The sequence below is a fragment of the Phocoena phocoena genome, chromosome 1 (assembly GCF_963924675.1).
Source record: "Phocoena phocoena chromosome 1, mPhoPho1.1, whole genome shotgun sequence".
NCBI classification, from domain to species: Eukaryota; Metazoa; Chordata; class Mammalia; order Artiodactyla; family Phocoenidae; genus Phocoena; species Phocoena phocoena.
In genome coordinates, this window is record NC_089219.1 from 148,060,966 (window position 1) to 148,204,774 (window position 143,809).

The 143,809-nt window shown below is 46.7% G+C and overlaps 2 protein-coding genes and 1 pseudogene across 2 annotated transcripts; 2 read left to right on the top strand and 1 right to left on the bottom strand.

Moving 5' to 3' along the window:
• The first annotated feature begins 22,896 nt into the window (after positions 1–22,896).
• LAMB3 (laminin subunit beta 3) lies at positions 22,897–61,268 on the top strand. Its single transcript, XM_065883049.1, has 22 exons — positions 22,897–22,924; positions 23,730–23,884; positions 34,559–34,673; positions 35,196–35,269; positions 42,034–42,225; positions 43,240–43,303; positions 43,653–43,846; positions 45,734–45,854; positions 46,617–46,805; positions 47,842–47,997; positions 48,362–48,558; positions 48,866–48,977; positions 49,713–50,091; positions 51,281–51,441; positions 51,542–51,762; positions 52,044–52,241; positions 52,562–52,706; positions 56,374–56,581; positions 56,988–57,129; positions 57,506–57,682; positions 58,392–58,545; positions 61,132–61,268. The coding sequence occupies exons 1-22, from the start codon at positions 22,897–22,899 to the stop codon at positions 61,266–61,268; spliced, it is 3,519 nt and encodes a 1,172-aa protein (XP_065739121.1).
• A 2,388-nt stretch (positions 61,269–63,656) lies between these two features.
• On the bottom strand, positions 63,657–92,029 carry CAMK1G (calcium/calmodulin dependent protein kinase IG). Its single transcript, XM_065873977.1, has 12 exons — positions 91,978–92,029; positions 82,936–83,056; positions 76,973–77,101; positions 73,013–73,087; positions 70,780–70,918; positions 70,021–70,144; positions 68,579–68,654; positions 67,396–67,508; positions 66,560–66,638; positions 65,024–65,111; positions 64,363–64,787; positions 63,657–63,785 (listed from the first exon to the last, which is right to left on the bottom strand). Exons 2-12 carry the CDS (start codon positions 83,025–83,027, stop codon positions 63,695–63,697), a joined length of 1,431 nt encoding a protein of 476 aa, XP_065730049.1. The 5' UTR covers positions 83,028–83,056; positions 91,978–92,029; the 3' UTR covers positions 63,657–63,694.
• Positions 77,451–77,828, top strand: LOC136138675 (small ribosomal subunit protein eS25 pseudogene; annotated as a pseudogene).
• Positions 92,030–143,809: the final 51,780 nt, after the last annotated feature.

The following is a 143,809-nucleotide window of genomic DNA, read 5'->3' on the forward strand; positions in this document are numbered from 1 at the left end:
AGAATAAATTCCATTTTGAATGTATTAAGTTTGGGCTGTTTATGGGACATACAGGCAATGATGGTCAGCAGAGAGTTGTATGTAAACCATGAATCTGGAGCTCTGGAGAGAGGGTAGGTCTGGAGTTGAAGATTTGAGAGGTTTCAGTGAGTTGGGGATGGATGAGATCTTGGGAATGGGAGGGAGAGATCACCCCACGAAGGGACAGAGAGAAGAGGGAAAGGTTGGAAGTTTGGAGATTGAGGAAACTTTGATGCTTGCATAAGGCTGGTAGTGAAGCAGAGCAATAGGTCTTATTTCCTAAATCAGCTTCCAGAGTAGTTCAGTTCTAGGGGTATGTATCACAAAATCTGATTTTCTCCCTTCATATCCAGAATCTAGGTCAGAAGCCCTCTTGTGATAAAGTACTCTTTTCTTTCCTTTCCTTTCTTTCTTTCTTTCTTTCTTTCTTTCTTTCTTTCTTTCTTTCTTTCTTTCTTCCTTCCTTCCTTCCTTCCTTCCTTCCTTCTTCCTCCCTTCATTTTTTCTTTCTTTTTTCTTTTTTTTTTTTTTAGTAAAGCCAATACTTTATTCACATTTCCTTAGTTTTTGCCTAATTTCATTTTTCTGTTCCAGGGTCCCATGAGAATATCACAATACATTTAGTCATTATATGTCTTCAGGCTCCTCTAGACCGCGACAGTTCCTCAAACTTTCCTTGTTTCCACTGACCTTGACAGTGTTGAGAGTACTGGGCAGGTATTTTGTAGAATGTCCTTCAATTTGGGTTTGTCTGATGTTTTTCTCATGGCTAGACTGGGGTTATGGGTTTGGGGGAGGAAGATCACAAAGGTAAGATGACATTCCCGTCACAGCATATCAAGGGTACATGACATCAATGTGACTTATCACTGTTGACATTGACCTTCAGGCTCAGGTAGTGATTGTCAGGTTTCTCCAGTGTACTCGTTAAAAGGAAGTCGCTGTGCATGGCTCACATTTCGGGGGCAGAGAGTTATGTTCCACCTCCTGGAGGGGACAGTATCTACATTATTTGGAATTTTTCTGTCAGGTTTGTCTATTCTCCTCCATTTAAAAGGACACTTTTCTAGTGTGGTAGGCAGAATTCTAAGATGGCCCAAAGATTCCTGCCCCTGGTGAACAAGCCCTGTAAAATCCCCAGGACCTGTGAATATGATTGGATAGTCACTCCCATGATTAGGTTATGTTACATGGCACAGCTAATTTTAAGAAAGGGAGATTATCCAGATGGACCTGATCTATCATGTGAGCCCTTAAAAGGAATTGGGCTGTTCCTGAAGAAGAAATTCAAAGTGTGAGAGGGATTCAAAGTGAGGGAGAATCTCCCTTGTTAACTTTGAAGATGGAGGAGGCAATGTGGCAAGAAATGTGGGTGGCCTCCCAGAGTGGCTCCCAGCTAACAACCAGTGAGAAAATGGGATGTCTGTCCTACAACCATAAGGAACTGAATTATCCTGCAACTACATCAACTTGAAAGAAGACCCTGAACTCCAGATGAGAATGTAGCCCCCTGGATATTAGCCTTGGGAGACCGTGAGCTGCTGTGCCTAGACTTCTGACTTACAGAAGTGAAAGCCTACAATTGAATATTGTTTTAAGCTACTAAGTTTGTGGTAATTTGCTATGCAATAATAGACAACTAATACAAGCAGTATGCTAGGAGCTCCTGCTGGGATGCCAGGAGAAAACCCAATCAAAACTTGATGAGGATTGGGGAAGACTCTCCGGGATGAGGAGAATCTGGCTTTGATTCTATGGTCCATCCTCATAAGCACTTCTTTGAAGACACCTTGTCCTTCCTTGTCCTTCTCTGTTTCTTTCATGTTTACCCAGAAAGACTTAACTGTGGTAGAGTCAGCTGTCTGCTCTATATCAATCTACACCCAAGAAATTGGAGAAATTTGTCAAACTAGGCTGACTGCTTATTTTCTATAAATTTAAGATCACAAATCTCAAATGAACAGTTAGCTATAACTTATGTTTTCCCAGTCAGTTATTTTTATTATTCTCTAAAAAGACTTTTCCAAACTTTCTCCCCACCTCTTAAACAGGCTGTATCCTCTTCTTCCCTGATACCTCCTGCCCTGGTAAGATAGAAGGAATCAGCCGGGAGCTACTTCATTTTTCAACCACCAAATCTATCTGCATCAGTACCCACACTCTCTACCTTCTGTCACGTTACCAGGGAGGAAGCATCCTCTGTTCTTTCTATATAGAGGTGCCCCTAAATCTCATCTTGACTCAACTATTTAAGGTCTTGGGAATCTACACAAAACTTAGGTTGCTTTGGGTTGCAAGTAAGAATCTAATTCAAAATGATTTAACAATAAGACAAGTATATTATTTCACAAGACAGGGTTTCCAGGATTAATTCAGTAGTGTAACATTATTAAAAAAAACAAACAAACCTGGTTCTTTCCATCTTTCTAGTCTGATATCTTCAGCATCTTGTGGAGATTGCCACAGTCTGGCTCTCACATGATGTTTCTAAGATAGCTGCCACGGTTCTAGGTATTGCATTCAATATGATAACATCTGGTGAAAGGAGAGAGACTGTTTTTTTTTTTTTCTTTTATCAGCAAAGAAACCTTTCCTAGAATCTTCCTAGAGACTTCCTTTCATTGGCCAGAAGTGCATTAAATTCCCATCCCTAAGACTACTTATGAAGGAAAGGATAACCTTCATGAACTTGGACCGGTGGTTCTCAAAGATTCTTCCTGGGACCAGAGCAATAACATTACCTGAGAACTTGTGAGAAAAGCAAATTCTTGAGCCCTACTCCAAACCTACTGAATCAGAAATTCTGGATGCAGGACTAGCTGTGTTTTTAAAAGTCCTGTCAGTCATTCTGACACATGCTAAAGTTTGAGAACCACTGGCTAAGGCTAATCTTTGAACTGGGGAAAGGACAACAGCCCTGAAGACTTGAAAAACACTGGGGATCTTTAAGCAAGGAGGAAGGAGGGTAGGGATTTTGGATAGGAAGTCAACTTCCTGCCAGATCCTTCCTCTTTCCTGAATAATCATTTTCTCCTTTATTATAGTATCCCTCAGCATACAAACATACTCTAATATCTGTGTCTTAAAAAACCTAGTCCATGACCCCAAATCACTATCCCACTGCTGCCAGCATTCTTTGCTCCTCTTCATAACTGAAACTGTGTATTAACAGTTGTCTACAATCACTGTATTTATTTCTTCATCAACCATTCATTCTTTTACCCACTCCCATCTGGCTCCCATTAGCACCACCCCAACAAAATCCAATGGGATGCTTATTAAATGAACTGAATTTTAGTATTCAACAGATAGAACCATTTCTTCTTTCTAGAAACACTTTTTTTCTTTTTGCTTCAGGGACACTGCACTCTCTTGTTTTTCATTGTACTGCATTATTTTATTCTTCTAAGCTCTTCTTCATTACACCTTTCCCCTCTATCATTCAGTGGTTCTCAGCCTTGAATGTCCATTAGAATAACTGGGGAGCTTTTAAAAGTTCTGAAGACCAGGCTGCACTCTAGACCAATTAAATCAGAAATCTCTCCAAGCAGGACCCAGGCATCAGTAATATTTAAAGCTCTAAAGGTGATTCCAATGTTCAGCCAAGATTGAGAATCACTGCCCTTAATATTGGGGTACCCTAGGGCCCTACCAACATTATTTTCTTAGATCAGCTCTGGCTCCACTTTAGAATCATCCTGGGAACTTTTGAAAACTACCATTGCCTGGGAGTTCCCCAAGATGAATTGATTCTGAATTCCTGGGGTGATTCTAATGTGTAGCCAGAATTGTGAACCACTTCATAGATGATTTCCTATAGTTCCATGGATTGAGACTCAGTACTTTCCTCTAGAACTTTCTGCAATGATGGAAATGTTCTGTATCTGCGCTGTCCAAGATGGTAGCCACTAGCTTCTTGTGGCTGTTGAGCACTTGAAATGTGACTAGAGTGTCTAATAAACTGAATGTGTACTTTTATTTAATTAATCTAAATTTAAATTAAATAACCTTATAAGTGTGGCTAATGTCTAGCATATTGGACAGCACAGCATTATATGTTAATGACTCTGAAATTTATTCCTCTCTCCTGAGCTCCAGGATTACATATTAAGCTGTCTAATAGGTATCTCTTCTTGGATATCTAATAGAGTGTCTTTAACTTAATACATAAAAATGAAATTCCTGATTTTGTTCTTCAAAGTTTGTTCCTCTCCTAGTCTTCCCAATCTTGGTAAAATATTACCACTTCAATTGCTAAAGTCCCAAACATGGAAACCATCCTTCATTCCCTTCTTTTCCTCATTTTTGTCAGCCAATTTTCAGCAAGTCCCATTTGTTCTACTTCCAAATATACAATTTGACTCTGTCTTTTCACCTTCAGCGCCTCCAACCTGGGCCAAGCTGCCATTATCGCTCACATAGAGCAGCCAAAGCTAGAAGTCATTGCATCCTTAATACATGCTTTCTGAGACCGTTGTATGTATTAGCTCGTTAATCCTACAAATAACTCTACAGAGTAGGTAAACTACTATCCCCATTTTGCTTAAGTAATGTGCTTTGGATCACACAGCTAGTCAGTGGCAGAAATGGGATTCAAAACTAGATTGTCTAATTCTAGGGTCTATATTCTTCACCATTCACTTTTCTGTCTCTCTGACTGTCTGTAAGGCCCCATGTCAGTGGGTCTTCAACCTGGCTGCAAGTTGGAATCATCCAAGGAACTTTAAAAAATACCAATTTCACAACCCCACCTCAGACCAGTTAATTCTCTTGGGGTCAGGCCTGGGCATCAGAAATTTAAAAAAAAAAAAAAAATCAGTGAATCCTACATAACCAGTGTTTAAAACCACTCCCTGTCTGAGGCCAGGCCCCTGCCCACATGTCCCACCCATTTCAGCTCCCACCTCAATCATACTGTTCCTGTCACTTCTTCCTACCTGTAGAAGAAACTAAGCTCTTTCCTGCCACAGGACCTTTGAACTTGCTCATTCTTTGCCTGGAACACCCTTTTCAGGTATCTCCTAGGACTTGAGTAAAACTTCAGAGGTTCTAATCCCTGAAAAGATTGAATGCTCTAAATCATAAAGATCAGAGCAGAAATAAATAAAGTAGAAATGAAGAAAACAATAGCAAAGATCAATAAAACTAAAAGCTGATTCCTAGAGAAGATAAACAAAATTGATAAACCTTTAGCCAGGCTCATCAAGAAAAATAGGGAGAGGACTCAAATCAGTAAAATTAGAAATTAGAACAGAGAAGTTACAACTGACATCATAGAAATACAAAGGATCATAAGGGACTACTACAAGCAGCTATAAGCCAATAAAATGGACAACCTGGATGAAATGGACAAATTCTTAGAAAAGTACAGCCTTCCAAGACTGAACCAAGAAGAAATAGAAAATATGAACAGACCAATCACAAGTAATGAAATTGAAACTGTGATTAAAAATCTTCCAACAAACAAAAGTCCACGACCAGATGGTTTCATAGGTGAATTCTATCAAACATTTAGAGAAGAGCAAACACCTCCTCAAACTCTTCCAAAAAATTGCAGAGGGTGAAACACTCCCAGACTCATTCTATGAGGTTACCATTACCCTGATACCAAAACCAGACAAAGATATCACAAAAAAAGAAAATTACAGGCCAATATCACTGATGAACATAGATGCAAAAATCCTCAACAAAATACTAGCAAACAGAATCCAACGACACATTAAAAGGATCATACACCATGATCAAGTGGGATTTATTCCAGGGATGCAAGGATTCTTCAATATATGCAAACCAATCAATGTGATACACCATACTAATAAAGAATAAAAACCATCTGATCATCTCAGTAGATGCAGAAAAAGCTTTTGACAAAATTCAACACCCATTTATGATAAAAACTCTCCAGAAATTGGGCATAGAGGGAACTTACTTCAGCATAATAAGGGCCATATATGACAAACCCACAGCACACATTATTCTCAGTGGTGAAAAACTGAAAGCATTTCCTCTAAGATCAGGAACAAGACAAGGGTGTCCACTCTTGCACTCTTTTTTTTTTTTCACTCTTGCACTCTTATTCAACATAGTTTTGGAAGTCCTAGCCATGGCAATTAGAGAAGAAAAAGAAATAAAAGGAATCCAAATTGGAAAAGAAGAAGTAAAACTGTCACTGTTTGCAGATGACATGATACTATACATAGAGAATCCTAAAGATGCCACCAGAAAACTACTAGAGCTAATCAATGAATTTGGTAAAGTTACAGCATACAAAATTAATACACAGAAATCTCTTGCATTCCTATATATTAATAAAGAAAGGGCAGAAAGAGAAATTAAGGAAAAAAATCCCACTTACCATTGCAACAAAAAGAATAAAACACCTAGGAATAAACCTATCTAAGGAGGCAAAAGACCTGTACTCAGAAAACTATAAAACACTGATGAAAGAAATCAAAGATGACAAACAGATGGAGAGATATACCATGTTCTTGTATTGGAAGAATCAATATTGTGAAAATGACTGTACTACCCAAAGCAATCTACAGATTCAGTGCAATCCCTATCAAACTACCAATGGCATTTTGCACAGAATTAGAACAAAATTTTTACAATTTGTGTGGAGACACAAAAGACCCTGAATAGCCAAAGCAATCTTGAGAAAGAAAAAAGGAGCAGGAGGAATCAGGCTCCCTGACTTCAGACTATACTACAAAGTGACAGTAATCAAGACAGTACGGTACTGGCACAAAAAACAGAAATATAGATAAATGGAACAGGATAGAAAGCCCAGAGATAAACCCATGCACCTATGGTCACCTAATCTATGACAAAGGAGGCAAAAATATACAATGGAGAAAAGACAGCCTCTTCAATAAGTGATGCTGGGAAAACTGGACAGCTACATGTAAAGGAATGAAATTAGAACACTCCCTAATACCATACACAAAAATAAACTCAAAATGGATTAAAGACCTAAATGTAAGACCAGACACTGTAAATCTCTCAGAGGAAAACATAGGCAGAACACTCTTTGACATAAACCACAGCAACATCTTTTTTGACCCACCTCCTAGAGTAATGGAAACAAAAACAAAAATAAACAAATGGGACCTAATTAAACTTAAAAGCTCTTGCACAGCAAAGGAGACCATAAGACGAAAAGACAACCCTCCGAATGGGAGAAAATATTTGCAAATGAAGCAACTGACAAAGAATTAAACTCCAAAATATACAAGCAGCTCATACAGCTCAATATCAGAAAAAACAAACAACCCAATCCAAAAATGGGCAGAAAACCTAAATTTCTCCAAAGAAGACGTACAGATGGCCAACAAACACATAAAAAGATGCTCAGTATCACTAATTATTAGAGAAATGCAATTCAAAACTATAATGAGGTACTACCTCACACCGGTCAGAATGGCCATCATCAAAAAATCTACAAACAATAAATGCTGGAGAGGGTGTGGAGAAAAGGGAACCCTCTTGCATTCTAGGTAGGAATGTAAATTGAGCAGCCACTATGGAGAACAGTATGGAGGTTCCTTAAAAAACTAAAAATAGAACTACCATACGACCCAGCAATCCCATTACTGGGCATATGCCCAGGGAAACCATAATTCAAAAAAACACATACACCCCAATGTTCATAACAGCATTATTTACAATAGCCAGGACATGGAAGCAACCTAAATGTCCATCGACAGAGGAATGGATAAAGAAGATGTGGTATATATATATACAATGGAATATTACTCAGCCATAAAAAGGGATGAAATTGGATCATTTTTCGAGATGTGGATGGACCTAGAGAGTGTCATACAGAGTGAAGTAAGTCAGAAAGAAAAAAGCAAATATCATATAATAACGCGTATATGTGGAATCTAGAAAAATGGTATAGATGATCTTAGTTGCAAAGCAGAAATAGAGACACAGACGTAGAGAACAAATGTATGGATACCAAGGGGGAAAGGGGTGGGGTGGGAGAATTTGGGAGACTGGGCTTGACACATACATATTATTGATACTATGTATATAATGGACCACTGATGGGAACATGCTGTATAGCACAGGGAACTCACCTAGTGCCCTGTGGTAACCTAAATGGGAGGGAAGTCCAAAAGGGAGGGGATATCTGTATGTGTATGGCTGATTCATTTTGTTGTGCAATGGAGGCTAACACAACATTGTAAAGCAACCATACTCAATAAAAGTTAATTTAAAAAAAAGAATGAATGCTCTAATCTGCCCTAGTAAATCAAAATAAAAACGGTATTAAACTTTAAAATATGTGTAAGGGAGGGTTTCCCTGGTGGCGCAGTGGTTGAGAGTCCGCCTGCCAATGCAGGGGACACGGGTTCGTGCCCCGGTCCGGGAAGATCCCACATGCCGCGGAGCGGCTGGGCCCATGAGCCATGGCCGCTGAGCCTGCGTGTCCGGAGCCTGTGTTACGCAATGGGAGAGGCCACAACAGTGAGAGGCCCGAGTACCGCAAAAAAAAATAAATAAAAAAAATAATATAATATGTGTAAGGGAGACATACAGCATTCTAATTCTGCCCTAAGTGTCTATTGCCATGTCTTTAAAAATGTATTCGATATAAAATTTTTCAGAAGAAATTTTGTTGCCTCTCCTTTGCTGGTACCTTAAATACATGTTTAGGCTGCCTTGTAATGTTCAGCCCTAAATCTCTCAGGCTTATCCCAAGGGTCACCTCCTCAGAGAGAATTCTCTTACCCATCTTTTCTAAAGTGGTACTCCCAACATCCTGAGACCCCCATCTATCATGTCATCCTGGCTTTTAAAAATATTTCATAAAAATCATTGAAAGCTGTAATTGTCAGAGTTAGTTTCTAGTTTACTTCTTTATTCTTTGTCTCCTCCATAAGGGCAGGGTCTATCTAGTCTGTTTTGTTTGCTGCCGTATATTTTTGTCCTAACCTAGCACAATGCCTGGTATAAAATATATGTTCAGTAATTATTTCTGAAATGAAAGAGTGAATGAATGCAGGCTGATGTATGACAAGTGGCAGTGAGTAGATTAAGTGTAAGGTAGATGGGCCAGCTTGGGTTGTTACCCTGTATGTGGCTATCTTCATGGGGTGAGATGGGAGAAGTGAGTTCACAGAAAGGGAGTTCTCCTGACTGGTTGTTCCCCAGGAGGGAGGACCCTGGTTCCAGCAACCTGGGGAAGGCTTAGAGCTAAGGAGGGAGATGGCAGCAGGAGCAGGCTATGATGCTGGACGGATTCTGGAGACAGCGGAAGCTAGTATTTATTGTTAGGTTGTAATTTCCCTGTGTCACCTTCAAACTTTCAGTAAAATTTCTCAAGCTCAGCAGTTATGTCTTTTGTTCTTAGGAGAATGGAGAAAGGATCATACATTTGTGTTTGGGGCCAAAATAGGCTGGAGAGATCGGGGCAGCATGGAGAAATGGTAAAAAGGGAGCTAGGATTGTTTGAGGACAAGCAGCTACTGGAATGAATTTGCATTATCTGTTAGCATCTCCTTAGAATCCTCAGAATTAGGGTTATTCACATAATAGAGGAAAGAGTGACTTGGATGGCTAAAGAACTTGAGGTCCCTCTGGTTGCATAATTAATGAATTATTTGGCCATTATGTGTTTAATGTCTGTGTTCCATGAGACAGTAGTCTCCCTCTGGACAGGGATGTGTCTGACTTGTTTACTACTGGGTCAGGTGATGCCTGGCATTGGGTGGGTGCTCAGTAAATATTTATTTTGTGAATGAATGGTTCGGGATGTTTTTGAGTTTCTTGGTCAGAAGTCAGAAGGGTTTGCTGAGATGTGAGGAGAAACTGGAAGAAAAGCCCAGGCTCTGAGGATGATGACCGGGCAGAAGCTGTGGGTGGAGGGGTGTCAATGTGCAGGCTGATTTGCTGGGAGGATTCAGACCTAAGCTCGGGCCTCAAGGACAACTGGAGGGAGAACAGGTCCTGTCAGAGACCCAGGCAGAAAGGCCAGAAAAGCAGCAGACCACATACACAGAGGGGTGTAAATGAGAGAAGCCCCTCTCAGTGCTCGTGCCAGCTCCTGGGACACTGCTGATGCCCAATAAATGGACTTAGACAAGCAGATACACCTAGACCCATTTGGCTGTGGGACAGAGTTCTCAGTGTACCAGCCTTGGCCCTCATTGGCCAAGGGTTGGAATGGGCCTGAAACTCCTAGCAGGACACATTTTCATTGGCAGCACAGGACAGGCAAGGACCGACAGACCTTTTGCTACACACGTCTCCCGATTATCTGGGAGTGACCAAGAATCCTTGAGTCATGTTTAGGAATTCTTGCTTCCCAAGACTCTATCTCCATTTGTGCCCTCCTCTCCCCTGGACCCACATTTACACCTTTCCTCACCTCTCAGGCTTCTAAAAGCTGGGGCTTGAACATCTTGAGGACCTGGATCCGTGACTGATCCCAGAAGTATTTCAGTTCCAAACACCAGGAGTACAGCCAGTTTGATTCCTGGCCTTTCTGTCCCCAAGTACCAGCCATTGTGGATGCGACTGGGAGCACAGCCTTGGAAGTCTGCTCATCAGGGGATCAACTCATCATGAATTTTCTCAGGTTCTAATTCTTAAGGGAAAAAAAGGTATTTCTTTTTCTGGATGATGTTCTGTCTACGTTGTCTTGAGAGGGAGTTATAGGTATCAACTCATGGTTGTGCAGTATCAACTCATGGCATCATATACTTTGAACACTTTTTGGTAGATTTCTCCTTTCCCCAAGGATTCATACTAATAAATCAATATGTGTTCATTGAGCACTTAACTATGTGCAGACAGTGGGTGCTGCACTCATTAGCAGATAAAAAGAGTGGCCAAGGGTTGCCCCTGTCCTCAAGGAGTTTGCAATCCAGGTTTGGGAGCAAATCACAAAATAACTAAATGTTGAATAGCTGTAAGTCTGTAAATTTGAGGTAGAAGGGATCTACAAGACAGAACAGAACTGGTTGCTACTTGAATTGTATCGGTAAGGTCTGCTGATGGAGTTTGGGAAGAATTTACAGAAAATAACAGAGAAGCCATCACCTATCCAGTAATCTGATCTGAGTCTTGGATTTAGCATTTGGCCAAGTACACAAGGGTGGAAAGGGCGGTGTAGACAGTCAGAGCCAGATGAATGAAGCCTAAGTGTGGTCAAGGGAATGAAATGGCAGGATCAGAGCACTTGTGCGAAGCGGGGCTGTGTGAATTAGGGCCAAAAAGACAGCTTTTTTTTCAGCAGGACTCCAAGAGCCTGGCTGTGGACTCTGGACTTTAACCTGGAGATGATGGAGAGTGTATAGGTCAAAGTACTTGCCAAATCCAACTTTGTAAATGGAGTGCTAAGCCAAAATTTACAAGACGAAATGCAATAGGAAAAAGTGCAAAGGCACGTGTCCTTCTGTGTGTGTGCATTTGTGAGTACCTGCATGTCAAGAACAGTACAAATTCAGGATGCCACCAACCTATTTTAATGGCATTTGACTTGAAAAAGATAGAGGTATTAATGTATCTATAAACTCAATAAGAGTCCTTGATGTGATCCGGCTGGCAAAAGCCTCCCGCACATCAGGCTGCAGCAGTAGGAGCAGAGTCGTACTCTTTCCTCCCCCCAAGTCCTCGAAGAGGACCACTGTGCTGAGGTGAGCCAATATCCATACAGGAGCTTCCTGAGCTCTTTCCTGTGAGAGAGTTTTATTCTCATGTGCTATTTCCACCCAGGTTTTTCCTGGGCTCAGGGCCAACTTCACTTTCTCAGATCACTGTGCCTCTGCCCTCAAAGTTTACTGAGCCACTTGAGATGACACCTTCAAAAGTTGTCAGGGCGAAAAAGTATCGATGTACAACCAGGTGACCAAGTATTTGTCTGGGACTGAAGAGTGTCCTGGGAAGTGGAACTTTCAGGGCTAAAGCGAGAAGAGCCCCAGTGAACCAGGCTGGCTGGTCACCTTACAACATACCAGAATCTTCTCATTGAAGATTTACTCTCACCATCAGTGGTTTTTCTCTTAAAGACTGGAGTGGTGTATATGTCTCATAGATATTTACCGTCTGGGTACAACCTACAGAGATCTCACTGTGTTTAAGGTTTTCCATGAGGCAATCTTGTGATGCTTTAGGCTTTGCAAATCTAAAACATTCACTATGGGCATTTTTCCTACCAGTATCCCTGAGCAGTCATATTCTACACATTATCCTATCATGAAATTTTTTTAAAATGAAAAACAAATTCTCTCAATTTTGGGAGGCCAAATGTTGTAGTGGAAAGAGCATGGATTTTGGAAGCTTAAAGATCTGCTGTTGAATTCTGGTTTCACCATATACTAGTTGTGGTGGACAATGCTATGTGTTCACAAAGTCCTACTTCATTTTCCTCTTTTGGGCATGTAGGAAGGTCACTTAGGAGCCCTCTGAGTAGATCTGCCCAGTAGGTTGTAAGCAGCATGACTGTGAACCCTGGAGTAACTGGGGAGAGCTCCTCCGTGCCCCTATAACCTAGCTGCCGAGGCCACTAAGACCATGTGTCCTGGCTGGTGCAGAGGCAGGATGGCGGAAGTCCCTGAGTGACTGTGTGGAACAGAGGACCTCTTCCCTCACCACTGTTCTGCATCATACTCTGTGCAAGCAACAAATAATCATTTGTCAGTTGTGTTAAGCTGCTGAGATTTTGCAGTTAGTTTATTACTGCAACATAGCCTAGCCTAACTTGACTAAAACGCTAGTTCTGTGTCTTCATCACTTCAGGCTGCTCTAACAAAATACCATGGTTGTGTGGCTTAAGCAACAAGACATTCATTTTCACAGCTCTGAAGGCTAGAATTCCAAGATCAAGGTTCCAGTAGTTTGGGTTCCTGGTGAGAACTGGCTTCTTGACTTGCAGATCACTGCCTTCGGACTGCGTTCTCAACATGGTGGAGACAGAGTCCTGGTGTCTCTTCCTCTTCTTATAAGGGCACTAATTCCATTATGAGGGTTCTACCTACATGACCTCATCTAAACCTGATTATCTCCCAAGGCCCCCACCTCCTAAGACCATCACATTAGGTGTTAGAGCTTCAGCATATGAACTTCTGAGGGTCCATATTCAGTGAATAACACTCGGAAACCTTGAACAAGTTATCAAATAATGCTGAGGCTGCAAAAAAGTTATAATAATAAGTCCTTTCAAAGAGCCACCTTAAAGGGCTGCTGTGATGCTTAAATGAGATATTGTAGATGTGGTGTTTAGAGTGATGCCTTACTTTCTTACACATTTACTGAGGAACTGTGTTAAGTGCTTTCTTGACATAAACCTAACAGCCCCAATAAGCAATACATCTCAAGAAGGGGAAACCACACCTTACAAAATCTACAATGACGTAGAAAACTTGTAGAACTCTGGGGCAGTCTGTGGGTTTAGTGGACAGGTTCAGGACAAAGGAGGGAGCAAAGAGAAGAAAGATTAATCACTTGTAGGTGGACAAAAATCACTCTCCTCCTCCTGAAACTTCTTGCTTTATTTGTACCGATTATTCTAGCAAAATATCCTCATTGTGGAAGATGAGAGCACACAGAGGAATATAAAGAAATGGGAAATGTAGCATTTTGGATATCCTCTCCCTGTCCTCTCTCTATTATTTTTTCTTTTCCTTTAAATTGATGTATAATTGATTTACAATATTGTGTTAAGTTTCTGGCATACAGCAAAGTGTATATACATATATATACATACCTATATATATATACATATATATTTATATTCTTTTTTGACTCTTTTCCACTATAGTTTATTACAAGGTATTGAATATAGTTCCCTGTGCTATTAAGTAAATTCTTGTTGTTTTTCTATTTTATATATAGTAGTGTGTATCTGTTAATCCCGTACTCTCAAATTATCCCTCCCCCTTCCTTCCCCTTTGGTAACCATAAGTTTGTTTTCTATGTCTGTGAGTCTGTTTCTGTTTGGTAAATAAATTCACTTGTACTATTTTTTAGATTCCACATATGAGTGACATCATATAATATTTGTCTTTCTCTGTCTGACTTACTTCACTTAGTATGATAATCTCCGAGTCCATCCACGTTGCTGCAAATGGCAGTATTTCATTCTTTTTTATGGCTGAGTAATATTCCATTGTATATACATATGACATCTTCTTTATCCATTCATTCGTTGATGGACACGAGTATTATTTTGTCTTTAGAGTTAAGTAGATTTTATGCACGTTTGTTTTCTTATTTTTCCCCCCCCAGAAAACCATATCTCATAAACATTTGCCCAGGCTATTAAAACCTCGTTATCAGTATTTTAGATCAGAAGAGGGTCAATTTTGAATGACGTTTTAAAGGGAAGGAATTAGATTAGATAAGGTCTCATCACCCTTATCTGGTAGAATATAGACCAGAATTTAATCCGTGTAAGCAGAAGCCCCTGGGAAAGAAAGTGCCTTTTCTCTATAGCCCTCAGACTTGCTGCGCAATTGCCCCGAGGTAAGTAACAAACTGCTCTCCAGACCAGCTTTGACTCCTCTCTTTATCAGGGGTTGGACTCTTGGTTTTCTTAACTCTTGGAGGCCATAAAACAATACGTCTGTCATGCTTCAGCTTGCTCCTCTGCCCTCTGTCCTCTGTAAACACCCCACGCCCTGTCTTTCCCTGTCTAGGTAGGCTGGACGCACCCTGCTCTCAAGGAGCTTAGCTCGTCTGGCCCGCCGAGTGCCCCCTCTTCCCTTCTCGTCCAGATCACTGCACTTCAGGAATTTGCAGCCCTAAGGAACTGATTGGAATGTGGGACCTGGGGCCTCCCCGGGGGAGACGGAGGGGGGCAGCCCAGGTTGGCCCACTGCCCGGTAAGTGAGTTGTGAGACATCTGGATGGAATGGTATTTGCTTTCTGTTAAGCACAGCTGCAAAGACTGCTGCTCACGCCCCAACACCTGTGTGTGTGACGCACACGTGGTGACAGACATTTTATAGAGCACGTTTCTATCCAGGTACTTGGCTGAGAGTTATCTATGCATTGTCCCCTTTGATCTTTACACGGATCCATGAGGTAGACTGTTATTACTCCCATTGGAGTAGTAGCAATGCAAGTAGCTTTGGCTGTGCTGAGTCATGTGGCTGGTGAGTACAGAACCAAGACTTGCACCTTCATCTCCCTCACTCTAAAGTCTAGGCTTTTAACTGCTGTCCTAAACTACCACCCCCGAGAGCAGAGCATCTTAAAGCTGGAGGGGGCTTCAGGGGAGGTTTAAAAGCATTTTCAATGTCCCTGTCCCTCTGCCATCCAGTTAAATCTCTGGCTGGGGCCTGGCCTAAGATACTGTAAGTTCTGCAAGTAATTCTGAGGGCAGCTTGGGTTGAGAACCAGTAAAATCCAGCACCTTTATTTACAAATGATGTAACTGAGGCTCCGTGGGGGGTTCTCCCAAGTTTATGCTTCTATCGAGAAACAGAGCTGGAGCTAGGTCTTGGATTTCAGAGCTGTTCAAGTCCATAGAGACCCGATGTGGCCACACACATTGCAGGGAGGTGCTGCTTCAAAGCTGTTAGGTGGGGTTAATTCCAGACAAGAAGCCAGACTCACCCATGCTTCTTCTCCCTCAAACCACAGGAGGCTCATTTCTCCATACTCAGCCCTCAAATGCCAATTTGAACATTAGGAAATTGAGTTTGCCTCTCGAGTGACCCTTTTAGGGATGACATTTGGAAGTTTAAAGTCCCGTGAGGCAGCCGTCCGCTAGCATGGGGAGCAGACCACCCACCCCCTGACCTCCGCTGCCAGGTCCCTCTCAGGCATTCCCAGATGCTCCTGATCTCACCTGTGGCCACAAGTTGCCCCCTTCAGGTGTGTGTCTCTCTCCTCTCAGGCCACATGGCCAGCTCCACATGGCAAATCTGTGGCCAAAGGTTACAGAGGTTGGACTTGGGTCCCAAGAAGCTAGTTCCCAGAGGCAATGGTAGAGAGGGGGTGTGGTCTGAGCCAGCCTGTCCCCCCAGGGAGGTCGGGGATTTGGGAGGGCAGTGAAAGTGGCAGAATGGTCAAGATATTCCTCCCTCTTTTCTGGGGAGCCATGAGCCAGCGTTAGTTCCTCTCAGGAGGGAGGTGACATTTGGAGGTGCACCCTAGGACCTAAGAGGTAGAAGAAACTGGGGCCCCTGACCCAGAAGCCTGACCTCTGGGGAGGGGATCCCCTTCCTTCGGTGAAGGGGAAGTTGTGTCATCCTGTCATCGTGTTCAATCTTTTCTGTTTAATCCTGTCAGCTCTCCGTGATGTTTTTCTGGTCACCTGCCCTGTCTTCCCACCCCTTGTAGGTTGCTCACATCCTCGCTCAGAGCAGCTTCCTGTTGGTATGAGGGGGAAACCCTGCTGGTATGCATGTGCTGGAGTCTCTGAGAAGGGGCATCTGGAGGCCAGCACCGTCTCCATCCATCTCCATCTCCGACACAAAAGAGGTTGTCTACATGGAAAACAAACGGGAAGGCACCGAATGGTGTCTGTTCTGGATGTTTCTATAGCATCAGTGTCTCCCCAGGAGTCTCCAGTCGACATTCGTGCTCCAAAAACACCCTTTTTTCAGTTACTGGGTCTTGATTAGGTTTGGGAAACATAAAATTCAGAGTCTGGTGGACTCTGGTCAAGGATTACCAAGGGTGGAGGCAGGGAGTTTAGGCCATCTTAGGCCCAAAGTAATGGTTAAGAACATAAGTGCCAAGCAAACTGGTCTGGGTTCAAATGACCACGTATTAGCTGGGACCAAGTCCTTGAAAGTGTGCCTCATTTTCCTAATCTGCAAAGGAAGGATAATTAAGTGTCTACTGCACAGAGATGCAGTGAGTATTAAATGAGGTAATATGTGTAAAGATCTTAGAACAGTGCCTGGCACACTGCGAGCTCTCCGGAGAATGTTAGCTGTGCTTAGTTTAGGCTGACTGCCTGATTTCTCCCAGACCTCAGACCCAGGCTGATGTGCACCGCTGTCAGTTGGATGGACATTCAGGATGGGAAGGGGAAGGTCGGGGGAGACAGACTCTATGGAATAGAGTCATCCCATGATGGCAGCCCAGGCTCCCGTTAGCTTTCTCCTGGCCCCCACCCGAGGCTGGGCTCCTGCCTGAGCTCATAAAACCCCACCTTCTCTCTCTGGTTCTCGGAGAGGTGCACAAAGAGTGACCGCTTGTCTGGGCAGCCGAGCGGTTGCGCAGAAGGGGAGACACGCCAGCTTTAGTCATGTGACAAATCCCCAGAACCCTTCCTGGAGCCCACCCAGTCCCACAGACAAGGACTCAGCCATGACTCACTGGATCCGGGTGATGCCCAAGCCTTAGTCACCTGGCGCCCCTTCCTCCAACACCTGGGATTTGGCATCCACAGCCTGGACTAGGTTCTCTTATCATAACTTCTCAACCTCTTTCCTCCTTTCCACCCTCCTTCCCTCCTTTCTTTTCTCCCTATCTCTTGATCTCTCGTTGATCAGATCTTGGCTGATTTCCCTGGCAACATGGATGGTTTGAGCCTGAGAGGTGGGTAATGGAGATGGTAGCTTCTCAGGCCACCCCCTCTCCCCCTGTCAGAGATATTGTGAGGGACAACGGACAAGCAGGCAGAGAGGGAGACTGCCTGCACTGACATGGTGCCATTTCTGTAATCTGGGGGTAGGTGTCTCCAAAGAGACCTTCCCCACCCCGCCCTCTGCAGCTGACTGATGCAGGAATTTCCAATATTAGTCATCCATTCTGGTGAGTAAAAGCCCAGACTGTCCCCTTTGAGAATGCAACTATACCTACAGGGCATGAGGAACTCTTTAAATTACATCAATGATTTCCACAGTGTGTGAATCCATTCATTCCACAAGTATTGTGCACCTCCTATGAGCCGGACACTATTTCTAGGTACTCGGAAAATAGTAGTGAACAAAATGGACAAAAATCTCTGCCTTCTTGGACATTACATTCCAGTGGGGGGAGAGAAAATAAACATGATAAATAGATAGATTGTATCGTTGGTTAGAAATTGGTAAGTATTGCAAAACAAAACAATTCATCCATAATGTAGGGTAGGTGGGGTTGGGAATGCTAGGGGTGGGAGACAGGGATGGGGCAGGGAAGTTTGTTGTCATTTTAAATAGGGTGGTCAGAGTGGGCCTCCTTGAGAGGGTAGCATTTGAAAAAAGAGTTCAAAGAGTTAAGAGAAGTAGCCTTGCCAATGTGGGGGAAGAGCGTTCCAGGCAGAGAGAGCAGCTGGGGCAAAAGCCCTAACTCAGAAGCAACCTGGTAATTTGGAGGCAGAACAAGGAGGCCGTGTGGCTGGAGGGAGAGGATTTGGGGGGGAGAGTAGTGGTAGAGGTAGAGAAGAAACGGGCAGTGTCAGATCACATGGGGCCTCGTGACTCTGACTGAAATGGGAGCTGGTGCAGGGTTCTGAGCAGGGGAGTGACAAGACCTGGTTGTGTGACTAGACAGTTAGGAGTTAGGGGGCTGTTGCAGAAGCCTGGGGTAGACAGGCTCAGGCCAGGAGGATGGAAGTGGATTCAGGTTGCCTTTGGAAAGGGGAGCTAACAGAATTGCCAGATGGATTGATGTAGGTACGAGAGGAGCGAGGGTCAAGGATGACCACTTTCCTGAGCACCACTTTCCTTGTTCTAACAAGCCAAGGCTCAGAGAGAAATGAGAGTGGAGAGCTCTGGAGCAGCATGGTGGGCAGTGGGGGAGGAAGGGGACGTGGAGGGGATGGTGTTGGAGCAATGCTCCCACCTTGCCTTTAGCCCTGGCCAGGTCCTACTCTAGCTTCTGTCTCTAGATTAGGCTTCTTGTCTCTGAAAAAACTGGGTTCTGAAGTTCAAACCCTGTGCCTGGGGCCCTGCAGTCCTGTGGGGACTAGATTCCCACTGGGGAGTGCTTAGTGTCCTGAGGAGTGGGCTGGCTGGGCCCTCCTTGAGGTCTGCAGAAACAAAGTCCTGGACTTGGCCGGGAACATAGGGGTGGGGTAGGGAGCCCACACAGAGCAATTGCCTTTCCCTCTGCGAAGCCAAACTGCTCTGGGACCTGCCCCAACCTGTGAAGTCTGAGATAGCTATTTACCTGGGCTCCTGGCCTCATAATGGGAGAGGAGGAGGGAGGTTTAAAGGGCCTAGCCTCCCATCACACTCCCGCCCCATCGGTCTGAGGATATGGCATCGCAATGGCTGCTTCTTCTACTGAGTTAACTATTCATGAGTTCTTTGTCACATCCTCTTCCTGGTGGTGGGCAGAGGATGGACAGCTCCATGAGGGGCAAGCTTCCTGGAAGCCTTGCGTTCAGGGAGTTGGAGAGTTGGAAAGAAAGAGAATAGATGGGTGGGCTCAAAGCTCGAGGGTGTGAGCAGTAACCTTTCCCTGTGGGGGACTGGAGGGGTGTGTGTCTGTGTTCTTATTGCAGAGGCAGGGCCCAGGAGGGCCAGCTACTGATCCTGGCTCATTAAGCCACATTTCACTGGAATGTTTACAGGGGTCAAGACACTAACATTTATTGGAATGTCCGTTTGCATCCAAACAACTTATTGCCCATTTGCTAATTATAGTATTTTTCCTGCCCATCTAAACTTCTTGGGCTACATTAGAATCTGAGGGTTAGAAATGCCCAGGTTACCATTTAATCCACAAAATCCTACGTTTCCCCCTTAAGCGTTCTCAAACCAGTTTCTTGGACTTAACCCTTCAATTGTAGAGAATTTCCTGCTGAGGAAACACTGACAGGCTGGACTGGCTCGTTAAGAGTCTCCTTTAGATAGAAACTTTGAGGCAATAATGTCCAAACAAGGCCAGTGTAGGCTCTCTGGGGCCAAGATCTGAACTGGGCGACCTTCCAGATGTCTCTAAAAGCCCTCTGACCCTAACCTGGGGGGGAAGACTGTCCTCCAAGACCAACCTCTTGATATGGGCCATTTACAGAAGCTCCTAGCCCAAAGCCGTAAGCCAGGAGCACGCCCAGGGTCCTACAAAGGAAGCTGTGTTCTCAGGCCTGGCAGGAGGTCAGGGGAAGTTGGTCCAATTATACCTCAGCCTTCCTTTCCATCCCTTAGGAGGGTCTGGTCTGTTTTCTGGCCCTCCAGGCAGGCATTCTTGCCCAGGGTGGGAGGGGCTAGGAGAGCAGCCCTTCCAGAGCTGAGAGCCATGACTCACAGGTAGTTACCTGTCCTTGGGCTCCCGGCCAAGGCTGCGAGGGAGCCTGAAGGGAGATATTTAGAGTTCATTCCTGTTTATTCCTCTTAAGCTTTTCTTGGGTGAGTTGGGCGTTGACCCCTTCCTGATGAACCATAGCGTTTTAATCCCCCAAGAAGCAGGGATTTTCCATTTTTTTGTTTTCCCTTGGGAGGGGTCTGGTGCTTTCCAGGGTCCTGGATGTTTGCATCTTCTTCCCTTCCAGCTCAGTGACCGGGCTGGGGCTATAACACCTTATACAGGAGCCCTGATCGCTGTGTCCTCTGCTTGGTCTTCTGTCCAGGGTGATCCAGGACACCAGAAGAGGCTGACCTCTACGGGCCTTGGGAAAGTGCCAAGCACAGTGCCTGTCACAAATGCCAGTGTCCTTCCCCCACCCCCCACCCCTCCACCAGGAATCCTGGTCTCCAAAGATCACTAACATTCCCCCCACAAGGCACCCACAGGCAGGCGGGGTGCTGCCGAGCTTGCTGTGAGGCCTCTGGGACCGACCCACCTGCCCAGTCCTGTCTGGGGGTGAGGGTGAGGGTACAGTGACTACAGATGGGCGTGCCAGCTGCCAGATTCCTGAGTCCCGCCCTGCAGTGGGTGACGCCCAGCCAGGACGTCTCCAGAGGTGAGGCCGTTGTTTAAAACCTAGGAGCCAGGAGAGGGGACTCCCACATTCAAGGCGTGCTCTCAGAGAGGTGATCTGGAGAAAGAACCGCGGCAGCACGGAGTGGGGTACGTTACCTGCCTTCACCTGCCTGGTGGGGGCCGGATGCGGGACAAGGGTTGTGTATCTGGGTGTCTGGGGCCTGGTTGCAGGGCCTGATTCATTCCTCTTCCTGGGAACTCAGCTGAGCCAGCTAAGATCCAAAGGCTAGGTTTAATGTCTGCCACTGTTTGGATTTCTTTTTCACAACTGATAAGCATCTCAGTGACTTAGAAGAAAGCAGGTTCAGAGCTGGCGCTGAGCACAAAGAGACAAGGAGAGGGTGGGCTGGCCCCACTAGAGCTCTTCTAAGGGCTGCCCAGAATGCCTAGTTCCGGGTGTGGGTGTGGTTCCAGCCCCTGGAGGGGAGAGCAGAGATAGCGCTGGAGAAGGCCAGAAGATGGGTCTCCCTCTTAGGCCCCAAGTGGCTGTGTGACCTCAGGCCACCTGTCTCTTCCCTGGGCCCCTGACTCCTCTGGTAGGGGATTGGAAGGAAAGATTTTGAAGCGTTAGGATGTAGGATTTAAAGATGTAGGAGTGTCCCTGGTCCCCCCTTGTCCCTGCCTTTCCAACCCCCCATCCTTCCATCCCCGCCAGAGGAGTTTTGGGGTGTCATTGGAGCAGAGTGAGCAGGTGGGCGCTGCATGAACAGGGTGGGGCATTTGCCTCTAGGACCCTTTGAGTATCCACCCCTAGCCTCCTTCAGAATCCTTGTTCTGTGGCCTCCCAACCCCCATGTCTCCTGTACAGCCCCAGCCCATCACTGGAGACATTTTGGGTTGCTTCCAGTTCAGATGAAATCCTCACTCACTTTTTTTTTTTAATTTTCTTTTTTAAAGTTTTTATTAGAGTATAGTTGCTTTATGTTGTGTTAGTTTCTACTGTAGAGCAAAGTGAATCAGCTCTCCATATACATATATCACCTCATTTTTGGATTTCCTTCCCATTTAGGTCACCACAGAGCACTGAGTAGAGTTCCCTGTGCTATTAGTTATCTATTTTATACATAGTCTCAATAGTGTATATATGTGTATATATGTCAATCCCAATCTCCCAGTTCATCCCACCGCACCCCTTTCCCCTTGGTATCCATACGTTTGTTCTCTACGTCTGCGTCTCTATTTCTGCTTTGTAAATAAATCGTCTATACCAGTTTTTTCAGATTGCACATATATGCGTTAATATGTGATATTTGTTTTTCTCTTTCTGACTACTTCACTCTGTATGACAGTCTCTAGGTCCATCCACGTCTCTACACATGACCCAATTTTGTTCCTTTTTATGGCTGAGTAATATTCCATTGTGTATATGTACTACATCTTCTTTATCCATTCCTCTGCTTCCTCAATTTTAAAGGCTGCTAGGCCTGTCTCAATTTTAAAGGCTGCTAGGCCTGCCTTTCCATCATTTCCATCATGCTCAGTCCAGAGATGTGGCCACCACAGCCTCACTCTCGGGGTGGCTCTGTGTGGTACTGAAGACCATGCCAATAGCAGGAGAGGGCTCAGCTCCAGGTCCTCAGCCTCTTTGACCCACTCATCGTTGCGCCTGTAGGGGGACCAGGCTCTGAGAAAGGACACTCCTCTTTCCTGGGGAGGCATCAAGGCCCCGGACTTCTCCTGCAAAGGGTCCAGCTCTTTCCTGCTCCCCACGTTGTCCTTCTGACCATGTGGGGTAGGGCAGTGTCGATCCTCCTCCCCTCTATTTCAGAGGGGGAAGCTGGAGTCAGGGAGGGGGTGGCGTTATCCCAGGGCACCCTGGGAGTCACATGCCAGCTGGGACGGGGGCCAGGTCTCTGGCATTTTCCAAGTTTTTGGCTACAGATGCACCTGCTGCTCAGAAGTGTCCTAGGTCAAGACCCTAGGTAAAGGCTTCTGAGGAAACATGGGTCCAGAAACAGAAAAGGGCTGGTGCACCCTAGGGGTTTGCATGGTTTCACCCAGGCCGCTTTGTTCTGTCCCAGGTGAGGTCCTGGGTGGGGATCATCCCATTGGCTGAAGATGAGGCCGCTCCTTCTCCTGTATTTTGGTAAGTATCCCTTCCCATCCTTCCAGGCACTTTCATATACCAGGGAGGGGACAGCCGTGGGTAGGAGGATGGTCTACCAAAGTGTGAGCATCACCAGTCACCCTGGGGCCTTTGGGTTTGGGACACTTGTCTACCGGGATGTCCATGAGGTTTCTCTGTCCTGGGGGCCTTTGAAGAAGATGATTTGAGAGGCTCCCAAATGTCTTCTTCCTACCTGAGGGTGGTTTGTGGCTCCCCCAGTGCCCTGCATGGTTTATTTCCCATCCTGTCACTCTCAAGCTGGCCCCAGAGCCATCATGGTTTGAGTTCTTGATGTTCAGTGAATTGCAGCTGGGTACTCCCGAAGCATGGCAGGGTCACCTTTACAGATAAAGGAGACAGAATGCAGGTATCTCCCAGTGTCCCACAGACAGCCAGCAGCCAGCGCCACCTGGGCTGTTGACAGAGGCCACGCTGCGGGTGAGGGGAGTTGTGGGCCATATCCTGGTGGCTGAGCGTGTGACTGCAGCTCTGTTCTAGAAAGCCACATGTGGATGCTCCATTTCAGGATCATCCGGGCTTTTTAGTTGTCAGTGTTTCTCCTCCTTTCTTTTTCGATTGGGGGCTACAGACTATAAAATCAGCTTTTTTTAGCAAACAGCATCAGGATTGCGATTATTCCCACAACCAGCAGGTGGGAGCATGAAGAAGGTGGAGAAGAGGGTCTATTCTTGCCGATCGACGTCGGCTTCCCAGAGGCACACTGGGGTGGCCGGCTAGACCCTCTTCCCTCTAGGTTGCACCCCTGTACCCCCTGTGATTTCAGTCTTGCCCAGCATCCTGTGTGCCCAGCAAGCCTGCTCCCGTGGGGCCTGCTATCCACCCGTTGGGGACCTGCTCATTGGGAGGACCCGGTTTCTCCGAGCTTCATCTACCTGTGGCCTGGCCAAGCCTGAGACCTACTGCACCCAGTATGGAGAGGTAGGCTCTTCCTCCATGGCCTCCGGGGGCTGGAAGAAGGCGAGCTGGGGTGGGGGTGGGGAAGCCTGCCATCTGTTCACTGAATACTTAGAGTGGACTTGGTATCAGCTTAGATCCACGCGGTGCAAGAAAAGCGTTAAGACCGGATCTCTGCCTCTAAGGAATTTTCACCTTTGTTGGGCAAGAGAAAAGGTACTCAGAACTAGCGAGATAGCTCCTTTCTCTCTTTTGCTTGATAAAGCTGGAGTTTTTCTCAGCCCTTGGGCCTGGGCAGGACAGTTTTCCAAGTCTCGGGAGTAAGCAATCAGATAGATGGGGATCCTTTAGGTGCGTGTAGTGTAAGGTGCCATCTTTGGTGGACAGCGTCAAGGCTGGTGGAGCACAGATGCTGGGATGTGTGCAAGGCTTGTGTTCTTGCTGAAGGGGGAACCGAGCTGTGCCATGGCCCCTCCCTTGCAGCCATCTCTTAGGCTAGTGTTGGGGAAAGGGTGTGGCTGGAGCTACCAAATGATTATAGGCTGGAGTTTATCCTTCTATGTCTTGCAGTCATCACGTATGACTTACCTCTCAGCCTCTGCATGTTTTGTCCACATGTTTCACCACTCCGGGAGAAGTGGGAGATGTTTTTTTTGTAGAATTTTTTTTTTTGGAGTATAGTTGACTTACAATGTTATATTAGTTTCAGGTGTATAGCAAAGTGATTGAGTTATATTCTTTTTTAGATTCTTTTCCATTATAGGTTATTATAAGACATTGAACATAGTTCCCTGTGTTATACAGTAGGTCCTTGTTGGTTATCTGTTTTATATATAGCAGTGTGTATCTGTTAATCCCAACCTCCTAATTTATCCCTCCCCCCCCTGCGCTGGGGAAATATTCAAATTAAAGGGCACAGATCAGTGAGACAAACAAGGAAGTGACTTGAGGTTAGCAAGGAGGTTCAGTGGCTCAGCTGATAGGAAACGAGCTGAGCAAATCCAGGCACTGGAACTCTTTGACCTACGTCAATTATCATCACCCGTTTAGGCAACTGATGTTTTTCAAAGATCCATTGTGATTCTTCTTCTACTTTGCCTCTGGACCTTTCTGGTAGGAACTTTGGTTTTCTTTTCTTTTCCCTTCAACAAGGTTGGGGTCTTTCCTTGCTCCTTGTGTTTACCAAGGTGGAAATCACTCAGTGTTTTCTTGTTTCCCAGCTGCCTGTCTCATTTGGCCATTTTTCTGCCCTCAAAACACAGGTTTGGACAAAGGGAAGAGTGAGGGAGTGGTTTTCCCTTGAGCCTCTGCATCTCTTGGGGTAAAAAGACAGAGAGAGAAAGGGAGTGAGAGAGATTAATGGCCATGAAGGAGGCTTGGGTTGTCTGTGGTTTCCTCCTTCTGGGTCCTTGTCCTCAGGACCGTGGAGATGGTATCTGATCCCATCTCTGGCCTCACTGTCCTTCCAGTCCCCAGTGTTCTTTTGGTCACTTTTTAATCATAGGTGGTACTGTATAGTGGCTTTGGAGGTGCTGAGCAGAGATGGCTGTGGTTTCTGCATCTCACCCACTTGGATGTGGGAAGGCCCATTTGACAGTGTTGGGTAAGATGGCCAGCATCAGGCGAGTCCTCCCTGTGAGCCCAGATTACTCCACAAGCATCAGGAGACCTGGCAGTATTGAATTTCCAGGCAACAGAATGGTTTTAGTTGCTGCCTTCCCACGCATCCTCCAATCTTGTGCCACTGAGCCATGCCTAAAATTTTCAGGGAGTCCTTTACTGATTCCCTTCCTTGGGCTGATCCGTCTTCTGGGATGGGAAGCAAGGAGAGATCATACACATCCCCTGTGTTGGGATGTTCCTCGGCCACAGCCCTGTCTGGACAGCCTCCTTCCCTCTAGGCTGGGCTTTTGGCTTCATCCTGACCTGCCCTCTGCCTCTCTCAAATGCCCCAAGGAGCCAACTGCTTCCCTTGCTCTTAAGCAGCCCCTTGAGAGAAAAACTGCGTGCTTGCAAAAGAGAAGTCTAGACTTTTGAAACCATGGGGATGGATAAATCTCAGCTATTTTGGTGCTGTGAAAGTTGAGAAGCATTGGTTCTTTTTTTCCTTTTTCTATGAGGGGGATTAAATCCATGTAACCTCTTGGAAGAGTGGAGGATAGGGCATCTTGAGTGCAGTGTGTAGCCCCAGGTCTGCCACTAACTTGTGGTGCGATCTTGGGCAAAATATTACCCCTCTCTATGTCTTGCTTTCCTCTTCCATGAATGAGTGTTAGAGAAATGGTCTTTAGGGTCGCTCTTTGCTCCAATTTTCTTTGGGAATGAGCTGCATGCTGAGACCCAACTTCTCCCCCCAACCTGTCTCCTCTCTGCCTTTTCTGATTTCTCTTTCCTTCTCCCTTCCCTACCTAACCACCTAGAGGCCACTGGTTGCCAGCAGTGAAGACACACGCTAAAGGCACAGATACCCCTCTGTACAGGTGTACCCTGAACCCTCACTTGGTGGAGGGGCAGCTGTGTGATGAAAATTAGGAATCCAGATTTAACTCTGATGAGTTCCAATTTCAGTTTTTAAGTTTATTTTATTATTAAATGATATTATAGTAACTATAACTTATTAAGCACATATTATATGTCTCAGGCACTATACTTAGAGTTTTATATAAATTATCTCAATTAATTTTCACAATACTCCATGAGGTGGCTCTTATTATCCCCGTGAGCTATTGGGAAAGTTTGGGTGTGTGCTGGGACCCCCAAACTTCTGATGGAAACACATAGATATTGAGTTTTCTCAGTAGTTAGAGATGGGGGTGCAGTGGCCAGCCCCAGCTGGAAGGGAAGGTGGCATGGTGCAGAGCTGCATTCCTAGGGCCTGCCCCTTCAATCCCCCTGCATCCCTGTCTACCAGCTCCCACCTCCACATACATACCTTCCTTAAGTCATAGCCTCTGGTTACTGCCTCTGTTCTATTTTCATGCAGGGGTGACATGGTGAGCCCTGAGCCCAGTAAAAGTCACCCAGCACCTGCTGCCTGCCTGCCTACTGGTATGGCATGAATGTAAGTGCATTAGGGATTTATGACTCTTGGACATTTTAGCATTGCTCGCTGACCCCAAAGAAACTCAGGAGCAGTGGGGACTCCTTCCTGTTCCAAAATTATCTCTCCCAGCTCCTGATCTCAGAGTGTGGCTCTTTTCTCGTGGGTCAATCTTAGCCTGTTAGTATGTCACCTCTTCTGCCTAATTTTGTCTCACTGGCTCAATCCTATTGGCCTTGAGGGCCGGCTTCTATGGGTTTTGGGTCCATATTGCAGCCTTGACAATGGACATACGACTCAGCCAGCTTTGCCTTGTGCGCCCACCCCAACCCAGCTTTGCCCTTCTGGGCCTACCTGCCTTGACTACCCGTTAACTGTCCAGGCTTGAACCCAGGCTGGACTTTATCAAAATGGCCCGAGGCTGCAGTCCCACCCTGTCCCCTGGCTCTCTCTCTTCCAGCTCCTAGGTAACCTCTGAGTAAACTCACTGCACCGTTTTTCCCTAAAACCCAAGGCATGAATGAAAATGACTGTGATGTCTCCCTACCCTCATTCTCGTCTGTGCTTCCTCTGAGCCTTAGTTCTTCATTTGAAAAATAGGAATAATGACAGCACCCACTTCAAACAGTTGTTGTGAGGACTGTATAAAGGAAGAAGCCAAGTGACCACTGGGCTGGCGTCTGGAAGATGCTAAATGTCCCATCCCCCTCTCCCCACCTCCCGGGGACCTGTGTCCGCATGCAGGGGCCTCGCGCATCTGTGAATCATGCTCCGAAGCTCTTCTTCCTGGATCAGGACACTCACTCGCATACTTATTGATTTTTTGTTTTTGTTTTTTGTGGTACGCGGGCCTCTCACTGCTGTGGCCTCTCCTGTTGCAGAGCACAGGCTCCGGACGCGCAGGCTCAGCGGCCGTGGCTCACGGGCCCAGCCGCTCCGCGACATGTGGGATCTTCCCGGACCGGGGCACGAACCCGCGTCCCCTGCATCGGCAGGCGGACTCTCAACCACTGTGCCACTAGGGAAGCACTCGCATACTTACTGAAATCAAACTGCCCTTGGGCCAGCCCACTTTCTGTTTCCAAGGTGACCGCTGCCCATCTGATTTGCAGTGGGCTGCTGGGAAATCTGGAAGTGGTCGTGGTTAATGAAGTCACCGGACTCGGGGTAAAGACTCTCTAGGTCTGGTCCTGGCTCTGACACTTAGAATAGGAACCTGACCTCAAGAAGGTCATGGTTTCTGTTTAGACCACCATTTCCCCATTCATGAAATGAAGGAGTTGGGTTAGTCAGCCTTTGTTTGTTCAGCTCTAACATCTCTGCCAACTTCTGGCTGGGCTGTATGTGACCCTGAGGGTTGGCCATTGTCTCTTTCAGGTGGGTGCTGGCAGAGGCTGAGCCATGACCTTCAGTCATCTCTGGGCTGGTGCACGCTCCCTGGGGACCAGTGGGTTTCACCAGGAAGTTTTCCAGCCCTGATTTCTGCTCCTGACAATGTCTTCTCCAATGTTGTGTCTGTTCCCTTAAATGCTTTATTTATCTCCCACTCCCTCCCTTTCTGGGGAAAAACTTAATTACCCAGCTGCCTTCATAACAGTCTTACACAGTGCATTCCTCAGGTTAATTAGCTGTGTAAACCAAACAGCTGTCATTTTTATCGCTTGGAAACAAGCTAAGGAGCAGTAGCCAGTTGACGTCCCCTCCTCCACACACACACACGCACACACGCACACACACACACACACACAGACATGCACTGAAGCACACTCACACCCACAGGCACACACCCCGACAACCACTGCCTTTCTGTGTTTGAAAGTCATCTGTTTTCTTGACGTTTAGCATGGCTAATGTGTAGGCAGAGGATGTGACGATGTGAGGATGTGTTTATATCCATCCTGAGGTCCTTGTCCTCCGCTCACAGAGGACTTTGAGCCTGTCTCTGACCAGAATATCTGCCCTCCTATTTCCCAGAAGTTCTTAGCATGTATGAAACTTTCAAAGCTCCTACCATTGGGGATTTATTCTTTTGGATGAAGCATCATTGAGGTCTTTGTTTAAAATGCAGACACCCTTGGGGAAGGCATCTTGTTAATCTATCATCATTTATATTTCAGGAAGGGTTTGCTTATCAGAAAATTAGCTGTGGCTTTTGCAAAGGGCCCCAAGAGAATAAGACCCAGAATGAGTAAGTTTTCAGGAGATAGAAGAAAACGGACACTTAGAGAAAGAGTTGGATCAGAGGGAAGCAAAACTTGGGCTGTGAAATGTGAGATTTTTGGGTCCTGGTTGTTATGGGTTGGGGATTGTGGCTTGTGGGGTTAAAAGAGGGAAGAGAGTGGAAAAGTGAGATGGAAACCTGGACACAAATGTGAGTGGCCTTACGACTTTACTGGCCTGGCTTCTCATCCCCTTGCTCCTTGGGTCAATTTCCTAGAAGCTCTCTGGGTAGTGTCTTGCAGACCTACCTCGCTTCTTTGCTCTCAGGGGCTATAGGAATCATTGTCACTGGTAGAGCTTTCGGAGGTCCAGGGATGCAAACCATCTCTCTGCAATCAGGTCTAGGGGGATAATTCTGTTTCTGTAGAAGTCTGGGCTGAGGTTGAGGCTGCCCTTACTAGGGGAGAAGAGAGGGAACATCCTGAAAACCAACTCTAGTCCCTGCAATTTCCCATGGTTGCCACGTGACCTCTGTGTCCCTTGAAGCAGAATACGATGAGAAGGTTTGGAGGCAGAGAGCCTGGGAGAGGAAGCCCTCCTTCTTCTCTTCCTAGCCCTGTGGATTTGGACACATTTCTCAGCTTCTCTAAGACTTGCTTTCCTAATCTGTCAAATGAGGATACCCACCATTTAATATAATATACCTACCTCAGAGATTTTAGAAGCATAAAATGAGATAATGTATGTATAGTGCTCAGGACAGAGCCTGGTACAGTGTAATTTTGGGGTGTGTGGTATTCATCATCTCGGTCATCAGCTTTAGAGTTGAGCTATCTAAATTTAGTTTAGATGGAGATAAGGGCTCTGCTGAGTTAAGGCTTTGGTCAAGATGTTACTTCATGACAGTGCCTCCTAGCACCGGGGACCTCCTCCCACCTGGCACCACAACAGGTCTCGATTTTTAAAATTCCCTGGCAATATCCACTGACATAGAAATGGTAAGGCTTGTGGATCATAGTGGGGTCTAATGGAGGCCTTGCTGACCAAGGTCTGAGGGTCTCCTCTTCCCCTGCTGGGAAGAGTGTTTCTAGTACAGTGTTTGGCCAATGTCTTATTTTTCTCTTGCTTCTTCTGCATTCTTGTTTGGAGTGTGTTTAACCTCTGAGCAGATAAGCTGGAGTGAGGGAGAATTGTAATAGCATGTTAAAGCAAGAAGGAACTTCGTTATCTCATCCCACCCCTGCATTTTACCAATGAGGAAGGTGAAGTGGAGGGAATGCCTTTCTTGTAGGCAGCTGCACTTTTTTTTTTTTTTTTTTTGGTGCTGGCTTTCTTTTGGCCCTGGCTGGCAGCCATGACCCTGACTACAGCTCCTTAGATAGACACAGGCAGTCTCTGACTTGCTTGTGGGAGGGAGTTGGACCACGTATAACCAGAGCCTGTTTTCCTATTTTCCCCCAGAATTAGCTCCATGTTCTGCAAAAGCACAGAGCTTTGATTTGCATTGCTTTCCTTTTTCCACCCTCTCCATTGTGATTCAGGCTCCCACTGGCTCTTGCTCTCTCCTTTGCCCCCGCCATAGCTCTCTGGGAGGGTTTGTCTTCCGGCCAGACTGTTGAGCTTCTAGAAAGCTCCAGGATAAGGGAAAAGGCCCAGTCTTTCCAGACTGAGGGGAACAGGAGCCAAACTGGCTGGAAGCCTGACAGGCTGAATTGATAACAATGCTGTGTCTCTGAAGTAGCACAGCCAGGGGGATGCTGGCCAAGTGACCCCAGAGAGAGAGGCAGCTGCAGCTGGGAGAGACAGAGGAATGTAACACATATGAAAGGAGGAGCCTCATGTTGAGAACCACGCACACACACACACACTCTTATACACATACTACCTATAGACATACAATAATAAAAAGGAAGGGAAACTGAGGCCCAGAGAAGCGAGGGAAGAAATTGGCAGTTTGCCTTCATGTGGGCTTCTCCCATAAGCCACCCTATTTCAGGCCTCCATCCCTCTAGCTGGTTGACAAGCAGAGCTACTTAAAATACCTGTCCCAAGCCTTATGGCTTAGCCCATTTCTGAGGATTGAGATAATCCCTCCTTTAGCTATGTTACTGTGATAAGCGGCACGTAGATGTTAAGCTCATGAGGCCATCTGATCCCTCCATCATTGTCTGAGCACGTGGAAGGCAGGTGGAGAAGGCGTGGGATACCCCAGACTGGCTGTGAAGACAAGGTGGAGGCAGGGTAACAAGCCCATGCTGAGTACCCTGGGCCTTTTTAGTTTGTTTTGCTTTACAATAATGCCTGAATATAAAAGTTAATATATATCCAAGGCATCAAAGTTTAAAATTATTAAAAAAAGAACAAAGAAAAAAAGTTACCCGTAATGCCATTTCCGAGAGATATTAGGTTAAAACTGTATGCAGTTGCCATTTTTGTTGGTCAAGATGGCTGAATATCAGCCATTTCATTTGGTTCAACCTAATATACTGGTGTATTTCCTTCCACATATTTTCTATTCCTTCAAGAATATATATTTGTGATCATGACATGTATACAAGCTTATGCCCAACTTTTTTTCAGAGAATATTGTTTTTCGTAAAACATTATAATGTAAACATTTCCCCCATGCAATGAAAATCTTTCTCTCAACAGTCTTTTTAATGGTACGTAATATTACATCATTTGGGAATATCAACGGCATTTCCCCAGTCCCAGGTTGAGCTGTTCTAGCTCCTGTGTCCCATGGCCCAAGGGAAGAAACTGGGCCTTGTTTCTGGCATTCTCTTGGCCAGGGAACAGGCTGGGATCAGTTCCCAACAGAGCAGGGGGGTCTCTGGTGACAGGTCGCCGGAAGGCAGCTGGCCCTTGTCTTTCTGCAGGACGTGCTGAGTGCGGATGGAGGATGGGCAGTGGAAAAGTTTGCCTCTGAGAGGCTGGCCAGAATGGGGAGAAGGGCATGCTTGCTGCCAGGGACCAAAATAGGATTCTGGAGGAGACTCAGATTCCAGCAAGAGGTGTCTTTTGCCCAGACAGGATTATTTTAAGTGCTCAGGTATTTATTTTAGCCACTGACACATCTGCAGTCTCCAAGTTAACTGAACTAGGTTAGCCTGACAAGCCAGCTTTCTTCCCAAAGTGCTTTCTCTGTCTGAGGCTCTGCCATGGTCAGCCTCAGGGTCAGACCAAGGCCTTTGGGTGAGACAGAGATTGTCACCCTTTACCGTGTTTCCCACAATGTCTGTGCACCCAGGTGGTTTCCTAGTAGAAATGAGAGGATGACAGAGAAAGAGAGAGGGAGAGAGAAAGAGAAGAGTAAGGAAGGGGTGGGGATGGGAGGGGAGGAGGAGAAGAAGAGAAAGATGTAAGGAGGGATCCTGTCTGGTGCTGGCGCTGGCTATCAATCAACAGGAAAGTCACATAGCCTCTTGGAGCCTCAGCTTTCTCGCATGTGAAATGGGAATAATATTACCACGTAGGGTGGTTGTGGGGCTTAAATAGGTTATTGCGCTGAAACTCCTGATACAGTACCTGGCACGTGGTAAGTGCTCCAATCACTTAATACTGATGTTGGTCACCTCCTCACTCCCTCGCCCCTCCTTTTAAACTCCCAGGAAGGGAGAGTCTAGTAATAATGTAAATGAAAATGGCAGATTTTACTGAGCATTTACTATTCATTCAAAAAGTATTTATAGAGGGCCTACTAAGTGCTGGGCACTTTGCTAAGCACTGGGATACAGCGTAAAGGAAAGTAGGTTCTGCCCTCATGGAGTCTACATTCTAACAGGGGGAGGCAGACAGCAAACAAACACTGTGAGCAAATAAATTGACAATAAAAGAACAATACGTCAAGTGGGGATAGTGCTATGGAGAAAAATGTAGCAGGGCAAGGGCTGGGCAGTGGGTGCTGTTTTATATAAGGTATATGTGCCAGCCATTACAAGAACATTGAACATCCCCCCCAATATTGTTTTTTTATATTTCATAATCATTTTAAATTCTTTTTCACATTATTTTCCATTATAGTTTATTACAAGAGATTGATAGTTCCCTGTGCTGTACAGCAGGATCTTGTTGTTTACCTAGTTTATATAGAGTAGTTTGTATCTGCTAATCCCAAACTCCTAATTTATCCCTTCCCCTCCTTCCCCTCTGGTAACCATAAATTTGTTTTCTATGTCTGAGTCTGTTTCTGTTTCGTAAGTAAGTTCATTTGTATCATACCAAAAATTATTGTTTAATAAAGCACTTTGGGACGTGATGAGGACACCTCCAAGTACCAGGAAGGGTGACAATCCTCTTGTTTTGCAGTTTGGAGGTGGGAGCTGGAAAGTGGGGTGGGAAGCAGAGGCTCACAGAGCCAGGACTCCTGACTCCCCTCCTGCATCCTCCACTGTTCCAGGGTTTGTCAACAGCGCAGGGGGAAGAGTGGTGTCGGGTGAGGAGTTTCTATAACTCAAGGCACAGACTCAGCCTGTTAACTCAATCCCTCTGGGACTGAGCTGTCAGCTTCACCAGTTCGGCAGACATCACTCGTTCTGAACATCGGCTTCCTTAGCTTAGTGCCTTCCCTGGACAGGGCAGAGGTTCAGGGGCTAGAAGGCCTCAGAGAAGGCTGCCTGAGCTTTCCCCTGGTTCTGGTGGGTGGAGGCTTAGGGGAACGCAGAGGCAGGAGGTGTGGGGAGGTACACTGGTCCTTACCCAAAGGAACTCACAGGTCAGGGAGGTTCTGGTCCAAGCCTTGCTTTTACATGTGGGTCAATTGGGAACCCTCTGAACAGTATTCTTTCTCCTGGGCACAAGGTTTGGGACCATGGTTACTCAGGGAAAATAGGTTTGATGTGTGTTGCATGAGGGACCTGGGGTAAGGTCATGGTGTCTCTGTGAAGTGTGCACGTGTGCTCACACATTTGCGCACATATGTACAAACTGAAAGAACAAGGGCCATGTTCTCTGGCTGTATTCTTCTTCTTGGTCATCTCTGCCCTGCTCTGGAGCCCGTGGGGTTCAGTTTTTTCCCTTGTTCTTTTTTCCTGTCCCCTCTTCCTAATCCTTAGAAACTTGACTTTCCCCAGGCTGCCAGAATTAAGTGAGATGAGCTATAAAACTCTCTAGCCTACACATAGCACATAGCAGATGTTAAATTAATGTGATCTTCTCTTTCTTTCTTCTTTTTGCTCTTAGCACCCTTTTCAAATTTCTCTTTGGGGCAATGTCACATACGAAAATTATTTTTTCTCTACCACCTCATACCACTTTCCCAATCACAACCTCTATTTACTATTTACTTAGCTATGTGTTTGGGGGGACCCAAAGGACTTAAATGAAAAGCTGAACAGTAGCCTTGTTTTGAGAGGTTGATCCTTCCAAGTGTATTAATGAAATCAATGGATCCCCAAGGGTAGCGTGTCCATGGAGAGAATGTTCTGGGCTCTCAGGATACAAGGGGGGAATTCTCACTGGCCCTACCTCTTAGTCTCTGGCATCTCTTTGTCCCACAGTGGCAGATGAAATGCTGCAAGTGTGACTCCAGGTTGCCTCACAATTACAACAGTCACCGAGTGGAGAATGTGGTCTCATCCTCGGGCCCCATGCGCTGGTGGCAGTCACAGAATGGTAAGGACCTGCCACAGTCTCCAGGGGCCCAAACATGTGGAGGCTCCCACAGGACGGGGAGGGTGCCAGGGAGCCCTTTGGGGTTCCCAGGGCTTTCTTACGGTAGTGGGACGTGGGTGGTTGACAAGCAGAACCTTCTGTCTTTGTATTTGAGGTCTTTCAGATGCTGTAGGTAGAAGAATTTATTGGAGGTTAATGAAAGGGTCAGAAGAGAGAGAAATGCCTTCATTTCATTCTACTTAATCACAGTGGGCTTGCTGATGGAACTGAGCTTCGGGAACAGAGTTGTGTTGAACAGAGGAGTTGAAACTCTAAGGTTTTAAGGGCGTCAAGTGATGGTGGGAAGGAAATTTGACCAAGAAGAGATAGGATCTTGAATAGGTGATAGTAAGTAGAAACATACTGGTACCACTCCTCTCTGAGAGGGAAATTGGAAAATCAAGGTGAGAGAGTTTCTGATTTCCTAGAGCCTGGGAAGGTAGAAATCCTCTGCTCTAAAGTTTCTATGTTTTGTCTTTCCAGATGTGAGCCCTGTCTCTCTGCAGCTGGACCTAGACAGGAAATTCCAGCTTCAAGACATCATGATGGATTTTAAGGTGTGCTTCCTGGGCATGGTAGTGGTTAGGAGAGGGGGACTCTGGGCTATGTGGGCGTGGACTCATGGGGAGCACAGGGTCCTTGTCTCCTCAGGCTGGAAGTGATGGTACCACATTCTGGGTGGGCCTCCCTTCCCCAGGCTGAGGTGACACTTACCCTGAGCCTGTATCATGGTGACAGCAGAGGTACCACTTCTGAGAGAACAGTGGCGCCTCCACATTCCCTGTCTTGGTTGTGTAGTGCTTATATATCCTCTCCCTCTTTGCATCCCCCACCCTTAGCCCATCTAATTTATTCATCTCTGCCAAGGCCAATTGTACAAAGCCTGGCCACTTATTATACAGTTGTGTTTTCTTGGTATACTCTGTTTTAATAACTTTGCTGATGAGATTGAGTTTGACAAACAGCCAAGAACTGGCCCATCCACGTATAAGATGTGCTTTTGGAGCAGTCTGCTCATTCAGTGCTATTACTTTTCAGACTCTGCTTTTAGACTAGCCTTTGGAGATGTGCCTTTTGGAGGGAACATTTTCATTCATTACTGACAGGACTGTTTTTTTTTTTTCCTTTTCCTTTTCCTAATATCCTATGTGACTGAGGAAGTTGCTCTAAGAACATTGCCTCAAGAATAGGTCAAAAGTATTTTGAGACATTCTAGTGCCATTTGAACAAATGCTCAGTCTCTAACAGTGACAACTTCTAAGGGAAATATTCATTTGGATGGATACTGGTAGTCTCATTGCTTTGTCATCACTCACCCATTCATTTATTTGTCCATTCTTGTTACACACATATTGAACACTGATTCTATGCTGTTATAAAAGATGACTAAAACTAGATCACGATCCTCTAGTTGCTTTGGTATATGTAGGGAAGATAAAGAACCAGTAGCAAGACAGTGGGATGTGTACTCTGATGTTGGTAAGAAGAGATGCTGGAGAGTCCAGGAAGGTGACATCCAGCTTGATCTGTCTTTGGGGGAGTGGATCAGAGAATACACCCAGGGGAAGATGAAACTTCCTAGGCCAGTAATATCCAGGTGAAGGGTAAGTTCATTCCAGGCAAAGAGAACAGCAAAGTGCAAAGGCCAGGAGGCAAGAGGCAAGAAGGTATATAATTGGGGGAAGGGGACAAAGGAACGCACGTAGGGTCTGGTGGTGCAAATGTGTATACGGTAGTGAGAGGTAGGGATGTGGAGGGCTACAGACTGATGAGAGATGAGTTTACAGATATAAATGGGGAGGGAGGAAAGTAGGTGAAAGATTCATCTATTCATTCAACAGATGTACTAACTGCCTACTATGTGCTAGATGCTGGGGGTACACTGTGAACAAGATAGACAAGGTGGGGGAATTCCCTGGTGGTCCAGTGGTTAGGACTCTGTGCTTCCGTTGCACCACTGCAGAGGGCACCTGTTCAATCTCTGGTTGGGGAACTAAGATCCCGCAAGCTGTGCAGTGTGGCCAAGAAAAAAAAAACAGATAGACAAGGGGGGTCTATGGTTTACTGTAGTGGTTCTCAAGCAGGGGATAGTTGGCAGTTTATAGAAAAAGTTTTGGTTGTCACAGCTGTCAGTATGCTATTGACATTTAGTGAGAAGAGGTCAGGGATGCCGCGTAGCATCCTAAAATGACAAGCACTGACCCCATGGCAAGGAATTATTCACCTCCAAATATTAACAGTGTCAAGTTTGGGAAACCCTGGTCTGGTAGGAGGAAAATAAAAAGCAGGAAACCAACAAATAAATAATTGGAAATTGTGTGACATTTACGAAGGAAACAAATGAGACCCTGGTATAGGAAATGATGGGGTGGGGTGGGCAGAGTGTGGGCAGAAGAATGCACGTTAGATAGGTATAAAATGATCTCTGTGAGGAAGTGACATTTAAGCTGAGAACAAAAGATGTGGAGGAACCCACGAGGGGGAGGAGTATTCCAAGCAGAAGAAACAACATGAACAAAGGCTCTGAAGAGGGAATGTGACTGAGGGCTTGAGGAGATGGAGGTGCACAGTGGCATGAGACGGGGTGAGTGAGCAGGGCCCAAGAGCATGGCCTCTTTAGCCATGGTCAGGAGTTCAGATTTATTCAAGAATAGTGGGCAGAAATTTTGTATCCTTCAACCTTACCAAATTCATTGATTAATTCTAGTAGTTTTCTGGTGGCGTCTTTAAGATTATCTACGTATAATATCGTGTCATCTGCAAACAATGACAGTTTTACTTCTTCTTTTCCAATTTGCATTCCTTTATTTCTTTTTCTTCTCTGATTGTTGTGGCTAAGACTTCCAAAACTATGTTGAATAAGAGTTGTGAGAGTTGACAACCTTGTCTTATTCCTGATCTTAGAGGAAATGCTTTCAGCTTGTCACCATTGAGTATGATGCTTGCAGTGGGTTTGTCATATATGGCCTTTATTATGTTTTTTTTTTTTTTTAAACATCTTTATTGGGGTATAATTGCTTTACAATGGTGTGTTAGTTTCTACTTTATAACAAAGTGATTCAGCTATACATATACATATGTTCCCATATGTCTTCCCCCTTGCGTCTCCCTCCCTCCCACTCTCCCCATCCCACCCCTCCAGGCTGTCGCAAAGCACCGAGCTAATATCCCTGTGCCTTGCGGCTGCTTCCCCCCAGCTATCTACCTTACTACGTTTGTTAGTGTGTATATGTCCATGACTCTCTCTCGCCCTGTCAAAACTCACCCTTCCCCCTCCCCATATCCTCAAGTCCGTTCTCCAGTAGGTCTGCGTCTTTATTCCTGTCTTACCCCAAGGTTTGGCCTTTATTATGTTGAGGTAGGTTCCCTCTGTGCCTATTTTCTGTAGAGTGTTTATCATAAATGGGTGTTGAATTTTGTCAAAAGCTTTTTCTACATCTATTGAGGAAATACTCCCATTTACCATTGCAACAAAAGGAATAAAATATCTAGGAATAAACCTGCCTAAGGAGGTGAAAGACTTGTGCTCAGAAACCTATAAAACACTGATGAAAGAAATCAAAGATGACACAAACAGATGGAGAAATAAACCATGTTCTTGGATTGGAAGAATCAGCATTGTGAAAATGACTGTACTACCCAAAGCAATCTACAGATTCAGTGCAACCCCTATCAAACTACCAATGGCATTTTTCACAGAATTAGAACAAAAAGTCTTACAGTTCGTATGGAAACACAAAAGACCCCTAATAGCCAAAGCAATCTTGAGAAAGAAAAACGGAGTTGGAGGAATCAGGCTCCCCAACTTCAAACTATACCACAAAGCTACAGTAATCAAGACAGTATGGTACAGAAACAGAAAAAGCTACAGTAATCAAGACACTATGGTACAAAAACAGAAAAAGCTACAGTAATCAAGACAGTATGGTACAAAAACAGAAATATAGATCAATGGTACAGGATGGAATGCCCAGAGATAAACCCACGTACATATAGTCACCTAATTTACAACAAAGGAGGCAAGAACATACAATAGAGAAAAGACAGCCTCTTCAATAAGTGGTGCTGGGAAAACTGGACAGCTACATGTAAAAGAATGAAATTAGAACACTACCTAACACCATACACAAAAACAAACTCCAAATGGATTAAAGACCTAAATGTAAGACCAGACACTGTATAACTCTTAGAGGAAAACATAGGAAAACACTCTGACATAAACTACAGCAAGATCCTTTTTGACCCACCTCCTAGAGTAATGGAAATAAAAACAAAAGTAAATAAATAGGACTTAATTAAACTTAAAAGCTTTTGCACGGCAAAGGAGACCATAAACAGGACAAAAAGACAACCCTCAGAATGGGAGAAAATATTTGCAAATGAAACAACAGACAAAGGATTAATGTCCAAAATATATAAACAGCTCTTGGTGCCCAATATCAAAAAATAAACAATCTAATTTAAAAATGGGTGGAAGACCTAAAAAGACATTTTTCCAAAGAAGATATACAGATTGCCAACAAACACATGAAAGGATGCTCAACATCACTAATCATTAGAGAAATGCAAATCAAAACTACAATGAGGTATCACCTCACGCTGGTCAGAAAGGCCATTATCAAAAAATCTAGAAACAATAAATGCTGCAAAGGGTGTAGTGAAAAGGGAACCCTCCTGCACTGTTGGTGGGAATGTAAATTGATACAGCCACTATGGAAAACAGTATGGAGGTTCCTTAGAAAACTAAAAATAGAACTACCATATGACCCAGCAATCCCACTACTGGGCATATACCCGGAGAAAACCATAATTCAAAAAGAGACATGTACCACAATGTTCATAGCAGTACTATTTACAATAGCCAGGACATGGAAGCAACCTAAGTGTCCACTGACAGATGAATGGATAAAGAAGATGTGGCACATATATACAATGGAATATTACTTAGCCATAAAAAGAAATGAAACTGAGTTATTTGTAGTGAGGTGGATGGACCTGGAGAGTGTCATACAGAGTGAAGTCAGAAAGAGAAAAAAAAATACTGTATGCTAACGCATATATATGGAATGTAAAAAAATAAAAATAAAAATGGCATTGATGAACCTAGTTGCAGGGCAGAAATAATGATGTAGACATAGAGAATGGACTTGAGGACACAGGGTGGGAGGGGGAAGGAAGCTGGGGTGAAGTGAGAGTAGCATCGACATATATACAGTACCGAATGTAAAACAGCTCGTGGGAAGCAGCAGCATAGCACAGGGAGATCAGCTTGGTGCTTTGCGGTGACCTAGAGGGGTAGGTTAGGGAGGATGGGAGGGAGGTTCAAGAGGGAGGGGATATGGGGACATATGTATATATATGGCTGATTCACTGTGGTGTACAATAGAAACTAACACAGTATTGTGAAGCAATTATACTCCAGTAAAGATCTATTAAAAAAAAAAATAGTGGGCAGAGGACTTGAATAGGTAATTCTCTGAAGAAGACATACAAAGGGCCAACAGATACATGAACAGATGCTCAACATCATTAACCATCAGGGAAATGCAAGTCAAAACCACAATGAGATGTCACACCTGTCAGAATAGCCATCATCAAAAAGATAAGGAATTCCCTGGTAGCCTAGTGGTTAGGCTTCTGGGCTTTCACTGCTGTGGCCTGGTTTCAGTCCCTGGTTGGGGAACATCCTGCAAGTCCCATGGTGCGGCCAAAGAAAAAAAGATGAGATAAGTGTTGGTGAAGGTGTGGAGAAAAGAGAATACTTGTGCACCATTAGAGGGAATGTAAATTGGTGCAGCCACTACGGAAAACAGTATGAAGTTTCCTCAGAAAGTTAAAAAAATAAATCTACCATATGATCCAGCAATCCTACTTCTGGGTATATATTGGAAGGAAATGAGATATCTGTAACTCCCGTGTTCATTGCAATGTTATTCACAATAGCCAAGATATGAAAACAATGTAAGTGTCAGTGGATGAATGGATAAAGAAGATGTCACACACACAGACACACACACACACACGCACACACACACACACACAGAGGAATATTCAGTCATGAAAAAAGAAGGAAATCCTGCCTCTTGGGACAACATGAATGGACTTTGAGGGCATTCTGCTAAGTGAAATGAGACAGACAGAAAGACAAATACTGCATGTCTTCACTTATATACACAATCTTAAAAAGCTGAACTCATCAACATAGAGAAAAGGATGGTGGTTGCCAGGGGCTGGAGGGAGGGGGAAGTGGGCGGATGTTGATCAAAGGATATAAACTTCCAGGTTTATAAGATGAATAAGTTCTACAGATCTAATGTATGGCGTGGTGACTATAATTAATAATACTGTACTAGACACCTGAAAGCTGTTAAATGACACACAGAAAGGTCATTATGTAAGCGGATAGAAGTGTTAGCTAACCTTATTGCAGTAATCATTTTGTAATATATATGTGTATCAAGTCATCACATTTGATACCCCTTAAACTTACATATGTGATATGTTCATAATATCTCAATAAAGCTGGGGGAAAAAAATAGTGGAAAGCCACTAGAAGGTTTTTAGCGGAGGGAGGGGAGTCATGGCTCACTTTACATTTTAGAAAGAAAGTTCTCTCTGTGTGGAGGTTGGCTTATGAACCCAAGGAAGTGTTCCAGGCTGGGACCTGTCAGCATAAAGACAACGTTTAAAGCCATGAGAAATGGATGAAATCACTGAGAGAGGAAGTAGGGACATGACAGTATGTCATGCTAAGGGGCTTGCATTTTATCTTTAGGCCAGCACAGACCCGTGGAAGGGTCTCATGCAGGGAGTGATGTGATCAGATAACCCTGTAGGTGAAGTGGGGAGCGTGGCTTGGAGAGCCTGGACAAAAGCTGGGCTTGAGTTCCAGGCTGTTGTAGGAACCCAGGCTCAGTGCAACTGGGACCTGAACTATGGCCACGGCCACGCGAGGAAAAAGAGGAGGGACAGAATTGGGAGCTAGAGGTGATAAAAAATGGTTGGCTGTGGGAAGTGCAGTGGGAGAATTTTCTGGCCTGGCCACCTGGGTGGTTGGCTGAGCTAGGGATCATGCCTCCTGGAATGCAGATCTGCCTTCTATCACTTTCCACGGCTCCCCTGGGGAAAACCCGCTGGGGCCGGTGGTTTGTCAGGAAAATTGGACCCCGGTACCCCTGAGCCCACTTGTCCCATGCAGCCCCCTTTCTCCCTCCTCACTGTGGTTCTCAGGGGCCACCAGCACCTCTTTAAGAGCCTCTTTCTGTGATCGCGTCCCCACTGCGATGTCACTCAGGCCCCAACCCTGTGTGTGTCCCTGCAGGGGCCCATGCCTGCTGGCATGCTGATCGAGCGCTCCTCGGACTTCGGCAAGACCTGGCAGGTGTACCAGTACCTAGCTGCCGACTGCACGTCTGCCTTCCCCCGGGTCCGCCGGGGCCAGCCTCAGAGCTGGCAGGATGCTCGGTGCCAGCCTCTGCCCCAGAGGCCTAACAGCCGCCTGGATGGGGCCAAGGTAGGCAGAGGGGACCCTGAAAATGTAGGCACGGGGAGAGGTCTCTCCCACCCCATCGCTACATGGTCACCAGGCTTTGGAGAATGTGTGAGAACCACCCCCTTCCGCAGGCAGTGAGCCTTGCTGTCCTTCCTGAGCTCCCCGATAATGATCCCTCTGGGCACGTCCTTGCTGTGCATCCGCTTTGCTGCCCAGGAAGGATATTTCAGAAACACACTGAGTGTATTGCATAACCCAGCCCAGCTCTCTCCTTGAATCCTCCCACCTGGGGTCAAATCCTTTCATTTCTTTCATCACTGCTCCCTCGCTCCCACCCTCAGGGGCTGTATTTTGTCTCCTTTCTCTGGCTGAGGCTCAGGGGAGCCGTCAGAACTGCTTGGAGCGCTGCCTTTCCTGTAGGCAGTGCGTCTCTTTCCTTCCCTGCAACAACTCCTCCTTGGTTATTGCCGTATCTAGATCCACGTAACCACGTGCCCCAGACCACACGTCAGAACACGGGACTTTTCCCTGATTTGTGGGAGGTTGATGTGAAAACTCTTCCTGGGATATGCAGCTGAAGTCACATCCAATGAGTGTTATTTTTTAATCAAGTAAGAACGGCATAGTTGAAATTGGGGTTGTCTAGAGTGTGGCGGTCAGCACGTCCATGTATCCTTGGCTCTGGACCCTCTAACTCATCCTGGGTCTTTGGAAAATTAGTATCCCCTAAACCCTCATATGTCTATTATATATCTTACTGTAACTTCTGACCCAAGGAAATCAGGAAATTCTTGGGATAGCTATATTTTCAACTGGAGAGGAGAGGTTGTACACACACACACACTCATCTAAGGCCCAATGATCATCTCCCTCCCCCAGAGTGATTGGCAGACCTCACATCCATGGTCATCTCAGGCTCCAGGTAAGAAAGACCTTAGTATGAGAAGGTCAGGGCATTGAATGGAAAGGAGGACCTCTGAGCTTCGGCCACAGTTCACCTCTTCCTCAGACCTTCCATTTCCACTCTCTCTGCAGGTCCAACTTAACCTTATGGATTTAGCCTCTGGGATCCCAGCAACTCAAAGTCAAAAAATTCAAGGTCAGTGTGGCTACTCCTCTAGCCTGTGGGACTGTGGATGGGGAACAAAACATGGTTGGAACCCAGATCATGGACATTTCCTTGTCTTTCCTACCTCTGTCAACATGGTTGGATTGAACACTTGCCCTGCTCAGCCCATAGGGGTATTGTGGTGGCCCCAGAGACTCAAAAGGCCTGAGCCAGGGTGGAGTGGGTCTTTTCTGTTGTGGGAAGGTTGAGGAAGATGGAATGGTGCGACCAGAATTCCTTTCCTTATCGTCCTGCCCTAGGAGTCTCTATTTGACTCTAACTTCCCGTTCTTTATTTTCCCATCTCTACCCCCTCCCTCCTTGTTGTTTGTCCCCTTCAGAGCTGGGGGCGATCACAAACTTGAGAGTCAACTTCACCAGGCTGGCCTCTGTGCCCCAGAGGGGCTATCACCCTCCCAGCGCCTACTATGCTGTTTCCCAGCTGCGTCTGCAGGGGAGCTGTTTCTGTCACGGCCATGCTGACCACTGTGCCCCCAATTCCAGAGCCCCTGCCAGCCCCTCCACCACTGTGCAGGTGACAGCCCAGAGAGGGGGAAAGGAGAGGGGAGGGAAAAGACCCGGGCAGACTGGCGTCTTTAGCTTCTATAAAGGAGGGGGGGCACTAAATTTAAGACTCGAGTACTTAATATTTGAGCAATGGTGAAAATGATTCTAAATGATTATCATTTCAAAGGTCAGATTTTGCAGCACTTCTTTGGACCTGCTTTATGGTTTGAAATTATTTTTATTCAGTAACATAGAAGTATATGTAAGTATAAGCATACATATAAGTAGAAGTATAAGCATGGGTGTTCGTGGGGGAACTTAAGGCATTGATTTTCAGCACTGGCTGCGCATTGTAATTTCCTGGGGAGCTAAAAAGCATCACCCAGACCCACACCTTCATACACTCTGATTTTATTATTGTTATTTAAAGCCCCAGGTGATTCTAACATCCTGCCAGGGTGGTTCTGACATCCTGCCATAGAGCCCCTGGTTTGGGGACTGTAAAGTCCCATGTAGAGGTGAGATATGGGGCAGGGCGAGAGAACAGAGTCTAACACAGATGCTAAGTCCACCCCAGAGCAGTGAGTCAGATGCATCAGGCATGGAAGAGAGAAACTCCAGCTTAAGAAGCAACCCAGGGGATTTTGCTATGAAACCAAACTTGAGAACCATCGGTAGAGGGGAGAGAGTCTAGGACCAAGAAGCAGAGGGAGCTGTCATTTCACTTTTCTGGGGTTTCGGTTCTTCTGTTAACAGATGGGACTATGATATTTGCCCCAGTGATAGAGGCGCACGATGAAATCACGTAAAGCGACCCTTGAGGGAAATACAGGTGACATGAGCATCGGGCAGCTTTATCCTTTCCACTTCTGGGCCAGCGCTTGCCCTAGGCTACAGAGGAAGGCAGAGGGAGACCAGTGCCAGAGATGTGTCATCCATTAGGGTCCACAAACAAAAGACCAGAACCCAGGCAGAGCAGGATTGCCGGCATATGAGCATGTAGAGGAGGGCAACGGCCTGCCCAGCCCCGGCGGTTCTCAAATCTGGCTGCACAATGGAATCACCACTTTATAAAGTACCGATGGCTGGGCCTCTTCCCTGAGATTGGATTGAATCGGGCCTGGGCATTGGTATGTTTTAAAAAGCTCCCCAGATAATTCTGAAGTGCATTCAGAGTTGAAATCCATGGAATTAGAGAGACAAGGCAAGCCAGGTGAAGGACATGCCGTTCTAGCTGGCAGGATTTTGCTGGTGAATAAGAGAGTGAGGGGACGTCTAGTCAGGAAGAAAAACGTCAGTACAGGCCAAAAGGTGGAGAAAAGTAGGGCTTGTCCTGGGAGCGGCTAGTTCAGCTCAGCTGTGCTGTTAGGAGTGAGTAGGGGATGAGGACGGAGCAAACACAATGCAAGTCCTAGATGCCAGCCTGCTGGTGGTGAGCTTAATATGGAAGACAATTAGCACGCAATTGCTATTCTATTTTTATACCTTAATGAGTCTAGGAACAATTCATCATTGCAGTCTTATTAGCCAAACAACTGCAGTCATAGATTGTTGGAATGTAAATCTCCCGAGGGCCCACAAGCTTCTAGAATCACAGTTTACCAACAAGGCTCTCTAAGCACTTTACAGGTGCTGCTTTGGACTGGGCAGCATGGGGATGGCCAAATGCAAGGGCTGAGCTTTTAAAAACCTAAATGGAGGAGCAGTGCAGGTGTGCATGCACGCACACACACACACACACACACACACACACACAGACCACACAAGCCGGCATCTGGGAGTGCCATAGGAGCTGAGTGAAGGCTGGAGGAGCTGAGGTCTGAGCTGGACCCTGGGGACAGAGCGGAGAGGGCAAGTCCATTGCTGGGACGCTCCTGTGATAATTATTCATGGTAACCTATGGCCCCTCTCCTAGGTCCATGGGGTCTGCGTCTGCCAGCACAACACCGCCGGCCCCAACTGTGAACACTGTGCACCCTTCTACAACAACAAGCCCTGGAAACCCGCAGATGACCAGGACCCCCATGAATGCCAAAGTATGAGCCTGGGATCACCCACCTCCCCTGCAGCAGCTGGCCCATCGGGGACACAAGGAGAATCTAGTCTTTATTATTTAAATCTAAACCTAACTGCATTCTGTAATTTAAGCTCTCCTTGCTCTTTGGGGAAAGAGAGGGTATTTGAGAAAATATTTGAGTTGCATCTTCCCACTGCTCCTGGCCCTTCTCCTCAGCCAGGCCTGGAGGGACCACGATTTGGTCCATGCTTCTGATGCCACGTGCCTTTTGGGCTAACCACAGGTCCTCCTACTTCTGGCCTATCCAGTGTAGGACATACATGGTTCCCTGTTGTCATTCTTTCTACTTCAGATGTGCCTCCAGAGTTGAAATCCATGGAATTAGATTCCTGGAGGCCGGGCCCTTCCCTGCATAAATGAGGGCAACAAAGATCCCCAGCCCAGAGAAGGGCAGTGACCCAGCAGGAGACCCAGCAGGTGGCAGTGGGCGAGGGTTGACATGGGACCATTCAAAGGGCTCTCTCTTCGGCTCAACATGGGTGTTATTCTTGGGTCAGTCCCCACACTGGGAGTCAAGAGGCCTGAGTTCTCTATTTTCCTTTCTTACTGGCTGTATAACCTGAAATAAATTACAAAAGCCTCCCTGGGCCTCAGTTGCCCTGTTTTCCAGACCTGAGCATCTTGCAGAGTTGCTGGGGATGCCAGCAAGTTCGTGTGGAACGTGCTTTGTACATGGCAACGATGCTGCTCAAATGTCAGCCCTAGTAATCTCCTTTTGCAGGGTGTGACTGCAACGGACACTCAGAGACATGTCACTTCGACCCAGCCGTGTTTACCGCCAGCCAGGGGGCACATGGAGGTGTGTGTGACGACTGCCAACACCACACTGAGGGCAAGAACTGTGAGCGGTGTCAGCTGCACTATTTCCGGAACCGGCGTCCTGATGCTCCCATTCAGGAGACCTGCATCCGTGAGTCGGGGCTCCAGGGACCCAGGGCATCATATGTCTGTTAATCCCCATCTGTTCTGGGCTCAACAGAGCACACGTCCCTAAGGACATACAGGCCCTCAGGAAGCGTGAAGACTTGGTCGTGTGTCAGGACTTGTGGGCAATTGTTTTTAACTTAGCTGTGCCCTTCTAAGCAAGTCAGTGTGGTTTGCTCTTTATTTTTCTGCTTCCTCCAACATTAAGGACCCCTCCGTGGCAGGGGTTATTCTTGTATCCTTGGGCCCTAGCACAACGACAGACAAATAATTGATGCTCCAGGAATGTTTATTAAAGGAACATGTAAGTCACCCAGGAGTGACTTAACACATCACAAGGGCCAGTGAGTTCCTATGGGAGAGAGCAAAGAGATAGAAGCACTTCGATCCGGGTGGGGTTCATCAGGTAAGACTTCCTAGGTGAAGGAAGAGTCTTCGTTTTGAAAGCCATGAAAGGGGCTTGGGTTTTGGGGTGGGAGAAAGTTGGTTCACTTCCTGTTGATATTTATCTATTTATGGAAAGAGTGAGAAAGTCTTGAGTTTGACTTCTGTTTCCAGCACTTGCTTGCTGTGTGACCTTGCGTATGTTCTTTGAACATCTCTGAGCCTCAGTCTCCTCATCTGTGCAATGGGGGTAAGCATCCTCACCTCTCAGGATTATCGTGAGGATTACATAAGGTGACAGGCAAGAGTGCCCAGCTCCGTGCTGGCCACGGAGTAGCTATTCAGTAAATAATGCCAACCAAAACTTTTATAGTACTTAACATGTGCCAAGCACTGTTCCATCTGCTTTACACCTACTCATTGATTCCTCATAAGAAGCCCATGAGTGTTGTATAATTACCCCCATTTTATAGGTGAGACAGCTGAGGCACAGAGGGATTAAATAACTCAACTAAGGTGGTAAGGTTGTAAGTCAGGAAGTGGTGGAACAAGGATTTGAACCAGGAAGCCTGGCTTCTAGAATGTGCTCTCTGCTTTTCTTCTTTGTCCCTCCTGCCGTGGCTGCCTTTGTCTCTCAGCCTGCGAGTGTGATCCGGATGGGGCAGTGCCAGGAGCGCCCTGTGACCCAGTGACCGGGCAGTGTGTATGCAAGGAGCAAGTGCAGGGGGAACGCTGTGACCTGTGCAAGCCGGGATTTACAGGACTCACCTATGCCAACCCGCAGGGCTGCCACCGTGAGTAAGGGGCCCAGCCTGCCGTGGCGTGGGGCAGGCGCCTGGGGCCACCAGATCTGTGACTGGTCCTACTCCCGGAGCTGCGTGCCGGGTGCTTTGCCACTGGCTTCCAGCAGGTGACAGCACAGGCCTGAGGTGGAAGGTGGGACAGAATCCTCCCGAGGGAGGGCAGGCAGGTGGCCAAGCAGCCAGGTGTGGGGACTGGTGGGAAAGTGCGGTGGCCTTATGAGTCAGCCAGGTTATCTGGAGGGAACGGCCCTACCTCGTTCTTTTCCCAGGCTGTGCCCCTCCCTGGTGCACGTCCTCTGGGGGTAAGATTTTGGTGGCCCGGCCCCCGAGCTCAGCAGCCCTCCCTCCCGTGCAGGCTGTGACTGCAGCGTCCTGGGTGCCCAGCGGGACATGCCGTGTGATGAGGAGAGTGGACGCTGCCTGTGTCTGCCCCACGTGGTGGGCCCCAAATGTGACCAGTGCGCTCGCTACCACTGGAAGCTGGCCAGCGGCCGGGGCTGCGAGCCATGTGCCTGCGACCCGCACAACTCCCTCAGCCCCCAGTGCAACCAGGTACATGGCAGGGTAGAGCATGGGCCGCTCAGCAAGGGAGGGCTCCCGCCCACCAGCCTCTGTCTCCCCTCCGCACTGCCCTTCTGGGTCTTTCCAAAGTCAGACTGGGCTGCTTCTGTCCGCCTTCCCCTGGGGAGGCCACCAAATGTCCCTCCGTCCGTGGCTCTCAGCCTTTGGCAATGCCACATTCGCACACCTTCTGCAGGGCCGTCCTGGGCTTTGACTTCGGAGCTTGTGTCCTTGTGGGAGCCCTTGCTTTGGGGTGCACTGGGGAGTTCTGCCCCCTGACCGGTCTCTCCCCGCACAGTTCACAGGACAGTGCCCCTGTCAGGAAGGTTTTGGTGGCCTGACCTGCAACGCTGCAGCCATCCGCCAGTGTCCTGACAAGACCTACGGAGATGCAGCTATGGGATGCCGAGGTGTGCTCACTGAGTGGGGACGCGGAGGACATGGGGGGGTGTGCTCGGGTGGGCTCGTGGTGGGGACACGTGGGTCTGTGGTGGGGGAGGGCATCCCGTACTGGTCCACGCGGGGTGGGCCCTGGCAACCCATAGGAGCGCTCGCTCCCCACCGCTGCCACGAGGCTGACACCAGGCCGTCCCCATGTCCCTATGTGCGCATGACAGGAGGGCTGCTTTGCTTCCCGCTTCCCTGAGAAACCATTTCCCAGAAGCCATCTGCAGGAAACGTCCTCCTCTCCCTCTTCATAGATGGAGAAAGTGAGTCCTGAGGGGGAGTCAGTTTGACAAATAGTGACAAGGGCACGCAGACCCGAGTCTGTTCTCAGCTCTGTGACCTCAGGAGGAGTTGCTCCCCCTCTTCAGGCCTCAGTTTCCTCATCTGGGCAAGGGGCACACTGCCTCAGGTGCTTCATCTGTGAGAATGGGAAAATGAGCATGTTAACTCTGCCACAGAGTATGTGGTGAGGGTCAGAAGCGTTAGCGTGTGCCTGGTGAGTGAGGCTCAGAACAGTGCCTGCCACGTCGGAGGTGCTACGTAAGGGCTTGCTGTCATTACCATGATTTCATTCCGGCCTTGACTGTCTTATTCTAAGTGTGAAAGACCCTGAGGTCAGACCTCCTCTTCGGGCTTTCCCCACAAACACCTGATCTTCCTGACCCCCAGGCCTCTGACCATCATTTCTCCCCCCTTAGCCTGTGACTGTGACTTCCGGGGAACGGAGGGACCAGGCTGCGATAAGGCCTCGGGCCGCTGTCTCTGCCGCCCTGGTTCGACCGGGCCACGCTGCGACCAGTGCCAGCGAGGCTACTGTGACCGCTACCCGGTGTGTGTGGCCTGCCACCCCTGCTTCCAGACCTATGACACCGGCCTCCGGGAGCGGGCCCTCCGCCTCAGCAGCCTCCGTAATGCCACCACCAGCCTGTGGCCTGGGCCGGGCCTGGAGGACCGCGGCCTGGCGTCCCGGATGCTGGACACAAAGAACAAGCTGGAGCAGATCCAAGCCATCCTCGGCGGCGCCTCGGTCACGGAGCAGGAGGTGGCCCAGGTGGCCAATGCCATCGTCTCCATCAGGTCATTCCCTCTCCCTGCCGAGCCACGTGGCAGAAGAACAATTCCACGTGGGTCCACATAGGGGCACACTGGTCCTTCCTTACATCGGTTACAGCCCTTTACCGTCTACCAAGGCTTCTCACAGGCGCCTCTCTTTTCACTGTCACGACAGTCCTGGGAGGTTGGCGTGGTGGGTGTTATTCCTTGCATTTTGCAGATGAGGAAACAGTCACAGATAGGTGACATGATAGAGTCACGTGGCCGCCGAGGGGCACCGGGAGCACAGGCACGAGCCCAAGTCCTGAGTTCTTCCAAGTGCCCGGTGCCGCCCGTGGGAGAGTCAGCTCTGCATTAGTCAACCTTGTGGAGGGCATCTGAGAGGCAGGGCTCTAAAAATAACTTGCGTTTGCCTTTGGAATGGGAGCAGTCCCACCCACGGTCTCCTCCCACCAGCCGAGGTGCCTTCTCAGGGAGGTTTCCTTCTGAAGTTTTTATGAGTTTTCTTTCCCTGAGCACTTGCTGACTGTGAGGGCCTGAGCCATCTAGGTGTGCCATTGACCTTGGTCTCAGCACTGAGTAGGGAGTCTGCAGGCGGTTGGTGGGCTGGGTGTGCAGCCCTGGTGGGGCTTTCCAGAAGGACGGTCCGTGCTGAGCAAAGCCCGGCCATGGAGTGCGCGAGGCTGGTGGAGGGAATGGTGGTGGGTGGAGCTGCAAAGGCCCTGGGAGGGAGGAATGTCTGGAAGCTCAGCCGTGGTGGGTCAGGGCAGGTGACCCCCTTCAGGTGGAGACCACCAGTGGGCTGCAGCTACGGGAGCTCTGTGGGGAGGTGTGGGCTGCAGAAGAGAGACTCGGGAGCCTGGGGTACAGGTGGTGGCTGATGTCCGCCGGTAGGCAGCAGAGGAGGAGGAGGGGCTCGGGGGATGCTCCTCGTGGAAGCCAACGTGGGGAGGCGGAGGAAAGCCGGGACTGTTAGGGTCACACACGCCAAGGAGGGAGAGATTTTTATGGATCTGCCCGCATAGGGGTGGAGTGAGGTTGTGCTAGCTTTTGCCCAGCAGGATCCTCTCCAGCCTGCGGAGGCTCCCTTCTGTGGCTTTTACTGATGGCGTCTCTTTTTCCTGACTCAGTAGCAATTTCTCCGAGGGGATGGCTGGCTCTAGGGAGGAAGCCCCCCTCCTGTATTTTAGTGGAAGCTTCTCTCCCACTTCAGGCAGACTCTCCAGGGCCTGCAGGTGGATCTGCCCCTAGAGGAGGAGACCTTGTCCCTCCCGGGAGACCTGGAGAATCTGGACAGAAGCTTCAATCGCCTCCTCGTTATGTATCAGAGCAAGAGGGAGCAGTTTGAAAAAATAAGCAGTGCCGATCCTTCAGGTGAGGAGTGGTACACAGACACCACGCCGGGCCAGGCTTCATCTCCGTCTCCAGGCCTCCGGGTCCAGGGCCAGCTTGGTTCCCTCTCTTCTTCCCATAGGAGCCTTCCGGATGCTGACCGCGGCCCACCAGCGGTCATCCCAGGCTGCTCAGCAGGTCACGGATAGCTCCCGCCGGCTGCTGCGGCTCAGGGACAGCCGGAGAGAGGCGGAGAGGCTGGAGCAGCAGCTGGGAGGGGCAGGAGGGGCCGGTGGCCCCCAGCTCGCGGCCCTGAGGCTGCAGATGGCTTCCTTGCCTGATCTGACACCCGCCGCCAACAAGGTGACTCCTGTCATGGAGCCCCACTTCCAGAGGCCCCCCGCCCCAGCTTGTCACTCACCGACTGTTGCTCCACATTCCCCCCTGGGGCCACGTGGACCTCCCACACCCCTGCCCATCCCGACCCTTGACCCCACATAGTGTGTTCAGCAATTACCAAGGAAACAAGTTTCTGGTGCCCAAATTGCCGTGGAGATGTCTGGCTGCTTGTTTCCCAGGTGTGGGAGGGGAGTGGTCACTGAGGAGGCTTGGGGACCCCCTCTGATGCCCTCATCTTTCCACAGCTCTGTGGGGGCCCCAGGGAGATGGCTTGCACCCCGGGAGCGTGCCCTGGGGAGCTGTGTCCCCGAGACAATGGCACGGCCTGTGGCTCCCACTGCAGGGGTGCTCTCCCCAGGGCAGGTGGGGCCTTCCGGACAGCAGGGCAGGTGGCCGAGCAGCTGCGGGGCTTCAACGCCCAGCTCCAGCAGACCAGGCAGATGGTAGGTGTGGCTGAGGTGGGGTGGGTCCGTGGTGGAGGAGGCAGAGGGGACAAGAGCTCCTAAGCAAGTCAGAGCTCCCATTCTGTAGCCAGGAGTCGAAAGCCCAGAGATGTTGGGTGACTTTCCCGTGGCCCTACAGCAAGCGAGAGATAGAGTTTGAGGCCAGTGTTTTTACATCATTTCTTCTGGGGCCAAACCGAGCTAGTTACAAAAGTTTCCTAGGGAGATCTTGGGTAGCAGGTGCCTCCAGAATCCTCGGGGGCTGCTGAGAGGCCCTCTTGGGGCTTTAACCACTGCTGACCCATAGTGTGTGTCAGCAGATCAGGGCAGCCGAGGAAGCCACCTTGCAGGTGCAGTCAGATGCTCAGAGCCTGGAGATGCAGGTGAGCACCAGCCGCTCCCAGATGGAGGAAGACGTCACACGCACGCGGCTCCTCATCCAGCAGGTCCGAGACTTCCTCTCAGGTGAGCTGGTCTTTACCTTTTCCTGGGCTGATGTTTCGACTTCCGCCTGTCCTCAGTGCCCCATTCCCTGTCCCTCATCTCATTTGTCAGTCAGCTACTTCCTTCCCTGGTCTCCATGCCCCTGGACCAGCCCCCATCAGTCACCTGGATGGCTGCACGGCCTCTAGGTGACCCCCCACCTCCTTCCTGCTCCTTCATAGCCCGTTCTCAGCAGAACAGTCTGAAACATCTTTGAAAAATGTGTAAGCGGGGTCACATCCCACTCATGCCTAACATCCTTCACTGGCTTTCCCTTGTTCTTGGGATAAACTCTCAGCTCCTTACCATGGCCTCTGTTACCTCCTGGGTATGGCCTGTATCCTCTCCACTTTGCTCACAAACCGTCTTTGAACAGGCCAGGCTCTTGCCAGCCTCGGAGGCTCTTCCTGTTCCTCTGCCTGGGATGCTCTCTCTAAGGCTGCTGATTCTTGCCCTCCAGGTCTGAGTTTAAATATCTCCCTCGGGGGGCCTTTTCTGACCACCCCCTCTGGTCATCCCCCTCCCCCATATTCCCCTCTGGAGTCTGACCTTCACTGCTCTACTCCGAGCCTGTGGTTGTTGAGCTCACCTGTCTACAAGTGTAACGTTTGTCTCCCAACTGGACCCTAAACTCCGAGAGGGCAGGGATGGCTGTCTGTCTTATTCGCTGTGTCCCTGGCACTTAGCATAAGTCCAGGCCCAGAAAAGCACCCAATGTTGATTGAATGAATAAGTGAACCCGATCTCCTCCCTTGCCACCTGGGGAGTGGGAAGGTCCCTGGACGGGACTCAGGGAATCTGTGGGACTTTGGGCAAGTTGTTTTCCTCTTTGCCTCATCTTTTCGCTTCTGCCAACGGGGATGATAGTATTTTACAAGTTTATTCCGGGTGTCAAGCAACGACATAAAATGTGTTTTGACAAATTAAAGATGCCTCAGGAGTATGAACTGCTATTATTAAATTTCTGGCCCCTGCCAGGGAATTTGCTTGGCTGGGAGCCCAGTTAACATGAGCTGACGGCCTGGTGTAATGACAGTCGTTCTTCCTGTACTACTGCGGTGCTTCTGCTTCAAGAGGCCAGAGCCCCCTCCGGGGTGCAGGTGGCGGGTTGGAGAGAAGCAGGGACAGGCCGGAGTTTGGGGATGGGACTCACAAATAAGGAAGACCTTCCCTGAGTGAAGCCGCGTAAGGCAGGCTAGGTGGCCCTCCATCCTGCATCAACCCCAGCTAGGGGGTGGTGGGATAGGAAGCCTGTCCTTGGGGTGCAGTCTGGGCTCCAATGAATGGGCAGGGAGTGGCCGGGCTGCGGGGTCCCTGCTGTCCCCTCAGTTATGCTTGTGTCTCAGGTTGAGTCCTTGGACAGGATGAGGGGCAGAGAGAAGGAGCAGGGCCTGAGAGAGGCCTGGCCCCTGGGAGGGACCTGGGATAATTCTTACAGTCTCCATGGCTGTGGATTCTAAGGTCCAGAGTCCCGCTGCAGGAAACATGGGTACCAGCTGCTGTGGGCGCACAGGGTCACAGCTAGGGCGGGAGAGTGGAAGGCCAGTGGAGGAGAGAGGGGGCACCATCTTTCTCAGGTCATCAAAGGAAGTGACAAAGATAATAGGTCAGGTTTACTGAGTTCTTACTAAGTGTCGGGCACTGTTCTAAGTGCTTCACATTATTTAATCCCGACTGCCTACCACTTTGCACGTGAGGACTCCAGATACAGGGAGGTTAAGAAACCTGCCTAGAAGCATCCAGCTTGGAGAGTATGGGTAGGGTTCACCTCACTCCGGAGCCCACACTCTAGATTATTGCGTTATGAGATGGACCACCTCCCAGCGCCCCACCACCCATCTTGCTTCTTTGCCTTCTCTAATGTTTGTCCTCTCCCTGCATTGTCTCCCCTGCCCTGCCCCACCCCTCCCGACCTGGCTAATTCCTACACAACCCTCTAAGGGTCCCCTGGGTATCTCATTCTCCAGGAAGCTTTCCTGGACCTGTCAGACTGGGTTAGGAGCCCCTGTAACAGCCGTCCTAGCACCCTGAGCTTACCCCCATCACTCAGGGTTGTGCTTCCTTGCCCCACTAGATTTCAAGCTCCATGAGGGCAAGGACCAAGTCCAATCTGACTTGCAGTCTCAGCTCCCCACATCCTGCAGCTTGGAGCAGTGAATGTTTGCTGAGCCCACCCTGAGACTCAGAAGCCCATGAAACTGAGTGTAACTAAGACCAAGCCCACGGGAGCAGCTGAAGTGAGGCAGAACAAAAGAAGGGCAGGCACTAGGTGAGGGTGTGCTTGCCGTAAGAGGCTTTCTAGGGAAGGCACATATAAGCCGCGTTGAGAGTAGGACTCTGGGTTAGGTGAGAGCTTGGTGGTCTCTATGGGGAGGTCCTTGTGAAAGCTCGTAATTGGGGAAAAGCCCACTTCATTAAACTCAGCCACAGTTATGCCTTGAGCTCCTGCAGTGTGCTGCCCTGGCCCCAAAAGGACATAGCAATAAAGAGGCATGGTTTCCACCTTCCAGGAATGTCCTTCCACCTGGCATGCGGAGGGGACTGGGTCTAGGACCTCTGTAGCCAGTTGGTGAGGAAACCTTTGATTGCAGAGTAAGGCTGGGTGGGCCCCAGAGGAGTTAAGTCCTAGGGCAAACTATCTGGGTGGGCAGGTGCCCCCTTCCCTACCATGTCGGTACCAGTGGAATCTGTAAAAGTGACCATGGGGAGGAGATGCCATCTCTGTACTCCTGACCTTACTCTCTGACCCAGAGTTGGATTGTGAAATTCCTGCTAAATTGATTTTTTCGTATCATCCCTTGAGGTTGGCCATCGTGATTCCTATTTCACAGATCAGGAAACTGAGCTCAACGAAGCCAGTTGACTTGTCCCAGTTTGCTTGAATAGTAAAGAGGAGGCCTGAGACTGGAGCCCCTTCAATCATTTGTTCAATGTACAAACAGAGTGCCTCCAAGTGCCATGCACTGTGCTAGGGGCTGGGCTATAGCTGTGGATGAAAGCCAGTCCCCGTCCTCACGTTGTTTACATTCTAGTGGGGAAATGACAGAAAACCCAATAAATGAGTTAAGTGTCCAGCACGTGGGTGACGATAAATGTTAGGGAGGAAGATAAAGCTGAGAAGGAGGGTAAGGAGTGTTGGCAGAGGGTAGAGGTTGCGATCCTAGATTGGATGGCCTGGGCTGGCCCCTCTCAGAAGGTGACATGTGAGCAAAGCCCAGGTAATTTTGATCTGCCTTTGCAAAAGCGAGCACTCTGCCCCAGAGGAGGGGCACGTGGAAGGGTTCTTATTGCCAAGGAAGCAGTTCCAGTCCCTGGCTGGTCTCCCCACTTCAGGGCTGATTATATCTGTGCTCCAGGCATTGTTCAGTACCAGCTGCCTGGTACCACCTCCTTCTCCCCAGCCTGCAGCTTCCTGTGGTGGAACTTAGTTGCCACAGCTGTGCCGACAGCCATCCTCCCGCGACAGCGAGCCCGGAAATTCTCAGAGCAGGGTGCCTGAGTGTGCCCGGGAGGGAGCCGCAGCTCCTTGGGCAGCCCGGGCAGAGATGGCATGGAGGTGCTGCCCACGGGTGTTGTCAGCTTGGAGAGGCCTCTGATCTTTGGGGAGGTGGCTGAGCTCCCCCATTCCGATGGATGGTTTGTCTTCCAGACCCTGACACTGACGTAGCCACCATCCAGGAGGTCAGTGAGGCCGTGCTGGCCCTGTGGCTGCCCACAGACTCTGCCACAGTCCTGCGGAAGATGAATGAGATCCAGGCCATCGCAGCCAGGCTCCCCAACGTGGACCTGGTGCTTTCTCAGACCAAGCAGGACATCGCTCGGGCTCGCAGGCTCCAGGCTGAGGCTGAGCAGGCCAGGTGTGGCCCTGGGCCCTGAACTTCTCCCAGGATCGGGCTGGGGTTTTGCCCCTCAACTCTGTTGCTGGAAGCAAGAGAGGAACGTCTGCAAGTCAGAGGGGTGCCGAGGGCTGGGAGACAGGAGGAGGTGCTTACTGTGGTGGGGGATGGTGAAGTGATACACGGCATCCAGCTGAAACTTTATTCGGCACAACCCCGTCTTCCTTATTGGAAACCGTCCCAGAGGCTGCCTCAGACAACCTGCTTGGTGGGGTCCTGGGATGGAAAAGCTACTGAGTTAATACTCGGCTTCTTATCTTGGCTGGAAAGGACATTCTCTGGACTGGGGAGTGAGTTGGATCCCACATCTCTTCATTCACCGTGCACCCATTCCACCCTCCCCCCTCTTCCATTCCCCCGGCCCCAGGAGCCGAGCCCACACAGTGGAGGGCCAGGTGGAGGATGTGCTGGGGAACCTGCGACAGGGCACGCTGGCACTGCAGGAGGCCCAGGACACCACGCAAGGCACCCGCCGCTCCCTTCAGCGTATCCAAGACAGGGTTGCTGAGGTAGGCATTATGGCTTCCTTCCCCCACTTGTGGGAATGAACATTCAGACTCGGGTGCAAGGCATAGAAGATGCCAGGAAGTGACCCGGGTGGAAACTGAGCTGGGGCCCTGAAGAAGGGAGCCTATGAGCCTTGAGCCTGGCTTCGAGCCTTTGGTTTTCTGCTCTCGTGGCTGCTGCAGGAGTGGGTGGGGTTGGTCAGCTAAGCTGGAGAACTGGGAGGCCTGGATGCCGGGGGCAGATAGAGGATTGGGATGGTGGCGATAGTGATGTCCTGCTTGTAGAGAGTTTTTGTGGCCTGATGAGTTGGAGGAGAGAAGAATGAAGGTCACTGCCTATGAGACCCACCCCAAACTCCGGGTCTCTTTTTCCACAAAGGTTCAGCAGGTGCTGGGGCCAGCGGAAAGACTGGCGACCAGCCTGATGGAGCAGCTGGGTGGCTTCCGAGCGCGGATGGAGGAGCTCGGCCACCGGGCCAGGCAGCAGCGGGCACAGGCCGCCCAGGCCCAGAATCTGGCAGAGGAGGCCAGCAAGCAGGCACTGAGTGCCCAGGAGGTACCTAGAGGGCAGAGTTAGCCCAAGCAAGCATGGCCGGCGGGAGCAGGACAGGACTCTGTACACTTTATAAGACCATGGGCTCCAAAGCACTTCGAGTACCATTTATTCTGAAATATCCAGCGGGGGCTTCAGGATTAAGGCACACCTGGCCAGGTATCTGAATTCTCCCTCTGGATGCCTTTGGTGGAGCTGGCTCAGGGATGCTGGAAACAGGCAGTCCGATCCCTCTCCTCTCACAGATGAAGTGACTCTGTTCAGACCTAAAGCTCATCTACAAAGGAGGTCTCTTGACACCTGATCCAGAGCTTGTCCCCTGTCATGGTTATCCAGCCCAGACAGAAACTCTTGACTTAGCCCAACCTGAGCCCCATCACTGTCAGAATTAGATCAGAGAGAAGGTTGAAGAGCCAGTTTCAGTGTCTCCAGGGTACCGGTGGTCCCGGTACAATGGCCAAGCTGCCAAGCATACTATTAAGTGACAACTGTGTACCTGGCCCTGTGCTGGCACTGTAGATGAAGGGAGAGGAAATACAGAAGTTAAGGTATGGCTTGTGGCCCAGGGGCTTTTATAGGCAGAATTAACCCATTGGGGATATTAGGAGGCACCTCATCTCTGTGTGCTGATTTGGGTTACATCAGGTCCTTTAGCCAAAGGTCTTTAGGACTTGGGATGATGATGATGTGGAGACTGTTCTTCCTTTTTCAGGGATTTGAGAGAATAAAGCAAAAGTATGCTGAGTTGAAGGACCGGCTGGGTCAGAGCCCCACGCTGGGAGAGCAGGGCAGCCGGATCTTAAGCATCAAGATGGAGGCGGAGGAACTGTTTGGGGAAACCATGGCGATGATGGACAAGATGAAAGGTGAGGGAGTTGTCCAGGGACTTGGACTTCAGGGCATCTCTGAAGGCTGCTCCCAACCCAGGGTTTCTGAGGCCTAATGTTTGGAGCTAGCAGTGCTAAGGCAGTGAGATCAATAGGGATTTCCTGAGCACCTAGTAAGTACAAGGCATATAATGTGACTTTGAGGCGTGTGGACATGTTCACAAAGACTAGGCCTGCCCTCAAGAGGCTCGCAATCCATTTTTTCCTATTGGCCACCAGCTTCATGAAACTATTTAATAGCACAAAGAGGACTGTGATAAAAGCCCAAATAATAGAAGCTCTAGGGGCTCAGAGGATAAGTAACGTCAGAGAGAAATGTTCAGGGAAGGTAATGTTCAAAAAAGATAAGATTTGAAGTGGGCCTGGGAGGATGTATAAGCCTGGAAGAGGCTGTGAGGAGGAGAAGGGACATCAAGACATGTTCTGAGGATGGAGGCGGGATCACCCAACTGGAGAGGAGGGTTGATGAAGAGAGAACAGGTGGGAGAGAAGTAGCATGGAGCCAGTGTGGCTGGTCCACGTGGCCGGCCCCGATGCCAGGAGGAGGTGGGTAGACTCAGCCCTGGAGGCAGTAGGAAACCATCCAAGGGTTTTGAATATGGCAAACCATAATGAAAGAAGCTTTCGAAAGGGTTCTGAGGTTCCTTGGAAAGGAGAACAGAGATTTTCAGGCTCAGTCTCTGAGATGTGATGATGGGGTCACTGCCCTGTGAATGACAAAACCAGAGCCTCTTTGAATTTTAGAGAAAGCTTTTGACAAAAATCTGTTTGGCTAGCTAGATGGACACTATGGAGAAAGGTGAGCTGGCAAGTTGACAGTGGCTATGGCCGGCCACAACTGAAGGGGGAGGCGAGAGGAGCTGACCTAGATGGAGGAGTCCAGGGCTGGGTCAGTGCACGCCCTGGCCCTGTCCGTCAGTGTCTTGTATGAAGATAAAGAATTTGCTAATCAGATCTGAGGATGACAGGTAGTTAATGCACTAGATAACAGAACCAGCATTCTAAGGCACTCTCAGAAGTCTAAAAGGATGGGCTGAAACTAACAGGATAAAATTAAGTAAGGAGAAAAATTCCCCCTCACTCTGGCCTTGTTTGGACCTAAACTCACAAGTATAGCTCAGGTGAGGTCTGGCTTCTCAGTGGGTAATGTAGCTAAACACTTTATAACCGGTTAGTGATAAACACGTATGAGTTGTTACTCACCCGAAAAAGACCCAAGAGTTTTGAGTAACTGTAAGCTTGATATAAGCCAGAAGTGCCTTTGCTCCTGCCAAAAGAGCTAATAAATTCAAAGCAGCCAAGACAAAGGGAGTAATGGCTCAAGGATGATATTAAAAATATTTAGTGACTGGTGTGTCCTGCACCTACCTACCAGCCAGAAAGGCTCAGGTTGTAGCATTGGAGCAAGCATTTACCTGCTTGCAGGAATTTACCTTGAATTGCAGGGTTATGGGGAGAAGGATGCTTAAGGAGCCTCTGGGGATGGGGGTCGGGGAACAGAACAGCAACTGTAAACATTTCAGTGTTTTATTAACTCATAGGTCCATGTGGGTACCCACTGGCTGAATGTCAGTCTGTTAATAACCCTGTTACACTCTGCTGATCTCCCAGGTGAGATCGAGTTCAGTGGAGGCTACTACAGCTTCAAAAGGGATATTGACGAACCCACACACTTGAGGGGGAGGGTGGCCAGGGTTGGGATGTAGGGAAGGCCTGGTGATTATATCAGATGGGGAGTGGACGAAGGAGCTTGGGCGGTTTCATCTGGGGAAGATGGGGCCTCAGACATGCGAAGGACTGCCACGTAGGAAACAGAAAGAATAGATTCCTACACCCCGGGAGACAGACCTGGGACAATTGGGTGGCAGCAAGCTGTGCTCAGATTCTGGCTTAACCAGAAGACTTTTTAACAAGCAGAACTGCCTAGAGTTGGAGCCTTGTGAGACAGTGCCCCCTGGCCCTGTTCCTGGAAAGTTCAGGCTGAGGCTGGGTACCAGCCCTCATGAATGTGGTCCAGGGGGCCCTGCTTAGGATGACAGGGGGGGGACAGGCTGGACTCGATCACTTTGGAGTCCTTCATATCCTCCACACATAATCTGGTGGTGGGATGTGGAATGGACCGAAGGGGGAGGACTAGATTTATCTGGAGTGGCATTTTTGGGGAGAGACGATGGGGAGGAATTCTGGTCACCCAGCTCTTTTGCCCTGGTGCCCACCTGAGGAATCATTGGTGGGATGGCAGCTGTCTGGGTCCAACATAGCGGGTTTCTTATCTTGGTGCCAGTGGCCTCCCTCATCAGCCTGGGACAACTCTGGCTAGAGCGGAGGAGAAGAGTAGGGGCAGAGGATCCTTGGGGTAAGGGCTTCCTGGGTCTGGCCCATGCCATGTTTCTCTAAGAGTGGGATGGGGGCTGGAGAGGCCTGAGGCTGGAGAGAGCTGCCTTAGGGGCCAGACTCCCTCCAGGTGGAGGTGATTTCTCCCGCAGATGCTGCATCCAGGTGGGTGGGAGGAGAAGGAAGGGTTGGGAGTCGTCTTCCTCCCCCTGTTGTTCCATCTGCCCTCAGACATGGAGTCGGAGCTGCTTCGGGGCAGCCAGGCCATCATGCTTCGCTCGGCGGACCTGACGGGGCTGGAGAAGCACGTGGAGCAGATCCGGAACCACATCAACGGGCGCGTGCTCTACTACGCCACCTGCAAGTGATGCGCCAGCGTCCAGCCTGCGGCCCTGCTCATCTGCCCTCTTTGCTCCTGGGGGCCAGGCTGGCTTGGAATACCGTCCAGCTGCAGGAAAATTTTATGCAACCTAAAGCACAGCCTGGACCACCCTGGTGTGCAGTTGTTAGGGTTACTCTGGGCTGCAGCTGAGCCTGGGCTGATGGGACAACTACCGCTGAGGGACAGACGTGGTGGAGGCAGGCCACATCATTGTAACCAGGAGCTCTCAAGAGGAGGGTGCTTGGCTGGGCGGTGTCCTTGCCCTTCATTCTCCGTTGAGGCTGAATCCTGGACCAACACAGAAACATAACTAAAAATGATGTACAAGTGAAAAGCCCAATAAAAATCTATAGAAAGGAGCATGGAGTTTCAAAGAGGGGAAATAGTCTGTCTCCCTGTGAAGTAAACATTTCTCATTTGTTTCTGTCTCCCATCTGGGGTTCCTGGGGACTCCTCTGCTCAAGCCCGAGGCCTGGTGGTGGGTGAAAAATAGGCTGCCCCCACTCTGCTCTGTCTAGCGACTCATCACCCAGACTTAGGGAGACGGGGCCCCTTTGCTCCAGCAACTGATGGATTTTATACTTGAGAGACCAGAGGAGGCGTTTTCACCTCTGGACAACTATACAGTTTCTCGTTTACAGAAGAAAATGTAGAAATCCAGAGACGGGAAGCAAGCTGTTCAAAATCACACAGCTCCTAGAGGCAGAACTAAGACCAGACCCTGTGTCTCCAGAGATCTCAAAAAGAAGCTGTAAATGGATGTGTGTGTATGTGTGTGTGTGTGTGTGTGTGTGTGTGTGTGTGTGTGTGTGTGTGTGCTGAAAATATGGAAATGGCACGAACGTTTGTGTGCTAACTGTGGCCCGGACGCTGTGCTAGCATTTTATCTACATGAACTTCTTGGTCTTTATTGATCAGAGTAATTACTTATTGAGCTCTATGCTAGATACATCATCTGCATTATCTCATGATGTAGGTGGCACTGTTGTCCCCAAGTGAGGAAACCAAGGCACAAAAGGTTCAGTGGCTCCCCCAAGGTCACAGATGTGGCAGGCAGGGCAGAGCTAGGTCTCAAACCCAAGTTCATCTATTACAGGCATTAGGAGGATGGCTGCTTGGGCTGGACTGTCTGGGTTCCGGTGGCACCTCCGCCAAGGGGGTTGTTCTGAGAAGGAAATGAGTTGATGCGTGTAGCTCATGTCACTAGGTGCCTGGCCCACTGTGTGTCCCCCGACCACTCCTACCGTCGCTAGGTCCTACCTGACCTCAAGCTCTCTGTGCATTTTCCACTCCAGGAGGCCCAGAAGCCCCTGAGCTGCTTCTGACTTAGAGAAGAACCAAAAGAAGCCTCATAGAAAAAAATATGTTCATTTTATTCAGCACAACACAGAGCCTGAAGCTGGAGGGAGCGGGAGACCAGAAAACTGGGAAGGGACAAGAGCAATGTGTCTGATTTTCAGAGAGAGAGAGAGGGGAGCAGAGCCAGGATCTGAATTACTCGCTGAAAGAACAGTCAACTTCCAATTTTCACTTAATTGAGTGTGTGTGTAGAGGGCATCCGGCCAGGATAATAATTCCTTACGGTACCTTGCCTTGGGTTTCTTTCTTTTTCATCTTGGAGGGTGTGGTCCTGCTTTTGGATGGGGGCAGGGAGAGAGGTGGATCAGAAGAGCGCTGGGCGTAGGCTGGCCAGGTTTGGAGCTAATCCTGGAGTTAGGATTTGAACTTGGAGAGATCACAAGCAGACCACGAAGCTGCCTGTCATTCATGCAGATACGCAGGCCACTCCATTAACGAGCCCATTATGGCTACGAGGACGGAGGCTGGAGAGGCAAGATCCAGGGTGTGCTGAGCGGGGAGTCTGGGTAGATGCTCCATATGGCTTTGCTCGGAGATGGTGACACAGCTTGGCCAGCCCATTAAGCTTTTCATGACGAACGACACAGACCTGGGTGAGAGCTATCTACGGACACTGTGCAGAGCCACGGCACGTAGGGTTGGGGGCACGGAGAAGGCAGGCCAGGGGGACCTGGAAGCCTCGGGTGCCGCTCCGCCCGCCCACAGCTTCGGTGAGGGCTCCACGCTTGGGGACTCACTCCTGGGCCTTCTGTGAGGGTCTGTTCCAGGTGGCAGCTGTCTGCTGCTTCTGATCAGGCCTTGCTCGGCTTGCTTTCCCTTCTTCCCACTGCAGCGTAGACTCCAGGTTTGGAAAGGCAGAGAAGAGGTGAATAGCTATCTCTCCTGCAGAAGAAGGGGGTTCAGGGTGGGGGGGTGCTGTCGCCTCTGGTACCCCTTGGACCCCATCACTGAGACTCTGTGACTGCGATTTCCCCCTGAGCCCACGGCCCTGGCCCTCCTCCCTCTAGTTCCCTCACCTGAAAATTGTAGTGACATAGACACAGGCCCCTGGGATCACATAATGAGACAGACTCCAGTCTGCCCCGCCCGGCAGTGGGAGCTGCCGCTGGCTTTAACTGGCACCATGACCTCCGATTTGAAGTTCCTAGAAAGGAAATGGAGCGGCCGGCTATGATGGAGTATTTGAGGAGGAAGGAGAGCCGGGATAACTCTCTGTGTCTGTGGCTGCCACTCAGCCCTCCCTTTATGAGGTTCAGAAACACGAGCCTTTATAGAAAAGATGAATGAGATAACCAAGCCCCCAATGTCCCCCTAAAACACAGAGGCCCTGGAAACTCAAGGAATCTAACGCCCACCACTCACATCTACCCAGCTTTCTGCAGGCATTTATAATCCCTGTTGCCTCACTAAACTTTGACAGTACCTCTGTGGGGCAGGCTGAGCAGGTATGATCCAATCAACCCATTTTACAGATGAGCAAACTAGAAACAGAGATATGGATTGAAATGACAGTGGCCACACAGCTGGTGAGGGGTGGGGACAGGACTGGAGGCATTTCCCTTGACCCCCTCCTCTCCCCCCATCCAGAGCTCTTCCACCCTACAGAGCTGCCCCCAAATGGGAGAGACTCTTTGGTCAATTTCTTTCAGCTCCATTGCCTGAGTTCTTTCAGACCCAGGCTGAGCAGGGCTAGGCCTTGGGCTTTGGCTGAAAATACGTACTGTTTTCTGTTGGCCTTTTTGAGGAGCGTGGGCTCAGAGCAGTAGGAGGACTTCCCTTTGGTCCCGACGCTCAGGCAGCTGGAGCAGCAACCGCAGGGCCCGATGGCCAGGGGCCCCTGCTGCATGGGCACAAGGCTGCTGCTGATGCGGAGGGAGCCGTGGATCAGGCAGTTGAGGGACCTGCCCCCAGGGGCGGTGCGCCGGGGACCATACTGGCAGGGCAGCCGGGTCAGGGCAGGGAGGGCCACACTCTGGTCCAGGGTGGGTGCCTCGGTGATGGTGATCTCAGGGGAGCTGGGTCTTGAGGCTTCAGACGCTTGAGTGACGGGAGGCCCGTGCTCCACGTCCGGGCGGACAACTGGGCTGTGCATGTTCGTGTGTAGCTTCCTCATGTGGTGTACCACGGCTGCTGCGTTGAAGGCTTGCTGAGGAGACACGAGACCAGTCTCTGGCCGTCTCCATCCTCAGAGGGCCGTGAGGCTTAAGCTTTCCCTTTGCCCTGGGACCTCTTGAAACCGATGTGTACACTTCTCATTTCAGAGAGGGTTCAGGGAACTCCAGGGTCTGCCGGGAGACCCCAAGGGAAGCCCCTCCCCCAGCTGCCCCAGCCCAGCCTCCAGGGCCTAGACAGCCTGCCCGCCTCCTGGAGAGGACCACTCACCCTCCACTTGCTCTTGGCAAAGTTCTTCTGGATCTGGAGGCTGACTGACGGGTAGATGTCCCGGTGGAGAGCTGTGTTTCCGTTAATCCTGTGGACGTGGAGGGGACCCCTGGCTAGTGGTGGTTACAGGGACTCAGCCAGGGGTTGGGCCGGGGGCTGGGCATGCAGGTCCAGGGTAAACTGAGTGGACTGCCTCAGGACAAGGGCAGCCGGAGCTACGAAGGGGCTGGAGGCAGGGCTCCTCTTTCCGCCGGGCAGGCCATAGGGGGCCTATGCTTTAGAAACTTGCTTTAGAGCTGGGTGGGCAACCTATAGCCTGTGGACCAAATCTACTTTATGCCTGCTTTTGTAAATTAGATCTTGCTGGAACACAGACGCGCCCGTTCATTCAGCTATGGGCTATGCTGCTTCCGAGCTGTAACGGGCAGATTGAGTGGTTGCCATGGAGACGATACGGCCAGCAAAGCCTAAAATATTTCCTATCTGGCACTTTATAGAAAAAGAGTTTACTGACCCCCATCCCCCCACCCCATGTCAGAGGGCGTTTGGGCTGTCACCATCCTTTGGCTCAAAACTTTGCTCAGAACCCACCTTCTCCTTCCTCAGTAAAGCCACCCAATACAGGCTGCCCTTTTCTTGTCCCCTCGGCCTGTTATTCATCCATCTCTTAAGTGTCCCTCAGACACTTGCCACGTACATAATACTTTCTAGGTACTTAGGGACCCAGAGAAGTAACAGACGTGGCCCTGATCGCTAGGGGCTTACAGTGTAGGTTTGAAGCCTTGTTTCATGCCATGAACTAGAGTAATTCATGGTGAGCTGTGTAATGGATAAGGAAAGACGGGACGTCTGTCCAGATTGCAGGGGGCAGGGCTTTAGAGAAGGACAAAAACTGCTCTGGAGCCTGAAGAATGCTACATCGATTGCAGGGCATTTGATGTGGTGAGAATGGTATGATCCAAGGTGTAATTTGGGTTTAGAAGGCGGGGGAGGGCAGGGAGAGCAATATAGCTATTAGGCCTTTCTGGAATACAGAAGGTACTCTGGGAATCCTGAGAAATGAAGTTGGAGGTAACGGGTCAGGCCAGATTAGGGAAAACCTAGGCTTGCTGTGGTGGCGACTGGGGAGCTTGTAAATTTTCCAGCAGGGGTGTAGCATGAAAAAAGAAGTGTTTCAAGACTTTATTTACCTGCTTTACCAATTGGCTGCTTTGTGATTGTTCTCAGCGCACCTTGCATGGAACAGACTTTGATCCCAGAGTAAAATGCTGCTCTTAGGGACAGGGCAAAGTTACCTGTCTAGCTGTATCTGCCTCCTGAACTTGACTAGACGACCCAGCTGCCACCATTGGGTCAGAATCCACTTACTTAAATGCTATTTTCTTCTCTAGCTGGATCTGGTCTGTGCTCTTTGGATGTCAAACAGTAAACAGCTAGGGCAAGCAGACTCCAGGGAAACACGCTGTGAGCGAGTCAGCATGGTGTTTGCGGAACAACAGGTGAGGGTCTAGAGCCCATCCCCCATTCCTCACTCACCAGGGGTGCCTCAAGGCCTTCTCACAGGTGTACCGCTCATTCGGGTCCTTCTCCAGCAAGTGGCAAATAAAATCCTTGGCTAGGGGGAGCAATCAAAGATACAACAGATAAGGACCAGATTTCATGACTGATGGAAATTCACTTCCAGGCTGGTGGGTGGCACTGAAAGCTTTAGCTCATCTTCCAAAGAGGCAATTTTAAGAGTCTTGAAAGAGAGAAAAAACCAAACCACCTAGCAACAACCCACCACAAACCACCAGAAAGGCTCTACGCAGCCGTGTCACCCACCCAACACTGGAGATACATCTCTGGGCATGAGGCACCCACGTGCCTGATGCCACGCGGGTGCACATTTGCACCAGTCAGAGGCCAGCACCGCACATGGGTACACGTGTGAATGCTAGCTTATCCCAGCTCTGATCCCCACTTAATGGACCCAACAACAAACACTCATAACCTTCCCACACACAGACATTGCAGACGCCTGATCTTGATACGTGAAAGGCAAAACTTGGCCTTGGTTTTGCCACTCCTGCCTGGAACACTCCCTTGTGCCTGGCTCTGCCCTCCTGGCCCCTTATCTGAACCACCTCCTCCACTGTTATCAGACATACTGCGGTTCTGCCTCCAGGAAAACAAAAGCATTAACCTGAGATGCGAATCACTTACTTGGCCTTTGACCCAGATGAAGATTTCTCCACTTTCCTTGGAGCCTGTTCTGTTAGATTCCCCAGGGACCGTCAAGAGCCAGGACTGGCATCCTTTGTTAAGCTCTTGTCTCTTGGCAGCCTCTGCCTTGAGCCTGTTATTTTGTCCTTCACACTGGCTGGTCTTACCTGACTCAGAAATGTCATCCCAGAACGGAGACTCAAACTCATAGTAGCCCTCCTTGATTTTCTCAAAAAGCTTAGACTCAGTGTCTTCATAGAAGGGGGGATACCCACACAGCCTGCAGTGGAATAGGAAGGTACATGCTGCTGAACGACCCCATCCTCCCTGGGCCAACCTCTCCCCTCCGTCCAGCCTCCCACTATATACACAGGCAGGCAACATAAAGGTCCCCACCAGCAGTGTGACCAGGACATGGGTCTGCCTCTGATTCAGGAATGATGCAGGTTCTGTCAAGTGTTTATGCAGGAGTCAAAGCTTGGAACAGGCCACCCTGAAAGGCCTCTTTGATCATTATACCCCCCAAACCCTCACCACCTCTCCACATACTTCCCCTGACTCTCAGATGATATATAAACTATTTTTAAGAAGGATGGTAGAAACGTCCACTTGAAGGTAAGTTTCATGAGGGATTTTTTAGGCTCCTTTGTTCGTCATTCTTCAGTACTTAAACCACTGATTGGCACAGAGCAGACAGTCAGTGAATATTTGTTGAGTAGATGAATGACGAGAAGCATTATTCAACAGAAGCTGAGGAAACAGAGAAATGTATCCACACTAAGGAGTAAATGATTAATCGCAGGTTATTTTCCTAAGAGCAGAGTTTGCTACAGGTGAGAAGGGATGCTGGGGAAGAGGCGGTGAGCAGGTTTGGAAGGGAGAGCCTGAGAACGTGTGGAGAGGAGCAGTGACCGAGTTCGGGTTCATCCAGGCCATCATTTTGCCTTGGGCTGACGTCGCCAGGAGACATATCTGAGATGTGAACATTTTGCCCACTTGGCTTCTAAGCTTAGCTTGGCTTCTGCCTCTTTTACTGCTCATTCTACAGAGTGGGACTCAATACATTTATACACAGTAAATGGGGGTGGGGTGCTTAAACAGGGAGTGCCATGTGGCTGAACGGTGGGTTCACACTGAGCTCTGTTTTTATAACCTGGTGGAGATCAGGACAAGAGCCTTTGGAGCTGTGTGCGTAAGTGTGTATGTGTGCACGCGTGTGTGCGTGCGTGTGTACATGCACGTGCTTTGGAGGTGGATGCTACTCAAGGAGCTGAGATGGGGAGGAGAGAAGAAAGGGTGAGCAGGCTCTGAGATTCCTCGGGAACTGAGCCAATGCCAGCTTCTACTCACAATATGTAAGTGATGACTCCAATGGACCAGCAATCCACAGCCTTGCTGTAGGGTTTCTGGGCCAACACTTCCGGAGCTGCAGCAAACCAAAGGCAGAGTCAAAGCTGAGCAGGGGCAAGAGAGAAGGCTGAGGGGTGAGGGACAAGTGTCAGGACGCAGCTTAGCGAAGAGGACTAGGGTAGCGCCTGGGATAGTGTTGTTTTTTAAGACTGAAAATTCCCCTAGGGCAGGGATTGTGTCTTTCCCAGCAGACTAAATCTTCCTCCATCAGACTGAAAGTTCCCATGACAGGGCCTATGACTCCCCCATCAGACTGGGGATCTCCAGGGCTATGTTTTCCCCATTATACTGAGTACTCTCTGGAGGCAGGGCTTATATCTCCCCACTCAGATGGGGGACCCCCCAGTACAGGGACCTTGTGTCTCCTTGCAGACAGGGAAATCTGCAAGGTGAAGGCTGTCTCTCCCACTAGATTGGGATCTCCCTGAAAGCAGAAGTTCCATTAATTGAGGAGTTCCATTGAGTAGTAACTGTCCCATCAGTCTCTGTTACCTTCTGAGGGCAGGGCTTAGTCTACCCATCAGATCAAGAGCTCCATGAGGGCATGGGCCATGTCTTCCTCTGATAGGGAGCTCTAAGGCAGTAGTGAGCTGCTGTCTGCATTTATCCCAGATACCAGGGATTTGTATCCAATGGACTCAATATGTGCTGGTAAGTGACAAACCTCTCTTTTGGGGAGAGAGAAGCTTCCCTCTGTCGAGTCAGGGTTCTTCTTCCCACTCCCAGCCCCAATCAGGTGATGAGTGGTTAAGAGGGAAGGGGCAGTAGTGGATGCTCTGAGTTTTGGCTTTCTCCCTCTTAGATTCCATGAATGTTCTCTCCTGGTACCCTGCCTGCTCTCACCTTCTGGGGGGCCCTGGAAGCCTATAGGGCTGTTAGGCAGGAGGCCCCACTTCTGCCAGTTTCCTAGGGTATTTTCTTGGGTGTATATTTGGGGACCCATATTTGAGTTCCTCAGATTCAAACACAACACTGTGCCTCCAGGATACCACCAGTTGGGGGGCTGAGGTCTTCTTCCGACTGGGAGAAAGTAGAAGGAGGTCTAGTGGCCAACCTCTCAGCAATTTACTGATCTCTGGGTTTGTGATCTTTTCTCTGTCCCTGGTCTAGATAAAGGCAGGGAGTCTGTCTGCAAAAGTGAGAGCAAAAGTATAGGCAGGAGGAGTGGGAAGGTTCAGGGGTAGGATGCCTTTGAAGATGTAGGATGTGTGAGCAGGAGGGTCCAGATGGATTGGCTGGCCCTAAACCTCATAAGTGACTGTACTACCAGGATCACCCCTGAAATTGAACCCTGTCTCCTCACAACAATCCTTCTTCATGAATAACATCCATGCGGTGGAGTGTAGCCAACTGGTCAACCTCCCTTCTGTTCCTAGACTCACCCACGTAGCCTGGGGTCCCACAGGCAGTGGACATGACACCATTCTGCTCCATCTTGGAGAGGCCAAAGTCTGTGATCATGATCTTAGAATTCTCCTCAGGGGTGAGGTACAGCAGGTTTTCAGGCTGTGGGAGAAGAGAAATATCATGTAATGCAGGATATAATCACATGAAACAAGCATCCCTTTCCTTCCCCTGAGGGAAGGAAATTTCTTAGGGAGGGGCATCCTGTGTTTCTGACTTCAAAGCCAGATGAATCTCCCTCCATTCTTCCTTCCTTCTTCCTACCGGACCTTCAACCCCTCTAACCCAGCACCTTGAGTTTTGGTTTTGGCCCGACTTTGCTTAACTTTATAACTATTAATGTACTAACCCTTCCCTCTTCTCATCTCTAACTACCCTAAGACTGTTTTGCTTGTTGAGGAAACCAACCCTTAGTTTATTTTCTCTGATCTCTCTAAAGTCTGGTAGGTGTCTGTTGCAATGTTGACTTTCAATAAGTATTTATTAAATTTGACTGTGGCTAAATCCAAGAAATGTATGGATTATTTTGGTAACCTAGTAGGGTGAGGCCTAGTGAAAAGTTCAGGAAAAGGCTGAGGTGCAAATGAACAATGATTGTTGTCACCCAAGATTTGTTTTAGAATCTGAGGGATGAGCTAGTCTAGCCCTCTCATTTTACAGAGCTTAGACTTCCCATGACTCATGTAGCTTCCTAAAGGGTCATTCTCTGTTTCCCATTGAGGGCCCCGCCTTGGCACCTTTAAGTCTCTGTGGACGATGCCATTCTCGTGGAGGTATTTCACTGCTGACAACACCTGCTGGATCACCAGGCTGGCATCCTTCTCTGTGTAGACACCCCGTTCCAGAATCCGGTCAAAGAGCTCCCCACCAGAAACACTGTGGGCACAGGGGCAAGTGCAGGAATCCAGTACTTATTTCAGGTCAAAGGGACATGAATTCATTTGTTCTGTAGTCCTGGGGACACAGCTGTGGTGGAACAGGCAAGTACCCACAGACTATGATTTGAGGGGTGCAGGGAGAACTACTCCAACCTCAGAACACATTCTTTGGGTACCTGGAATGATATCACCAGGGAGTCATTTATTTGGGTCAACCATTGACCTCTCCCTGGAAAGTTGTTTTTTAAGTGCAAAATGCCTCTGGTTAGGGTTTTGCAAGAAGCCAATAATCAACTAACACAACATTGTAAATCAACTATACGTCAAAAAAAAAAAAAAAAAGGGAAGCCAATAATTGCTTCCTGTGGACACGTTTCTTAGCTGCCTTCTTTCCTGGCCTAGGACACAGGAAGCCATGATGCAAGGGAGAGGTGAAGCCGAAATCAGACAAAGTAGAAAAGAGAAGGAAGTGCAGGTGAGGCTAACTGGGCTTATGCCAGGATTTCTTTCTTCATTTTGGAAAGTTGAGCTACGTAAAGCTGAAATTATGAGGTAGAGTCATATAGTGGCTCTAATAGTAATAGTGTTTTTAGGCTCACATGGTATGGTATCTGAGGATTCAGAGGAGCTTTAAGGTCAGGTCCAACCCCCATGTCTTGAACGTTCTCTCCACTATTTTTGCCAAGTTTTCTAGACAGTACTGGAACACATCAGTGGCAGAGAACTCACTCCCTCCTAAGACAGACTGTTTTATTTTTTGTCACTTTCTTACTATTTCTATACATTATGATGCAACCTGATTCCCTGTAGTTGCTGCAAGTGACACTGGTTGTGAATATACACACGTGACAGCACCATACAGCAATAAGGAAGTAGAATTTCTCTAATCAAAATGCACACCATCCTACTCCTTTTGTTTCTGTCCTGAAGCTCTGGGCTCTGCTATGGGAGCTAGGGGCCCATGAGAAAGACACTCTTTGTACACAGGTATGAATTCCTGACTCAGACGGGTCTGGGTCCTGGAGCTTGTGCTCTAGGAGGCTTGACATACTTTGGTGACATCTAAACCTGCCCACCTTCCTACCTGGATGACTGCGTGCTATTCTGTTGACTTGGCCTCATTAAGGTGCCACATGGTCCCTGCTTACTTGTTAGTGCTGCTCTGGGCCCCTCCAAGCTCACTCCCTTGACTGCTTGCTACCACTATTCACTGGGCCTCAGGTGAGCCCAGGAGTGAACAGCCTGAGTTAGCTCATTGAAATTTCTGAGGAATCAACCTATCAGTCAAAAACATTGCATCCAGCTGTGCTGAGATTGTCGGGTGATGGGTGTGTGAGTGTGAGTGTGAGTGTGTACTTTATACACAGAAGCATCTCTGAGCCTAAGGCTGAGCCCTCAGGAGCACTGACCCGCCCTATAGCAGTCACTCTCAGGCATAGCTCTTATTTGGATATGACAGTGACATGGACACCTTTCTAATGGGGTGCCATTTCTGTCCTACACATGGGTACACACACAATACCAGCTTATTGTTAACATTGGGTGCCTCTCTCTTGAGAAAGTCATTCTTTCTATTGAGTTGATATCTCTCTACCTGTGGCTTCTACTCTCACGGTAATTTCACCCTGGAGGATGTTAAAATATTTAATGCCCGGTTAAGAGGACATGGACTGACTGGTCAAAATGGACTCAAGCTATGGTGCCAGAGAAGGGTTCTGGAGGCCTCCTGCTATGTCAGGCATTACCCCTTCAATTGTAGGGTTGTGGGGAGGTCCAGAAAGTTGGGGGTATAAGGAAGCAGGGAAGGATGGACAGGTTAGGGTCACAGCTATTTGCTGACCGGTAGGAAATATTTTAACAAGTGGTAAGGTTACACTGGTACATACCAACTCAATCATCAGCCCTAGTTTTACCCCTTGGTCCACTCAGGACAAATCCATGACCAGAAGGAACTCTTGGCATTTCAGGGTCTCTTGCACTAATTCTTGACTTGTCTTTTAATCACCATCTTTCCCTCATCACCGACCAACCTCTTCTAGTCCTCTAAGGCCCCGCAAGACATGTGTGGAGAAGCAGGTCACCTTCTACTTACAGCTGCATGACCAGGTAGTAGTGAGTGGTGCTCTCATAGATGTCCTCCAAGGTCACGATGTTTTCATGCTTGATCCTGAGGAAGAGTAAGGGTAATGGAGAAAGGTATATGGTTCAGGTTGTCCAGACAAAGAACGCAGATCTAGCCCAGCTGAACTTTTATTTCTTTCAGAGACTATTGTTGACAATGTTTAGGAAGATAGGGTCCTTGTGAAGCCTTCCAAATAAGTAGGCAGTCACAAAGAAATTCCAGAGAAAAGATTCCCAGAATGGTGTTCAGTTCATATTTTTGAATGGGTAATTGATCCTCGTGCCTTCAGGGAACAAATACTTCATTGTTACTCCAGGAATCTCTTTAAACTTTACCAAAAGAGAAAGTTAAAAGAACTGAGGGAGGACTTGGGCTTCCCTGGTGGCGCAGTGGTTGAGAGTCCGCCTGCCGATGTGGGGGACACAGGTTCGTGCCCCGGTCTGGGAGGATTCTGTGTGCCGCGGGGCGGCTGGGCCCGTGAGCCATGGCCACTGAACCTGCGCGTCTGGAGCCTGTGCTCCGCAACGGGAGAGGCCGCAACAGTGAGAGGCCCGCGTACCAAAAAATAAAAAAAAAAAATAAAAAAATAAAAAAAAAGAACTGAGGGAGGCTAGGGGAGCATCGATCACTAGGTTATTCTACAAAATGGGTATCCAGGTCTCCTTCAGAAACATCGCATGAAGTGTGATCCCTCAACAGGTGGGATTTTGGTTAGCTAAGCCTCCTCATGGGTAACCACGGAGGAAGTGCTGCAAAATTATTGTTCCAGGATATTGTGAGAAGTAAGACAGATGCTCATTTTGAGGGTCAGTTCAGTGGGATGCCTTAGATCAGTGATTCTTAAGCAGGGGCTCTTTTGTCCCTGAGGGGATCTTTGGCAATATCCAGTGACATTTTTGACTGTCACGACTGGGGAGGGGGGAAGTGCTCCTGGCATTTAGTGGGTAGAGACAGGAGTGTTGCTAAACATCCTACAATGCTCAGGACAGCCCTCAACACAACAAAGAATTAGCTGGTTTAACATGTCAAGAGCAAAGTAAGAGAGTAGCACTGACATATATACACTACCGAATGTAAAATAGATAGCTAGTGGAAAGCAGCTGCATAGCACAGGGAGATCAGCTCGGTGCTTTGTGACCACCTAGAGGGGTGGGATAGGGAGGGTGGGAGGGAGAAACAAGAGGGAGGAGATATGGGGATACATGTATACATATAGCTAATTCACTTTGTTGTACAGAGGAAACTAACCAACATTGAAAAACAGTTATACTCCAATAAAGATATTAAAAAAAAATAAAATGTCAATAGCACTGAGGTCAAGAAACCTTGCCCTAGATTACCTTTGTCTGGGATTACTCAGAGGCTGAGGCAAGCAGAATTATCATATTAGCTGCGGGGTTGGTTTCTAGGCAGCATCTCTGTGCATGCCCATCCAGGAGGAAAGTCTCTAAGAAGTTTTACTCAAGGCTGTGCGGCACAAGGGTTAACTTAGACTCGGAGTCAGTTGGACCTGAGTTCAGGTCTGACTCAGGCACTTACTAGCTGGGTAACCTTGGCTGGTTTACTCAGATCTTCTAAGCCTCACTTTCCTTGTCTGTAAAGTACATCTTTCCCATAGAATTATATCAGGATGAAAAGAGATAAGACGTGTAAAATGCTTAGAACAGTGCCTGGGGAAATAGAAAACACATAATCAATAGTAGCTAGCATCTTTAAGATATTAAAAAAAAATACAGACCCCATGCAGTGGCTACATGATGGATTCAACTACATTTGTAATCTGACGATGCTAACAGTAATGTATCGATGATTTACTCACTAAACAAATATTTATTGAGCACCTGTGCTGTTAGGGGCTGGTGATACAATGCAATGATAAGAAAGACCACCTTAGTCCTTGCTCTCAATGAGTTTACAGTCTCTACCCTAATCTCCCTGAAGTCCAGACTTACATCTCTAACATCCTACCAGACACCTACCTCTATGTAGAGATAGGTGGATATTTATATTCAATATATTGCAACCAATTTCTATTTCCTCTCAGCCTACACATCCTTTTCATTTGCTATCCCAAGTAATGATATGACTGTCCACATAACAGCTCAATCTCAGGGTCTTTTTTTTTCTTAAATTATACATATATATTTTATTTACACTTTAATATGTTTCATGATAAACAATTTTTTTCCGTCTTAACCATTTTTTAAGTGTACAATTCAGCGGTATCAAATACGTTCACATCGTTGTGCAAAAATCACCTCTGTCCATCCCCATAACTGTTATCGTCTTGTGAAACTGAGGCTCTAGGCCCATTAAACAATAACTCCCCATTATTCCTTGCCCCCAGCCCCTGGTAACCACCTGTCTACTTTTTGTCTTTATGATTTTGACTATTCTAAGTACCTCATATAAGTGGGATCATACAGTACATATCTTTTTCAGACTGGCTAATTTCATTTAACATAATGTCCCCAAGGTTCATCCATGTTGCAAACATACTGCAGAATCTCCTTCCTTTCTAAGGCTGAACAATATTCCATTGCATGTATATCCACATTTTGCTTATCCGTCCATCCACTGATGGACACTTGAGTTGCTTCCATGGTTTAGTTATTACGAATAATGCTGCTATGAACGTGGGTGTACAAATATCTCTTTGAGATCCGACTTTCTCAGGGTCTTTTTAATGCTTTTCTTTTTTACGCTCCTACCAGCCAACCCCCAAACCTAATCACCTCTCTCTCTGAAAAATTTCTTGAACCCAGTCTTCTTGCCACCATGTGATCTTGCCACTACCTTTGCTTGCATCCTCATCCCTTGCCTTATTGAGAAATCCCTTATTGAGAAAGTCTGGCAATTGGTCTGTCCTCTAGGCTGGCATCCTCCAATCCATCCTCCACCACCATGCTTAAGAGGGATGGCTCTAAAATATAAAACCGATCGTGGGACTTTTGACTTAAAATCCTTTGATGACTTTTCTTTGCCCACAGAATAAAGTCAACATTCTTTATCACGGCATCTAAGACCCTTTATTATCAGATTCCACTTGACCATTTTAGTTTCACCTCTTGTCCCTTGACGGTACTCACTCTCAGTTCAGGGGCTTCCAGTTCGAACTCTCCCCTAACATCCCTTGCCCGTCCATGATTCTATGTTAAAGTTTATGCTACTCTTGGCCAGACTTCCCTTTCTGTACTGCCCCTCCTGCCTCCACAAAATTCTACTCATCCACCAAGGTCTGTCTTCTTTGAAAATGTACCTGAAACACATACTTGTGAAAACACGCATATAGGCAACCTGAATCTCTGTCTCCTCTGAACTCTGCCTTTTGCTGTGTGGCTCACATCCAATGGGACTGGTGCTACTTATGGGCACCTTTGACTCTGTTCGCAAGATGCGAGCTCCTGAGGGTAAGGAATTTTGTTGGTTTCATCCTGGTGGTCTTGATGCCTAATAAACTTTTGGTTCACCATAGGGGTTCCACAAGGGTTTGTTTTATGAGTCCCGCTCTAAACAGTTGATGATTTGTTAGTGTCAGCTCCCTCATGACAGTCGGGGTGCTGAACCTGCATTTGCTTTGGAAGAAACTGAGGCTCATTTCCAAATCTTGTGCTGCTTCCTTAGTTATGGATGCTTCCTGGTGTTGGCCCTCGATTGATTTTTGGTCCTTTGAGTTAATTACCCTGTGGTTTATGTACACAAACCAACTCTGCTATCAGTTGATCACTAGTTAATTTGCTGAAAAAAAAAAAAAAAGAAAATCAGCTGTCTGGCTAATATAGCTGATGGATCAAACTGACCCATTAGCTCAATCAAAGGGAGTAATACCTTTGGGTGTGGAAATTCAGCCCCAGTCCTTCTCGAAGGTAATGTGTGAAGGAAATGTTGTGATCCCACGGTTGCACTCGACCAACCCTAGGACCCACTCACTTTTTCAGCACAGCGATCTCATTCTCCAGGCTGCTGTCGCGGAAGGCAGGCGACTTTTTGATGCACTTCAGGGCAAAGAGCTTCCCAGTTACCCTTTGCTTCACCAGGAAAACTTCTGAAAAAGCTCCTCTGAGTAGAAGACACCAAGAGATAAAAATTATTACTGGCCGGTAGAGAGCATTGCTGGAGGCAAAATGGGTAGATGAAAGAAGGTGGGACTGGTAAGTCATATCATTGTCATCATGGGCACCCCGAGGAGCTGTATCCATGGCAGACCCCATCTGACATGGCCTTGTGTTCTTTCTTTCACCTGTCACGTGGGAAAGAAAAGATTCTATTACAGACTCAAGGACTAGGCGGCTGCTCTTGCCTAGTTCCATAATTTGATAATGGTTCCCCTCTACTTGGCAAACCCATTAGAGGCCACTGCTGATCTTAGCGAAACGGCAGTGATAGCACTTGCTCTCCTGGCTTCACTATGCTGCCCAAGGATGGCAAGAAGAAGAAAGATGCTGGAAAGTCGGCCAAGAAAGACAGAGGCCCAGTGAACAAATCTGGGGGCAAGGCCAAAAAGAAGAAGTGGTCCAAAGGCAAAGTTCGGGACAAGCTCGATAACCTAGTCTTGTTTGACAAAGCGACATATGAGAAACTCCGTAAGGAAGTTCCCAACTGGAAGCTTATAAACCCCAGCTGTGGTCTCTGAGAGACTGAAGCTTCCTGGTTCCCTGGCCAGGGCAGCCCTTCAGGAGCTCCTTAGTAGAGGATTTTTAAGCTGGTTTCAAAGCATAGAGCTCAAGTAATTTACACCAGAAACACCAAGGGCTGAGATGCCCCAGCTGCTGGTGAAGATGCGTGAACAGGTCCCACCAACTGTACATTTTGAAAAATAAAACTTTATTAAATCAAAAGAAAAGAGAGGCCACTGCAGAGTCAATTTACTTGGCTTCTCCCAATGTGGTGTGCTGTGTGGTCACTGTGTGGCAGTTGGAAGTAGCACTGGGAGACAGGGCTCTGACAGTGAGAGAAAAAAGACTCTTGTATCTGTTTTAGATACCGATGATTGCCCTGAACCAATGATTAGCGGCAAGGGAGGTGAGCGTCCTCTCGCTCAGTAGGATCTGTGAGGACAAAAGGGAACTCAGCAGCTCTGGGCAGGCTGTCTGAAGACGGAAACGATGGAACCCAATGGGAACACAGGGTAGGGTTCCAAATTGCAGGCTTCTTGGTTCAAGGGGGTCCTCTGGAGACAAGGCCATAACAGCAGTTAGCAAATAGTGGATGCTGGAGCCTGATGGCCCACGTTAGAACCTCAGCTTTTTGGGTAACAAGTCACTGAACTTCCGTATGCACAGTTTCTTCATCTGAAAAGTGAGAATGTCAATAGTATCTGATTCATAAGGTTGTTTAGAAGAGTACCTGAGTTATAGACATAAGTGCATAAAAGTTTTCCTGAGATCTAGTAAACTACATGTGCTAGATACTATTATTCTTATTAGTACTATTGTTATTTGAATACCAGCAGGGAGAACACCTGATTGTAACAAGAGGCGATAGAGTTTAGGTGAGGAAATAGCTGAGCCATCCTCTCCCCTGCCATCTGGGGATTCTAGCATGAAGCCCCAATAGCAATCAAGCTTGTGTAAGGACATTCAGAATCTGCCTTAGAAAATACTTGGTGTTTCCTGTTTCCCCCAGCTGCACTTGGAACTGAGTTAATTAGAGCCTTCAGAGCTTGCTCTATTCATTCATTCATTCATTCACTCATCCTTCTAATCAAGATTTATTGAGCACCTACTGAATCTTAGACACTAGAGATAAAAAGGGAAGTGTTTCTGCTCTCAAGGAGCCTGTAAATTAGTGAAGAGCACAGACAAATGAGCAATTAACATTCACTTTGAAAAATGTTATTAGGCATTACATGAATACTTGTTGAGCTGACAGAACCTCTCCGTGTTAGGCACTGGGATTTGTATTGGTCTAGCTTAGAATCTAGCGTGAGAGACATAGATCAGCGGGAAGTATTATGAGACCACAGAAAATGCACACTTAAGACAGGGCCTCTGCTATGGTTGGGTGGTTACACACTGTACAATTCCAGCAGACGCCATCACCTTGGAGCCACTGTACCTTTTCATACAATAATTATAAGAACATTTTCGCTCTGGACAGCAAGCTAGAGAAAAGGGCGCTTTTCCCTAATGTGTCCAAACTGACCACTTGGGATGGTGGAGAGGCACATCATTTGTGACCCTCTGACTTAAGAACATACTGAGCTCAGTTTTAAGGGATCAGTGAGAGTTAGCCTAGGGAAAAAACAAGTTGGAAGTGATGTTTCAGGTGGGGGTGGGGAAGAAGCATGAGGAAAAGCCTAGAGGTGCAAAACAGCAGGGAGAGGCAGGGCTGCCTCGGGTAATCCAGCCTCTTTTGCTAGAGTGTGAGGCAGGGAATGAGGGGAGACAAATGTGGATAGGCACCAGGTCCTGTGCCTGGCAGCATATGGAAGATAGTCAGTGTTTGTGTGATGGATGGATGGATGGATGGATGGATGGGTGGATGGGTGGATGGGTGGATGGATGGGTAGGAAGTTTGGACTGGGATTATCTGTGTGTTCTACTCATCTTGAGATCCCACTTTCCTTATTGTAAAAGGAGAGTTGAACCACATGGCCTTAAAGATTGCTTCCACCTGTGATGTTCTTGGGTCCACCTTCAGATTTCTCCCCTTTCACCTGTATCTTTAGAACCACACATGGATGGTCCCCTGATTTCAAAGCTGATACCCACTCTGGGTCCACTTGTAAAATGAGATCAAACCTTCCTGGGGGATCCTGCAGTTTGTGGTATCTCCTAGGGTTGTGCAATGTTGTGGTAATTACTGCTCTTTGGGCTCAGACAGCCTTGCATTGTGCGTGTGTGCGGGGGTGGGAGGTGTGGTGTGTGTGTGTGTGTGTGTGTGTGTGTGTGTGTGGCGGGGGCAGGGGAGAGGGATTAGAAGACTTAATTGTGCCATTTGTCAGACTGGGGAGCAGAGAGCTAGTTTTGAGTGGCCAAGTTTGCTTGGGTCAGAAGGCGAGATGGGCAGAGGCTTCAGAGCCAGGAGCAAACGCTTGCTGCAATAGATCTTGATTTGCATTTCCTGCTCTGAATAGCTCTCTGCTCTTGCTGGGAGCCTGGGTGATGGAGAGGAAGGGAGCAACCAAGAAGAAAAATCTCTTCCTTGGCAGTGAAAGGAGGAGGCCTGGGACTTGGGTGATGTACCTTCTGTAATGGACGAGTTTTGCCCAGTGTCCCTACAGCTGCCCAGGGCCCCAGAATTGTGGGTGGCATCTGGGCAGATTTCACAAAAGCCTGTTTTCCCTGGTAGGTTGTTCCAGAGGAGCTGAGGACTAGAGGAAAGGGGCTTTTGTCATGGGATTCTGGTGCTTCCTGAACAAGGGAATCAGCTCTGTCTAGCTGCCCCCTCTGTGGAGAGCACCTCACCTGGGTAACTCTGTGGGGTCTGCAGCCTGGGGCTGCCTGTCCCCATCCTGAGCACCACAGAGGTGACTTCTTCTTAGCTTTTGTTCAGCCTTAGCTGCTGCAACAGCTGTGACTTGCCCTGTCTTGTCCACCTGCTTCCCTCAAATTAGTGCTGGGCTGGGTACATTAGAGCCACCAGCAACACTTAAAATATGGATGCCTGGGACTTCCCTGGTGGTGCAGTGGTTAAGAATCCGCCTGCCAATGCAGGGGATACAGATTCGATCCCTGGTCCAGGAAGATCCCACATGCTGCGGGGCAACTAAACCCGTGCGCCACAACTACTGAGCCTGTGCTCTAGAGCCCGCAAGCCACAACTACTGAACCCACGTGCCACAACTACTGAAGCCCACATGCCTAGAGCCCGTGCTCCGCAATAAGAGAAGCCACTGTAATAAGAAGCATGCACACTGCAATGAAGAGTAGCCCCTGCTCGCCGCAACTAGAGAAAGCCCGCACGTAGTAATGAAGACACAACACAGCCATAAATAAATAAATAAATAAATAAATAAATAAATAAATATATTTATAGATGCCTGGCCACTGGGTCCTGGCCCCTTAAATTTCAGCTTAGTAGTCTGGGACCAGGAACTTGTATTTTTCAAAAATTCCCTAGACTAAAATGATTTTAGGGAATTATTCATCTTCTTGAGTGTGACAATGATATTTGTCAACATAGAAGAAAATGCCCTCATTCTTAGGCAGGGCCGACAGAGGACTCAGAGGTGATGTGTCATGATGTTTGCAAGTTGTTTACAAATAGTTCAATGCAGTATGTGTGAGTGTGTGTTTGTGTGTATGTAAAACAAATTAGTAAAATGTTAACCACTATTGAATTTAGGTGGTGGGTATATCGGAGTTCACTGTACTATTATTTCACCTTTTTTTTTTTTTTTTTTTTTGTGGTACGTGGGCCTCTCACTGTTGTGGCCTCTCCCGTTGTGGAGCACAGGCTCCGGACGCGCAGGCTCAGCGGCCATGGCTCACGGGCCCAGCCGCTCCGCGGCATGTGGGAACTTCCCGGACCGGGGCACGAACCCGTGTCTCCCGCATCGGCAGGCGGACTCTCAACCACTGCGCCACCAGGGAAGCCCTCACCTTTTCTTTACTTAAACATTTTCACAGTTAAAAGTTAGAGGCATAAGCTCCCCAGGGGGCTCCAATGTCCTCCTGGGTTTAGAAGCTGCATGGCAGACCTCACTGAACTCTGTAAGGGTGGCATGTGCTGCCTCCCAGAATCCTATAGCACAAATCTGAGCACTTGGTGAGTGCGCTCTTGTCAACCTGGGCTTATTTCTCTCTCCTTCTCTGGATTTTTGGGCCGCTTAGCAAATCATTTCAGATTCACTCATAAGCATTGCCTGTCTCTCCTGCCCCAAATCCCCTCTCTAGTCAACCCCATCTTGACAATGGCCCTCCATGGAGGGTGGAGGCTCTGATGACCAGGGCGGCCGTTGAGATCCTCCTGTGTGCGGAGTGTCACCCTTGCCTGGGATGGGAGGGCTCAGAGGCCTTCTCTCAGGGCCGAGCTGACTCCTTTACGGCTGCAGAGAGAGTGTAGGCAGCTGTCGCTGCCTGAGGTTACTGCCTCCTAGCCAGGCGGAGGGGGCTAAACTTAGCCAATTTGACTAAAGGGAAAGCTGGCTTGAGTGGACAGCCCACTAAGGGCCCCTCATGCCCCCAGCCCAATTAACCCAGACTAATTGGCTGACCAGCTTGGGTTCTGAGGCCTTGGGAGCCGGTGGCCTGGAGTGGGTGCCAGCCTGTGTCAGAGGCTGTGACCTCTCGGAGGAGGGGTGGGACTAAGTGGAGAGTCAGTTCCAGACAGGCTGTCTCTGCTCCACCAGCCATGTAATCATTGTCAAGGGGGAAGGAACAGACACCCCAGAGGCTGGTAGGAGTTTGGCTACAGTGTGACTTTATTTTTCCAACATGGTACTTAAATATGGAGCAGGAAGAATGGTGGTGGTGGGAGCCGATTCAGGTGTGTGTAACCCATCCACTCTCCAAGCCTCAGAAGCTCCTTTTTCTGTCTATAGCAGACAGTGGGTTTGACCTGTTCACTGCAGGGGGGAAATGAGAAAGCTGGGTGAGGAGGCCCAGGAAGGTTCTAGAGTCACTGAGTCTCCAGAGATGCTCCAGAATTCCTCTTTCCTGCAACCAGGGCAGGACTCATAAGTTGTCACAGATCTGGAAGCAGGGCAGGGGCCTCTGGGATTAAGGAGGCAGAACCCTGGGGAAAAGGCTGGATTGTCCTCTGTATTACCCCAAGGTGCCTTTCCCTAATCTACCCCCTGAAGCCCCTACTCTATTCCCTGAGAGCTATTGAGATAGTGTTACAGCAGCCTCAGCCCAGTTTATCATTCTCTGCTGGCCCAGGATGACTCTTTTCCGACTCCCCACAGCAGGCAGCCCAGCCACCCTATCCTCAGCCCCAGGACTCACGATCCCAGCACTTCCATGAAGATGAACGTTTTCCGGATGTTGGTGGTCTGTTTCTTCCAGGAACTGCAGTCATCTTCTTCCTTCCGACCCATTGCCTCCAGATTTGAAGCTTCTGCGGATGCTTGGTTTGAGGAAGGGAAGAAAGGGTCTGATCAGATAATTCCTCCAATTGGATGAGAACAAGTTGTAAAAAGAATCTAAAATACATCCTGCATGTAACAACTGGAAGGAAGGACTGGAAGCAAGACCTGGGTAATTGGCAAAAATAAGACTTATTCTCTCCACTTGCTTTTTTTTTTAATATTTTTTTTTTTGCGGTACGCGGGCCTCTCACTGCTGTGGCCTCTCCCGTTGCGGAGCACAGGCTCCGGACGCGCAGGCTCAGCGGCCATGGCTCACGGGCCCAGCCGCTCCGCGGCATGTGGGAACTTCCCGGACCGGGGCACGAACCCGCGTCCCCTGCATCGGCAGGCGGACTCTCAACCACTGCGCCACCAGGGAAGCCCTGCATTTGCTTTTTAAACTACCAAGACAAATGTTATTGACCGTCTACTGCATGCCCATTGTGCTTGCTCCATGCTCATGGAGTTCGGAGTCTAGTAGTGGAAAATCCACTTTGTACAAACATACGTAAGCGCGATAAGACATACACGAATGATTAACATGGGACTATCCACCTCGAAGGCATCTGGGCTGTTTCTTAAGATACCAAGTAATCGCCCAAGTATTTATTCAGACTACCGGGTCAGCCGCCCTTCTTTCTATTACCACAGCTCTGAGGCCACCTCCAGTCATTACTGTTCTTAACTTATGGGTTAAATGAATGAATATTAGACGAATGAGCATTGTGTTTCCCCTGCAATTCCCACCACATTTAGCACAGGGCTGGAAAAACAGTTATTCATTAAAATCTGAGTTGAATTGTATCCTGAGCTTACATGAGTTCTCTCAATACCATATTTATTCAACAGTCAACACCTATGATGTGCCAGGGGCTGTACATATATGTACCCTGACTGTATCCCTCTAAATAATACCTTCGGTAAACTCTCCTTGTCGATCAATATATGTCATCTGTTTCCTGTCGGGACCCTGACTGATGTAATGAGAAATGGAGAACCAGAGAAGTGGTCTTAGCTTCTAGTGAGGTAGATAGAGCAGATCTCAAATCTTTCATAAGGATGATTCAGAATGATTATCTGAAGATCAGATAATCTAGCCGAGGTTATAGAGCTAATTGTTTACAGTCTAGATTTCTCAGTCAAGACTAGGAACAGAAGCTATGCATCCCTCACTGTATCACACTGCATTCTAGCCCCCTGACGCCTAGTTCTAGTGTCTTAATTAATGTTTTTCAATACGTTTTTAGACAAATGAGTTCCTGTTACATTTCATTGCAAGGTAAAATTATGGTACTTAGTGTATAACCCGGTGGTCAGGTGAAGAACACAGGTGATGGCTCTGCCTTCCTAGGGCCGGGAGGCTGGAGGGGTCAGGAAGCGAACAAGTCAGCTAACATGTATACAGTGACAAAGTGTGGGTAGATCATAAAAGAACAAAACCCGAGCTTGTTAGAGGGATAATCAGGAAGGGTCTTATTTAGATGAAGGTCAGGGGAGGACTCACGTCATAAAATAGGTTCTGTGATACAGGGGGAAACCTTTTCTGCCTTTAAGTGACAACCGTAAGGCTTAAGACCCTGGAAAGAAGAAGAATGTGGCACAAGGATGGTCCTTGCTAAGAGGAAGAGGTGTGGAAAGACTGGCGATTTGGGCCCAAGTGGATCCTGAGAAGGAGATGGGGAGACAGACGGTGCAGTTGTCAGAAGCACACATCTTGTTTTCACCCTCTTGTAGTAAACATCCATCTAGGAATGGGGGAGATCGGTGACATGGATGGATGGGCTCCCCAGGACTCTGCTGGTGGGAGACCCTAAGCCTTGGAGGAACTCTGACTTCAACACATTTAACAGTCATCACGGGACAGGCCCAGATGGGGGAGGTGAGTGAGTCAGTGTCACATGACCTGCAGGGTCAGAAGTTCCTCAGGGCCTGTCGGGGCTGGACCCACGGCTGACCAAACTCCATGCTCAGTGGCCTCATGTTGTTAGCTTGGAATTGACCACAGTGGGAGTATTTACACCACGGGAACAGGCAAATGCTACCATCAGGGTTTCTCCTTCACTCCCCGCCCCATCCCCCAAGAACCAGACGTTAAACGTTTACCGGCTCACCTCTGCCCACGGCCCTGGTGAGGGGATATAGAGTTGCTAGGGCTCCTGTCAACCAGGGTCCAGAAGAAGAGACGGCTACAATCAGGGCTTCTCACGTGGAAGCAAATGTCTGGAATCAGGCCTTTAGTGGAGGATGTCGGCCTGATGCCCCAGGGGCCAGATGGGACCAGGCACACCTCAGAGGTGGCTAGTCAGCCTCTGTGAGTTCTCAGGGATCTGAGGTCCCTGATAAGTAGGGGGCCCTCTTCTCCCCTGCCACAGACAGGTCAAGTAAGTACCTTATAACACAAAAGGCTACCTTGAAAATAGAACGGGAGGAGAAAAGACCATCTCAAGGCTGTGTTTTCCTGAAAGATACTGGATCAACCAAATGAGACTCTTTATTAAACCTGAGATGCTATAATGGACAAGTTCAAATGTAAAGTCGCCCTTTGTACCATTTTCGCTGCCTGGTAGGGTGGGCATTCATGGGGAAGATTTTATAGGAAATAAAGAAGCTACATCTTCTTTGTACATTTTAGTCTAGGGTGTAAATGTGCAACCTGGCTATGTAATAATTGGTGGCTATTATTATGAAAAGCCCATGTGGGAAATGTTAAGCATTCTTTAGCATTCGATACAGCTGAACGTAGACCTGGTGTACCCTTGTATCTCCAGGCCCACTTGTTGATTTGTTCCTCTTGGCAGGATGGCAGCCCACAGGGACCACAGCAGTGCAGGGCACAGGCAGCGGCCAGAGGAGAACTCGCCGGGCATACAATGGCGGGCTGATCTTAAACTTCGAGGGCACGGTCCACAAGGTGGAGACAAATGAACCCTGACTGGCAGAGATTGCTTTGGGGAAGATGAAATATTGGAACAGAGGGCTATCTTTAGCCAGATACTATTCTGCAGATTCTGAGCCCCAAATCTAGCAGCTTCCACTCATCAGAGCTGTGCTTGGACCAATTGCTTCTTACTGTATTGACACAGGGCAGCTGAGAAGTCTTGAAGGATGTAGGGGATGAGGGCCAGGGGCTGGACCTTAAAAGGAGCCTATCAGCAGGATGAGTTTGTGTGACTCCCTCTCTGTCTCTCCCCTCCACAGAACAACTGGGCTGTAGATGCCCCTTTTCTGGGTAAAGAACCAATGAAGGGCCTTATTTCCAACACAGGCCCATCAGTGGGGCGTGCATCACTCCCCCTTCTGAAGCCTCCGTGGATTGATGGGTCCACTTTCCAGGAAGCATCACCACCACATTAGCAGATCTGTACTCACTGTTCCTTCTTTCCCATTGCTCTTAAATAGCTTAAAAACACAGTATTCTTAGCCTAAGCTTGGCTAGAAGAAAACATCTTTCCCGCCCACCCCTCCTCCCATACACTCAGCCCTAACAATTTAGTTCCATCTTCAGAGACGCATGGAAAGCTCAAGGACCCTGATCTGAAACTCCACTTCATTCCCACCCCTCCTTGACCTTGGAGAAACCTCAGGGCCCCGGAGCCCTGCGTGCTAGGGGTCTAACTGTGGGCTCTGAGATGGGGGGCAGGGGTGTTCCATTGCTGCATCCTGCTTGTTTCCCTGAAAATCCTCCATCTCCTCTCTCGACTTCTGTAATTGAGGCCCTTTCAGAGAAAAAGAAAAATTCCGAGAAGGTTGAAACTCCCATATTGCTCTCACTTGGTTCTAAAGTAACCCCCACAGGGCAACACCAGGCTCCTAGTTCCTGCTCTGTTGTATGGTCTTCCATATGACAGATGACCTTCCTGATCTCTTGGGAAAAAATTTCATAGCTGGGGAGGAGACTACAGAGGGAAAAGTTATTCCTAAAGGGCAGGCTGCACAGTCTTGAGGTGGACGCTACCCCTGAGTGTGGCGCTTTCTGAGCTTCTGGGAATAGGCGGGTGGCATCCAGCCTGCCTATTTATGAGTTGCTGCGGAGAGATGCTCAGGCTGTGAGCCCAGGAGGCAGGCACGCTTCACGTGCTGCTTTCACGGAGCGTTGCTGTCCTTCTCTCCTTCCCAGGCTCCAGCTGGTCACAGGGGCAGCAGCTAGCCCCAGGCAGAACCCGAAGGCACGTGACATTTATCTTCAGGGGCCTCTTCGTTGCCATCACCATATTACGTAGGTACCAAGTCGTGTTATGACCCCACCCTGCCCAGGACCCTCTCTCTGGACACTCACTCCTGCCTGCCCTGGTCCACATGGCCTCTTTAGCCAAAGTTTACTATCTTGAGTCATAGCCACTTAAGACTCTGTTCTGAGGTGCTTTTAAAAAATTAATCAACAGGGCTAATTGCTTCAGAGTGTCACCCCACCTGATGAGACGTCCCAGAATCTCGGGGGCACCATGTTTGAATTCAGAGGCATTCAATTCAGTCCGATCCAATGTATGTTTCCCAAACCCACAGTAGATTCCTAAGCTGGATACGAGTAAACTAGAGGAGATGGACACATGGAAGGGGAGAATTTTCGAGTAGCATCCCTGCAGCCTGCAACTCCAGATAATGGCTCTCAACTCTGCCTATGGGAAGAGCCTTCTCCAGTGATCTCACTTGAGGCTTCTGAGCAAGGAGGCATGAATGACTTGGAGGCATGGTGGGCAAGCCTCAGAGCCTTCCTGCGGGACCAGGTGTGGCTCCTTTACTGACCCCAGAGGAATTAGCCCACCCTAAGACCACTTCTGGGGTTCTCCATTCCTTGAGAGCATGACTCAGAAAGGACTGTGTGTCTTGGGAGGGAGGTTATCAGTTGTCTTATAAGCACATAAGAATGTGCTCCCTGTCTCCAGGTTGGGACACACAGAATCATGGCAATATATAAATTGTTTGGTTATAAAGGGGCCTAAAGACTAAAGCTGGGACATTCTCTTTCCTGGGTCTGGCCTAACACAGTTTCCTGGACTCTGGCCTATATTGGACTTCTCATCAGCCTCTGGATTGAGAGGCACACTGGAAAGAGGTCAAATTCTGCCTCCAGTCTTGGCTTGGCACCAAGAAGCGTGCAGCGTCAGGCAGATCACTGTACATCTCTGGGCTTCCACCTTTCTCCTTAGTAAAAAGAGGAGAATGGACTAGATTAGGGTTCCTTGACATTTGTTTTTTAAAATATTAGTCCTAGGAGACTCTCTGTAAGCAAAGCAGATTTTCTAACTGCCCCTTCTTGGAGATTCATGTTCTGTGTTAGCTTATTAAAGGCCCTGGGGGCTGTTAAAGACACCTGCTTCATGCTCTTTAACCTAGAGTGTCCCTCAACTTTACTAGACTGTAACTGTAAATTCTTTCCTTTTGCAACACTTACTAGCATCCAGAGGATCTATGGTTGCTCAGAGCCTACTGGGGAAAGTGGGGACTAGGCCAGCTCTGATGTCCTGTGATTGTATAAATGAGCAATAGATGAAATTTCCAGCAGCCTGCTGTCATCACTCACAGCCCTGCTCTCCTCCTGGTGCACAGGCACGTGGCTGGGTCTGTGTGTGCCATCAGAACCTACTTCCAATTCGTAGGCTGCAGCTGAAGTGGCTGGTCAGCTTGCCAGAGCTCGGGCCCTGGACCTGAAAAGCTCCTGAAGACTTCTGGCTGGACAGACCCTCCCAGGAACACCGGCTCCATCTCCGGCCCTCCCCCTAGTCTGGCATCTCCAAGGCCAACTGTGCATGCCAGTTTCTGTTCCCAAAATCACTGAGGAAGGTCATTTTTCAATTGCCTCCTGCAGTTTATTTCAGGCTCAAACCCACATTTAAGTTTAATCAAACCCTGCTGTAGTGACAAGCCAGAATTCTGTGCTGCTTTGTTTGGTGGCTGAGGGGTTGACACATAAGAATCACTGGAGAGAGCTGGGTGTGTTACTTATTCTTAATGCACTCATTTTCCTCATCTGCTGAATGGGACTAATGATCCCTGCTCTGTTTATTTCCCAGGATTCCTGGGGGCTTCCAATGCATCAACGGGCATGAAAGCATTCTGTAACCTCTAAAGTGCTGTGCAGTGAGCCCACTTTATAGGCACGTGGATTAAACACTGAGCAGAGAGAGGGGAAACAAACAGTTTAAATAGGGGTGAGCACACAGCAGGAGACGTGAATCTGCTGTCTCCTCAGCTGGTCTCGGCTCCCACATGCCTCTCAAGTGCGACCCGCATCTCACTCTGATTCTAAAGTGTTTGAAGACGTATAACTTTCCATACATGTAGCCCTGAAATGCAAACCAACTACTTTGTCTGCTACTCAACCAAGAAGGCAGAGATCTGTTGGAGCACAGAGTTAACACTGCCTGGGTTGGGTTTCTCCATGGGCTGGTCTCCACTGGGGTACCTTTCTAAGCAGGGTTCAAGAGTCATAGGTGTAACTGTGTGTCCGCCACACGCTGCCTTTAAGACCCACTCGCACGCAAGAGGCTCACTGTACTGCGCCCCCTGGAAGGTGAGAGGAGGGACCTCCACCTGGGGAGGCGGAACAGGAGGAAGGACGGGCTGAGCTCAGAATGGCTGTGGCAAGAGCCACAAGAAGCTCTGAGTTCCCAGCCTCCCCCTCCCCCTCCCCCGCTCCAGGACACGGGTGTGACGGTCATCCACAACCCGTGCAGCTCCCTGGCACCATCACCAGCTTGCTTTCCACGGGGGTAGCTGCTCACCCCCAGTCCCCTCACCCTCGACCATGGCCATGCACCTGCACTTGTAGGGCTGGCTCGCAGCCCGTTTGGAGAGAGCTGCCCCCCCCACCCCCCATTCATGCTGCAGCCCATTCACTCCGCTGCCTCTGGCAGGCTGCGGCTGGGCCTCGTCACTCAGGGATGTCAGTTTAGTCCTGGCCGCGTGTACGTGCGTGACTGGGGCACAGGAGGTCAGGGAGGCGCTGGTCTCTTGGAAGGAGATTCTTTGTAGTCGCAGCCAGAATTGCAGAATTGCTCCCAGGCCCGAAGGTATTCGCTGCCTCAGACCGATCACCTGGGTGATCCCTGTGCTGGGCGCTTTACCTGCCATTATCTCGTTTAATGTCTTTCAAGGTAGGTATCGGGTATCGTTAACCCCATTTTATAGTTGAGGTACTGATGGGTAGAAATATTAAGAAAAATGCCCCAAATCAAACAGATAGCAAGTGACAGAGCCGGGCATGAGCCCCAGTCCACCAGACCCCAACAGCAGTCTCCCTGTCCCCCACCACGTAACCTGTCGCCTCTTTCCTGCGGGTGGTTGTTGGAATTTCACTTACCTCCGCCCTCATCCTTAGGATGCTCTCCTGTAATCCCACCAACCAACTGATTCCCCCTGGAACGCATGGCTGGCTCGGATGATCTGGGGAAGGTTGGATCCCGGGAACACTCAGATTTCTCAACACTGAGTCTGGGGCTGGCCATCTGTCTCTTGCCTAAGTGGCTTCTGGCTCCAGCTCAAACCTTTTCTCACTCTAACCTTGAGCTTCTTTCCCAAAGTTTTGCCCTATCTTTCTAAAGAGTGCTCTTAATACACATAAAAACACCCACACTCACACCTGCACCGTAGCTATCTGTAATATCATGGAAAGGTCACCGACTATGTCAGAAGATCTGGGTTCAAATGCTATTGTCATCAAATGGATTTCACCAGTATCCAGCTTTGCCTTGTGGAGTCTCAGTGGAACCACTCTTTGCCCCACCAGCCCAATGGGCTTGTCTTAAAGATGATTAATTAAAAGCACATTACTCACTGTAGAGTGTGGTTCCCATATCAGGTATTACTAAGCACTTTGTATTATGGCCTATTGGGTCTTGCCTTTGGCCCTAGTTAAGCTTAAGTCGGTAGGACTGCCAGGGGCCGGGCTGTCTCCAGCCTCTGATCTGGGAAAGATCATCTCCTCACCCAAGATGGAACCTGCTTGACTCTCTTGACCCTTCTCAGAGATTTTCCTCCTCATCAACTGATCTGGCTCCAGAACAAGCAGCTGGCCAGCCACGCACTGCTGCTAGAACAGCAGCGAGAGCCCCGGCAGCGTCCCCGGGAGCCTCAGGGTTAATGTTTGTGCGTCAAAGTTACGTGGAAAGAAGGGGCCACAGTGCGGATGGGGGTGGTGATGAGTCCAGACCTCCTTTTACCATTTTTACCTGAGAACTGAACTAGGGAAGTTTAAAGACAGAAGGGAGAGAGACTTGCCCCTGAGGAAGGTGACTGACAGCGGTGTCCCTGCTGAGTTCTGCATCTTAACGCAGCGGGGGACAGGAGCGGGCTCTGGGCCACGGACCCTGCCAGGAGGCACTGAGGCTGGTCTGCCTGCCTTGGGTCTGCATAGCCACTGACTGCTTACAAACCTCTTTTTTGCCCACTGACTCTCCTAATCTTCACAACAACCTAGACAGGTAGGGAGAACCAAAACAGGGCATTGCCCCATTTGACAGATGGGGTCTGATAGGTTAAGAAATGAAGGGCTGAGCAGGAGGGAGGGGTGCAAGGGCGCTGGAGGTCCTGACACCCTGCAGATGGACAGCCCCTCCCAGGGACAGAGCCCAGAGGGCTGTCCCTAAATGCAAGCAGGCACGGCAGGAGGGTCACATACAGATATTTTGCTCCCTTTTCTTTGCCCGGGAGTGCGAAAGGTTCCCGCTCAAGCCAACCCTGAAGTGATGGCCAGATAATCTCCGCAGAGGTCCTACCCGGACACCCATTCAGACTTATCTTCCAAGGCAGCTACAACTTCCCCTTGATACCTCGAGAGTCAGGCAAGACAGGAACTGGGGCTGAAATAAACACCCAAGTTGCTTGCAAGAGTGGCTCTTCAAACCCACTCTCTTGGTGCCACGAGCCTCCCGCTAAACAAAGAAACCTCCTCAAACCAAATAAAGAAGCAGGTTTACCTTACCCAGGGAATCCGAGAGAACGGTGCCCGTGGCCCTCCCACTCCAGCTCCTACAGGTCTGTGAGGATTAGCTGCTCCAGCGCTTCAACAATAAACCGAATTAAAGGGGAGGAATGCAGGGGTTTTCTTTCCTAGGACTGTAACCAGGCAGCCTTAAAGGGGAGGAAAAGTAGCTAGGGCGGCTTGCATCTCTCCTTCCTTTCCTCTGCCTTTCCTTCCCTCTGAGCAGATCCAGAAAAATCCTTTTGCAAAGGGGCCCTTTTATGCTGTGCGTGTGTGTGTGTGTGTGTGTGTGTGTGTGTGTGATTGTATTTGCATGGAGGTGTGTGATGGAGAGAGGGAAAACATAAAAGGCAAAAACAAAACATCAAATTGAAGGTTTCCATTGGCCTGAATGGGGTGATAATAGAAAATCAGAGACTGCCTGCCTCCGTTTCCCTCTTAACCACTCAGTTCCTGGTGTATGTTGTTTAAAATACCTTCCTGAGCAATAGGATATCTATACTGGCTGAAAGCAGAGACTACAGAACCCTCAGTGTCTTATAAAATGGGAGAAGCACTTGGATATCCCTCGGGGGGCCCAGTGCTGCATGGTTTCACCCCTCTCACCTGTTTCTAGAAGCAAAGCATTCTGATCCCCAAATCTACCATCCTCTTCTCAGTTCTAACCCATTGGACCCCAGGAGACCATTCCCCTCCTTCTGGAAGCTCTCCAGCTTTTAAATTGTGCCTTTCTATTTTTTAAAAAAAAATTTATTTATTTATTTATTTATTTATTTTGGGCTGTGTTGGGTCTTCTTTTCTGTGCAAGGGCTTTCTCTAGCTGTGGCAAGCTGGGGCCGCTCTTCATCGCGGTGCGCGGGCCTCTCGCTGTCGCGGCCTCTCTTGTTGCGGAGCACAGACTCTGGATGCGCAGGCTCAGTAGTTGTGGCTCACGGGCCTAGTTGCTCCTAGGCATGTGGGATCTTCCCAGACCAGGGCTCGAACCCATGTCCCCTGCATTGGCAGGCAGATTCTCAACAACTGCGCCACCAGGGAAGCCCCTGCCTTTCCATTTTTTATCGTTTGTGTTATTTTGAATAAACAACACATTCATGTGGGTCAGAAATCAGAACTCTATTGAAAGCCATACATAGAGGTGTCTCACTCCATCCACTCCCCACCCACCCCTTCCCCCTACCTGCCCTCTACAGGTGGCCACTTTTATTACTTTCTTGTGTATCTCTCCAGTATTTCATGCAGAAACAAACAAAATAATATATATATTCCCTGGCCCCCTTTCTTACACAAAAGACAGTAAGTAAATGCTGCTGCTTTTATATTTTCATCTCTACAATCTTAATTCAGGCCCCTCTTCTCTTGGGTACTCTTGTAATAGCCTAGACTAGACTCTAATTGGTTCCTGGGTGAGGTAGTCCCCTGGGATAGTTAAGTGAGGCTTTGGAGAAGACTTCTAGGCTGGATTCCTGGGCTGTCTTTTAACTGGGTGTGTGGCCTTGGATAAGTGGCTTAACCTCTTTGTGCCTCAGTTTTCTCAATCTGCCCAATGGGATAATCACTGAATTTATTTCACATACTAGTGGGGTAGAGCGAGACGGAAGGCAAATTGCCTAGAACAACGACTGGCACTTGGTAGGTAGTCAGTAAATGTGAGTTACTATTATTCTCTCTCCAACTTTCATTTTTGCTAGAATCATCACAATAAGAAAATTGTCTCCACCTCAAAAATATCCATTCCCTACAGAATAAAATCCAAACACTTCATCCCATCATTGAAGGCATTACAGGATCTGGTACAAAAGTATCCTCCCTCCCCTGAGTCCCTCCATCCACCCAGCTGATATTCCAGCCATATCACAGGAGACACTGATTGCCAACATGCCACTTATTTCCAAAGCTCTTCACCTTTGCTTAGGCTGATCTATCAGTGTAGAATGCCCTTTCCTCATTCTCTGCCTATGGAAATGCTATAGATTTTAAAAGTTCACATCAAATACCATCTCATCCATGAAGCCTTCCATGATTTCTTCATTCTGTTAGAAATAATCACTCCTTCCTCTGTGCTGTTCTCAAAACTCTCTGTCTACAACTCTCCTTAGTTCTTAATCTTTTTCTGCCTTGAATTCTAGTTTGTGTTTCCACTGCTGTCTCCCTTTTCGAATTGAGAGTGCGTAAGGCAGTGATTTTCGCCTCTATTTCTGCCCTCTTGTCTCCCTTTCCCTAATCTTCCTCCTGTGTCCAGCACAAGGTAGGCACTCAGCCAATATTTAGTGATGAACCAGATAGGTTCCACCAGAAGTGGAAGGGACTCTTAGAATCCAATAAATAAGAAATGATTTGCTCATGGCTCGTATACATAGTAAGTACTCAATAAATGCTAACTCATTGGTATTGGTAACAAGAATAATAACATATTATTGTTATGGGTCTAACATCTTGTTTATTGCTTAGATTCTCTAGGTATAGCATCCCTGACCTGACGAGCAGCTGTTCTCTTCCCGTTTAGATGCAGGAACTGGGGAGTTTATCACAGCCTGAAAAGGTCAAGTAAGGCTCATGGACGTCAACAAATGTTAGAGTTTATCTCCATAGGGAGTTGAATTCCACCTCTCTGAAGTTGCCCCCAACACATGTGTATGTACACTCATTCCTTAACTATTTATCAAGCACTGACTATGTACTAGCGGTTGAGGATAGAAGCCAGGCTCAGACTCAACACTCAGAGAACTTCTATTGTCCAAGTGCAAGGAATAAATCAGTTCTGTACTCTGTAACTCAGAATGTGTTACTTTGTGATGCAGAGTACTTTGTATTCTGTTACAAGTTTGAATTGGGCAAGGAACTGTCTGTGAGCTCCAACCCACCAGCATCCTCTTCCCTCCCTCCCTTCCCTCCCATCCACCGGCACACTGCTGGTCTTGGCGAGCCACAGTGCCGGGAATGAATTCTCGGCTGTGGACACAGAAGTAGGTTCAGCAGATGTTGGGTGACATGGGAGAAAGTGTTGCCTCTTTATGCTGAATTCAGAAGGTGGATGTTTTCGCAGGTACTGACTGGGTCACACGCCAGACATCAGAGGCCGGAGTGGGGCACATCCACTGCTCCGGTATTGATACAGGTGACTAGAAAATGTTTCCCAAGGAGGTGGAAGAGAGCTTTTGGCTTGATAACACATGCACACTCGTGCACACACATGTATGCACACATACACCCCTGTGCTTGCATTTTGGCTTGGTTCAGATTCTTGTAATGGCCATTTCGTTATGTTTTCTCCAATCAACAATTCAACCAAATATTTATTACACATAAACTAAAACACAGAGAACAATCGGAGATCAATTAATAGCTAAATAGGATGCTATTAACTCATGTTGTCACCAGAGATGAGGCCATGCGGAGCCGGCTGTGGGCTGGAGATGTCAGGAAAGGTTTCATGGAAAAGTTTCATGGGAGTCAGCCTGAGCCTTAAGGATGAGTAGGACCAGATTTGGGAGGTGTGGTGGGTGAGATGGGATTAGGAAAAACACAGAGCTTGGAACATACAAGATGTGTGCTGGATACAACGACCTGCAATGCAGTGAGAGATTAGAGTGTCTAGTATTGAAGCAGCGAGGGCTTTGGACTTACCCGCAAAGGCAGTAGAGTGTCATTGCAAGTTCTTAAGCAAGGATGTTGATGGGAACCCAGTGGTGATGTGCCGGAGACTGGAAAATCAGCAGACGAGCCTTGCAGTCACTGAGACCTGAGCGGGTGAGGGCTGGCTGGAGCCAAGAGGGAGCAGGGGTAGAGAGAAGAAGGGAGCAGCCTGAAGGGGGTGCCATTGTCCATCAGCTTCCTCCTTTCACCCCAAAATGATTGGTGTGTGTCTGAGCTTATCAAGCTATTATTTAGTTCACAGGTGATGCTGGCAAAAGGAGAAGTGGCTAAGTGTACTCACCAGGTCCTCACCTCTGCTGCTCCCGTGTGGTCACACTTATCCCCCAAATAAACAAAATAAGGGGGTCTTCCTGTGGTTGGGGTAAGGAGAGAAAAGGGAGGTGCGTTCATGAGGACAGAGCAATCCTTTGTCTGTCAAAGAGCACATTCTTGCCTCCCCTTGGTCTGTGCTTTTACTTTTTTTTTTTTTTTGGCGGTACTCGGGCCCCTCACTGTTGCAGCCTCTCCCGTTGCGGAGCACAGACTCCGGACGCGCAGGCTCAGCGGCATGGCTCACGGGCCTAGCCGCTCCGCGGCATGTGGGATCTTACTGGACCGGGGCACGAACCCACGTCCCCTGCATCGGTAGGCGGACTCTCAAGCACTGCGCCACCAGGGAAGCCTGGAAGCCCTGTCTTTTACATTTAATTAGATCTCAGATTGAGCTTTCTGGATAGGAAATGACAAGACATAATGAGGTGCCAGGGTGGAAAAGGGAAGGGAAAGCAATATCCATTAGTTCATTCATGCAACAAATATTTGTGAGCACCTACTCTGTCCTGGGCAGTAAGCTGGGCTCTGAGCATACAGTAGTAAACACAGTAGGCACAGTCTCTGTCCTGATGGGCCTTGTGCTCTAGCAGTATTGTCAGATTTTAAACAGATACAGATCATTACAGTTGTGATAAATACTATGAACAGTTTAGGGCTTTAAGAAAGTATGTGATAGGGGGATCTTACTAGCCTCAAGGAAGTGACGTTCAAACTGGAATCAGAAGAAAGGAGAATTAGCTACAAGAACAGTTGGAGACACCAAAGAACAGCAAGTGTAAAGGCCCTGGGGTGGAAAGGAGCCATACCTATTGGAAAGACAGAGAAGTGCATTGTGGCTGGGCAGTGGGAGCTGCAGAGAGAGGAGCCCCAATTGCTGCTGGTGAAGCAGGAAAAGAAGAAAACCACGCAAGGCCTTCAAAGTATGATGGGAAAGATAATGAGAGGGGGAGGGGCCACCAAGGAACAAATCCCATTGATGTCATAACACATTTCCCACTGAAGTTGGTTAATAGAGAATGGAATGGGCACAGGGAGTGAGGATGGGGGCAGAGAAAGGAAATGACAGGATAGCAGAGACAGGCTGGCACAATGTAATACTTGTTACTTTAGTATTTGTTTTAAAAAGAAGGCACCAGATTTCTAGTGCTTCCAGGAATAGGCATGATCTGCATTGTTCCTGCAGCCTGTGATGTGCTCATCTTTTTATTTGAAGTGAACCTGTAAAACGTCTCCTCTCCTAAGCACCCTTCTCTGGGTCCACAAGCAAAATGGACCACCCTCTCTGTTCTCCCAAAGCCCGTCTCTACAATGGCGTCCACCCTGCTCCACTGAGATGGAAATTGGTCTGATGCATGTCAAGGTTGCCCAGAAGTGACACGTTCTCTAAGGGTACAAAGCATGTCTCAATTACCTCTATAACCACCATATTGCCTGGCAGAGAGCATGTTCCACAAAGGTTTGCAAAATCAAGATGCTGAATAAAACCTAAAAGGAGAGTTTTCTGGTGTGTCCTGAGTTTGACACCGTTAGCGGTAGGGGCAGGAATTCAGTCCATTAGTAACAGGCTACCATGGGCTACCCCTCTCCCCCACAGAATCCAGAAGAATATATAAAAGAGTTCACTTCTTCTGGTTTGCACTGCATCTTCCAACTTCTTTAGAGTCTGCAGAGTTGGGTGTTGGGTGGGCCATTCGGTCAGTGTCTCTGGCTGCTTCCCCGTGACCCCTCCACCTAGGGAGGAAGGTAGCAGCCCATGACACCCGAACTTTCTCTTTCTTCTCTTCTTTCCCATGATTCATCCTATGTGCTTCCTGCACATCTTCCTATCCTACTCAGCCTCTGCCAAGGTTCAGCAAGCATTCAGCTATATCTAGCTCTACTCTGGGTGGGACCGGGGGTGGCACTGGATCCTGCAGTTTGGATGCCCGACGAGGTGAGTAGATTTTCACCTGATCCCCTCCTCTTGTGTTTGCTGTGTGTCTATGGCTAGAAGAATCTGTCACCTTTGTTGCCTTGAGTCACATTCCCAAATGAGCCCCGTCTTGGTATATGCCACGTTCCAGGAAGAAATGGGGGGCAGAATAAGACTATCACCCTGGGCTTTGGATTTTTGGCTGATGACGTAGTCAGTTTCTATGTGGGTACCTGCTTCTGGCCATCGACAGAGATTGCTGTACCTTCCTCCTCCGTGTCCATCGTTACCTGCATATATTTCTGTATCCATAGCTGGCGGAATCAGTCATGACTCTCCAAGGTCACAAGTGTGACCTTGAAAGACAGTGGTAGGGGGCAAAGGTGTTGGGTGGGTGTTCACGAGTATCACTTTCCTCATCCAAACTTTTGTTAAGGCTACTTACAAAGTACCTGATTGTCCAATTTGATTTTAATCTCCTTTTTCTGTTTCTTCCTAACCCTCCAGGGAATGAACAAATAAAGAGACTGGCCTATAAAGGAAAAATTATGATGGTGAGAGTTTCACTAAAGAATTTAGCCCACATTACCATGTTTACAAACATATTCTCCCCAGACAGGGGTTTAGGTGACCTAGCATTTGTCCCCATAACATTTTTTCTATCTAAACAAACTGGGATGAGTCGAAACCTCAAGGATCTTCCTGTTCTGCTCTGTCAAATTGGGCTAACAATGTCAGTGTACCCACAAGTCTATTGGGGTCAAATGACATGAAAGGTTGTGTATGAAACATGAACGGAATTGTTGCATTTATTCCCAGTTGAAATCATGTGTCTGGCGCTCGGTCCTGCCCCCGCCTCGGGCAGAGTTACAAGGCTCAAGGCTGTTCTTAGCTTCTCCAGAGAGAAGATAGGCTAGCAGGGCTTCCTCAGTCCCAAGAGGGAGCTGCCACTGCCCTCTAGTGACAGTCTTCTGCCCAGACCTGGTGCCTGCGTCCACCCCTCTGGCTGATGGGGAGAACAGACCTTCTTTCTGGCAGGACCGTTTCTGACCAACCAACCCTTCTTCAAAAAAGCCTCTCCTCAAAATTCTCTATATTCGTGCTATAGGTGGTGAGTGCTACTCTTTTTTATACTATTCTAAGAACTAACAAATATTTGTCAGGGGTCTACTATGGTGGGTGGGAAGTGTGCCAGGCATGGAGGTGACGCTCCTCCCCGCTCCCGCTGTCTCATCTATCTCAGGAGGAGAAGATCTCACACCAGTCATCCGCAGGATGTCAACCTTCTGGAAACTTTTCAGGGATGATAACTGAGCCTCCCACGCTGTCCCCTCGCCCCCCAACACTGAAAGGACCCAACAGGACCACAGAGGCAGCCTGCTAATTATCTCTGTCCCCATGGTGCCCAGCGCAGAAAGGCATTCTGGAAGGATCCACTTACTGAAGAATTTGTCTACTGAATGCATAGTTGACCTTCAGAAGTGCCTCTCCTGATAGATGCTGAAATTCTGTAATATGTATACATCTCTTTGAGAGTCACAGTGAAGAGACTTAGGATTGAATTTGGGTGTTCTATTACTAGCGGTGTGATCCTAGGTAAGATCCTTAACATTTCTGAGTCTGTTCCTCACACGTAAAATGGGCCTAAGGGAGCACCTTCCTCAACAAGAGGGTCCTAAGAATTAAATGAGATAATGTATGTGAAGTGCTTGGGAAACGATCTGCGCTCAGGAAGTGGACCCTTTGGGGGTGTGACTCAGTTTGAGACACGGCAGGGAACGATACAGAGAGTAAGGCAGCTCCAGAGGGCTGGATGGAGGGGTGGAGGCAGCAGATGGGGCCGGGGAAGGGGCGGTGTCCACATGGATAGGGAGTGTGGGTACGTGTGTGCACGCCTGCAAGTGATGTCTGGGATAGAGGATTTCCATGTACAGTGAGGTCTCAGCTTAAGATCCTAAGGTGGAGCAGTGACAGGTCCTCTCATCTCTTGGGATAACTGTCCTTTCCAGGAAGAGGAACAGTGCGGAGGTCCAGAGCACTCTAGTACCCAGGCAAGTCCAGCGCAAGCCCTGGTTATGGACTTAGTCACAAGTAGGGGGAGGGCAGTGAAAAGACCCAACCTTTCCTTAATCATGGGTTAGGGAGAGTGACAACCAGGACTCTGGAACAACTGAAATGTTAGGAGCTAAGAGCTAGACAGTATTCTGGGGACATATCGATCCCTGGTGCCCCTGGGGAAAGTAGCCACAGTGACCCTCCCACCACCCCTCCTTCCAGTGGCCCTCCCTCCACCCCTGCTGAGGGTAGGCGAACCCCTCCCCCCATCCAAGATTTCAGGGCGAGGAGGGCTCCTGAGGCTGCTGGCAGCATCACCACCAAAATGGTCTCATCTCCAATTGTCCCTGAGATAGAACATTTAAATAATAGAACTGATGATAAGCAGAAATCAGCAGAAATCATTTACTCCTGAGAAAGAAAGCAACTGCTTGATTTAGTTACCAGATCTCCTGTCTGACAGTTCACAGTGCTGTGGTCCAAATTTGACCTTGGGAGGTGCATTGAAAGAATCTTGTGGAGGGAGAGAAGGCAGGCACGAGGCCTCCAGGGCCAGGTCTGTGGGCTGAGAACAATGGCCTGCATTGGGAACAGACACAATACACTCCACGTCCAAGGCTAGTTCCTGTACCTTGTATTGGAGGCGAGTCTGTAGCACCGGGATGGGAAGCAAGCTGGCATTGACACTTCAGGTTATGCATTGTTTTGATCTCAACTTTCAGCATTGCTACCTCCCCCCAACAGGTGGGAGGAAGCAGAGAGAAAACGGTCTGTCGAGTCTTTTCAGAACCCTGGGGAAAGCAACCAAGCTAAAAGATTACCAAGAGAACCAGAGATTATCTTCTTGCAGTGGTGGCAAGGCCAGTGTACTCGGTAACACTAGAAAATTATTGACTGACCTTGGGGTGCAGAGGTCCTAGATGAGACTACTGAAAGGGTCATGTTTGGAGCTCAGACCTGCAAGATGGTGTGTTTAAGAGAGAGCGAGGGGGAGGAGGTATTTCTTCTATTCTCCTCCTGGACGAGGGCATAGCAGATACCAGGGACAGAAGGAAAGAGCAGCCCCAAACGCAGGCCCTGTTCCTTTTCCAACCTTAGGAAGCTTTGGAAGTATCAGGTCAGTCATTCTGGACATTTCTCTGTAAGCTAAGGTTGACGCTATGGGAGCCTGTAACTGGCTGAGAATGGAAGGATTAAGGGCCAGACGGAGCTCAGTATCCGGAGAGGGGGCTGATGGGTAATAGCTGGTACATCATATCCCGCAAGAAGTAATGGGGTCATCGCAACAACCGTGCAGGAAACCGCAGTGGGGGGTCCGGGAGAAGGCAGTATTATGAGACTGTCCTGCCACATGCCTTCGCGTGGGCTGCCTCCCCTGCCCGGAGTGTCCTCTCCTTTTCTGATGAGATTACTCACTGTGCTTTAAAAATAGCTCACATCTTACCCCTCTACGAAATCCTCCATGACAAGGTAATTCACTCTCTCCACAGTGTCTGGCAATATCTTATTCATTTTGCCATCATTTTCAAAATTTTAAATTATTAAATTAATGTGGTTTGCGAAATACTGAGCTCTTAGAGTAGATACTTGGTCTTTAAGTGCCTTGCATATAGCAGCTAGTCATTTATTAATTCAACAAATATAAATTAGGATTCAGGGAGGCAGGCTGGTGGGTAGCATGGGGGGTGAGATTTGGTGGGGGGGATGTCAGGGTGAAACCCCAAACTCAAGGTTAGGGTAGAAACAAAGGCTAGGAAGTGTCCTTGTCCCAGAGGAATTGGGGACTGGGTGGAGTTTTAATGCAGCGATCCCAGCAGAGGAATCCAGGTTGGAAATGGGATTCAGGGAGGAGAATTCATTGCAGGAATAAGGTGGGGACTGAGTCACAGAGTTGTATATTCACCCTGAGAAAAGCTGGATGCTGGCCAAGTCTCAGGAGCATTGAACAAAAGGGTCTTCTAGGCTCCTTAATGGAAGGCAGTCCTGATGTCCATGCTGGAATGGGGCTGAGTCTGCAGCTTGGGGCAAAGGGTTGAAGGGGTCTCTATTGTAGTTGGAGGACTGATGATGCCATGTATCAACAAGTCAACAAGCCAGAGACCTGGACCATTGCTTTGTCCTCTCTTCTCCACAAAGGGCAGTGCAGGCAGCAGTAGCACACCTGATGGGATCTCCAGCGAATCAGCCTCATGCCACCATTAGATATTAGACATGCTCTGTGCAAAATGTGGAAAAGAAACTTGCAGAGATGCACCATCCATGCACGTACTACCTGTCCATGTTTTCCACAGAGCCTACTTCTAGTTTTAAAATTCAAGAACAGTTCTGTGGCTTTTCTCTTCCCTTGGGGAGCATCACATGGTTTCTCGCTCCAGAAAAGCCTCCTGGGAGAGATCCTTTTTCTAACCCATGGATTGGAGAAGGGTGTGTTACAGCTCAGGTATGATAAACATGTCTATGGGGGGTGTTTAATCATCACAAAAACAACCAGAAAGTGAAGTGGAAAAGTCAGGTAACCTTAGGTCTTAGAATTATGACAGTTCAGGTCCTAGCAGCCCTTTGCAAATTCTCATCTCATAGAAGAGGTTTTCATTCTAGATTTGAGTCCTTGTGGGGTGGCTTCAGATAAATCTGAGGCTCAGTTTTTTTTTTTAACTCTAGGATGGAGGAATAATCTTGCAATTATTGTAAGTAATCTTGTAAGTAAGTATTTGTAAGTAAGTAATCTTGACTTTGGGTCCTTAAAAGCATAGTGGATAACTCCCGTGGGGTCTACACAGCCCTCTTTCCCCTTTCTGAGTACATCCTTCCACCCCTTTTCTGCTGGGAAATGTTCATTTTCTTGTCACATGGCTCCAAAGGGAGCCATCATGTCCATGTAGAACCTACCCTTGGCCACAGTTGATGGGTCAAAGGTGAGCTCTGTTTAGTTTTGTTGTCAAATGAACTTACTTCAAGTTTATTAAAATTTTTTATTCTTTTGGATTTTCTGGGCTTTTTGAATTTTGGAATTGTAGATAAAGGTTTGTGGAATTGTAGGTAGTCGAGTCTAGCCATATGTAGATCATGCATGTCTATTTTCTTTATTAGAATGTGAATTCTTTGAGGACAGGAATGAAGACCTCCTTTAGGGATCCTACAGTCTCCTGAAGTTCAGCATGTCTAATGTGAAGTCGGGAGTAGGAAGGGTCAGGGGGGAGGTGGAGCCAGAAAACTGAACATGACATGTTCTCCCCATACTGGATCCTCCACCTGTATCCTGTGTTATCCTCTCAGTCATCCAACCTGGAAGCCTGAGTCTCTCATGACCCCTCAACCTCCCTCACTCTTTCACATCCAGTAAATCTCCTAGTCTTGCTGATTTAATTTCCTAAATATTTCTTGAATTTGCCCCTTCTTCTTCATTCCTTCATGGTTTGACTTCATCATCTCTTGCCTGGATTATAATAAGAGCTCTAAATTGGTCTTATTTCCTCTAGCTTTGTCTCTCTCCCATCCCCATTCTTCACTAGCCTGGCTAAAATGATTGATCTGTAATGCAAATCTGAACACATCACTCATTTAAAATCTGCCCAGGGCTCCCCATTGCTTGCAGGATCAAATCCAAGCTATATGGCACAGTACAGATCTGGCTAAACTCCCTGCATACACCTCATTGTTTCATGCTTCATGGTCTTTTTTGTGCTGGTGCTCTCCTTTTGCTTAGGATACCCATCCTGTATTTCTTCACCTTTAAAAGCCATCTCAGACTTCAACTGCTTGAGAAGCCTTCTTTGGATTGGGCAAAAAAAAAAGTCCTGTGACACCCTATCACTCTATTTATGTGCCTTTATTACTCAGTACATGATTTTGTGTTGAAAATATTTTCTTAATGACTGTCTCCCCAGCTGGACTGCAAATCCTTTGAGAACAGCGACCATGTCATATCCATCTTTGTAGCCTTAATTCTTACTTAGTTCATGATTAGAACTTAGTAGATTCTTAAGAAATGCTGAGTGGGAGAATGATTCTGGGTTCATCTAGGAAACTGAGGAGGTGGACCTGCCAGAAGTCTATTTGCATGGATGTTGAGTAGACTCTGGAAAAGAACCTCAATATATGTCTGCTGATGGGGTTTAGATACAAGAGGCCAAGTCTTAGGAAACCAGGAGTGTTCTATAGAAGCCAGTGTGCAGGGGAGCCAATGAATATTGTGGGAGAAATCATTCTGAGGCAAGATGAGCCTGTTCCTGGGGAAGACACTACTTGTCCAATGGGAGGGGTATAGCCTGGTGGCAGTTACTTGAAACCACCTTTGGCTCAGTGCTAATATGTCCTCTCCAGAAGAAAAAGTGATTCTAACTAAAACAAGAAAGTGTTGCTTCAGGAAACCCTGTAAAACATGAGGGCATGAATAGCCTCTTAACAGTGTTCCACGAAGGGGAAAGAGCCATTTCCACCTGACTCTACTTCATTCTCAAACTGGCCATGTGCAACAGTATAGGTAGTGAGAAGGTCAGGACATTGGTGGTAGCACATGATGGATTGATGGATCAGTGACGGTCATTGGGGAAGAACTGCACGGCTCTAGAGAAAAGCAGGTGAGATCAGAGTGGCAGGTGGAGAATCCCGAGGGATCTCAGAGTAGCAGCAGAGAGACTTGCTCAAGGGAAGACATGAACCAGCCCCTGAGGATTTACAATAATACTTGGGGCAACATTGCAGAAGGCTCTAGCTTTGATGTGAATTCAAGGGGTGGGGTGGAAGAGATAAGGTTATTACTCATTGAGATTTTCAATCTACACTGATAGGCTAGAAAGCTGAGGAAATTAACTCTAGAATCTAATTAATGAATTATTTCTTTTTCTCTTTATATCCTGGACATTGGCATCTGCATCTGGCCTGTCAGAAGGGTTGGTGGTTGTGAGAGGGTATACCCTCCTGTTATAGGTTGAATTGCATTTCCCTCAAATTCATATGTTGAAGTCCTAACCCCCCAGTAACTCAGAATGTGATCTTATTCAGAAATAGAGTCATTGCCAATGTAACTAGTCAAGATGAAGTCATTAGGATGGACACTAATCCAATATGACTGGTGCCTTTATAAAAAGGGGAAATTTGGATACAGATATGCACACAGAAAGTGAAGATGAAGTTGAGAGGATGCCTTTATAAGACAAGGAACACTAAAGATTGCTGGCAAACCAGCAGAAACTAGGAGAAAGGCATGGAACAGACTCTCCCTCATGGCTCCCAGAAGGGATCAACCCTACCGACACCATGATTTTGAACATATAGCCTCCAGAACTGTGAGACAGTACACTCCTGTTGTTTAAGTCCCCCAGTTTGTGGTAGTTTGTTACAGCAGCCCTAGCAAATTAATACACCTTCACAGAGATGGATAGGACTGAACTGTGGATAGAAACCTTGTGCAGCTGGGCAGTGCTGCAGTAAGGAAGTGCTGGGATCAGCTTGCCCCTCACACACACAGGCTGGAATGCGAGCTATGGAAGATCCCAAGTCTGCCTTTGTTGCTCTGTCAAAATATGACATCCTCAACTCCTACTTTTTCATTCTCAGTTTGGAGTCAGAGCCCAGGGGGTGTCCTTTAGGAGCTGTGTATGCAACATGCTTTACCGGTCAAAATTAGCTGACAAGTGAGTGGTTATTGCTTGTTTTTCACAGCACAATTCCCACTGCTGGTCCATCTGACTCCTGCAAGAAAGGAAAGACATGTTTCCATGTCTATGACCACTCGTAGACTTGGTCAGAAAGAATTGCTTTAGTCACTGCTCGACAGCACTGTGCCTTGTGAATGCCAAGTACACCCCTGGGCAGGCTGAGACCCTTCACAATACAGACCTTCAATACAGAATAACAGATATGAGCACTTAGTTAATTCCCAGTCATTTGTCTTCTCCGTCAGACCCAGGTTGCAGACAAAAGTTTGAATTGTCAGCAGAAATTGTGACTGTTGAGTGAATATGTGGATGTGTCTATCTTTCTCTCTGTCTCTGTCTCTGTGTGTGTGTGTGTGTTTGTGTGTGTGTGTGTGTGTGTGTGTGTGTGTGTGAGAGAGAGAGAGAGAGAGAGAGAGAGAGAGAGGGAGAGAAACGGATGGAATAACAGACCTTGGATCTTTGATAGCTAGCTAAACAAAATAAGCAGCATTTTTAGATTGCCTTGAAAACTGTAGTGTTTCAAAATCATTGCCAGGGAGATTTTGAACTTTTATCAAGAAAAACAGGAAAAGAGAGAATTGTAAACCCCAGGGAAGAAATCTGAAATTTTGAGGCCAAAGACTGACTCCCTTTGATGCGCTAACAAGGATCATTGAATATCCTGTGTTTCGGGTTAAATAAATCCCTCTTGATGATGTAACATTCCTCCAGAAATATCACGGAGTGACCAGAGAGATACACACCAAAGCTCATGTTTTGAAGCTCTCTAAGGCACTAGACTAGCGCCCTCTGCTGGCCATTTTGGATCAGCCAGAGGCCCTTTCTATAGCTAAGTCCTGCCCGTTCCTGCTGATGACGGAAAAAACAAACTCATTGGATTTCCGTCTCCCAACTGTATTTTTTTCTAGCTCCTCCTTTCCTAATTTCTTGTAGAGTATGGGTCTTTGATAAGACACAGTAAAGGAACAGTTTTCATTACCATCACCCACGGACGTTTTGAGAGCCTATTACTATCAATGGGAGAAAGGTTTATTTTTCATGTAGATGCCCTAACCTCAAGAGGTGTTTTAGTCACTACTCACTGGGATGGACCCTCAGTAACGCTAAGACTTAAAACCTGTTCCTATGACATTGTCAGATAAGAACCTGGCAGTAGCTCACCAGTAGTGAGAGGAGGTGCCGAGATATCAGGTGGAGGCACTGCAGCTGGACGTGTTCCTCCATATGGAGTAGGGTCAAGGGGAGGGGTTGGGGGGGAGACGGAGGGAGTGAGCTCAAGGAGATTCCTGGGTCCCCATTTAAGGAGGACCCGTAAGATCTGGGAAGCAATTCTGTAAGAAAAGTCGAGAAATGTCTTGTCCCATCCTCCCGATTGCTGATCAACTACTATGAAGATTGTGTTCTTTTAGAGGCATGGACACTACCTGCGTGACCTTCTGGCCATTGCGGGGCATCAGTGAGGGGCCTTAAGGACCCTCTGTTGGAACTGGATCCCATTTTAAATATCTGGCTTGAGATAATTTCTTCATAAATCAGTAGAGTTACTGGTGTGGGGTTGCTCTCTGTAGAACTGTTTATATTTAGGATAACTAGGTCTGAACTACCAGCTTATCCAGAAACTAGGCCTTCCCACTACAGTCTCCTCTACTCTCTCTTCAAAAATAAAATTAGTTGCACAATGATGGAGCAGAGCAGTGGTTGAAAACATGGATTCTAGTGTTGGACTGGCTGGATTATAGTCCCAGCTGTGTCTCTCACTACCTGTGTGACCTGGGAAAACTTCATAACCACACATTGCTTCAGTTCCCTCATTTGTAAAATGGGAATGTAAATGGTACTTACCATTAGGGTTGTCATGGGAGATAAATGAATTAATACACAGAAAACACTTAGAACAGTTCCTGGCACATAGTAAGCACTCAGTGGTTATTGCCTATCATCATCATCATCACCAACATCACCACCATCATCACTGCTCTATGACCAACATGTAAGAGGCTGAAAGTGTGTCCCCCATAACCACCATTCCATTTTGACTTGGTTGCACCTGTTCCTGTGAGTGAGAAGAGATATGCTTGGGTGGCAGGGTGACAGTACTAGTGCTTCAATATCTAGTTCATCTCTCTCTCCTAGCGACATGGAAGGCTTCTACCTGGAATGTGGGCAGGGCCGTGCGAGTAGTTGAAATGTGAATGGATATGATTAGTGTCATCACTTCTGGGCTGAGACAGTTAAAAGCCCAAACGTGATTCTTCACTATCTTTTCCTTTGTCACAGCAGCTTAAGAAGGTCAGATGTTCTAGAAATTGCAGCTGAAAGATGATGGGCCGTCTGTTGACCTGGGTGCTCCAGTGACCTCATGTAACAGAGATGCACTATTCTTATTCCATATGCAGCATGAACGAGAAGTAAACTTTCATGGTGTGAAGCCACTGAGATTCAGGAGTTATTACCGCAGCACAGCCTGGCCCAGGAATTCTGTCCAGTCTGCTTATCTGGGACCATGTTAGAAATGCAAATTCTCAGGTTCCACCCCACACATACTGAATCAGAGACTGAGGGTGGGACCAGCAGGCTGGGTTTTAACAACTGCCTAAGGTGAATATGACACAGGTCAAATTTGAGAACCACTGCTCTAACTTATCTTGAATAAAACAGGTGACAAAGGCCAGGGAGAGATCCTTCTCTCTCAGCTCCCAGTTACCCAGGGACTTTGACCCCATAGGTGTCCACAGTTTGGGATGATCTATCCTGCTTTACCCCTTCCCATTGGTTGAGATATTTAAGCATCAGCTGTCTTAGAATAGTTAACATCGAACAGATCTAGCCCCAGGGTTTTTGCTTGAAGTCAAAAAATCACTTGGAAATGGGTTCATGGTTGTCTTAAGAAGGTGAATGCTTTCTGATTCTTTTAGGTGTGTCTGAAACCACAGGGGTTTATTGCTCTCTTTCTCACTCTCTGCTCTATAGCCCCTCTTTTTCCCAGCGAAGATAGACTGATGGTCCCCATTTCACCTAGGAGGAAAATGAGGCTCCGAGTGGTCAAGTTATTTATCCATGGCACAGAGCCATAGCTTTGCACTACAGCCCTGGTGCTTGGCCTCACGCAAGCAGGTATTCAGCAAATGACTGTAGAATAATGAAGATATAAGGACATTAGCTGGCCTAATACATTGCTTAATTGTCTGAGCTCAGCTGCATCTCAGTCCTGGTACTCATCCCGGTGCCTGGGTGGGTCCCAACAGCACTAAGGAGGCATCTCGGCAAAGGGCAGGCACAAGAGGGACAATCTGATCCAGCACTAAGGAGGCATCTCGGCAAAGGGCAGGCACAGGAGGGACAATCTGATCCAGCCCTTTCTGAGCCCTTTGCAGAAGAGCTGTCCCAGAGAAGTGAGAGCCTGTGGTCAGCAGAGGGCAGTATTGTTTCAACAACCGCTTTGTGGGGAGCAGGATCTTTTGGCTGGCAATACTGATGGAATTGACAGAGGCTAGAGGGTCTGGTCCACTTAAAGAACAAAAACAGCAAAAAAAAAAAAAAAAGGACACCGATATACCCACCATATTATTAGATGATTAGCATTTCCTATATAATTCAAATTTTCTCTCTGAAAATTTTCGTATTAAAATGTTAGAATAAGAAAGAGGATAAAGCTCTAAGCTGTGCCACCTCAGTCCTAGGGCTAGTGAGCAGCTCACCCATCTGGACCAGTCCCATAGCCACTGGATGTGTGCGTTGGTATCAATCTTTATTAAGCATCTTATTCTTAATATTCATCATATTCTGGCTGCTCAGAGACCTGCTCCCAAGAGCTCCCTTGCTCTCTTTCTTTCCCTGTCTTTTCTTCCTCTTTCTCTCCTTTCTCCCTCACACTCTCTCCTTTACCCCTGGTGTGAGTCTAGGTGGATGGCTGATGAGTTAGTAAGGCCAGGTACTGGGACCAAGGGGGTAGATGTGAAAGACACAAGAGATCCCTTCCCTTAAGAGTTTACAGTCTTGGCAAGACAAACCCACAGAAGCAGAACTTCGAGGAGAAAGGCAGGAGAACATTTAAATTATGTTCTCTGAGCCACAGGAAAAACACAAGTTTGAGCCTTGGACTCAGACCTTGGAAAGAGGCTTTGAACATCTTCAGGACTTCTTCATCATGAGCTTTCGAGAATGCACCTCCTCCATACCTCCAAACATCCTGCAAGGTCTTCCAAGGTAGAGCTCATCCCTATATCCAAAGGAAAAAGGGGCAGATTCCTTAATATGGCTGTGAGAGGTCATCTGAACTCATCCAAGAGTTGCAGATACCCCTCCCCCTAGTATTGCTATAATCCATTCTTAGGCCCACCTGAATCATTCCAAGGCTCTGTGACTCTAGAATTAGGTCAGGCCTCCTAGCACCACTCTAGCCAGAGGCAAGGCTTAGCCAGGTTCCAGATCAGCCTGGCTCCCCGTCCCCAAGCACTAGCTGAGACTTCTGAGAAGGATGCTGTTTCCTACTGCTCTGCTGCCAGAAGGAGCCAGGATGCCCCCCGGGAACTGGGTGCTGGGAGGTGAGAGGTACCATTAGCAGCTGCGGCTGCACTGGCATTAGGAGATTAATGAGCCTCTTTGAATAACCAATGTAGCTAGAGCCAACTGTTGGCAATTAGTGAGAGCAAAGCCATTCTGTGCTTCGGATCTGTCAGCTGGGACCCCCAAAGAAGCAGAACAGCAGGAAGGGCTAGACAGAAAGGAAGAGCTGAAATTTCACCTTCCCCCTCCTAGGCTAGTGCTCTAGCTGTAATGACCCTGAGCTAAGTCTTCCATGATCATAGCAATGTAATATAGGCCATGTTGATTTGAGACACAAGTAAGGCCATGAGGGTCTTTAAGAGGTCATCTTGTCTACTATCCTGCCGCCACTTAGGACGACAGAGCAACACTTTTCAGAGTCGAATCTGGGTCTAGATCACCTGGGATCCCGGAAAACTTGCTCCCAGGTGATTGCCGATGTTTCTGATCCAGGGACAGTCCTTTGAGTAGCAAGGCCTATAGCAAGGGAGGGGGAGAGAGAGAACACTTATTTCATTAAGTTGAGATCTTAGTGTTTATACTTCATTCATCATTTATTTGTTGACTCAACAGTGTCCACTCTGTGCTAGGCAGCTGGATTCACGTATAGGCACAGCAAGGGTTAAAAGTACCCTGGAGTAACCAGAGTGATGTCCTGGGGCTAAGAGGAGGAGACTGGCTTACAACAGGGTGGGCTGTTGACTCTACAAGAGCCTGTGCCCCTCCTCCCTTCCAAGAATGCCTTCCTAAAGTTGCATAGACTGCAGCCAACAGCCAGGCAGGCAGAGGGGAGAGAGAAGTGATGCTTATGTCATCTTCTCCTTAAGAGAGAAAATGCGTCTTAAAAGCAGTGGGAGGGGGGGCCCTGAACCAAGATGGCGGAGTAGAAGGACGTGCTCTCACTCCCTCTTGCGAGAGCACCAGAATTACAGCTAGCTGCTGGACAATGATCGACAGGAGGACACTGGAACTCACCAAAGAAGATACCCCATATCCAAAGGAGAAGCCACAATGAAATGGAAGGAGGGGCGCAATCACAGTAATATCAAATCCTATAACTGTTGTGTGGGTGACTCACAGACTGGAGGACACTTATACCACAGAAGTTCACCCACTGGAGTGAAGGTGCTGAGCCACATGTCAGGCTTCCCAACCTGGGGGTCCGGCAACGGGAGAAGGAATTCCTAGAGAATCCAACTTTGAAGGCTAGTGGGATTTGATTGCAGGACTTTGACAGGACTGGGAGAAACAAGAGACTCCACTCTTGGAAGGCACATACAAATTAGTGTGTGCATCGGGACCCTGGGGAAGGAGCAGTAACCCCAGGGGAGATTGAACCAGACCTACCTGCTAGTGTTGGAGGGTCTGCTGCAGAGGCAGGGGGTGGCTGTGGCTCACCATGGGGACAAGGATACTGGCAGCAGAACTTCTGGGAAGTACTCCTTGGTGTGAGCCCTCCCAGAGCCCACCATTAGCTCCTCCAGAGAGCCCAGCTAGGCTCCAGTGTTGGGTTGCCTCAGGCCAAACAACCAACAGGGAGGGAATCCACAACCCCACACCAGCAGACAAGGGGATTAAAGTTTTACTGAGCTCTGCCAACCAAAACAACAGCCAGCTCTACCCGCCACCAGTCCCTCCCATAAGGAAACTTGCACAAGCATCTTAGATAGCCACATCCATCACAGGGCAGACAGCAGAAGCAAGGAGAACTACAATCCTGCAGCCTGTGGAACAAAAGCCACATTCACAGAAAGATAGACAAGATGAAAAGGCAGAGGACTATGTACCAGATGAAGGAAAAAGATAAAACCCCAGAAAAACAACTAAATGAAGTAGAGATAGGCAACTTTCCAGAAAAAGAATTCAGAATAATGATAGTGAAGATGATCCAGGACCTCAGAAAAAGAATGGAGGCAAATATCAAGAAGATGCAAGAAATGTTTTATAAAGATCAAGAAGAATTAAAGAACAAACAAACAGAGATGAACAATACAATAACTGAGGTGAAAACTACACTAGAAGGAATCAATAGCAGAATAACTGAGGCAGAAGAATGGATAAGTGACCTGGAAGACAGAGTGGTGGAATTCACTGCTGCGGAACACAGTAAAGAAAAAAGAATGAAAAGAAATGAAGACAGCCTAAGAGACTTCTGGGACAACATTAAACGCAACAACATTCGCATTATAGGGGTCGCAGAAAGAGAAGAGAGAGAGAAAGGATGAGAGAAAATATTTGAAGAGATTATAGTCGAAAACTTCCCTAACATGGGAAAGGAAATAGCCACCCAAGTCCAGAAAGCCCAGAGAGTCCCATACAGGATCAACCCAAGGAGAAACATGCCAAGACGCATAGTAATCAAATTGGCAAAAATTAAAGACAAAGAAAAATTATTGAAAGCAGCAAGGGAAAAATGACAAATAACATACAAGGGAACTCCCATAAGGTCAACAGTTGATTTCTCAGCAGAAACTCTACAAGCCAGAAGGGAGTGGCATGATATACTTAAAGTGATGAAAGAGAAGAACCTACAACCAAGATTACTCTACCTGGCAAGGATCTCATTCAGATTTGATGGAGAAATCAAAAGCTTTACAGACAAGCAAAAGCAAAGAGAATTCAGCACCACCAAACCAGCTGTACAGCAAATGCTAAAGGAACTTTTCTAAGTGGGAAACACAGAGAAGAAAAGGACCTACAAAAACAAACACAAAACAATTAAGAAAATGGTCATAGGAACATACATATCAATAATTACCTTAAACATGAATGGATTAAATGCTCCAACCAAAAGACAGGCTTGCTGAATGGATACAAAAACAAGACCCATATATATGCATCTACAAGAGACCCACTTCTGACCTAGGGACACATACAGACTGAAAGTGAGGGGATGAAAAAAGATATTCCATGCAAATGGAAATCAAAAGAAAGCTGGAGTAGCAATACTCATATCAGATAAAATAGACTTTAAAATAAAGAATGCTACAAGAGACAAGGAAGGACACTACATAATGATCAAGGGATTAATCCAAGAAGAAGAAATAACGATCATGAATATATATGCACCCAATATATATGCACTCAATACGTAAGGCAAATAAAAGAGGAAATTGACAATAACTCAATAATAGTGGGGGACTTTAACCCTTCACTTACACCAATGGACAGATCATCCAAACAGAAAATTAATAAGGAAGCACAAGCTTAAAGGACACACTAGACCAGATAGATTTAATTGATATTTATAAGACATTGAGCCAAAAAAAGCAGATTACACTTTCTTCTCAACTGTGCATGGAACATTCCCCAGGATAGGTCACTTCTTAGGTCCATATCAAGCCTCAGTATACTTAAGAAAATTTAAATCATATCAAGCATCTTTTCTGACCACAACGCTGTGAGATTAAAAATCAATTATAGGGAAAAAAAACATAAAAAACACAAATACATGGAGGCTAAACAATACATTACTAAATAACCAAGAGATCACTGAAGACATCAAAGAGGAAATCAAAAAATACCTAGAGACAAATGACAATGAAAACACACAAATCAAAACCTATGGGATGCAGTGATAGCAGTTCTAAGAGGGAAGTTTATGGCTATACGAGCCCACCTCAAGAAACAAGAAAAATCTCATATAAACAATCTAACCTTACAACTAAAGGAACAAGAGAAAGAAGAACAAACAAAACCCAAAATTAGCAGAAGGAAAGAAATCATAAAGATGTGAGCAGATATAAATGAAATAAAACAAAGAAAACAATAACAAAGGTTAATAAAACTAAAAGCTGGTTCTTTAAGAAGATAAACAAAATCATTAGCCAGACTCATAAGGAAAAAGAGGGAGAGGACTCAAATCAATAAAAATAGAAATGAAAAAGGAGAAGTTACAACAGATACCACAGTAATACAAAGCATCCTAAGAGACTACTACAAGCGACTCTATGCCAATAAAATGGACAACCTGGAAGAAATGGGCAAATTCTTAGAAAGGTATAATGTCCCAAGCCTGAACCAGGAAGAAATAGAAAATATGAACAGACAAATCACAAGTAATGAACTTGAAACAGTGATTAAAAATCTTCCAACAAACAAAGTCCAGGACCAGATGGCTTCACAGGTGAATTCTATCAAACATTTAGAGAAGAGCTAACACCCATCCTTCTCAAACTCTTCCAAAACATTGCAGAGGAAGGAACACTCCCAAACTCATTCTAGGAGGCCACCATCACCCTGATACCAAAACCAGACAAAGATTCTATAAAAAAAGAAACTTACAGACCAATATCACTCATGAATATTGATGGAAAAATCCTCAACAATTTTGATGCAAAAATACTAGCAAACAGAATCCAACAACACATTAAAAGGATCATACACCATGATCAAGTGGGATTTATCCTAGTGATGCAAGGATTCTTCAATATATGCAAATCAATCAATGTGATACACCATATTAACAAATTGAAACATAAAATCCATATGATCGGGCTTCCCTGGTGGAGCAGTGGTTGAGAGTCCGCCTGCCGATGCAGGGGACACGGATTCGTGCCCCGGTCCGGGAAGATCCCATATGCTGGGGAGCGGCTGGGCCCGTGAGGCATGGACGCTAAGCCTGTGCGTCCGGAGCCTGTGCTCTGCAACGGAAGAGGCCACAGCAGTGAGAGGCCCGCGTACTGCAAGAAAACAAACAAACGAGCAAAAAAAAACATATGATCATCTCAGTAGATGCAGAAAAAGCTTTTGACAAAATTCAACACCCATTTATGGTAAAAACTCTCCAGAAAGTGGGCATAGAGGGAACCTACTTCAACATAATAAAGGCCATATATGACAAACCCACAGCAAACATCATTCTCAATGGTGAAAAACTGAAAGCATTTCCTCTAAGATGAGGAACAAGACAATGATATCCACTCTCACCACTATTATTCAACATAGCTTTGGAAGTCCTAGCCACGGCAATCAGAGAAGAAAAAGAAATAAAAGGAGTACAAACTGGAAAAGAAGAAGTAAAACTGTCACTGTTTGCAGATGACATGATACTATATGCAGAGAATCCTAAAGATGCCACCAGAAAACTACTAGAGCTAATCAATGAATTTGGTAGAGTTGCAGGATACAAAATTAATGCACAGAAATCTCTTGCATTCCTATACACTAATGATGAAATATCTGAAAGAGAAATTAAGGAAACACTCCCATTTACCATTGCAACTAAAAGAATAAAATAGCTAGGCTCAATATTAAAAAAACAAACAACCCAATCCGAAAATGGGCAGAAGACCTAAATAGACATTTCTCCAAAGAAGACATACAGATGGCCAAGAAACGCATGAAAAGCTGCTCAACATCACTAATTATTAGAGAAACGCAAATCAAAACTACAGTGAGGTGTCACCTCACACGAGTTAGAAGGGGTGTCATCAGAAAATCTACAAACAACAAATGCTGGAGAGGGCGTGGAGAAAAGGGAACCCTCTTGCACTGTTGGTGGGAATGTAAATTGATACAGACACTATGGAGAACACTATGGAGTTTCCTTAAAAAAACTAAAAATAGAATTATCATATGACCCAGCAATCTCACTACTGGGCATATGCCCTGAGAAAACCATAATTCAAAAAGATACATGCACCCCAATGTTCATTGCAGCACTATTTACAATAGCCAGGTCATGGAAGCAACCTAAGTGCCCATCAACAGACGAATGGATAAAGAAGATGTGGCACATATATACAATGGAATATTACTCAGCCATAAAAAGGAATGAAATTGGGTCATTTGTTGAGACGTGGATGGATCTAGAGACTGTCATACAGAGTGAAGTAAGTCAGAAAGAGAAAAATATCGTATATAAATGCATATATGTGGAACCTAGAAAAATGGTACAGGTGAACTGGTTTGCAGGGCAGAAACTGAGACACAGATGTAGAGAACAAATGTATGGACACCAAGGGGGGGAAAGTGGGTGGTGGTGGTGGTGGGACGAATTGGGCGATTGGGATTGACGTGTATACACTGATGTGTATAAAATGGATGACTAATAAGAACCTGCTGTATATAAAAAAAAAAAAGTTAACTAGAAGCAGTGGAAGCTAATTTGCTCTTCTGTAATCAATCACCCTGTACAGAAATCAAAAACACACCCTAGCAAGCCAGGAATGGCTAAGAGGAGATGCAAGGCTGGCAGGCAGGGAGGGGTCCCTATGGAGAGGATAGTTTTCTCTTGATGGGTTTAAAATAAAATGAATCTTAAGGGCATTTGGCATATGTGTGTGCATGCGTGTGTGCATATGTGTGTGTGTGTGTGTGTGTGTGTTTGGGGGGCCCTATCTAAAGTGGTATCAATCTTTTCCAGACTTCTAAGCAGTCTCCAGCTTGCCCTGCTGTCCAGCCTCTTTTTTGATGCAGCAGGGGAAAAGATAACTTCAGGGAAGTCTTCTCTGTACTCCTCTCTCTGCTAAAGGTACCACAGAGGCAAGGAGCTTCCCCTTATCTCTGTCTTTAAGCTCATCACTGGATAGATTCTGTTTCCTCCTGAGCCTTAGTTTTCTTTCCTGTAGAATGGGGAGGCCCACATTCCTGGACAGAGGAAGGGAGCAGGGTTGCGACTAAAACTGGTGTAAGATAAACTCCAGGAGGACCTGGTGCTCTGGCTATCTCCATCTGGATCTTGTTGTTCCCATGGGGGTGGGAACAACAGCCTAAGCTAGTCTCAATCTAAAAAGCACCCTTTCAGGAACACCACGTGGTACAGTAGGCTGTCTCCAGCTGCCCTGTCTCACTGCTCAGAGATGTGCCCCCAACAAGCTCCTTTCCTTATTTGCTGTCTTTCCTTACCTGTCCTTTCTTTCCTCTTTCTCCCTTCTCCCTCCAACTCTGTCTTTTACCCCTGTATCTAGCACAACCGTAGTTTTCAAATTGAAAGCCGAAATAGAGTCTGACAATGGTTCAGAGTATTTGAAATCTGGACATTTATGAGTATTCTAGAATGTATGATCTCTCTAACCACCCTTATTTATACTTTCTCCTTTGCTCTACTGCTTCTCTGGGCTGTAACTCCATTGCCATAAGACAATGAGTTGGGGTCAATGAGATGCCAAATTTCCAGATGTTTAGAAATGTCCAGATGGTATATTTAATTTTTACAGTTTCGCTTATTCTGGGCGCTTGGAGCCTTGTGGACACAATTCAGTAGAAACAAATAGATGAATAAATAAAGATAACCTCTATAACCCAAGCAGTGAGCTGTTTAGCATCTCGTTTTCAAAATCATTGGTAGATAGATGGGGATTTTTTCTTTCTGCTGGCATTGTTTGGGTGGTGTGCTATGCAGACGTCACATAAGCTGTCTCTGACCACGCTCTCTGGGGACCTTTCTAGAAAAGAGATTCTTCCAGTAGAACAGTCTGAGGAAGAAACACCATGGCTCAGTTTTCTGGAGCCAAGGGGACTGTGTAATAATGAGTGGAGTCCCTCATCCAAATCCTTATCACATCATCCGTCCATCCACCCATCTACTCATCTACCCATTCATCCTTCCTTTCGTCCATCTATCCATCCATCCGTCCGTCCATCCAGCCACCCACTTCCTCACCTACCCGATCTGCTTTTCTTTCCTCCCTCCCTTCCTCCTTCCTGCCTTCCTTCCTTATTTTCCTCCTTCAAAACTATGTGCCTTGCACTGTGCTTGGTACTAGTCCTTGCCTGCTAGGACTCACAATGTACTGGGTGAGACAGATGTGCACACAGCTGTTAATACACAGTTGTAGAGCATGCACATTTTCCCCCAGATCCATCTCTGGACAATCCCATGTTCTCCCCCTGGCCTCACATTTCCCCTCCTCTCTATGGTGGGGAATTGTCTTCAGGAATTCGCAGAGTCCTAGAGAAGGGCTGCTCCTTTGTTAGCTAGCTCTCCTTCCCAACAAGTGCTGGTGGCTGGAAGAAGGAGCGATTTATACATAAAAGTTTGAATGGTGTCCTTTTCTCTCCTTTCCCTCTAGAGTTCCTAATTTATGTTTCTGCACAGAACAGCAGCCCTCCCATCAAAGAGCACAGCAAACCTCTGATGAAGCAAAGGACATTTCTTTCTTCTGAATGTCCTGCCCTTGCATCACCACCCCTCAGAGGGGGCAGATGGACTGGGAAACAGAGCCATTTATTTATTTCAGTTCTGGACGGAGTCTGGCCTGGTGGGAGAGTGTAACCAAGAGGAGAGAAAGCTTGTGGCTTTTGGAGCTTAATTAAACATATTTACAAAATCCAGGCTTGGCTAACTAGGGAAGCAGAGAGACAGAGGCTTTATTGCGTTATAAGATTAATAAACCAATTAAATAAAGACTGCAGCAGGCTGGCAGCCCCAATGGGGCAGGAGGCGAGTTTGACAGCTGCTCTTTTCTGATGATTGCCACACATTTTAGAAGAAAAGACAGCCTGGGCTTCCCACCTTCCATAAGAGAATACCCCAGGCTGTTGTCTTATCTAATCACTCACACTGCTAGTCAAGTTGTTTTCTAAGCCTGTAGGTCGAATGTCATGGTTAGCCAACTGGGAAAAAAGAAAACAAAAGCTATTTCTTCCCTTCTAATCCTTAAAAAAAAAAAAAGCACCAGTATGAGATCATTTATTTCTCCCTGTGATGCACCATTCCTGGGAGCAGTGGAATGGGGTAGGCAGGAGAATTCTGGGAGAGGCAGGAGAATTCTGGGAGTGTCAGCAGGCAAACCACAGAGCAGTCTAGTCTTGCTTCCTTTCTGTCGGTGTTAGCGTGCTCCTCCACTGCTCAGGCTCCCTCAGGATCAAATCACTGTTTGGATTTTTGCATGTGTTATATTAGGTTTAAATGCCCCTCTCGTCCCCCACCCCACCAGCCATTGCCTTGGGCATAATTAGTGAAAGAAGGCACTTTTGCAAAGTCCAGTGAATACCCTTCCTTTCTGAAGAAACAAACAAAGTACCCCTATTCAGGGAGTGGCAGTGAGGAGTGAACCCCACACGCCTCTCTTTTCTGAAGACCTGTAGGCCCACCCCTTCATGTCTACTCCTGGCCTGGGGCCCAAACGCTCCCCGATTAAAACTGTGAGTGAGACTGTGGACAGACAGGTCCCTCCTGATGGGACGTGTCAGTTTGGAGCCCTCGCCTGCATTGATATCCAAGATCATGAAGAGTGTGAAGGGCTTCTTACCCGGGCTCAGCTGTGTGAGCCCTGCGTGTTTTGGGGGCCCCGGTGTTGCATCAGCTGCCTTGGCTTGGTTTTCACAGCTGTCAGACATGCTCTGATCAGGAGTCTGTAAAATGCTAATGGAGAGGGGCAAGTCTCAGGAAAGATTCTGGGCATTTTAGTTTTCTCATTTGAAAAAAAAAAAGTGAGGGATAGTAATTATATAATTATGATAATTTTAAAAATCAATCATAATAAAAGAACTATTATAATAAAATCAATTCTGTCTGCTTTATGCAATTGACAAAGAAGCATGGTGAATAATGTATTTGGAGAATTCTAGGAAAATATGAATATCTATAGTTACCAGAAAGTGCTTGGATACTCTTCTGGAACAAAATACAGAAAGAATCAATCAATCAGACTGACCTCGGACTTACCAATTTCGATCTTCCCAAGTTGTCACATCTCAGAGCTTCATTTTAAGCAGGCATAACAATAATTGAGATCAAAGTGTGGACTTTGGCATCATAACCAGGCTTTCTCACTTACTAGTTGTTTAACTTTGAAAGATGTATTTGAGCCTTATTTTTCTCATCTGATCATAATTCTTACCTCATAGGATTATTGTAAGGACTGATTACCATCATTCATATAAAGTTATAGCTTAGTATCTAGTACATAGTAAGTATTCAGCATAGTAATAATAATTATATATCATAACCTTAATTGTTTTTATTAATAAATAGGATTACGTATGTAAAGCATCCTGCACAGTATCTGGCACATAGCAGATGTTCAATAAATAAAGGTTCCCCACATTCTCTCCTTCCTAAATGAATGAACAAGACTATGCATTAAAAACCTGGCCCAACTGGGTTTCCTGTTGAACAGAAAGGCTGTTGTAACATTGAGTGGACAGAGACGGAGAGGGTCCCAAGCCTTCGATACCTCTGGTCCACAGGGTCACTGCTTTCTCTAGGAGAAAGAATGGCCCTTAAGGGATCAGGCAGAAGAAAAAGTTAGGAAATCATGACTCTGCAGGAAGCCTGGAACTGGCCTCTGTGGCCAGGACCCCTCCTCACCTCCAGGCTCAAAGACAGTGCCCTTCCATTTTGCTCATGTGCCTTCCAATGTATCCTAAAATCTATGTAGCACCTCAAACATCCTTAAGTAATTATTTACAATTTTCTACATACGTTGAAATCATTCCAGAAGATATGAAACTATGAAACTCTTTAAAAAGAAACTATCATCACTCATTAAATGCATTCAGTGGAATTTAAATACCATAGTGATTTGATATCCATCGTCGTCCATTTAAAAAGCCTGTGAGCAAACTGTTTCTTTAACACTGAGAACTTTTATTTCATTCTTTTTCTTAAACTTGTCTTTCTATTTTGTTTCTCCCAGAAATTTATTCTAATGTAGTATTTTTTATGTTTGATAATCCTTTATTGACCACTGAATATGCATTTCTGAAATAATGTTATGTATGTATTACGTAAAATGTATGTATCAGAAATTTTAAAAAAATATTTTAAATTCTGGTTAAAAAAGCACATAAGATCAGACTTGCTCTGCTCTGGCACCTGGAAGCACACGGGGAAGTCCTTCACCATAACTAAACTTTCTTGAAATGAGGTTTGGAGGAATCTAGCAACTCAACTGGGTGCTATCTCTACTGCAAACCCAATGTTATCTGGCAACATCCAGTGACATGAAAATATGATGTTTCAGACCAATCTGCTTCATTCAGAAAGAGAAAACAAGATAAGGACGTGCTCTCACTCCCTCCCTCTGGGAGAACACCAGAATCACAACTAACTGCTGAACAATGATTGACAGGAAGACACCGGAAATCACCAAAAAAGACACCCCACGTCCAAAGACAAAGGAGAAGCCACAATGAGATGGTAGGAGGGATGCAATCACAATAAAATCAAATCCCATAACTGCCGGGTGGGTGACTCACAGACTGGAGAACACTTATACCACAGAAGTCCACCCACTGGAGTGAAGGTTCTGAGCCCCACGTCAGGCTTCCCAACCTGGGGGTCCAATAATGGGAGGAGGAATTCCTAGAGAATCAGACTTAGAAGCCTAGTGGGATTTGATTGAAGGACTTTGACAGGACTGAGGGAACAGAGACCACTCTTGGAGGGCACACACAAAGTAGTATGCACATCGGGACCCAAGGGAGGGAGCAGTGACACCATAGGAGACTGAACCAGACCTACGTGCTAGTGTTGGAGAGTCTCCTGCAGAAGCGGGGGGTGGCTGTGTCTCACCATGAGGACAAGGACACTGGCAGCAGAACTTCTGGGAAGTACTCCTAACGTGAGCCATCCAAGAGTCAGCACTAGCCCCACCAAAGAGTCCGGTAGGCTCCAGTGTTGGGTTGCCTCAGGCCAAACAACCAACAGGGAGGGAATCCACAACCCCACATCAGCAGACAAGGGGATTAAAGTTTTACTGAGCTCTGCCAACCAAAACAACAGCCAGCTCTACCCACCACCAGTCCCTCCCATAAGGAAACTTGCACAAGCATCTTAGATAGCCACATCCATCACAGGGCAGACAGCAGAAGCAAGGAGAACTACAATCCTGCAGCCTGTGGAACAAAAGCCACATTCACAGAAAGATAGACAAGATGAAAAGGCAGAGGACTATGTACCAGATGAAGGAAAAATATAAAACCCCAGAAAAATAACTAAATGAAGTAGAGATAGGCAACTTTCCAGAAAAAGAATTCAGAACAATGATAGTGAAGATGATCCAGGACCTCAGAAAAAGAATGGAGGCAAATATCAAGAAGATGCAAGAAATGTTTTACAAAGATCAAGAAGAATTAAAGAACAAACAAACAGAGATGAACAATACAATAACTGAGATGAAAACTACACTAGAAGGAATCAATAGCAGAATAACTGAGGCAGAAGAATGGATAAGTGACCTGCTCAATATTAAAAAAACAAACAACCCAATCCAAAAACGTGCAGAAGACCTAAATAGACATTTCTCCAAAGAAGACATACAGATGGCCAAGAAGCACAAGAAAAATTGCTCAACATCTCTAATTATTAGAGAAATGCAAATGAAAACTACAGTGAGGTATCACCTCACACCAGTTAGAATGGGCATCATCAGAAAATCTACAAACAACAAATGCTGGAGAGGGCGTGGAGAAGAAGGAACCCTCTTGCACTGCTGGTGGGAATGTGAATTGATACAGCCACTATGGAGAACAGTATGGAGGTTCCTTAAAAAATGAAAAATAGAATTACCATATGACCCAGCAATCCCACTACTGGGCCTATACCCAGAGAAAACCATGATTCAAAAGAACACATGCACCCCAGTGTTCATTGCAGCACTATTTACAATAGCCTGGTCATGGAAACAACCTAAATGCCCATCCACAGGTGAATGGATAAAAAATATGTGGTACATATATACAAAGGAATATTACTCAGCCATAAAAAGGAACAAAATTAGGTCATTTGTTGAGATGTGGATGAATCCAGAGACTGTCATACAGAGTGAAGACGCATATATGTGGAACCTAGAAAAATGGTATAGATGAACCAGTTTGCAGGGTGGAAATTGAGATACAGATGTAGAGAACAAACATATAGACACCAAATAGGGAAAGCAGCGGCAGGTGGGGGTGGTGATGTGATGAATTGGGAGATTGGGATTGACATGTATACACTGATGTGTATAAAATGGATGACAAATTAGAACCTGCTGTATAAAAAAATAAATAAAATAGAATTCAGAAATTCAGAAATACCCCATAAAATTTATCATCTTAACCATTTTTAAGTAGTGTTAAGTGTATACACATTGTTATACATAATAAGAGTTTTAAATATTCAAATATTTTCATAAAGTTCTAAATGTTAAAATTACTTCTTAATGGGTGATCATTATAATTATTATCAGTGTACAAATAATCAAAACAAAATAAATATAGCATAAATTTTGTCAATACTAAATTAAATTGTAAAAAATTATTATGACTACATTTCTTAATGAGTTTAATGGGATTTTCCCAATTGGATAACAAATATTACTTATTGCTAGAGTGACAAAGGTTCTTCATCAATTCTATTCTTCTTTGAAAACTGTTTGTTTTGTTTTTTATAGATGTGAACACTGGCCGATCTTGCTAACATGAATAAGTTGATAGGAACAGGAGATGTTTTATTTTGATAACTTTGTTAATTATTTGAAATCTTTTTGGGTTAAATGCCCCAAACCACACAGTGACCTATCATCAAAAATTATTTTCTCCTTCAATTTTGTTGAAAGAGAAAAAGCTTTCTAACGGATTTGTTATCCATAATTAGAACCATTCGCTTTCTCAATTTCTGGGAATATCCAAAAGATTTTCTAAAATTTATTCAATGACTATTAATTACATCTGTTATTTTTTTCACCTTGTCTTGTTCCATTTATTTAAAAAAAGATTTGAAAATTAAAACATTGTTAATTTTAATCCACTTTTCCCCATGCAGTTTGAAGAAATAAAATGCTTTTCTTTTATTACATGCTTTACCTTTTGGTTAAAACCTTAGAGCTCAGATTTAGTCCTTTCAGTTTATGGAAAATGCGTAATCTATTTAGCAAAGCCTGTTTTTCTTGTCAAGCTAGTCTGCTTGACAGACTTAGCTTTCTCTAAGAAAAAGTGTGACAAGTTTTTAATTCAAATCAACATTACAATACATTTTGGGGAATATTATGAAACCCACCATATGAAGGATTACTTCTAATCTTGTAAAAAAAGGTTCCTAAAAGCAAGATGAAGATCATGAAGAATATAATATAATTAATCTATTTCATGAAAAATTGTGGAAACAGGAATAAATCTACATGCTGTTTTTCATGAGTTTGTCATAATTCAATGTTATATGCCCAAAGTGAAGTTATTTATGAAACAAAAAGCATGATAAAAGCTGTGGCATTTTTTGAGTAAATGTGTATGTACTGAACTTTGGAATTAGCTTTTGGGAAAAATTAAATAAGAATCTTGTATGAAAACACAGAAGTAGCTCCTTTAATTTCATTAGACATTGAGATAAATTCTCTAACACTTTAATGAGGGAGAAAGGTATACATTGCTTAAAATGAGTTTGTCCAGCAGCTAGCATTTAATTTTCTTTCTTGATTAATAGGAGGTGTAGGAGGGAAAATATTTAAACATTTTATAAGATGAAGTAGTCTCAGGATTGATTGTAATTGGAATACATATCTCACTATGTTACTTGATAAAATAGATTTTAACAACCTACTGAATAATGCACACTGCATTCAAAAGAAATCACATAAAACTTTTATCTGTGGGTTATATCCAGTACAACTTAGGAACTTTAGTAGACCCTGAAAACATCTCAGTTGTGTTTAAAAGAATCAGTGTTACAAACCTCTGCTGGTGTGGCTGTTCGAAGGTTTTGTTGTTTTTTGCTGTTTGAGTTGTGGCTTACCCTAGGATTGAATATTGAGAAGAGTTGAAAAGAATTGTTCTTCTTTGATATGGAGGGAGAAGGAAAGCCATTTTTAGTCTTCATTATTCCTTACAATGTTGTCTTTTCTTCATTCTCCCCAGACCCTGTCAAAAGCAATGCATTCTTTGACAAGACTTGAGGAGTGCAGAGTTGCTGTCCTTACCCCAAAATGCCAACACACCCACCACCCATACTCCATAATACATCTGATTAAAGGCCACTTCTACTAGGGTCCATTACCTAGGATGTGGCTTTCTCTTACCTAAAGAATGGATGAAACAGGGAAGGAATGGAAGTCTTAAAAAGGGATTATTGTGCCTTAATTCATCAATAAGGAGACCCACCCCAAAATAATATTTTTAATTTTCCTTTTTGTTTGGTGCCCTGAAGGATTTTACATCCTGAAGAGTACACCATAGTAGGCCTGGGAATGCGTGAAGGAAACCCCTTTCTTTTGTAAAGTTGGAGAAGCGTGATTAAAAAGGGGGGGAGTGAAAAAAGGGAACCCACGTGACACCAGGGAGCAGTGTATGTAGAATTTGAGTACCTGAAATTGATAGAATTAGCCACATCTGTGGACCCCTTGGAAAGTCCTCACGTATGGAATGTTCTTCTCCACCATCCACAAACACACACACACACACACTCTTACAAGCTTACATCCACTGTATACTCCCAAACACACTTTCACACACCTTCACACTTATACACACTCTTGCACTTGTACACATATAGACTCACAGACTCACACACACAGAAACATCCATACACACTCATGGTCACTCACACACTGCCTTACATACCCACACACATCTGCACACACCTACACTCACACACAGTACAGAGGTTGGTACTAGGCCCAGAGAGGTCTTTCATTTGCTTTAGGTCACACAGCACAACTGTGTGCCCCAGTTTTAAGACTCCTTTTCTAAGACATCACCTATAACTCCCCTCACCCTGGCTACAAGTCCTCCTTTTCTTCTAGGAGAATGGGAGTGATCTGATTTTCTGTTGAGATGTCCAGCCCCTTGCTCGGCTAGGATGGTAAGATTCCAGGTCTTGGCAAGTCCACCCTAATTCCCTGACTGCCCAGTGTTTTGTCAGCAAAGCTCTGCTTGCCCTGGGAATCAGTAGCGTTTCTGTCAGAGACAGTGCATCCAGGGAGATCTGTCCTAACAGAATAAAAGTCCAAGAATGTACCTAATTGATGATTGGTTCTGGCATTGGTTCGCTGGCTGGCAGCAAACAAGGATCATTATTGACGCACCCAGATACACTTGTGCTGCTTGTGGTCCTGCTTGTCCAGAGAGAAGCAGCATGGTTGCCCGAATGGAGATGGTCACCTTGGGATATGGTTCCATGCCTGTCCCAATTGTGCTGTGTGACCTGGAGCAAGTAAAACACCTCTCTGGACCTCCCACCAACCTCTACAATATGTGTGGGTGTAAGTATGTGTGAGTGTAAGTATGCAATGTAGGTGAGTGTATGAATGTGAGTGTGTGGATGTGTGTGTGAATGTGAGTTTGTGTGAGAGAGTTTGAGAACATATGGCATGCGTGCGTGTGTTTGTGTGTGTGTATGGGAGTATGTGAGTGTATGTATATTTCAGTGCAAGAGTATAAGTGTGAAGGTTTGTGAGAGTGTGTGAGTGTGTGTTTGTGTACATGAAGATGGTGTAGAAAGGGAGGGTGAGGCAAAAGGGAGTCTTTATTTTATTTATTCAAACATCTTTATTGGAGTATAATTGTTTTACAATGTTGTGTTAGTTTCTGCTGTATAACAAAGTGAACCAGCTATATGTATATATATATATCCCCATATCCCCTCCCTCTTGCGTCTCCCTCCCACCCTCGCTATCCCACCCCTCTAGGTGGTCAGAAAGCACCGAGCTGATCTCCCTGTGCTATGCGGCTGGTAGGGAATCTTTAAAGAAATCTTAAAGCATCTTAGTATCACCCAGTAATGAGGGAGGACACATGAGATTATTCTGCTTCCTTCAACAGATAACGATTTGTACATACAATATATGTTTGTTGCCAGGCTCAGCATTGGAGTTCAATGATAAACCAGAAAAAACGTGGTCCTTGTCTTCATGGAGCCTATGGTTTTGGATTCAGATTAGAACACAGGCTTTAGCACTTCTGTGTGAGTTACCACAGGGATTGTTAGGGACTGTAGAAGCACAGAGAAGGGCACCTGGATGCAGCTAGAGGCAGTGCCCCTCCTGCTGAGACCTGAATAGTGGGCACAGGGTCCTGGTGGAGTAGAAGCAGAATGCTCTGGACGGTGCTGTACAGTATGGTAGCCACTAGCCATATGTAGCTGTTGAGCACATGAAAACATGACGAGTGAAAACTGGCATGTGCTATAGGTGTAAAATACACACCAGGTTTTGAAGACTTAGTATGAAAAAGAATGTAAATTATCTCAATATTTTATTATCCTAATTACATGTTAAATGATAACATTTTGCATAGACTGAATTAAACAAAATATATTATTAATGATAAGTTCACCTGTTTCTTTCTACTTTTATTTCAATGTGGCTACTAGAAAATTTAAGATGGCATAAGTGACTTGAGTTCTTCTGGCGTTTTTCTACTGGCCAGCGCTGCTCTAGGCAACAAGTATGGTCTGTGCAGAGGCTCAGAGGTTCTGTGGTCTGTGCAGAGATTCAAGGGGTTTGGAGAACTGGAAGAGATTTCTCATTGCTCAGCTGGTGAGAATGGGAGAGGTCGTGGGGTGGCAACATGAAGGGTCCAGTGAGCCCCTTAGAAGTATCACTGAAGGGCACTTCCCTGGCGGTCCAGTGGTTAAGACTCTGTGCTTCCACTGCAGGGGGCACAGATTTGGTCCCTGGTTGGGGAACTAAGATCCTGCATGCCCCGAGATGCAGCCAAAAATTTAAAAAAGCATCACTGAAAGCAACAGGAAGGATTTTATGGAGGGACATGCCTTGAGCAGATTGACGTGCTTTAGAAATTCTCTTCTGGCTTCTTCATGGAAAATGGAATAAGAAGTAGAGGCAAAACTGAAAGCAGGAAGACCACACAGAAGGTTCTAACAGTGATCAGTTGAGAGAAGCCAGTGGCTGGGCTTGGGTGTTCCCAGGGTGGATGGAGAGAAGGGAGCCATCGATATGAGTACATCTATTACAGACACAGAATCATTTCAGCAAAGAACGCTACAAGAACCAAAGTCTTCAGCTTTTGCATCTGATAGTCATGGAATCCTCAAACCACAGACTGACAGGGCAGGAAGGTAGCTTGGAAGTTATCTAAGCATTCTTCTTTAAAGCTTCTGATAGAATGAATTGTTTAATCCCAAACCTGAAGAACTTTACAACAGGTAGGTGCTTTGCTTCCTGGGCTGGAGAGAGGAGATTTTCTTCCTTAGGGAGGTTTGTCAAAGCAGCAGCAGCTTGAGTGCCTCTTGGGGACAGGCTACAAAATCCATTAAGCCAGTCTTGCCTGAATCTCTAACAGGTGGCTCTGGAGGCTGCTGTCCCCCAGAACATCTGGGCCTGGCACTAAGTTCTCTTTCTGTAGAGGTCAGAGCTTTGGCAGATGTTTGGGAATTGATGGGTGCCTATTAAGACTGGCTCCCTGGTGCTGCCCATGCCTCCAGCCCACAGACCCTCAAGAATTTGATGCCCTGATGTAGAAAATCATCCAGTAATGGACTACTTGGCAGCTATCCTTAACAGTCTCCCAACTGGTTCCCCCTCTGATGATCTTTTTCACTGCCCCCAGCCTCTTTAATAAATAAAGAGTCTTTATTTGTGATGCTGAAATCCAGTTATTTTCCTCCCCTGCCTCAAAATCTTCCAAGAGCCCCATGTTCCATAGATGGAGGCTCAGCACTCCTTAACAGGCTCCTCAAGGCTCTCTACAGTCTGGCCCTCTTCCTCTCCCACCTCATCTCCTATCATTATTTCCAAGTCTCTAACCCTCTAATGATGCTGACCACCTGCTAGTCTCAGAACACACCACATCTTGACTCATGCTGTTTTTACCTGCTGTCAGCTTCCCGCTTTCTCCCCTTAGATGAGTCTGTACATTTTCCAAGCTCATAAAAAACTATTGCCTTGTTCTTGAAGCCTTCTCTTCTGTCTCTCATTGTAATTCATCCCAGGCCCCTCTGCCCTTCCACATATAATTCTGTTGAGCACCTGTGCCAGCCAACTTTGTGTTCTCATTTCTTGTTTACATGTTTTCCTTCCCCACCATGCCGTGAATTCCTTATAGGCAGGGACTCTGCTTTCTTTGTGTTTGTAACCTAGGGATGTATAGTAAATACTGGCTGAGTGCCTTCTTGGGGGCTTTAGGATTGATAGTATTTTACTTTTAGTCTTCCATAGGAGCCTGCCTGGCACAGTCATGGCAACCTGGGGGAGGCAGGGCTGGGACCAGAGTGAGTGAGGAGTCTAGGGTGCAAAATGTAAGAAGACACTTACTCTCAGGTGCCCACCCTGCACTTGTCTTACCCTGGATGTGAGTGTTTCCTAGGTGCCTTCCTTGCCTCACCCTAGCCAGAGCTCTGGCAGGAGGGAGGGATCAGAGAAGTCTTGGGATCTAGAATGAGTCCATCTACAGGGACAGGCCAGATTCCAGAGTCCAGTTCCTCCTCTCACACTAACATGTGGAGCTGTCTGGATAAGCCCATGTCCAAGGGGCACAGAATTCCCAGCATGATTCCAGAGCCCACTGGCACCCAGTGAGTGACAGGGTCCCAACAGATGGGAAGGTCTAGGGAATCTGGAATGGCTGATGTTTGGAACACTCCAGAGATAGGCAGGAGGTTAGCCCTCACCTGCAGCCTCTCTAAAGAGAGCAAGGTACCAGCCTGTGGGCTGAGGCATGGAGCCAGGTAACAGTCTTAAGATATAGAGCCAGTAAAAGCATGTAGACCAGCAGGGTCCCTAGGTAGTAGGGTTGGATCAGGTCCTACAGGGACTCGAGGTACTAAGCTAATTAATTAGAACTGATGAGTGGCACCATATTTCTATGGGCCAGGCTCAGTGAGGTTGGATGAGGTAGAAGGAACAGGAAGAATTACATCATGGTGGGAGTGGGGACAGTGAGGATAGTCAGCCTATGTACTGAGAGCACTATGCCCTGTGTGTGATGGCACCAAAGGAGAGTGGGGGTGTCACATGAGGCCCAGCCCTCAACTCTGGAGCTCTAGAGCCATCTCTGAGGGTGTCGAAGACTTCAGGTCAACCCGAAGAAAGGAGAGATAGAGGGAAGGAGAGAGGGTGAGGCAGAGGCTGTTTAAATATGGCCCAAGACACATCAGGGTTGTTTTTGGGATGAAGGCAGAGCTTTCATGAAGAGCAGCCAATAGGTCCAGTTACAGGGCTCTAGCAGTGGTCCTCTATTGCCAGGTCATGGACTAGCTGAGTCAGAAAACTCAGAGAAGCGTGTTATAAGTATAGTTTAATGGGCTTCAAACCTGGGAGATACAGGTTCAGTAGGTCTAGAGTTCATTTTAAATGAGCTCTCAGGGTGAGATGCAGCCTGATTCGGGAGCCACTAGCTGGGAGCTGAGTTGAAGGAGGCAAAGAGGTTGGCAGTTTATTTGGAGTTAGTCTCACATTTTCCTTTAGGCCTCCTTTAAGCTGTGAAACTCTCCAATAAGTGTACCACTGATATGTAAACCAGAATATTAAGGGCAAAATTCTAAGACACACTAAATGTTTCCAGCTGTTGTACTTCCCTTTCCTCTGTATCACCCCCTTCAGATGTCCTGATGATCATTTTCTTGCTTTAGTGCAACGGTTCTCAAACTTGGCATGCAAAAGAATCACTTAGAGGGCTTAATCAAACACACATTCCTCCCATCCCAGAGTTTCCAAATAAAAGGATCTGGATTGGAGTGGGGCCTGACAACTGCATTTCTAACAGTGATGTTGATATTACTGGTCCAGGGACCATAATTTGAGAACCACTGATCTGGTGGAACAAAAGGTATAACACACACATAATTGGAATGCCAAAAGGAGAAGAAAGAGATAAATTTCTTCTAAGATCAGGAAAAAGACAAGGATGTGCACTCTCACCACTATTATTCAACATAGTTTTGGAAGTCCTAGCCACGGCAACCAGAGAAGAAAAAGAAATAAAAGGAATACAAATTGGAAAAGAAGAAGTAAAACAGTCACTATCTGCCAAAGACATGATACTATACGTAGGTAATCTTAAAGATGCCACCAGAAAACTACTAGAGCTAATCAATGAATCTGGTAAAGTTGCAGGATACAAAATTAATGCACAGAAATCTCTTGCATTCCTATACACTAATGAGGAAAAATCTGAAAGAGAAATTAAGGAAACACTCCATTTACCATTGCAACAAAAAGAATAAAATACTAAGGAATAAAACTACCTAAGGAGACAAAAGACCTGTATGAAGAAAACTGTAAGACACAGATGAAAGAAATTAAAGATGATACAGATGGTGAGATATATCATGTTCTTGGACTGGAAGTATTAACATTATGAAAATGACTATACTACCCATAGCAGTCTACAGATTCAATGCAATCCCTATCAAAATACAAATAGCATTTTTCACAGAAGTGGAATGAAAAGTTTCACATTTTGTTTGGAAACACAAAAGACCCTGAATAGCCAAAGCAATCTTGAGAAGGAAAAACGGAACTGGAGGAATAGGCTCCCTGACTTCAGACTATACTACAAAGCTGTAACAATCAACAGTATGGTACTTGTACAAAAACAGAAATATAGATCAATGGAACAGGATAGAAATCCCAGAGAAAATCCCACGCACATATGGTCACGTTATCTTTGATAAAGTAGGCAAGAATATACAATGGAGAAAAGACAGCCACTTCAATAAGTGGTGCTGGGAAAACTGGACAGCTACATGTAAAAGAATGAAATGAGAACACTCCCTAACACCATACACAAAAATAAACTCAAAATGGATTAAAGACTTAAATGTAAGTCCAGACACTATAAAACTCTTAGAGGAAAACATAGGTAGAACACTCCATGACATAAATCACAGCAAGATCCTTTTTGACCCACCTCCTAGAGAAATGGAAATAAAAACAAAAATAAACAAATGGGACCTAATGAAACTTAAAGGGTTTTGCACAGCAAAGGAAACTCTAAACAAGACGAAAAGACAACTCTTACAATGGGAGAAAATATTTGCAATTGAAGCAACTGACAAAGAATTAATCTCCAAAATATACAAGCATCTCATGCAGCTCAATATCAAGAAAACAAACAACCCAATCCAAAAGTGGGCAGAAGTCCTAAATACACATTTCTCCAATGACATAGAGATTGTCTACAGACACATGAAAGGATGCTCAACATCACTAATCATTAGAGAAATGCAAATCAAAACTACAATGAGATACCACCTCACCCTGGGCAGAATGGCCATCATCAAAAACTCTACAACAATAAATGTTGAAGAGGGTTTGGAGAAAAAGGATCCCTCTTGCACTGTTGGTGGGAATGTAAATTGATACAGTCACTATGGAGAACAGTAATAGTTCATTTAAAACTAAAAATAGAATTACCATATGACCCAGAAATTCCAGTATTGGGCATATACCCAGAGAAAACCATAATTCAAAAAAGACACTTGCACCCCAATGTTCATTGCAGTACTATTTACAATAGCCAGGTCATGGAAGCAGCCTAAATGCCTATCGACAGACTAATGGATAAAGAAGACGTGGTATTTATATACAATGGAATATTATTCATCCATAAAAAGGAACGAAATTGGGTCATTTGTAGAGACGTTTGTGGACCTAGAGACTGTCATGCACAGTGAAGTAAGTCCGAAAGAGAGAAACAAATATCGTATGTTAACGCATATATGTGGAATCTAGAAAAATGATACAGATGAACCGGTTTTCAGGGCAGAAATAGAGAAAGAGATGTAGAGAACAAACGTATGGACACCAAGGAGGGGGAGTGGAGGGGGTGGTGGTGGTGCTGTGATGAATTGGGAGATTGGGATTGACATGTATACACTAATATGTATAAAATAGATAACTAATAAGAACCTGCTCTATAAAAAATAAAATAAAAGTCAATAAATAAATAAATAAAGTATAGAGTAAAATAAATAAATGGTCTACATATAGACAGAGAATGTCAGAGTGGACAAAAAAAAATGCACAACAATGTTATCTACAAAATCCATTTTATAAAGACACAAATATGTTAGTAGTAAAGGGACGCAGAACCACTGCTCTGGCTCTCAGGAATGACTATCAGGCTTTTGTACTATTGGTGAATTTATTAGTGTTCTTTTCACAGGAAAATTTTCAAATTAACCTTTTTGTGAAATGAAAGGACTGGTCATCTCTTACAGGAGTTTAAACGGGAAAGATAGAGGCAACTGCACTGGGACCCCTGAAATGGCCAAATCAAAATGACAAACCTGAATCAGTGGGCCTTGTGTATGTGGACACTTTTAATGACCATGAAGGAGACGCTGATGGTGGGTGATTCGTACTCTTCTAGCTCCACCTGAGAAATGAGTTTGACAACAGAGCTTTATTCTGAAAGCCAGTTCTTGGTTGGCCTTGATTTTTGTTTTTATCCCAGGAAGCCTTCCAAGTGGGCCAGAATGAGAAAACACAGGTCAGTTCATTGCATAGAGCTGTGTGAAGGCAGAGGACAGGTGGGGGAATTGGCTGCTGGAGGGAGAAAGCTAACCTGGGCCATTTTGGATTTGGGTTGTTGGAGCTATTTTCTGAGCAGGACACTTGTGACTTTGTCTTTCCAATGCACCAACAATGAAGTGGAAAGTAAAATATTTCACTGGTTGTTTTGTCACATCTCACATGCAACATTTGATTGATGGTTTGGACTGAACTGCTCAGATGTTGAGTATTTTGGAATTTTATGCTTTTATGTCTGAGATGATCAAAATGCACTGAAGAATATTAGTTTTATGCAATGTTAAAGGATGCTCTATGTGTCTGTGTTTGAGTAGGTATGTGTTGTGGAAAGGGAGTGTGGAGAAAGCCAGGTTCTGAAATGCCTTAAACAAAGTGAACCGGTTTCTTTGTTATGAACCTTTAATATGAGCAAATGTGCAATGGGAGTCATTTTTTTATTGAAGTATAGTTGATTTACAATGTTGTGTTAATTTCAGGTATATAACACAGTGATTCAGTTATATATATATATATATATATGTATATATATATATATATATATATATATATATATTCTTTTTCAGATTCTTTTCCCTTATAAGTTATCACGAAATATTGAGTATAGTTCCCTGTGATATACAGTGGGTTCTTGTTGGTTATATATTTTATAACGGGAATCTTGACAGACAATGTGGAGAACTGTACTGTGGTGTGCAATATTTCCCAAACTTATTTGAATAGAGGCTCTTTTTTTTCCCATACAATGCCTGTATTAGAGGTGAATAACTTCCAATGTGTGGCTTAAACAAAGTAAGGTTTTTATTTTCTTTCAGGTGAGTGAAATCCAGAAGCAGGCAGTCCAGGTGACTGTGACCCCATGATATCATCTGGAACCCAGGCTCCTGTTACCTCTCTGCTTTTATAACGTTAGCTCATTACTTCCATCCTCCAAGTCACTACACAGTTCCAGATGGCTAATGTTGTGCTGACCATCACATACTTGTTCCAGGCAGAAAGTTCGAGGAAAGCGTGAAGGGCATAAAGTATGCTCCCCCTTACTGAGCATCTCCCTTAAGGGGATTTCCTGGAAGTTCCATCCCGTATCTTCAATTTGCATCTCGTTGGTCACGTTTAGCTGCCATGGAGACTAGAAATGTAGGCCTAGAGTTGGGCACATTGCTGCTGTGAAAATTAATAAACAGAGACCTCCATTTAGAGTCAGGATGCCAAAAGGAAAGCTCTTATGTCCTGCGATGATAGCAGAGCCCAACAGGAAGAAGAAAGACTTCCTCTTCTTGTCTGGCATGAGCTCAGCAAATAAGAGACAGTCACAACTCAGGCAATGAAAAGCCATTATACTTCGAGCTCTCAACTCCTCCAACGGACTCTTGGTTTACTATAATCCTCCCAACTTCCTTTTCTCCTCTATAAAGGATTTCTCTCCATTTCTTGCTGGGGACTTGCACGTGGCTCACCACGGTTGCAAACCCTGAACTTCAATTTTTGCTGATCCCAAATAAACTCTTCCTATTTTTTTTTTTTTGCTGGAAAAATAATTGGCAGTCTATTTGTTTTAGGTCAACACTGCTCTGAGTTAAATCAGAGTTTTATAGCCAAAGAGGAAAGGAAGAAAAAATGTCAAAGAGGCAAAATAGTCTCTATACAAATATCCAACCGAACAAACCTCAGGGCTAAGTTTGGGAAATGTTGATGTGTATTATTTCCCCACTGGTTTCCAATGTTTTGTCTTACCCGCATGCTACATGGTCTTCCTCTCTCTCTCTCTCTCACAAGCACACACACATTTTTGTCTCCGTATATCTTTGTCTCTCACATACATATATGTATATAGAAATATATATATTTATACACATATGTCTTAGATTACCCACAGATTATAAGTGACTAATAGACTGTTAGAGCAGGAAGAAAATTTAGAAATTATTTAGCTTAGAGGTTCTCAACCCTGGTCACACATTAGAATCAGTTGGGGGAATTTATAAAAATACTTATGCTTGAGTCCTACCAGTTGGAATCATAATCTTTGGGGATAACGCCCAAATATTCATCTTTTTTCCTAATGCTTCCTTCCCAGTTGATTCTACTCTGTAGCCAGGGTTGAAAGTGTATGGTCTAGACCAACTTCATTACTTTATAGGAAAATTATCTGTAAAATTACTTATTTCATGTCTGCTTCCCCCATTAGACTATAAAACCTATGAGAGCAGGAATAGTATCTATTATGTTATCACTAGATTCATCCCCAGAGCTTAGCACAGCACTGGCACAAACTTGAATAAATGAATGAGTCAACTAAGGCCCAGAGAAGGGAAGGTCGTCATGCAAGGTCATACAGCAAATACACATACAGAAGAACCAGGATTAGAACTATGTCTCTTGACTTCTTGTTCAGGGCTCCTTCAGGTATTCCATGGCTTCCATAGTTAGAAGGTCAGAACTTGGAACAATTTACTCCAGAACTGATAGATGTGCTCTTGTGTTCCTGCAGTGCTTATGGTATGCTGTTGTACTTATTTGTGAATCTCGCGTTAGGAACTGTATCTTATTTCTTCAAGCATCATCTACCACACACCTTGCCTGGCTCACCATAAATAACTCATGATAACAGCTAAAGGAAAAGAATGAAAGAAGGAAGGGAAGAAAGAAAGAAGGAAAGAAAGAAGGAAAGAAAGAGAGAGAAAGAACCCATGCAAATTCACTCCTTTGGAACACCATAACTTATTTTCAGAGTCTTTCTTGTCAAATGCCACTTTACTATCTTCAACTTTCCCTTTCTATGCCTTAAACCTGGATTCTACATGCTCTCTAGCCAACAGCTCAATTTTAATTACCTATCTGGTTGAAAAGTCTTGAAGACTAATTCACAGTAAGGTGTTAATGACTGATAAGGTTTGATGGCATACCTTATCATAACCTTCTTGGGATCTTTGCATATCAACCAGGGACAGTATCCTGGCTCAAAAGAAGGAAAGTCTAATTGGAAAAATCTAAGTCTAATGAACAGAACTCATGAGGGGTAACTAGGGGGTGTAAGCAAGGTGGCCTTCCTAGAGGGATATAATCACAACAAAACACTTGTCATATATCAGGCAGCTAGGTGTTCCTCTTTGAACAGGGAACCTGGAATGCATGCCTAGGGGTCAAGTCCTCAAGTCTGCCTTAGTTAGAGGTCTACTTTGATCAGGGGATTCTCACTTAGATGCATCATGAATGCAATGGTAGAGACCAGCTACCTCCCTGGGGTGCTGTGGAGGCTTGGCCACAGGGGCACAGACCCATATGGTCCAGGAGGAAAGGAATGCATATTCAGTACCTGAGGCAGAGCTCTTAATAAATGTTAACTCTCTTTCTTCTCCCAGCAAGCATTGCTCAGTCAGCAGCCCCAGAGGGAACAATTAGATTGTTTATCCAAACCTCAGCCACTTTGCTATGTAATTGATTTTTCATTGAGTGTATTTAGGAAATAGTTATTTACATGAATACAGGCACACCAGGGACTTGGCAGCATCTGATCATAGGAAATGGGAGGGAATCTAGATCAAAGTGTAGAATTCAGTGGGAGGGAGGGTGGGCTTTAGAGGCAGATAACCTAGGCTGAGAATCTGACTCTGACTTTGTGTATTTGGGCAAATTATTAACCCTCTGAGCCTTGGTCTCCTCATTTGAAAAGGGGGATAAATTTACTTGCTATGAGGATTAAATTAAACAATATTATAAAATATCATAAAATTCTGAGGGCTGGGCCTGCTACCTCCTATACACTCACTAGGCTGTTGTTATTATTACTATTATTATACTATTATTACTGTTAGTTTCCATGCCAGGGAAGCTTTCGAGTCCTCCACTTAGCCTACCTGACCCCAACCATATTTCAGTGTTTGGCCTAAGTCTTAGCTTTCCCCCAGAGCCCTCCCTGACAGCTCTGGTCCTTCTCCAGTTACCCACTTCTTCCAAGAACATTATGAGATTTAGTCTGTAGCATCATATTTTAAACCTCAGTTACAAGCAATAGTGTTTTATTTTCTTCTTCCCTGTCTAGGTCAGGGATTGTCAAACTACAGTCCACAGGCTATATCTGGTCTTCTGTTTTTGTGTGGGCTGTGAGCTAAGAACAGTTTTCACATTTTTAAACGGTTGAAAAAAAGTCAAAAGAAGAAGAATATTTTGTGACACATGAAAATGATATGAAACTCAAATACTAGTGTCTATAAATAGAGTTTTATTGGAAGATAGCCACACGCATTCATTTGCATATTCTCTATGGCTGCTTTTGGGCTCTGATGGCAAAATTGAGTAGTTAGTAGAGACAGTATGACCCATAAAACCAAAAATATTTAGTATCTGGCCCTTTAAAGTAATGTTTGCTGAGCTCTAGACTATAAGGTTCTTAGGTGGGCAGGGTGTGCCGTTCTTGTCTGAATTTCGATGGCACATGACAGAACACTTGTCATATAGCCAGTGTTGGATAAATCCTGTGCATTGCTGATGGCAACATATCAGTTTTGCCACGTGGGTTCTATTGTGTGTCCTCCCTCGGCTCCTACTATTGGGGTGTGGGTGGAAAATTATTTGTACAGCAAGGGTGTGTGGTGAGTTGTTTCCCTTGTGGATTTGAGGTCTGCAAAGGCAGAGAGATCTGTTCTTATTGCAGCGCCAAGAGAAGGAAATGAATATTCACGGGCACCAATATGCACCTTGCACTGTCCTTTGTGTTCTGTCCTTTGATGCTGTATCTCATTTAATGCCCATTCATTTATTCAACAAATAGTTAACAAGTGCCTGCCATGGTCCAGGCATTGTTCTAGGCAGTGAAAATGCAGCTGGAAGCAAAACAGATAAAACATTTTCTGCTATCATTGAGTTTACTTTCTATGTTGAAATGGGCAGGAATTCTAAATAAATAAGTACAATATATTGTATAGGTGGGATTAAATGATAAGGGGAAAAATAAAGCAGACCTGGGAGAGAGTACTTGTCAGCTTTTTATTTTAGGTGGGGAAGATTGTTCAAATTTTAGATGGAGAGGTCAGAGGAGACCTCTCTGCAAAGGTGATTTGAGCAAAGACTGAGGGTGTGAACCATGTGGATATGTGGCAAGAATATTACGGTTGACCCTCAAACAACAGGGGTTTGAACTGCGGGGGTCCACTTACATGCAGATTTTTTCAATAGTAAATACTGTAGCTCTACATGATCCATGATTGGTTGAATCCATGGATGCAGAACTACAGATACAGAAGAACCATGAATATGGAGAGCTGAATGTAAGTTACACATGGATTTTCCACTGCGTGGAGGGTTGGCACCTTAACCCCTGTGTTGTTCAAGGGTCAGTTGTATAGGTAGAGGGGCAGCAAGTGCAAAGGCCCTGAGTCAAGAGACGACTTGGTGTGTCCAAGGAATAGCTGCAAGGCTGGAGTGAGGAGAAGGAGAAGAAAATAGTAAGAGACGGTGGAGAGAGAAAGGGGGTAGGGGAACGGGGGAAGGAGCCCGATCATGGAAAGATTTTCACATCACTGAGAGGGCTTAAGCTTTTCTTCTGAGATGGGAAGTCCCTGAAAGTTTTGAACACATGATTGAGGATACCTGATTTTTATTTTAAAACAAGAGATGTACAAAGTAGGTGTTTCTTGTTTTCATTCTATAGATAAAAACACTGAAATTCGGAAAGGCCAGGCGGTACGTGGTTATACAACGGGTAAGAGGAAGAGGTGGGATTTGAATGGAGGCTTAGCCAGATTCCACTGCCCTCTCCGTCTGGCTGGCTGGCACGGAGTGGAGCCTCAATAAGGGAATTCAGAATTACTTCTGGTTACTTGGGCTGTGGAATGAGCTGTACAGCCCCGCACGTTGTCCCTCTGCTCAGCTCTGCCTTGGTGCTGGGGACAGCTAGGAACATGGTCTAAGAGCTGGCCAGTGGGCCCTTCCGTCTTCCTTAAACTTGCGCCAGCCGTGCAGTGGCCGAATGACAAACATTAATTAAAGTACGAGGGAGCAACTTAATTAGCTCCTAATATTCACATGCTGCCAATTAAACACCTTGATGACTAGTTTACTCTGGAGCTTAATTAGGTGTTTCTAAATAAATCTAGCCCTGTGCTACCACCTGTCAGTTTCAGAGCCAAATCTTTTCTTGGACATGCCCTCTCTTACTTGGGAAGGAGTAGAATGGATGGTCTGGGTGGAGAAGTAAAATGAGATATTGGCATCTCTCGAGATTATTTCATGGTCCTGTTGTGGATTTTGAACTTGGTGAAAATCACTGTGCAGACCATATCTCTGTCCCTGCCTGTGCTACCGCTAGACTTCTGGTCACAGACACCTTTAGCTAAAGGGCTTGTAAGAGAGGAAAACTGTAATGTGCATTGCGACGTTTCCCTCCTGCAGGTAATGTGAAGTCCCGCTATTTGGTCCCAACTGTCTGTTGCCTAAGCACGGGTTATCCTCTTAACGACTGTGGAAGTGACTTGTTCTGAATGAGGGGCCAGAGTTTAACAGCAACACAGGAGTGAAGGCTTTAGACTCCTGCAAACTCAAGATGTGTTAACAGAACCAAGGGATTGCTGGAGATGCCAGACTGTGTCATTCGATGGAGAGATGACGCCCTGTGGTACTTGGTGCTGGTCAGTGACGTGAGTGCTGAGTAAAGGGTAGCATTTTCCAAGGAACATCGACAAGTAGATATTTCCCATGGATGCTGACCAGCTTGGTAGGGGTGCCTAGAAATCAAATCAGTCAAGGAATAGATGAAGAAATTGAGTCTTGGGACTGGGTACGGTAGCCATCATTCAGTCTATGAAGAGCTACTCTCATAGCAGGGGTTGTAAGTATATTCCATGTTGCTCCATAGGTCAGTACAAGTGTCCAGGGGTGAACAGTACCATAACCCACATTTTCAATCATTGTACTTTACAGAAGGAAAGGGAGAGGTTTGCTGGGTTTACAGACCTCGTCACTCTCCCCGTAGCTAGGGCCGTTTTGAAACACGATCCCAAAGTCTCTGATTCTCCTCATCAATAGATGGCGTATTTATCCCCTCTCCTTGAACCTGTGACATTTTCACCAATAGAATATAGGATAAGTAGCAATACACTAGCTTCTGGGCCCAGGCATTAAGAAACTGGCAACTTCCATGCCCTCTCTCTCGGATAGCTCATTCTTGGGACACAGCCACCACAGTGCAGGGAAGCAAGCAGGTGCCTGGACAGCCACATTTAGGTGTCTCAGCTGACAGCCCCAGCTGAGGTCCCAGCAGACGGCCACCATCAACCACCAGACACATGAACATGCTTCTCTGCATGGAGCGGAAATGAGCTGCCCTCACTGAGCCCTGCCCAAATAGCACATTTGTGAGCAAAATAAATGATTGTTGCTGTTTTCAGCCTTGTATTTGAGGTGGCTTGTTAAATAACTGCATCACAGGCAAGGCGTGCTCCCAATATTCAGCATTAGTCCTAACTTGAGTGTCAGACCGTTCTGTCTGTGCAGTAAGTTAGGTCAGCCTGACCCTGGCTCACTGCCTGGTACATAGTAGTGACTCAGAGCATTTGCTGAGTGAACGAATGACTGTGTGTTCCAGTCATGAAAACTGAAACCTTGCCTTTGCCTTTGTCTTGAGACCCAGTCTTCCTCTACTGTCCCAGTTCAGTGTGTTTTTTAAACCTTGATTTGAACAATGGTGTCCATGTTTGAAATACAATCTGAAGGTATTTCAAATATTGATACCTAAAAGAAGTAAGTGTGGAGCTGCTCCGGGTGAAGTGGGGAGACGGCTCTGCCCTGTCAGCCCGGCCTCCCCTCCCCATCTCACAGGCACCCTGAGGAAATTGCTTTTGTGGTGCTCAGGTGGAAAAACCAATGTCCCTGTTCATCTCCATACCATTTGCCTTTGATCCTTGCTCTTGAGTCTGTCCTGACCACCTTTCTCTCCCATAGGTAGGACCATGGGTTAAAACTGAACCAGTAAGTGGTAACAGAGGCCTTGTTGCCCACTAAGAGCCCTGGTGAGTTTTCTGAGAAATGAAGTACTAACGTCTCAGCAGATAAAAGTGAGGCCCCCCTAGGAGCCCCATGAGGCAGTGAAGCAGGCTCTCATTTTTGGGAAGAGAGGCAGGGCTGGCTGTGGTCTGCCTTGCCAGCATGAGGGAAGGGTAGGGGCAAGAGGGAGTCTCCACATGTGGGTGTTAGGATAGAAGCCCTTGAACAGGAGGTCAGGAGCATCCCATCTGGCCTAAAGCAGATACTGTAGGAGGTGTCGCCTGTGGGGAAAGCTGAGCTCTCACCAGATCTCATGGGAGGTATTTATGTGTGAACACAAGTTTGGAAGATGGAACATGAGGCCTGAAGGGACAACAGTGGCACAATCCTCTTTCTCTGGGCCCCCTGAATGTGGAAGTCTGGGCCTGGGAGATGATGACTGGGGCGGAGGCTAAGGTGAGGGAAAGTGGAGGGGTGCTGTGAAGTGTGCTCAGAAGGCAGGAGGACACTGGAGAGGGACCCAGTGAGATAGGCCAGGGCTGAGGGGGCGGTCAGGTAAAGGACTGGAAAGGGCAGAGCCAGGACTCAGGGAAAGGCAGCTGATAAAGAAGCTTGCTCTCACGGAAAGGGCTGGAAGACAGACATGTGGGAAAGAGAAAGGGGGAGGACTCCAGTGAAGGGGCCATAGACTTCCTGAAGGTTCTGAGAGAACTGCTAAGTTTCTTCCTGAACTATGATGGGGGCTTGGGGTAGGGGTAGGGGGAGGAGTGGGAAGGAGTGGGGTAGGTCCAGTGGCTCAGGCCTAAAGGACTGTTACTTTTTCAGAAAGCCAGTGTGATACAGTGGAAGAACCCTGTCTGGGAGTCAGGAGGTCTGGTTTCCTGTCTGACTTAGCCATCAACAAATCATTTTAGTTTTCTGGGCCTTTCATTTTCTTATCTGTAAAATGAGGATGTTGATTGTTATTGATTGCCAAATCCCTTTGAGTTCTAAGATCCCATCCAACAAACACGTGCGGGCTAGGCACAGTGCTGGGCACTGTAGGTGCAAGGTGACCAGATGCCCTTCCTTCAAGGGGCTTGCACTGCAGTGGGGAAAATAGACATTTCTACAGGTAGCCAGGCTACAGTGTTAAAGGGGGTGAAAGCACTGATTCTGTCACTAGGCCCAGGTTAACACTTAGGGTGACATAGTAAAAAGGAGAAGAAAATCTCAAAAATGGGAGCTAAAGGAAGAACTGATTGATTTAGAGGGAAAACAAGGGGGTCTGGGAGAGCATGCCCCAGGCTTCAAAGCCAAGGGAAGAAGCAAGGGGAGGAGGGCTGTCTGTCCTTGGCCCATCCTGAACCCCAGGGCCTGCTCTGAATGGCTGAGGCCCCGTGCTGAACAAAGGGCTGTGGGAAGGCTGCGTCCCAGGTCCTCTTCTCTAGGGACACGGAGAAGTGCTCAAATCAATTCATTTCTCTGAAACATTTCTTTATTTTCATTTTAGAAAAATTAGAAAATTGAAAAAAACAAATGATTCATAAGTTTAGTAGTCAGTTAGCATAGTGTAGCCCAGATCTCCCTCCACCCCTCTCTCTCTTTCTCTCAACGCACACAATTTTGTGCTTTTCTCACTTGGCAATATAATTGAACATCTCCCCTTGTTGATAAGTATAGATTGACATTGACAGCAGATCCCAGGACTCCAACATGGTGGCAGCCATTCCAGTGAATAAGAAGAAACTCACAGATGTCAAAATAGGGGAGCGGCGGAGCCGGATACTGATGTGGATTTCACCCCTTGAGACGTTGAGTGGGTCTCAAAGAGGTTATCACTGCTATTACAACGGGTGTGTCAATGTAAAGAAAAAGAGTGTAGCTGAGGTTTTCTGGTCTGGCAGCTTACATGCTCTTCAGCTATTGCCTTTCTCACAAAGGAGCTCAAACACGAGCGGTCACGCAAATATCATTGAAGTGTGGAGGGTGCCCCGTGCATCCCTGACCATGATGTTCTTTGCCTGACATCCCTGAATCCTTTCATATCCTACTTGAGAATTAACACCCAAAAAAAGATGAATAAAGCACCCAATAAAAAAATATATCAACATCTTCATTTTTAATGGCTTAGTAATTTTATTATTGTGCGAACATAACATAAATTATTGAACAATTCCCTATTGTTTGAAGTTTAAATTCCTTTCCTTTTTTATTTGCTATTATAAGCAATGCTTTAATGAAAATAGATCTTGGCACACCTACCTCATTATTTCCTTGAATATGATGATTTTACAGCTCCCCATGTGTATTACCATGTTACCCTCTGGAAGATTTGTTCCCACTTACTCCCAATAGCAGCGTATAGATGTCATTTT

What these genes read in the sequence shown, in the direction of transcription:
- LAMB3 (XM_065883049.1), top strand. Translation starts at nt 22,897, where the DNA reads ATGAGGCCGCTCCTTCTCCTGTATTTTG. An exon ending in GCCCCTCCACCACTGTGCAG is followed by an intron (nt 43,847 to 45,733) that starts GTGACAGCCCAG and finishes CCCCTCTCCTAG; the next exon opens with GTCCATGGGGTCTGCGTCTG. An exon ending in TCCAAGACAGGGTTGCTGAG is followed by an intron (nt 57,130 to 57,505) that starts GTAGGCATTATG and finishes TTTTCCACAAAG; the next exon opens with GTTCAGCAGGTGCTGGGGCC.
- CAMK1G (XM_065873977.1), bottom strand. Translation starts at nt 83,027, where the DNA reads ATGGGTCGGAAGGAAGAAGATGACTGCAGTTCCTGGAAGAAACAGACC. An exon ending in GAGATCGCTGTGCTGAAAAA is followed by an intron (nt 73,088 to 76,972) that starts GTGAGTGGGTCC and finishes ACTCTTCCTCAG; the next exon opens with GATCAAGCATGAAAACATCG. An exon ending in AAAAAGGCCAACAGAAAACA is followed by an intron (nt 63,786 to 64,362) that starts GTACGTATTTTC and finishes TTTCCTTTCTAG; the next exon opens with GAACTTCAAATCGGAGGTCA.